The 144,179-nt window shown below is 41.9% G+C and overlaps 1 protein-coding gene across 9 annotated transcripts; it reads left to right on the forward strand.

Moving 5' to 3' along the window:
• The first annotated feature begins 42,080 nt into the window (after positions 1–42,080).
• LOC118929225 (integrator complex subunit 6-like) lies at positions 42,081–99,101 on the forward strand. Of its 9 annotated transcripts, none has more exons than XM_057495740.1 (19): positions 42,081–42,158; positions 42,488–42,573; positions 42,713–42,790; positions 71,629–71,778; positions 72,525–72,614; positions 72,845–73,028; positions 73,284–73,412; positions 75,641–75,804; positions 77,969–78,121; positions 80,868–81,000; positions 87,054–87,148; positions 88,125–88,235; positions 90,462–90,680; positions 91,593–91,716; positions 92,761–92,903; positions 93,706–93,940; positions 96,435–96,809; positions 97,648–97,741; positions 98,129–99,101. In XM_057495740.1, the coding sequence occupies exons 2-19, from the start codon at positions 42,502–42,504 to the stop codon at positions 98,235–98,237; spliced, it is 2,658 nt and encodes an 885-aa protein (XP_057351723.1). In that variant the 5' UTR covers positions 42,081–42,158; positions 42,488–42,501; the 3' UTR covers positions 98,238–99,101. The 9 variants fall into 9 exon arrangements, with proteins under 9 accessions (XP_057351723.1, XP_057351722.1, XP_057351720.1 ...); XM_057495739.1 differs by having other exon boundaries at positions 42,095–42,285; XM_057495737.1 differs by having other exon boundaries at positions 42,095–42,573.
• The last annotated feature ends 45,078 nt before the right edge of the window (positions 99,102–144,179 follow it).

Consider the following 144,179-nt stretch of genomic DNA (forward strand, 5'->3'; position numbering starts at 1 on the left):
ACGGAGACTACGCAGCAAATACCATCCTGGTGTTGTTCTCGTTTGCTCTCCCAGTGATCCTGCCCCATGTGCCTAGGGAGGGGCCGTCTCTTTTCAATGGAAAGCCTTGCCCTGATCATCTTATGGGACCTCCTTCTTGTCGTTCAGACCTCAGCTTCAAGGACATCTCAGAGTGGCCTTTCTTTTCTCTCACTAGAGAATGTGAACCCCAGGAGGGAAGTGTCCTTGCTGTCCTGCTCCCAGTTAGTCCCAACACTTAGACCACAGTCTGGCACGTAACAGGTGACTGATAAATAGTGGTTTAATGATGATCAAGGCAATTCCACTGTCTTTTCCCCCTTTTCTTAAACATACAGTGATTCTCCAGCCGGTTTCGTGACACTTCATGATGACTTTAAGCTTGTAAGCAGAAAAGGGAACCAGATATGGATTCTTGTACTTGAGGCATCTTGGAAAGTGCTGGGGCTGTTCTAAACTTGAGCTCTACTTAAGCCCCACTTTACTTTGTGGGCTTGGAGGATTGGATAACAAATGCCAAAGCTCTTATGAACTATACTAGACCACACAAGTGGAAAGATGATGAAAAAGGCAGCCACAAAAATTAAGTGACTTCAGGTGCACAGAGATTTGCCTCCTAGAGCAAGCTGTAAAGCACAAATATTAGGCAATATGTAAATGCATTGATTTTAAACAGATAAAAGACCAACACAACACTTTTAGGACAGCAGTAGATGTTGAACAACATTGTTAAACTTTTCTTAATGGAGTTTTCTTTTAAAATTTTTCTTTTCTATTTCTCAACTTCCTTCGCCTTGAGGATTTTAAATAATGCTCATAGCACCCTGTCAGTATGTTTTTCAGTCCTTCCTTATGGTCTACACTACATGAACTGCCTTCAAACGTACAATAGTGTTGCTTATAATCTTTGGTCTCCTATTTTTTTTTCCTGGAATAGAATTTTCTGAAACTCAATTCAAATAATCAATTATCCCAGCTATTTTAGATTTCAGTAGTGACTACCGAATTATATTGTATTGGAAATGCCTTGACTCTTAGGCATTCGGGGCTTCCCTAGAGACAGCATGGTAGTTCCATCATTATAAGCTCTGGAGTTAGGTGCCCTAGAGTAGAATTACAACCCTCACTCACTTATAGTGACTCTGATGAATTACTCAGCTCCTCAGAACTCAGGCCCCCCATTTAAAATACAAGGCTAATAAAAATCTATGTCAGAAGAGTGTTGGGAGAATTCAATTAACATTGGATGTATGTAATCTATATCCTTATGCACAGTATTGTTTGTTCTTAGAATCTTATATCAACAAAATGCTTAAGGTTTTCTCAGATACATGCTGGATTTATCATTCAAAGTTTAAACATCTGATTTAGCAGAAGCATGGAAAAAAACCAAAGGCATAAATAGTTTTCACTGCATAATAATGTCAAAGTATACTTAGAGTTTTGAAGGTTACTGTCCCATATATGTGAAAAAAAACAATTTTACAATTAAATCTGAATTATGTGAAGCTGAAAACCTGAGATAAAGACTATTTGTTTAACTTGCCATAAATTCCACTTGAGGCAGGACAATATTTCAAAGTATCATTTTTATCACATAAAAATGAAAAAAATCCAATGAAACCAGAAATGCGGACACATTTTCCTGGACTTTCAGATTTGTTGATTTTTAGTCACAATCTCTTTTTCAATATAATTTACAAACTCACCTCCCTTTCCAGTCTCATTATACAAGTGCTAAGTGGCAGAAAGATCTGGAATAAATACATTTTTTAAAGGCAAAGTTATAAAACTAAGTCACATTCAAAGGGTTCCATGAGGGTGGAATAAATGTCTGGGAAATAAAATAGAGAGTAAGACAGCAATCAGAAGTTTTTATCTAAAATTCTTTCCATGAATGATGGTTGCCTATTGCTCCATATTTAAGGATAAGTGTGACCTCAGTATAGTTGAAATTTCCCTTGTTATCAATAATCTCTGTACAGCTCATGTACTTCCTTGTCTGTAAACCCATCTCTCACTGTCAGCAGCTCTGTCAAATAATCTTCCTGAATGGTGCCTGTTGCTTTTTCATCAAAGCAAGCAAAAGCATTTCTGTTGACATTTTCTGGATCTGGGCCATTTAAGTTCTCACCAAACATCGTGAGGACCGAGGTGAAATTTATGGGCCCTGGGGCCTCATTCATCATGGCATTGAGGTATATGCATCAGCTGGATTCTTTCCTAGAGAAGCAGGCATATTATGCAAATTATTGGTGTCAATGAAATCACCTCTGTTCTGAACAATCATGCTGAAGAGCTTGAAATCGTGAACACGTGGCTGGTCAAACATGGCAAATGTGTTGGATGCTGCATGCTGAGGGCTCGATGTTTGCCTTTTTGTTGAACATAGTGGCTGTTCAATTCTGGAGATCGGTCCTTCAGAAGTTGTCGTTCAACTTGTTCAAACTCAGTCTCATTAAAGCATAAATAAATAGGCCATCACAGAGGTTTTCTCATTCGACAGAGCCTGCCAGCAGACACCAGAACTGGGGCTGCCCTGTGCCCTGGTTTTGTAAGTTCCTATCAGTTGGATATAAAATGACATTGACAAAATGGTGGCATTTGTTGAAGCTGGGTAGTGGTAGTAGTGAGTAAATGGGAGTTTGTTATGCTTCTCTTTTGAATTTGGGATATGTTTGAAAATTTCCATAATAAAGAGAGATTAAAATATCCCCTCAAAAGGGCTGTACTGCATTGGTTTTCAAGCTCTTTTAAAAAATAAACACAAGCACTCCTTTTATTTTCAAATAAAATTTTAGACAAAATCCTAATATGTAAAACAAATCAAAGGCCAGGTGCTCTGGCTGAAGCTGGGGAGGGGCTGGTGACTAGAGTCCCTCCTCCGGCCTTCCATCTACACCAGCAGAGAGAGCCCTTGAGCCACTCTGCAGGCCTCATGCTTACTTGCTACTCAAAGTGTGGTCCAGGGACCAGAAGCATCAGCATCACCTGGAAGCTTGAGGCTCTGAGGCCCCCATCCCAGGCCTACTGGATCAGGACTTGAACTTAAACCAGATGCCCCGGTAATTCAAGGGCACATTAGAGTTTGAGAAGCATGGCTTTTTGGTAGTTTGGGGCTCCAGAGGTCAACAAGCAAATGTCTGTACTTTACAAATGAACAAAAAGGAAAGCTCACAGTCAAGTGCACAATGCCATACAACTAGTGGGTAGGAGAGCCAAGGTCAGCAGCCAGGGTGCCTTTCAGCCCAGGCATTTCTGCACTCTCCTTGTCAATTGCACCCTGTGACAGATCCCCCTCTGATCCTGCAGGCTAGGCCCCTGCTTGGTTTCTGGGACCAAGCCCCAGCCTTAGGTAGGCCTGGTCCCCATTACAAGCCCCTGTCTCATGTCCTTCCATCTAAATCCATGAGTTACTTCCTTACCTGACACCAAGTTCCTCCAGAAATGGGGTCAAAATTTGTCCCTGCTATTCCCCCTTCCCAACCCATTCCCAACACAGCCCTTGCTGGAAACTCTCTTTGATGAGTCTGGCAGTCTCCAGGAAAAAGTCTAAGAGGATAAGCATTTGATATCAGGAAGTCCCCAGGCTGGTTGGAGTTCAAGGCTGACATTCTAGTTTCTGGCAAAGATGGGGATAAGCAAGGTGGGGACTGCTGTCTACCTCTTTGGCCATGTGATCACCAATTGCTTTTACTTCTGAAAAAGCTGTCAGGCAGGGCACCTGCCACAAACAACAAACATTTCAGCCCTGTTCCTTCTAAAGGCCATTTAAAAATATAATGGATACACCAGTATTCACTTAACTGGAAAGCCTTAGTTTCTTAGATTCCTGATCCCAGAACCACACCCACGAGGTTGGGAATGCTGGCTATAGCCCTTGTCTTGGGCCACACCAGCCTGAGGGAAACATGTGGTAGGGTGACATGGTGGTTGTGGTCTGTCCTGACCCAGAACTGCAAGAACGGCTACCTCTGTAAAATCCAGGTGCCCTGTTGCCAGCAGCAGGCTGCATTATATATTTAATTGAACTCCCACATGCATGTGAAATGGAAGTCTACAAGTGGATGGGGTAAGGAGTAAAGAAAACAAATCTCAGACCTTCCCTCCTCCTGGGCTTCGTTCTATGAAATCAAAATGTCTGAGTCATGATAGTTTTGCCTTGGGACTCTCAGAACCCACCAAGGAGAGCATGAATGGGATGTGGGAATGGGTCAGGGAGGAGCACCTAACATTGTGAAATCACTTGAAGCTTTTTTGGACATGATTTGCTGGAGATGATTGATTTATGTTAAAGAACTGCTATGAACATTCCCAAAGCTCAGGCCCATGCACATCTCCAACCGTGGAAGCAAGAAAGAAGGCTGGCAAGACTTGAATGTTCACAGAGTTCTTTCTATACCTTTCGTGTCCAGAATGGGGGCTGTCTCATGTACAGTATCCATGAATGCAAGATGAATTGCTCTGCTGGGAAAGAAGGCAATGGTCCTTATGCTGGTGAGATGAGCTTGTGTGGGTTATTACTGGCCACCCCTCGCTGCTGAATAGCAGAGGAAGCCTTCATCTGTCCATTGAGGCTTCAAGAATTTGAGATAAGTCCCAGGATATCTCAAGTGTTCCTTCTAGAGTCCAGGGCCCGAAGTGGATTGTGGCTGGGGACGTGTACTGCTTAGAGTTGTTTGTGTTCCTTGAGGTCCGTGTCAGGTTATTAGAATGGCATGGAAGGGGCTTCTGAAATCTTCACAGCTTCTGGGAGAAGCTGAGGAACAATGGCTCTGTAACTACAGTAATTTCTCCAGGCCTCTGTAAATTATGTGGGGCTACTAGTGTCCTGGGGCGGGGGTATAATAAGCACTACTCTGAAAAAAAAACTGTTTCCTCACCAATTGGCCACATACCCCAAACTACAAAGAATGAAAGACTTCTGGTTTCCATGGATCCTAGGAGATATTTGTGAAAACTAATTCCATTATTTGAAAGGCCTTTAAGTGTCCTGGATTAAGGGTGTTGGTTCTGAACTGGGGTCTTGGCAGGGGAAGACAAGGGTACAGAGTCTGCACACAGGTTAGCTGGGTCCTCTGTCCTGGGCCTAAGCCAGGCTGCAGTTTTCATATGAGGCTTAGGATCCTACTCCCAGCTCATTGCTTGTTACCAGAATTCCTTTCCTTGTGGTTTTAGGACATTCTTGCTGGCTGTCAGCTGGGGGTCCCTGTCAGCTCCTAGACGCTGTTCACAGTTCCTGAGCAAGTGGCCCCATTTTTATTTTAAAGAGAGAAATAACAAAAGGGTTTAATAGTGGTGGGAAGTCCGGAATAGCAGGGTGAGGACCTGCTTCTCCAAAAAAACAACAAAAAATGCTGGCAGAAATTGTTAAAGTCCAAGAATTCAGAACTTTGGCAATTAACCAAAGCCTTGCAACAATCTGAGGAGCTTTCACTCAAGAAAAACTTCTGGATCTCAGTAAGAATAGTAAGAACAACTGGGGTTTGTGGCTTTTTAACTTCGACTATTCCCATTCCTTTCTCCCTGTCATCAAGGGAGCCTTAAAATCTAGCAGCCTTGCAATCACAGTACATATGAAAACCATCAATCTGAAAAGTGAAGCTCAAAAAAGAAAAAGCCAAAATGCAAGCAGCCCAAATGTGCCTCCATTAATAGTGATTATCTGAGTGAGGAGTGAGATTTGAGAGAACTTTTGCTTTTTACTTTATCGCACTTCTAGACAATAAAATTGTTACGAGTGTTACTTTTAAAATAAATAATACTAATAAAGATAAAACAGAGGATGAGATAGTTTCTGGAAATGCTCTAATGATTAAGAAACGGTAGATGGAAAATTTAGAACTACTTACGACTATTTCTCATTTAAGACCTATATAAAACATTGATATTCTTTTTATTTGATGTGCTATCTTTAATGTTGCATTTTAGTGAAAGTCAAAAAACACTTCTGAGAGTTTTTATAGACTCACAATTTGACCTTTGGTTCCTGACTCTCTTTTCCGTATAAGGCTCTAAGTTTCTCAAGTATAAATTCACTTACCATGATGCTTTTCAGGGATATAAGCACAGTAAGCAGGGAAAGACTATGGTATAGCGGTTTATTTGGCCAGCTTGCTTTACTCCTCTTTGCCAAAATAAGTGTGAGTAAACTCAGCTATAATCTTAGCAGCTAACCACAAGCTATCACAAGCAGATTTTTGTTCCTAATGTTATAGCTGAATCTGGAACCTGAAACTATTTATGACAGTGCAGAATAACGCATCCTGTGCCCAAGAGGTACATTAGCAGGAAGACTTCAGGTAGCCGGTTGCTATGATAATGTCCCCACAATTATTTAGGATGCCATCTGTGTGAATGAACCTAGGAAAAAAACCTGCCGTGAGAAAACTGCCACTTTCCACTGCAGACACAATCAGGCATGTTTTCTTTGAGGCAAGGAAGTAACCTGCAGGGTTCAAATTCTCCCCACAATTATTGGAAAGTATCTCTGCTTAAGACCAGAAAATAACCACTGTGATCAAATCTCCCACAATTACCTGTTGGCCGTGGATGAGATTCAGATTCTCTTTGTTGGTTTTGACACTGCAGGTATAATTTTATGCCAATGTGAATTTGAGAATGTCCCTTGCTTTCATCAGTTTCCTAAGGTGGCTTGTAGCCAAAAGAAGTACAAGATCCACTGGTCTCAGGGTTTCCTGGATTGAGACTAGGAAGTAACAGACTGATGAAAGATATCCCTTCACCCCAACATTTCTCAAGAGTCTTCAAAGACACCTCTGAGTCTGGGGTTATCCCTGTACCTGCAGCTTCCGTGACACCATACCCGGGCAGAGGATGGAAGCCCTGAGGGAAGAGCTGCAGGCAGGAAGACATGACAAGGCAGAAGGTGCTTCCAAACACCTGCCCTGAAATGACCTTCGGGGGAAGCATCTGTCCCAGCTTTGAGAGTGACCCCAGTCTTAACCAGGCTGTGGAGCCTATAGGAGAGGGAAGCTGGATGTTTCTGGATTTGAGGACCAGGCGGTGAGTAACTGCATGTTAGAAAACATCTTAGAGCCAGTTTCTAGTTGGATTCAGGAGAATGGTCCCTGGAGCTCAGCCAAGATAGGACCAAGGGCCAGGGCTGAGGGAGAAAAGCTGCCCAGCCTAGTGTGAAACAGGCTGAAATGAGGCAGCATAATATATAAGGAGAGCTGAGTGGCATCACAAGTCCAGAAATCTCCGTCCCCGGCTAACTGACTCTTAACCTTTTGAGATTTAATTTCCTTCTCTGCAGACTCTGAGTCCAATGACACCCACAAGCATGCATCACTTAAGAGTTTCAGTTCTAAAACCTGTGTTTCCAAACCGAGAAAAGCTTGACTCAGCAGCTCATTTGAGCCAAGTTAGGTGTGACTAAACTCATTGCCTATGTAGTGCATCTTCTTTGGACCGTGAGGTGCCTCATGCCATGGTAAAGTAGGTTTTGATGTCCCACTTGCAGTCCCAAAGTGTTTGGATGTGTTGAAAGTGGAATGATGTTCAGAGCTGCACCAGAAAAATCACTGGCTTAAGAGAAATAAATACATTAATCCCTCTGATGGAGGCAGCAGAAACGATTAGAGGGAAATGGGCAAGATCCTGTTTGGGGGTGCAGCTTTATCAAATGGATCAGAAAAACCTTTGAAAACATTCTTAGTCAATTTATGTAGAGAATCACCACAGAGGCTCACCTATGCCTCAAAGCTGAAGGATGTACTCATGGAGCATTGCTTCACCAGTAGTAGATGATATAGGAATATATAGCAACAATCTCCCATATTATTGATGGGAATGTCAATTGCTTTAACCTTTGTGGGGAGCAGTTTTCAAATATTCAGTAAGAGCTATGAAACTGTGTATACCTTCTGACCTAGTAATTCCCATTTTTGAGACTCTATCCTAAGGAAATGATCCAAATGATTGAAAATTCATTGTGCACAGATTGCCATTATAGTGTCATTGATATTACCAGCATGTGGGGGAAATGATGATCAAAGTACGTGAAACAACTGATGTTCACTGAAGCCCACCCCCTTACCACCTCTCTGGCTCTCACCAGATGCCCAGAATCCATACACACTCTTCTTTCCAGTCATTTACTTACAAAAATACTCCCTAACATAATGCCACTATCTCAGGTGCATTATTCCAAAGGTGCTCAACCCCTTCCTGAAGGACACAACCTAAAGTCTCATCCCTGTCTTACATCAAGCTTCAATTGCTGTACCTCTGGTGATGGTCCTTCCTCTTGTTCATTTCTGGATATGGCTTCTCATAATTCAAAGACCTACAGTTAAAGGGTAACATTAACCATTCCCAGCAGTCCCAATACAAGATGAGAGTAAGACAACAGAACACCTGTAATAAGATATCCACTTAGAAAGGGGAAGGGGAGCGATCACCCTTGGTGATCCCCAAATTGTCACATATCCAAGTGGATTCTTCTGGAGAGAAGGAGTGGGGGCTCCCCACTCTGATGGGGGTGGGAGTTTCTTGGGAAGCCTTCCAGCTGCTCCTGGCTTCTGCTCTCTGGGAAGATCAACTTTGCCCATTTTCATCATGGCCACATCTGAGGAGGGCACAGGGAAGAAATCTCCCTCTGGGGTGTGGCAGCCTGCTTCCAGGTGGTGGGGTAGGTGCGTGGTGGGATAAGCACTCACAGATTCTTATTGCTGAGGCTAGAAGTTTCTCTAGCAGGACGATCCCTTTATCAACTTAGAAGGTTGGGGATCTTTTTGCTTCTGGTCAAGTAGATTCTGATGGCTGTATCAGACAGTTACTTAACACGAGACTCCAGATGGGGTGGTTTTGTCTTTTATCATCAATGCTTGTTGCTAAGCCCATTCCCCTGGCTCTGAGCTTAATGACCTGATCAGTTTCTGCTTTAAGGTAATCCAAAACAATAGCCTGAGATGGAGAGGCTCCATGGAAATGATTGGTATCTTTCCCAGGCAGGGAATGTCCAAACTAAGGTGCTTGGGAAATGCTGAGAGGATGAAGCTGTGATTCCTCTTGGGTCTCTGTCTTCATTGCCCTCTCTTCACCTCAGGGCAGATAATCGGGCTTTGTCTACTTTGCACAGCTGTCTGACTCAGCCAACTTGCAGTGGGGAGGGGGCAGGGCTTCTATGCTGTATTTTCTTCCCTCTCTGCTTTCAGATGGATCACTTTTACCACCCAAAACTTGTTTCTTCCTCGTAGAACCTTTTTGAATGCCACAAGGAGCAGCCAAAACAACACCTAAAAGCCCCATAAGGCGCTAGCCTTCCTAGGCACAAGATTTACAAAAAAAATTTGCCACTTTGAAGCCATGTAACCACATTTGCCCATTTTCCAGCTCAAGATAGAGGACTTTTCACTGCTATCCACCTAACCTTGTCTTAGTCAATTCTTGGTCAATGTCTACAGGTGCTCCCAAAGGCTCTGCTGACAGAAAAACCAGGGACTGGATTCTCGTTCTGATACTTGCCAGCAGTGTGATCTTGGCAAAGTTACTTGGACTCTCTGGGCCTCGAATTCCTTGTGGGCAAAAATAGAACCAGTGCTGGTACCCATCTTATGAGAGGGTCATCGGGACGACACAGAGTGCAGGTGGAACTTCTACCACAGTTCCTGGCGCGTGACTGTACAGATGTTCATTGTGCATGTACACTTAATGCTTTGTAACGTTGCCCCCACTTCAGCTGTATTTGAATAGAATTGAGACAGAAGAGGTCCAATGACTATGCCTGTAACTCCCTGGCCGTACCCCTAAGCCAGTAAATACTGGGATGGAAAAATGTCTGGTACGCATGGGGCATTGAAGAAATCACTGAGTCAAACTTAACACTAGAGGTCTGAGTGCTCAGTTCCACTTGCCTGCAGTTTTGCTAACTATTGCTGAGTCACAGTCGGCAAGCACCACCAGGGTCAGTAGGATGGGTCCGGCTGGCAGCAGCTGGTTTCACAGTGGTTCACCCCATATGTCTTCCATTTCCCATATTCTGTGTATTTCAGAAGCTGATCCATATGGTAAGGCCATTCTTGGCCCTTACAGGCTATGTTGGGAGGTATTTTTCTTGCATAATTTAAGACGGAGACCTTTTGGGTTGAAATTTCTTGCAAGTAGTCAGAACTGTGTCTTTATTTTGGTAGCACGATAGCAATATTAGCCCTCTTGATAGTGTCTCTGGGCAGTCTTCCTTTGGTCTGACCTGAGATTTAGTCTCGATTGTTAAGGAAGTGTTTTTCCAGTGTACAGTGTTTGTATGTGGTTCATTAAATATGTTTTTAAAAAACAAAACAAACAAACAAACAAAACCATTGTTAGGCTTGCCCCTTGTCAGACTCCACTTCTAAGGATGAATTTGCACAAGATCCCTTCAGCTGCCAATGACAGAAAAATCAAATCACTGTGTTCTTGTGGTAAGGTCAACTGAATGGGTATCAAGTAATGCTGGATTGTGAGGTGAGGGTGGAGGGATGAAAATTTTCCAGACTTTAATTTTAGTCTTTCTGATGTCTGCCAGTGATTCTTATGCCCCAGTATTTGGGCAGCTTGGAAATGCCAGTGTCTTCCAGGCATGGTCCCCTGGGAGCACACCTGGAGTGGAACGAGTTGGGGGTGTCTCTTACTGCAGCAATGCAGAATGAACAGCATGGGGAACAAGGAGTTCTCTCAGTAACGGATGAACAATAGGGTTCTCCCAAGTAGGTAAAACTGAAGGCTAAGGAGGGACCAGAAAATGATGTTAGTGAGAAAGTAATTGAAGGATTGAACCTTGCAGTCCAGGCTGGATAAGCAGTCATGTCACAGAAAGATAATTTTGAGGGCAGGAGGGGAAGACAGTGGTTGCAGTGTCTGGTACTGTGGAGATGACCAGAAAGAAAAAGACAGAATTTTGGCGCCGCTAGTATCAATTAATAGAGCGATGATGGGGTAGAAGCCAGATTGCAGTAGTTGAGGAGTGGACAGGAGAGCAAGATGTGGAGGCACCAGATATAGACAATTCTTTTGAGAAGCATGACGCAGAAGGAAGAAGAAAGGACAATACTCTGGAGAGACAGAGTCAAGGGTGCTGATTATATTGGTGCTGGTTTTAATGGGAAAGACTTGAGTTGAAGTGCTGATGAGCAATACTAAAGAGTGAAGAAGAGATTGAAAATAGAGGGTAAAAGAGGGGAAATGGAGGCAAGGGGTTGGGAAGATACATTCAGCGAGTTGACAAATATTTGAGGAGCTACATTTTTCCTCCCACCATATAGTTCCTGAAAATGCAATGGCAATCAAACCCAGAGCACAGATGGAGAGACTGGGCTCAGAGGCAATAAACCCTCTTCCTCTGGGAAAAGAAGAGCAGAGGCAAGGATGGCTGCTGCAGTGGGTGGGCTTTTAGGGGTGTGAGGGTAGAAATCAGAGAGCTTCCTGCCTAAAAGTGTCCATTTTCTCTCTGAAGAGTAGGAAGCAAAGTCCTGTTACTGTGACTGAGAGTTAAAAGTAGAGGTTTCAAGTAATTCTTCTGGGGTATAGAAAAACGTAGTGATTAATTTTATGTTTCAACCTGACTGGGTCACAGTTCGCAGATATGTGTTCAAACACTAGTCTAGATGTTGCTGTGGAGGTATTTTTTAAGATGAGATTAACATTTAAATCAGTGGACTTTGAGTGAAGTAGATTACCCTTCATAATCTGAATGGGCCTCATCAGTTGAAGACCTTAAAAGCAAGCAATTGAGATCTCCTGAAGAAGAAGGAATTCTACTAATAGACTGCTCATGGGAGCCAGTTACTTAAAATCTCCCTCTTTATGTTAGGTATAGATAGATGATAGATAGATAGATAGATAGAGAGATAGATAGATATCCTATTGGTTCTGTTTCTTTGGAGAACACTGGCTAATACAGAGAGAGAGAGAGAGATCACTGGCTTGGGATACAGAGAAAGACCTTTGGATGGCATCAAGAACTGAGTTAAGGCTGGAGACCACGAATTTGTTGGGGCTAGCATCCATCCACACAGTTGTAGGATTTCCTCTTGCAGCCCTAGAGTAAGAAGGCAGGTGCAGTTGGATTGACCAGGCTTGGAGTTCTGGAGTAGTGGAATGAAACTATAAGGGGGCTAGGGAGTCACTTACTGATGTGCAGCAGGTCTAGTCTGGATTGGGAAGAAACTGAAGACAAAAAGTGGCTAATTGGAGGCGAAGAAGCGCTCTCATGGAGTAACGAGGTTCTGTCGAGCTCCTGGTGCGCAGCTCAACCTTAGTCCTTTTTCACCTTTCGGCTGCCTTATTTGGATAAACGTAGAAAAACCAGGGACTGGTTTCTCCAGTTCAAGGCGCCCTGCCGCAGTCACACAGCTGGCCTTGGATGGGGAGGTGAGTGGGTGGGGATTTCCAACCGACAGCCCACAGTCCGCACGGGAATTTCTGCTGGAAATGTCTCACTGGCCAGAAAGTCCCTTTGATCTCTGGCTGTGGAGCTCTGGGACCCTTGCCCCTTAAGTGTAGGACCCTCTTTCTGCTGGGATAGTCTCAGATCTATCGGACGGGAACAAACTACAGAGCCTGGGCCCTGGCCACGTTTCACGCCTGCGATCTCTAAGACCTACCATGCCTAGGACTTAAGCGATCCCTTTCTGCCCTCTCTTCTGGCCCACCGCCTACTGCTCTCAAAATGTACTCTGGTCCTTGTGCAGTTAATGTGCGAATTTCTGTGGGCTTGAGAGTTGCCCAGCTACTATGCCAGCAGAGGGCCACTTGAAATAGGTAACTGAGTGTGAGTTAGAAAGGTAATCATGTAGTTCCTCCATAAAATTTCCATGTTACCTTTCTCCAATATAAGTCAGTTTTAGCGCTTATAGATTGCCCTGTCTTAGACTTAGGACTTCTACCAGGATTAGTCAGCCTCAGTCCCACACCCCAATACAAACCAGTGCATCCTGTGAATCTCCTAAAATTTCCTGTTGTGGTACCATACAAAAGGAAAATTCTAGTAAAATTTGCCTCAGCTCTACCATCACTTGAAAATAAATCTTTTATGAAAGTGCTGGATTGATAGCCTTTTTCACTAATAATTCTGGGGACTACATGTAGTATAGGTGGCCCTAAATTACCTTTACTGCCAGACAGCTACACAAATACTCTCACCATACATCCCAGGGGAACTCTTGTAGTGCCAAAAACCTTTACCTGTGATTAAAAATTATTTCCCTAATAAAATCTAATGAAATGTAAGGTTCCCCCTCCCCTGAAAAAAAGTGGCTAATTGACTTGGAGAACATGGAAGGGCTAGAGGACTGAAATCTGGTGAGATTCAAAAAACCAAACCAAAACAATAACATATAGGTATGTTAAGGGTTGAATTGTGTCCCCTCCAAAAAACGGTAAGGGTAAATCCTAATCTCCAGCACCTCAGAATGTGACCTTACTTTGACACAGAGGCTTTATAGAGGTAATCCAGTTAAAACAAGGTCATTAGTATGGGCTTTAATCCCATATGACTTTATGTGTCACTAAAATATGGGGAAATTTGGACACAGAGACAGACACACATAGAGGGAAGACAGTATGAAGACACAGAAAGAATGCCATGTGAAGACAGAGGATTAGAGGGATGCACTTACAATCCAAGGGACACTGAAGATTGCTGGCAACCTACCCAAAACTAGTAAGAGGCAAGAAAGGAATCATTTGGAGGTTTCAGAGGGACGATGACCCTCTTAATTCCAGACTTCTAGCCTCCATAACTGTGAGATAATAAATTTCTGTTATTTGAAGCCACCCCAGTTCGTAGTACTTGTTACAGCAGCCCTAGAAAACTGATACTAGCTATATGGAGAGTAAGGGAGTCAAAGAGCCTGAAGGGTAAGAGTTGATTAGAGACTAGACTCTAATTGAGTCCAGACCCCTGAAGCAGTTAGGAAATCTTGATGGGATGTACAGAATAATCAGTTCTCCTGGAATTTCTAAAAAACCTGGATTTGTAGGGGGTGAAGGCAAGCAACTAGGGGGCTTCACTGGGGCCATTGAACTCTTTCTTATCTCAGCCCAAATCTTGCTAGTGGTCCTAGGAAAAACCAGGGGCTTAGAATGTAGAACCTCGTCAAGGTAATTGTCTTGAGATCAAATGAGCGCTCTATTGCTTTCACCAAACATTGCTACAAAGCCATTTTATGTGAAACTGCAATAGCAAACAGACTTGTAGTTCACCATACGGTGACTTCCTTGTCACTAGGCAACACATCAGGATGGCTCCCTCAGCAGCCAATTACATGGTCTCCAGAAAAAGACATTTCTTTAGGAAGCAAACCTAAAAGTCCTGTACCATACCATACCCACAGCAGAAATCTTTATTTTGCTAAAAACACTTTTGCCTTGTGGAATTTCTTCAATGCCAAGGCCAAAATTTCATGCTATATATTGGGTTATAAGCTGTAGTTGAGGCACTCATTATTGTGTAACTATCCGGTTTTGTTTTACAGAGCTAGGGTGGCAGATGACCCATTTCATTGACCTACTTTCAGTCTAAATAGAAAGTATGAACTAAGATCCACTTCATGTCAGCTGCAGAGATCTGTCTTTCAAAATCAGTGTATTAAGGGAAAACATTATTTCAGGTTCTCTCATCATCAAAAACAAATGTCTTTTGGACAGTGCCTCTAAAGGTGAATAGGACACAGTTCTTGTGTGCAGTGATATGTGCTACAACCTAGTTGGGGAGAGAGTACATGTACCTAAAAAGATAATAATACAAAGCAGCATAGGGATTCTCTCATTTAATTCTCACAACAATCCTATGAGGGAGGTACTACTATTGCAGCCATTGTAGAGATGAGGAAATCAAGGCACAGAGAGGCTAAATAAATTGCCTAAGTCAACATGTTGTCACACAGTACCTCCAATATCTGAGTCTAGTCAGTCTGGTTTGCAGAGTCCACACTCTTAAAACTACACTAGAGTAAAACTGAATGACCCTTTGAATGGCAGCCTCTCAGGTATTCCAAGCCATGAATTAGGACAAGAAGATGGATGATTGAGAGAGAAAAGACCTTTGAACGTCATTTCACATTCACGTCCAGAGTAGCTGTAGCATATGGATAGTTTTTTCAAAGTCCACTCGGTTATTATAGACAGTCAGCCAGTACCAATCAATTATTATAAACATGCTCCAGACATAGGTCACTGTGATGAAGGCTCTTGGTCATCCACACCTTGGTAGAAACGCTTCTCCTCTCTGGCTTCTGGCTTTAATCGTTCCCTCTGACCCCCACTGGGATGGTCAGCCATCTGGCCAGCTGAGAAAATATGATGGCTAATAAGGCACATACAACCTTACATTTGCATTTAAAGAACAATGGCTATTATGTATTGAGCACCGTCATATATCAGCCTGTTTGTGTCTATGACCTCAATCTTCATCCAAAACCTATGGAATGAGTATTATTATTACCCCATTGACATCTGAGGAAACTCAGGCACATAGAAGGTAAAGTGCACACAGCTAGAGAGGGGGCTGGTCCAGGTCTGGCTAGCTGACGTCTGTTCTCATAATGCCGCTCCCTAATGAGTTCCATATAATGGCAAGTGAGAAAGCCATGTCTACCTGTTAATTGCCTTGCTGTTTTATATTCCTGTTAATGTTTGTATGTCCATTCTGGATTCCTCTTCTTAGTTTGTTTTGAATGTCATTGCTCTTGGACTCCCTATCATTAATTTATACTGAGAAACCAGAATTCTTCAATTTCTACAAAGTTCCCTGATTTGGGCTAACTCATTCAGTTCATCCACTCTTCTTATTTAGGGTACATGTGTGCGTGTGTGTGAGTGTGTGTGTGTGTGTGTGTGTGTGTGTGTGTGTGTGTACTAAGTAACAATTTAGCTCAAGATACCTATCAAATGAAGGACCCCACTTATAACAGGTTTGCATTTCTAGATGCTTTTGCTGTACAACTGCTGTTACACACACACACACACACACACACACACACACACAAAACCTGTGTTGTCAGTAGACTCATTCCTACTGTAATGCTGACTGGGGAGATGGTGTCGAGAGCCCCACCTGTTGGAACTTGTGTAAGGGGTACGCTGGGAGAGGGAATAAGTCCCTGACATAGAAAAACAAAAATTACCTGAGGCTCATAAGGTGAGACTGCAAAGTGAAGGACAAGCTTTGCTGCCAGCCACTCCACCAGCCACCCTCAGTCCTGCTCTGTGAGTCCTTTGCCATTTAAAACTATCTTGACGTGCATTTTAACTTGATTTTAACTGGATTTGAAAAACAGACTGCAATGATCACAAAAGGTATTGTGTGGTGATTTTCCTAGGCTCTTGTTGCTAATGATTTACAATGTTGTCTCCAGTCCCATGCCCTCCACTCTAGCCCAGGCTCTCATTTTCTCCTGCCTGAGTGATCACTAGCGAGCCTGACTAACTACAGTGACTCTCACATTACGTCCATCTCACACACCGGATACCAGAGTAATGGTCCTTAAACATCACACATGACACTCACTCCTCTGGGCCGGATTTCCAATGGCAGAAAGTCTAAATTTATCTGTTAGTCTATCAAGACTGTCCCCCATCAGGCCTCATCCCAGCCCCCATCCACCCTTATTTCCCACAATTCCTAACGTGCCTCTTCTTCTCTGGTCAAGCCTGTCTCATCAGCACCCCATGAACCCAGGAAGCTCATTAATTCACAGATTGTCATATTACAACAAGATACCATATTCATTTCATTCAAAAATGTATTGTAGGCCTCCTCTGTGAGAGGATCTTGATGATCGCTAGATCCCAAAAGTGAGCAAGACAGTCCCCAGCCTCTGGTAGAGGTGACAAACAGCTGAAAAGGCAATTGTACTGCAACATGGTAAGTGCTGGGACGGAGGAGGCTCAGGGAGCTGCCAGAGCCCAGAGGAGAGATGCCTAACCAGGACTTGGGGTGGGGGGGCAGAGAAGGATTCAAGACGTGGTGTCATAATCCTGAGACAAGAGGATGAGTAAGAGCCAGCCAGGCAAGGAGCTGGAGAGTGGACGTGACATTGCCAATAGAAAGAGACAAAGGCCTGGAGAGAGATCCTGACCTGCTTGCAGAACTGCCAGTGGTTCAGCCTGGCTGAAGGGCTCACAGCTGGAGGTGAACATGTTCTGAGGGCACATGAGAGGAAGCGTTGAGCTCTTCCCATTTGGGGAGCAGAGAATCAAAGCAGAGAACAGACGCAGAGAGAGTTTGAGTATTTTTCAGATGTTTTTGCATTGTGCATGCAGCTAGCACTCTCCTGGGCATGTAGGGAGCTCTCAGGAATCGATCCTTAGTTGACCATTCTGCCTTCTCATCTGCTAGGCCATTTAACAGATTCATTCTGGCCAAGGGAAGCTGCATTAATCATGCCGTGGTAAGAAACAACGCCAAAATCTCCGTGGCTGACAGCAACAGAATTTAGTATCTTGCTTTTACAAAGTCCATTGCAAGTCCAGGGGACACTCTGAGCAGCTTTCTTCCATGTGGTGACCCAGCAATCCCAGCTTCTATGGTTTTGTTGCACCTGCATCTCTACATGTGCTTCCACAATCATTACAGGAGGGGAAGAGAAAGTGGAGGGTCTCACAGAGGCAATTAAAGTCATGACATACATCACTTCATCTCACAATTCATTGGCCAGAACGGATCACATGGCCCCTTCCAACAGCAAAGAAGCATGTGGAAGTGGAATACTCCAGTGAGCCTGGAAAAGAACCACTTCCACTAATACCAGCCAGGTGATTGCTAGACTTCTCTTAAGCAGATATTACTTACGATTGCTGTGTGCTAAGTTGGTCTGTAGGTTATTGTGTTCAGAGAAACAACTCCTTAAATGTTTGGTCTTAGATGGTTTTATTACAGTGGTTGCTTCTCCTGACTGGAAATTATGCCATCATACATTCTTGGGTCTGACCCAACAATGTTAAGTCATCTGGCAAAGTGCTTGTGCTGCATGAGCCACAGTATTGGAAAATGTGACTTGTCCACGGTGTGAATGAAACAAGGCAAACACTAAGAGGCAGACCCAGGACAGATCCGCTACACTCTCCAGGTCTTTGTAACCTGATAAAGTTTCGCTTCATCTGTGTCTTGATGGGCGATTCAGCTATTCAGCTATTTCCTTAGATCAGGCTAGCGCACAACCTGAATCACACCTATTATCCATATCTATCTGTATTTCCTATATACAAATGCTGCAAAATAACATATAGCAGATATGCCTTGGTGTGTGTTCCCGGAGCGGGCATGTAGCATGCCAGGCCCCAAGAAATGGCCCTGAGAACCTTTTGAAGATATTTGCAGGTTATATGGAAGAATGATAGAGGCTGGTTAACACAAGCTTCTTAATTCATCCTAAATCTGGATGTTTAACATATATTGACTATTAAAAAATAAGATATCTTTTTTTTGTCTCCCATAAGAGGGAAGGTTGAAAAGTTTGATAGTATTGAAGAGGATGTACACAAGCCAGCACGCTTTTGCTGAAAGTAAAAATTGGTGTAACATTTTCAAGGGGCAATTTGATCGTATAGATTAAAGGAGAACTTTTTAGACCTTATGATCCAACATTTCTAGTGCTGGAAATCTATCTTAAGGAAATGTTGTCACGGATGTGCAAAAATGTATGTCTGAGGATATTTATATTAGCATTGTTCATAATGAAATGAACAATGAAAAAAGTGGAAACAACCCCAATGTCCAGTCATACAGGAAGTGAGAAAATATGTATTGCTATGTGATTTTTAAAAAATTAGATGGAGCTATATGTACTGATATGGAAATATTTCCCTGCTGTAACAGTCAGTGAAGAAGGAAAGTTAAAAAATAGCATGAATAGTTTGTTTAAAAAATATGTGAAATAAAATGTTTGGAAGAACAGTAGTTACCTCTATGGGGCTGGGACTATGGGACACTTTCACTTTCTATCCTTGCATAGTTCTGTAATGTCAGAAAATTTGGGAATCTGGAAATGACATTAAATTTTTTCTAAGTTAAAAAACAATGTGAAACCTTCCTCCAAAAAAAGAGACCCTATAATAAAATTCTTTGAATAAAAGTTGACTTCTGAGAAAAACCTGCTTTACCCTCTAGCTCAGGGCATAGATTTGACAGCTCTTAACTTGACCAGCCAAGTGTAACAGAGTGGCACTTAGCAAAAAAAACTCTGAGCAATGAAAGCTGCAGAATAATTACCAGCCATCAGAGCTTCTGATGGAACCCAGGCCTTTGCACTGTCATCTTTGATCTGCTCTCAGGGCCTAATGTTCTAAGCGCTGAGGGCTTTGGGGACAAGAGCACAGTTCTCATGAGATCATACTCTGAGACCTTCCATGGCTACCAGTTGCCTACAGAAGAAATTCAAATCATTTAGCATGGCATTCAAGGCCCTATGCTGTTTCCCAAACCTAAATCCCAACCTAGTCAAAGGGCTTATATAGGCATAATGTTTAAGAGTTCAGGCTTTGGATCTTCAGCCAGATCGAGGATTGAATTTTCTGCCTCATCACCATCTCAGCAAATCCTAAATGAGTTGTCTTTCAAAACCAAATTCACCTGTCTTTCCTCCATAATCCTACCCCCAGATCCCTATCCAAAAGCATTAAACTGTCTTTCCCTTAAACTCCTGTGTGGTTGTGTCTATACTGCTTTCAAGGCACTGAAATTTTCTTACAAAGAAGCTTTTTTTATGACCTCCCTAATCAAACGTCAGCCTCATGAAGGTCAGAATCCACCATAGTGGACAGTATATTGCTTGCACAAGCCAGGCCAATAGTAAATATTTGTGGAACTGAATGAATAAACGAATGAATTTTCCTTTTCCCAAGTGCCCCGCCAACTTACCCGTGCCCTTGGCTCTGCTACCATTCCCACTGTTGCTCATCAGAACCTACCATTATTCTGAAGGGCAGCAATTCCCAGTTTGCCTTCAGTTTGGCAGAGCTGAAAGCACTGGCCTCAGAGTCAGGTAACCTGACCTTCTAGCACCAGATCTGCCCCTGATAATACAGGTGACTTTCAAGCCATTTCCTTCATTTTCTGGATCTGTTTTCATGTCTTCAAAATGAAGGAGTTGGATGGGATAATTTCCAGAGTCTGACATGCTATGGTGTTTGTACTCTGCAAACTCAAGATAACAAGAGCTTTGAGATCCTTGGGTGCTTACCACCATCATTTCTCATATCTTCTAGTATGTACTTATGATAACAATATGGACAGAGGCATTTCCTTAGAAATACTCTCCAAATGCTTGGCCCTTATTTGGATATAATGAGCTACACCAGGGCCCTACCATCCCAACTCTTTCTGATTAGTATTGATTTTAATGAGGAAAATGGGTTTCCTTTTTTGGGTAAGGTCAAGGGTGCCTGCTTGTAACAGGAGGTGACCTGGTTTGTCTTATCGTAACAGCCACCGGAGATGCAGCGGTTAAGGGAGAACACAGAGAGCACTTGCATCACACTCAAGAGCTGGTCCCAGTCCTGTTCCAACTAAAATCACTGTACTCTTCCCAGAAAAAGCTCCAACCCCCAGCAGGGGAGGGGGAGGGGAAAAACAGGGGCTTTCACAGTTCAATGATAATCCCACTCCATACATCCCACATACACACACACCTGAGATAAAATGGTCACAAGCACTGCTTTATAATCAGGGCTGGCTTCCTAGGTGCCTGAGTAGGGGTACAGGGCTCTGTGCTCAGAAGGGCCCTGCGCTTGGTTTAATGCGCTGCTGTCACTGTTTTGAAATTCTGAGTAATCTTATTTTTGAACTTGGGTTTTGCAAGTGAAGTCTGATGGAACAGTGGAGTGTGCCTGTGAGCAGACAAGATCTGGGCAGTATGTGTGCCTGCTGCCATTTCTTGCTGTCCCATTTGCATATAACGTCTGTGATGCCCCATGAGCACAGAACTCCAGGGGACCCAGAGGGCGTGGGAGGTCAGCAGGACTCAAAGCCAGAACAAGCTCAGTTCTGCATCTACAAGTGAGTGAGGTGGGTCTGGGGAGGTGGAGCAGCGGTGGTAACAAACCAAAGAGGCCACACTTGCCTTTTGCACCAGAACTCATTTCCAGTGCAGAAAGAATGCAATAGAGTTCTGGGAAATGGGAAGACCAAGGCATCCTGTCATATCCTTATGCTGAAAATGATGAGCTGGAGGGGAAGGGAAAGCAAAGCCAACCTTTTTCCTTCCATCCTTCCTAACTCCTCAGTAAGCTGAAGGTGGAGACTGTTGGTAGAATGCACGTATATCCAGAAATGAAATGAAATTCTTCTCTTGTGATGAGAACACTGAATCGTGTGTCATACACCTGAAATGAATATAATATGTCAAAACCACAGCAACAATTTTAAGAACAAAATAAAAAATTGTAAAAAGAAATAAAAACAGCTGAATTTGTTTTGTGCAGATTGTCCACTGTTCTGGGAAGAACTTAATACATAGGATATATGCATGCATGAGCTACAAAATATGAATTATGCAACTTTGGTGACTCTACATGTACGTTAAATGCTCTTACATTTGCATTTTAAACGGGTACTGCAGAACATAAAGATGTGTGGTAGAATTCATGTTGATAATTTAAAATTTTATTTATTTTTTTACTTAGGATAACAAATAGATAAATGGCAAATAAAAAATACTATGCCAAGTCAAGACACAGACTGCAGAAGAAAGGAAAAAGCTTTGTAATTGAATGCCTTTACCAACATTTTTTTTCTGCTTCTTGATCAAGGAGGCTCACATTTCCATTTTGCACTGGGCCCTGCAAATTCTATAGACACTCTTGCTTATAATGTATAAGGCGCTGTGATGCTTTCTACTCTGGTCTTCTTGGTTTTGAAATGCTGCTCATGATTCATTAAATGGATTTCATGACCCTAAAGGGCTGTGATAGGCAGTTGGCAGAACACTGCTCTCGAGGTTAGAGTGCATGGTTTACATTCCCCCAAACATTTTTCTCCTTGACTAAAGCAAAGAGCTTAACAGCCAGGCCTGGGGTCAGTCAGAGGTGGTATCGTTCCCCCTTGGGGGACATGATCAGAAGTGCCAGAAAAGTCTTGCCAGCACCTTCACAAGATGGCTTGATTAATTATTTCCATGGCTTCTAGAACCAATGAGATGTATAATTTGGTCCCACAAGGCCTTATACATATATCTCTTTGATCTTACCTCAGAAGTCTCTGCAATCTGTCAAAGAAATGCTTCAATCAAGTTTACCCCAAAGCTATTCCAGGTACTAGGTCAAGAAGTCACTCCCCTATTCTATTTCCCATCTAAAATCATGCATGACTCCTTAATCCCAATAAAGTCATTGGACAGGATTATACAATGTATGCCAGATATTAACATCCCAAAGAAGAAACTAAATTTCTAACAAAACTAGTACCGTGATGGCTCAGAGCATAAATTTAGTAGTCAATTAGATGCAGATACTAATCCCAGCTCTGTCCCTTTCTTGGGTGTGTGACTTAATTTCTCTGCATTTTGATTTTCTCATCTGTAAAATGAGGATATTAGTATCTATCTCACAGTGTTCTGTGAAGATTAAATTAATGTTTGCAAAGTGCCTGACAGCACTTAATAAATAATAGCTGTTATAGTTGTTGCTGTCACTTGTAATTCCAACAGAAATTTAAGTAAAGTTATCTACAAAATCATCCTCGACACTATGTCCATCTTGAATTCCTCAGTCTACTAAAAGGGTCTTTCTTGGGTGCCTGTTCAGCAGTTCTTAATGGGGGGTGACTTTGTCCCACCAGGCAATATGTGGCAAAGTCAGGCAACATCTTTGGTTGTCACAATGGTGGGAGAGGTGCTATTGACATGTAGTAGGTAGAGGCCAGGGATGCCGCTAAACACCCGTATTACAAAGTATATCCCTACCCCCAACACACAGCAAAGAATGACCCAGAGCAAAATGTCATTAGAGCTGAGGCTGAGAAACCCTGCCCTGGCTGAAGCCTGACCCAGCATCTCCAGGCAAGTGCATGGTTCCTTCAACACCTTCACAGCTGGATGACTCCAACCCCACAAATCTGATCTTCCGAAGTTCCCAAAGCTATCAGAATACAAGCATGTGGTGTAGTAGCAAAGGAGATTATCCATAATTATCTGAAAAAGTTATTAAAATGCTCTTTTTTCCAACCACATATCTATATGAGTCCGGATTCTTTTACATGATGTAGCCAAAACAACACATGGCAACAGAGAAGCAGATATGGGAATCTGGCTCTCTTTTATCATAGCAGACATTAAAGAGATTTTCAAAAATGCAGAAACAATGTCACTTTTCTGAGTATTGTTTTGTTTCGGAAAATATAAGGTTTATGAAAGTTCATTTAACTGGTTTTGAGAAACATCTATACTTGATATGAAATTAAAATGGGAAATGGGACACCGCGCCACCTAGATTACTATCACAACTATGAATCTTTCTGGAAGAAGACACATTCTAAATAAGAATCTAAATGACTTTTATCATCTGTTTTCTAGGGATAGACACAACTGGAATGAGACCATGAATGTATACCTGGAACTGTTTTGGAGAAAAACAGACGAGTATTCTCATAGAAAAGGTTAAAAGATTTTCCAGAAAGGAACTGATGAATAGAAGAGCAGATATGTGAGTGGGTGGAAATCTGAGGTAGAAAATGATGAGGTGAAAAAGTGAGCCAGACTGCAAGTTAACCAATGGTCAGCTATTCACAGGGCCACTAATGCAGGCTGGATAAACAAATTGTGGTGTATTCAGACAACAGAATGCTGTTCAGCAACAGAAAGGAATGGGCTGCAGATACACATGACATTGGGTGAGCCTAACAATATTATGTGAATGAAAAAAGCCAGACACAGAAGGATATAAACAGTATGATTCCATTTATATAAAGGTGAAGAACAGGCAAAAATAACTGATGGTGATATAATTCAGAACAGTGGTACCTATTGGGGGGTAAGGATTGACTGGAAGGAAGCACAAGGAGACTCCCTGGTGTCATACTGGTAACAGTCACATGGATGTATATGTTTTTCAAAAGTCATAAAACTGTGCATTCAAGATTTGTGACTCTATCTGTATTAAATGGTACCTCAACCAAAAAATAAAAATAAGTTAACCAGTCAATGGATCAACCATTCTTTGAAAGAATCTGTCACTGATTTCACCTAAGATGCTTATTTCTTTCCCACTGAAATGGTTGAAGCAAGGCTGTCACCACCTGTGCTCTGTTCTTGAGCACGTGAGACAATTCCACCTCCCAGTCTTTCTAGCCTTACATGCATTGTCCCTGCATCCCAGCATGGCACTTCATATGATTTCTCATTTTCAGAGAAATCAGGATGGGGAAAAAACTTGCTTTCCCAGCAAAGCATCCAGTATCCTTTACTTCTCCTCACCTCCACTACTCCACCCAGAGCACCTGAGGAGCCTCCCCTGGCTCTGCTACAATTCTTTGTCTACACAGCAGCTGCATCGATCATGCCATTCTCCCACTCACATCTTCCAGTGTCTTCCACCACACTCAGGAAGAAATCCAAGCCCTGTCCTCTCTCCTACAAAGAAGCGCTGCACGAACCGCCCTGCCCCCTCTCATCAGCCACTCTGCCCCTTAACTACTGTGTTCTTGCTACTCTGGCCTTCTTTCAGTCCAAGAACACCAAGTTCTCTCCTGACTCTGGACACTCTCACAGGCTATTTCTGCTGCTTAGAAAGCTCTTCTCTGTCCGTCTTCAACTGACTCACTCTCACGCTTCCTACCCAAGTGCTGGAATGCTACTTCCTCAGAGTGCGGCTTCCTTCCCTGGTTCTCCAGTCTGTTAGATTCACCTCTTACTCATTCTTCTCACACATCAGGTTCTTTTTCTTTCATGGAACTCCTCATGATTTATAGTTATATATTTATTAGTGTGTTCATTTGTTTATTGCATGGGTTCCCTACTAGAATGCTGTTTCTCCAGGGTCTAGCACTTATTCACCAATAAATATTTGGTAAATGAGTGAATGCTCTTATCCTGCTAACTACCTTGAAAGGGTTTTGTAATGGACTACTTTGAAGGATGCTGTGGACACTGGCCTAATGAAAAAGTAGGGGAACCGTAGGCAAACCGCTCTGGGCAGAATAGAAGGAAGAGCAGTAGTGCAATAATGAAGAGCCTCTGTTGTTTTCATCGGTGCCCTAGGCAGATAGTCCTAAATGGGACTCATTCTTTAGTTGATGTCACAAATCCTTACTTGGCACTGGGTGCTGGGGATACAGCAGGGAACAAGATAGACGACCCCTGCCCTCATGGAGTTCACATTCTAGGGGCATGTCAGGGCTGTGGTGATGCTCCAGGGCTTGAGCTGTAACCGTCGCTCTTCCTATTTCATCTCTACTGCCATGATTAGAAGCCTAGCAAGGACCAGGCAGTAAGTACCACGCTGGCTGCTTCTCTCTGTCTTCTCACTATTTTAGACTAAATCCTAACCAGGCCATTGCCTTTTCTGTTTCCACTGTGTTTCCCAACCATGGTGGCACGGTGGGATTGCTGGGAGCTTTTAGAAATACTGATACCCTGGGTTCTCCTCCCCAGACATCCGGTTTTAATTGTTCTGGTGATGCTCCAGGGCTTGATTTTTTAAACTTCGCCAAGAGATTCTAATGTGTAGTCAAGGTTGAGGTACTGAATTAGAAAGAATACTGTAGGATAAAGGGGCACAAAAATTCTCAATCATAGTATAAGTCGGTCATGGAGATAGTACAACAGCATGGAGAATGTAGTCAATGATTCTGTAAGGTCTTTCTACATTGACAGATAGTAACCACACTAATGGGGGTAAGGATTTAATAATACAGGTAACTGGTTAACAACCATGTTGTACATTTGAAACCAATATAAGATTGTATATCAACAATAATTAAATTAAAAAAAGAAAGAATGCTGCAAGGCACAGTAAGTTGGACATCTGATTTTTAACAAGCACTTCCCCTTGGCTGAGCACTTCAGCCCTAACTAGAGGTTCTCAATATGTGGTCCCCTGAGTGCTTGAATCTGTTGGGGAGCTCGTTAAATGCAGATGGCTAGATTCTACACCCAGAGTTGGAAATGAGGCCCATGAATCTGTACTGAAACTAGCATCCTCCATGCCTCAGTCAGAGAACCGTAGGTCCTAGAGACTGGCCACTCCCACTTTGTAGCGGAGAGGAAAGCTGGACATGAACAGCTGAAAGTCAAGGTATAGTAAAGGGAATGACATAAAGATATTTAGGTAGAAAAAGTATGAAATTGCTGATATTGATATTAAAACATTTTAAGGATGAGCAAAAGTTTAATAGGTAGAAATGAGCTAGAGAGAGGCAGTCCCAGACACCCTCCCCACCTCCCTTTCCTGGCCTGGTGGACTAGATCTCAGTAGTGCCAGATTCTAAGTGCAGAGTTTTCATTTCTCTGGGATAAATGCCAAATGTCATTTATCATGGGTGGTATGAGAAGTATATGTTTAGTTTTTAAGAACTTTCCTAACTATTTTCCAGAGTGGCTATACCATTTTACATTTCCATCAGCAATATGTAAGTGATTCAGTTTCCCTACATCCTGGGCAGAATTTGGTGTTGTTAGATTTTTTTTTTAAAGCCCTTCTGCTAGGCACTCTCTAGTGATATTTCATTGTTGTTTTAATTTGTATTTTTCTAATTAATGAGGTTGAACATTTTTTTATTTGCTTATTTTCCATGAGTATATCCTCTTCAGTAAAATGTTTGATCATGTGTTTTGAGCATTTTGTAACTGAACCGTTTGATTTTTTTTTTACTGTTGAGTGTTAAAAGTTCTTTATATTTTCTGGATACTAGTCCTTTGTCAGATGTGTTGCTTGCACGTTTTCTTTCATCTGTATATAGTCTTTTCATCTTCCTCACAGGGTCTTTCACAGAGCAAAAGTTTGTCCATTTGATGGAGTGCAGTTAGTTGATTTTTTCTTTTATGAATCATACTTTTGTAGTCATGAGTTAATTTTTATATAAGATGTGAGGTTTAGATCAAGGTTAATATTTTTGCCTATGGATATATATCTTTCCTTCATTGAATTGCTTTTGCACCAGTGGGAAATAAAAACAGCTGGCTGTACTTATGGGGGGCCATTTCTTGGTTCTCTATACTTTTTCATTGATAATATCTCTCAACCAACACCATACAGTCTTGATTACTGTGGCCTAACAACATTAGCAAATATAATTCAGTAATAAATAAAAACTCTACATCTGAAATTGGGTAGACTGATTCTTCTCACCTGATTTTTCTCTTCAAAATTGTTTTGGCTATTCTGATTCATTTCTCACACCATACAAATTTTAGCATAATCTTGTTTATATCCACAAAAAAATCTTGCTAGGCTTTTGAATTGTGTTAAACCTATACATCAGCTTGAGGAGAACTGAAATCTTTACTATACTGAGTCTTCCAGTCCATATGTCCAATCCAATCCATATTTCCATTTATTTAGAACATCTTTAATTTCTCAATCAGTCTTATGTAGTTTTCAACAAAGAAATCCTAGTCCTGTACATATTTTGTTAGATTTACACTTAAGCATTTCATTTTTGAGACATTTCTCTGTAGGTTATGGTGGTTTATTAGTGTTAATTGTTCCCTAAATGTTTGGTAAAATTCTTTAATGAAACCAAGTTACAAAGTCATTTCCTTCATGGCTACAGTGCTATTCAAATTCCCTGTTTCATATTGGGTGGGTTTTGGTAGTCTGTGCATTTCATGGAATTGTTCTATTTTATCTAAGTTCTCAGATTTATGTGTGTAGAGTTGTTTGAGGTATTCTCTTATTATCTTGGTAATAGGTAAAGAGTCTGTAGTGATAGCCCCTGTTTTATTCCTGATATTTGTCATTTGTGTCATCTCTCTTTTTTTCTTTTTCAGTCTTGTTAGAGGTTTATTTTATACATTTTTTTAAAGAACCAAGTTCTTGTTTCATTGACTTTATGTAATGCTTTTTATTTCTATTTTCAATTTCATTGATTTCTGGTTTTTATTATTTCTAACCTTCTTGCTTTGGGCTTATTTTGCTTTTCTTTTTCTGGGTCCTTCAAGTGTAAATTTATTAGGTTATTGATTTGATACTTTTCTTCTTTTCTAATGTGAACACTTAGTGCCAAATATTTCCCCTTTAACACTGCTTTAGCTGGGTCTCAAAAATTGTGGTATGTTGTATTTTCATTTTCACTCAGTTCAATGTACTTTTTAATTTCCCTTGAAACTTCCTCTTTGATCTATGTATTATTTGAAAGTGTGTTCTGTAGTTTCCAAGTGTTTAAAAATTATCCTGTTACCTTTCTCTTAATAATTTCTAGTTTGATTCCATTATAGTCAGACAACAAACTTTGTATGCTTTCAATTCTTTTAAATTTGTTGAGGTTTATTTTGTGGTCCAAAGTATGGTCTGTCTTGGTATGTTCCATGTGTGCCTGAAAAAGATGTGCATTCTGCTATTGTTGGATGGAGTATTCTATACATGTTGATAAGATCTTTTTGTTTGATGGTGTTGCGTTCTTCTATATCTTTGCTAACTTGCTGCCCGGTTGTTCTATCAATTGCTGAGAGAGTAGGGTTGAGGTTTCAAATATGATTGTGGATCTATTTTTCCTTTCAGTTCTATCAGTTTTTGCTTCACAAATTCTCAGCTCTGCCATTTGGTACATACACATTCAGAATCCTTGGTGGATTAGCCCTTTTAACATTGTGTAATGATCCTGCACCCCTGATGTTTTTCTCTGCTTTATTGTTCCTGCCTTTATATACGTTATATGAACATTTTTTAGAATTCTATTTTGAGTTACTTGTGGCAATTTTTTTTAGTGGGTGCTCTAGATATTATACAAACATATCTTATCACAATCTACTGGTATCATTATTTTGCCAGTGCAGGTGAGTGTAGGAACTTTATCTCCCTTTATGCCCTTTTACTTTTCTCCACTTATGATGAATTGTCTTAAACTGACAACCAGGTCAAGGTAGTGTTGTAGTTTTTGCTTCAACCATCAAACACAGTTTAGAAAACTCTGAAAGAGACAACAAGTTAATTGTATTTATCCATATTTTTGTTCATTCTGTTATTGCTCCTTCCTGATAATCTGAGACTCCTTTTATGATTTCTTGTCTATTTATAGAAGTCCCTATAACCATTCTGTATGCTTATCTTCATCTGAGAATGTCTTGATTTCATCTTCATTTCTGGAAGATATTTTTGCTGAATGTAGAATTTTAGATTGCCAGTTATTTTCTTTCAGCACTTACAAATGTCACTTCCTTCTGTCCTCCATGGTTTCTGACGAGAAATCCCCTGTTATTTGAATTCTTTTTTGCCTATTGGGCAGGTGTCAGATCTCACTTTTTGATTTCAAGATTTTCTTTTTGTATTTACTTTTCAGAATGTTTACTGGGATTTATCTTGGCCTGAATTTCCTTGGATTTATTTTGTTTCTGGAGCTTCTTGGAGTTGTAGGTTTGTTTCTTTTGCCAGATTTTGGGAATTTCACCTGTTTTTCAAAAACACTTTTTCAGCCCCTCCCTTTCTCCTCTGTTGGGACTCTATTGACGTGAATGTTAAATCTTTTGTTATGGTCCCACATGTCTCTGTTGTACAAGTTTTTATAAAAGGAAATTTTTATTGCTCTATTTTCAACTTCAATGGTTCTTTCCTCTGTCCTATCCATTCTGTTGATAGGCCATCCACTGAATTTTTGTTTTGTTTTTGTATTTTTCAATTCTAAAATTTCACTTTGCTTTTTGACATCTTTCATTTCTTTTCTGGGAGTTTCTGCTTTTCATTTGCTTTAAATGTGTCCATAATTGCTCCTTGAAGCATTTGCTTATGATGATTCCTTTAAAATCTTCATAGGCTAACTCTACTATCACTGTCATTTTGATGTTAGCATCTACTAATGATCTTTTTCCATGTTAGAGATTTTCCTGGTTCTTCGTATAACAAGTGATTTTTTTTATTGAAACCTGGACATCTCTGTAGTATATTGTGAGACTATGGCTCTTATTTAAACCTTTTCTTCGTTTTTTTTTTAAAGCTGGTTTCTTCTGACACTGTTCTGGCAGAGGAAGGGGAGACACTGCCTCCTTACTGGCAGGTGGAAATAGAAGTCCAGGTTCTCCACTTGGGCTCCCTTGACCCTGGGGTGGCTCATCATTGTCATGCAAGGATTACAGGGTCTCCACTGATACCTGCTTGGCTGGGAGAGGTTGGAATGCCTTGTTACTGCTCCTTACATGGCCTTCACTGATGTTGGGCAAGTATGCGTAGTGTGGGGTGACCTATTTTCCACTGACCCCACCCAAGAAAGGGGCTCAGGGTGTCTTGTTACAACCTGTTGAGGGTGGAAGTTTAGGTTCCACACTAGGACTGCACTAGCATTGGTGGTTTGAGGCCACACTATTTCCTGTGGGGTTTGGCTGGAGTAGGGCAGTTATTGCTTAAAATGTTTCTGTCTTGATAGATTGCCCCTCTCTGTGTCCTTTGGCTAGAGGATACAGGCTTTCCTTGGGGCCTTTTCTGTCTGTGCCTTTTGGCATTTGGAGTTACCACATTCTCCAGGACCCAGTCTGTGATATAGGAGGCAAAAAGAAAACTGAGAGAATTCACCATTGTTTTATTCCTTGTGTCTCAAGGTTCTTACTCCATCTGCTTTTTTCTCTCCATCTTTCAGTGTCTTCTTGGGTTAGTTTTATAAATAATATACAGAGTTTTTAGCTATACTTAGTGTGAGGAATAGGGGAAAGCACATCTACTCCATCTTTCTGGAAATGGAAGTCCCCAGATATGTTTTGAAATTCAGGATTTGGGGGTTTTTAATGTGATAATGTCATACACAGTGGTTCTCAAATGTGAGTGCGTATCAGAATTGCCTGGAGCTCTTGTTAAAACACAGTTTGCTTACTAACAAGTCCCAGCCAATACTGCTGGTTCAGGGACCACATTTTAAGCCACTCCCTTAGAGATATCTAGCCCAGTGATTCTCAACTCTGGCTGTTCATTAGAACCACCTGATGAGTTTAATTTTTTAAAAAGAATGTGAGGCACCACCTGTCTTCCACCCCTCAAATCCTTTTTTTCTACTGTTCTGAGGTAAGACCTGGGAATTTGGTAGTTTTAAAGCTTTCCAGACATGAACGTTCATAGTAGCATTATTCATAAAAGCCAAAAGGTGGAAATAACCTATTTATCCATCAACTGATGAATGGATAATCAAATGTGGTACATCCCTGCAATGGAATAATATTCAGCCACAAAAAGGAATGAAGTACTGATACATGCTACAACATGGATGATCCTTGAAAACACAAAAAGTAAAAGAAGTGAGATACAAAGACCACATGTTATATGATTCCATGTACACAAAATGTCCAGAATAGGCAAATGTGTAGAGCCAGGACTTGGATTAATTGTTGCCAGGGCTGGTGGGACTAGAAGGAAATGCGGAGTGACTGCTAATGGCCATGGGGGTTTCCTTTTGGGAATGGTGAAATGTTCTGCAATTAGAAAGTGGTGATGGTTGCACAATCTTGTGAATATGCTAAACACCACTGAACCATACTCTTTCAAAGGATGGATTTTATGGGATGTGAATTCCATCTCAATTGTAAAAGATTCCTCCTAAATGATATCCAACATGTTCCAACAACTGAAACAAGGCAGCACTATGCCTCATATGAAGTTGCAAATGTTGACAGGGATCACAGAGATTTTTAAATGCCCAGGTAAAGGGTTTGTATTTATTTCTGTAGGTCACAAATTTCGTTTTTTTCTGTATTTATCTGATTAGAAGAATCACCTGAGAGCTTGTTAGAATATCTAGAGTTCCAGACCTCTTTGGTGAGATATAGATTCTGGGTTATAATCAAATTCATGTTTAGAGTGGTGTCTGAACACCTGTTATTTTAATAATACCTGGAGTGATTCTGATGTTCAAGCAAATTTGGTTAACACCATGTTAAGCGATGGGGAGTCACTGAATGTTTTTCCTCTTTTAATTGAAAAGCATGTTACTTTCTGAAATGTCTCATTGTTTCAGCAGCTTAATTAGAAGGAAGTTCATTGGAATTGTGATTTACCACAAATGTTTACCAAAGAGCACTGAAATTGAGCTATGTTGAACAATGGGAAATGGTCTGTGTACTTGTAAAGGCCATTTGATGTGAAGTCCAATTATGTCTCCATAGTCAGTTCCCACAGTTTGCAGATGTGAACTGATGTCAACTGGAGATTGCTAACTGCTTTCTCACTGTTTCCCCCATCTTGTTCCTTTTTTCTTTTACCCATGTGTAGCATATTCCTAACATTGACATCACTTACGCAGTATTTTTCAAAACAAAAAATATCTTCCCTTCTGATTATTTTTTGAAGTTTTTTGAACTGTAGGGAAAAAAATTAAGTTCTCCGCAGACTTGCCTACTTCCAGAAAGAATTTCTGTTAATGCTGTGGTATATGTGCTTCCAGACACTTCATGCGTGCATAGAAAAATGGAATCATACCATGTGTTCTGTCTTTTTCAGTGAAATTGTGGAACATCTTTTGATGCCCATGCTTCACATCTCCACCTTATCTATCTTAATGATCATGGGTATGTATGTATATATTATAATTTACTTAATCAGTACCCTTTTGAGAGACATAAGTTATAATCCATTTTGTTGCTAATGTGGCTTTTTTTGCCTTTGGAATGAAGATTTAAACATTTATAAAAATAAAACCATGAATGTACTAGGAAAAAGTACAGAACATTTTTATAACCGTGGATTAGGGAGAGCTTCTTAAACCACTACAAGAAACCCAGAAACCATAAAGGATGTGTCAATCAGACTTGACAGCAGAAAAGTTAAAACTTTTAACTGATACCATTAACAAATCAAAACACGTATTAACACACTGGATTAAATAGTTGCAACACATGACAGAATTAATAGCCTTACTGTATGAAAAGTACATACAAAGTATTGAGAAATGTTCAAAATTCAATAGGAAAATGGGTAAAGGATGTGAGTCAATTCATGGGAGTGGAAATACAGGTGGCCCATAAACTTATGAAAAGCTGCTTAACTGCCCTAATTAAATAAACACAAATTAAAACAACAGTGCAATAGCATTTTGGCCTATCAGCTTTGCAAAAATTAAAAAAAGATTGACAGTACCCTGTTTTGGCTAGAGTGTGGGAAAATGGGCACAGATGCACTGTTCTGAGGGTGAAAATTGGTACAACTACATTAGGAGGAGAATTTTGCATTCCCTATCAATACTTAAGCTGTCCACGCCCTAGGGTCCAGCACTTGCGTTTCTAGGGCTCTAACCTACCGAAATGGCACAAGGGCATAAAGACATTTGCACAACAGTACTCATAGCAGCACTGTTTGATAGCAAAATGTCGAAACCACCAAATGTTTTTCAACAGGGAAATGGTTAAATAAATTATGGAGTAATACTGTGTACCTTTTAAAATGAATGAAATTGAACTGCATTTGCTGTCATGAAAGGATAACAAGGAAGTAATGTTAGGTAAAAAGCAAAATTGCAGAACAATATGTGTTCTGTGAGCCTATCTCTGTAAAGAATGGTTCTTAAATATATATCTTATATATGTGTATATACTATGTAGGTTGGTGTGTGTATTTTTATATGTTTTATACACACACACTCCTAGAATACACATACACACCACATACATACAGCTAGAAAAATGCCTCAAATGTAACATAGCAATTATTAATAGTAATTACCGGTGGTGAGTGAGACATGCACTTTTTTTGTACAGGTCTACATTGCCACAAAGTTGAATTTGTTACAATGAACAAGCAAAACATTATTTCTGTAAATATATACGCATATATACATATATATATAAAACATATACATATTTAAAATGTAGAAGTTGATGGTTTTATAGCAGGAGCACTGAAATGATTTGAAATGATTTGAGCTGGGCTTTAGTTTAATCTGGAGAGAGACAAGTGCCAAGGAAAAGGCACTTTTCCACAGTGGAAAGGAATATGTATAGGACCTGACAACTAATTTTATGTAAGTGGAGAGACAGAGTGAATTAAAAATAGCTCAGTCCCCAAAAGACCTTGGAGATACCATTAACTGGGGTTGGCAAGCTAAAGGAGCATATTTGTAAGGGGAAATCATACCTTCAGAGTCTAGACAGATGTATTAGTTATCTATTGCTACAAAATAATTTAGTTCAAAACTTAGTGGCTTAAAATAACAATAATCATGTATTATCTTTATGGTTTCTGTGGGTCAGGAATTCAGACTAGGCACAGTATGCAAAGCTCTTTTCTGCCCCACGAAGTCTGCACCGTCAGCTGGAAGATCCAAAAGCTGGGGGCTGGAATCATCTGCTGGCTTTCACTCACATGTCTGATAATTGACGCTGGTGTTGGCTGGGGTCTAGTTGGGACTGTCTGCCAGAAAATCCAACATGTGGCTTCTTCATGCAGCCTGCCTCCCTCACAACATTGTGGCTAAGTTCCAAGAATGAGCTTCCTAAAGAGAGAGAGACAGAGACAGAGACAGAGAGACAGAGAGACAGAGAGAGCCTATCCCAACAGAGGAGAAGCTCACCATGGCAGGAACCATGTCCTGTTTATCTTTTTGCCCCAGGCACTTAGCAGAGTGCCAAGCAGAGCAGGGCTAAGTAAGTATCTGGTGAACTGAACGCTGGGTAAGTGAGTTGTTAGGTGGTGGTGCAAAGCTAGCCTGCTCTGTTATCAAAGGCTCTTCCATCCCTACATGGTAGGATGGAAAATGGAAAAGCTAGCAATGTATTTGGGACAAATTAAGTAATTTATCCCAAATATACTAGCTGTAGGGTCCTTGCTAAGTCTGGTTCTACCACTGTTGCATGTTAAAGAACATGTTGTAACATAGTTTAAATGTCAAGTTATAAAAAATAGTCTCAATAAGAAGAGGGAAGACTTATGAAATTTATGCTTTAGCAGGAATAGAAATGCTTCTCTTTTTTATTAGTTGAAAAAGCTTGTGTAAGAGCATTGAAGAATTTTTCACAGCACTAATCCCTCCCCCCCGCAATTCAAAAGGGCAACTAAAGGTATGTCAGTACTACGGGCTGAGATACAAAGGGCCTAAACCAAAGGAAGAGGAGTGAGATAAATTTGAGTAATATCTACAAGGTAAAGGCTCCCCAGTACTTGATGGTCCATTGCCTGCAGGGGAAGAGAAAGGCGGAGGAGGCCAGGTTGTGGAGGCAGGAGAGAGGTTGTGAGGCTGGCTGTGGTGGCTCTGCCCGCCTCTCTGCTGTGTTGGGAATCACTCTCTATGTATGACGTACGTCCCTGGAGCTCCACAGATGGAGCGAGGATGCTCGTGTCTCATGGGTTCCTGGCTGAAGTTCCGTACCACAGGGGACGCTTCATGCGGTGAGCAGGAAGGAGGGGATCGCCACAGACGATATGAAGGGCAAAGGCCGAGATTCTGGGACCTCAGCCAAGAGGCTCCTATGCCCTGAGTGGTGACAGGAAATTACCCAAGTGGCAAAACCCAGTGGGGAGCTTGTCTGGGGGCTGTCGTGAACCAAATTTCATCAGCAGCTATTGTTATTTTTGGCCTGTGCTGCCTCCCAGAGTAGCCACATCTATAAATGTCCATATAACTTGCTGTGCCTGGGCCCAGGGCAGAAGGAAGCAGCTAAAAAGGATTGTGCTGGGCAATTTTCCACCCTTGATTGGTAGATGCCTAGACCTCAGGCACCCCAGGTTACCTCTTGAGGCACCCACCTCAATTCTTTGGGCATCCTACCATCACTATCACCCCGCACTAGCCCTTCTCCCACCAGGTTTCAGAAAGAGGGCTCCCCGAGCACAGGTGTACCAACAGGAGTCAGGAGGCAGATCACAGCAGACCCAGGTCCCATAAAACCCCACAGGGTGGGTTATCCAAGGCCAATCTTTGAGGGATTGAGAGGGCAGCCTCCATGCTTGTGGTGCTGCCCGGAGCTGGTAGCCTCATTTTCATACCTTTGTTTCCCTCTCCTGGCCCCTCTTCACTTGATGATGATCTGGTTCCATGCTGGGCTGCTTCTAATATATGTCTGGGCTCTCAGGCGCCCAGCACACACTCTCTCATTCTGCTGTTGCCCCTGCAGAGGGAAAAGGAGAGCTTGGACTCTGGGGTAGGGCAGCTGATGAGCTGAGGGACCTGTGTCTTCCCCTGGAATGATGGGAAGAATAAGCCTCACCTCACAGGATGCCCTGGGATAAGGTGTGCAAAGTGCCAAGCACCTTGCCTTGCACATGGAGTGCTTAAGAAATGAAGCACTCACCACCTAGTGTATTCCCCCCAAATGTGCAAGAGGAGGCAGCTTCTCCTCCCTCTGAGGCTTATTTTTATACTCTACCCAGCCAGCTTACCTCCTAGTTATTTATACTTGGGTGTTCCTACTGAATTTTCTCCATAGCATTTACTGGTAATATACTAGATATTATTTCATTTATTCTCTGTCCCCAAGGGCAGGGAGTTGGACCTGTCTTTTTCACTGATGTATATCTAGCTCCTAGAACAATGCCTGGTTCAGAGTCGATGTTTATACACATTTGTTGAATGAGCCCCACTGCACATATGCACCTCTTCCCTTGTGCCATCTCAGAGGGTGGCCTGACAATTCCCCTTTTGCTCAAGCCAGAGCACTGGTCCTCTCTGACTCTTCCCTTTCCTCGTACTCCGCACTCAGTGAATGGCTAAGACCTGACTATCCTACCAGCTAAGGGTACCTGGATCCCATGTGCTTCTCTCTGTCCCCTTGTTACCACTACAATTTGGCCCACTTAAATTAAAGAAATACCTCTTACTTGTCTCCTGGATTCCATGTTTGCACTCACCTAACCCATTCTCCTTGCCGGAGATAAAATGATACCAGCAAAGCAATTCACAGAGAGTCTTTCAATGGCTCCTCATTGCTCCCAGGACAAAATTCTAACTGCTTAGCAGGGCCTGCCAGGCCCTGCATGACCTCACTCCACCAAGCTCATCTCTGGCCACCTCTGTCCTTATCCTATCCCTGCCCCAGCTCCCCTACACTCCAGCAGTACAGAAGTTCCTTTCTCTAATGGGTCTCTCTCAATGCCTCTCACCATCTGGCCAACCTCACCATTCTCTGTTTAGAACACTCTCTCTCCTCCTCCCCTGCTCCATTCCTCACCTCCACCAACCTTCCACCAGGCTACCTCCTGCATTTCCTGTGAGTGACAGCTTCAAAGTCATATTCTTCAAGACTCTTTCTCTGTATGTCCCCCTGACCTCTTCACCCTTCTAGAAGATATGCTCCTCTCCACTGCACAATGTATCTCCTTTCTCATAGCACTTAGTCTAACATAGCATCTACTCTTCTGATTATTTTCCCCACTAGAATGTAATCTGTGGGCATGGACTATATCTGTTTTTGCTTTTATTTAATGCATATAGAACTTACTCTTGTTAAGCACTTCTATAAACTCTTTATAAATATTAATTCATTTAATCCTCATAACAATCCTATGACATACTGTTGTTATTCCCTTTATATACATGCTGAAGCTGAGGCAGAGAGAGGTTCAGCAACTTGCCCAAGGTCACATAGCTAGTAAATGGCAGAGCTGGCACTTAAATCCCAAAACCCAAGCTGTTAACTGCTACTGTGTGTTGTTTCCCTTGTCTCCCAATGTATTAGAATTCCCTGTCATATAGAAGGTCCACCCAAGGACTATTTGAATGAAAGAAAGAATGACTAAAGATAGTGGAAATAACAAAGACCTTAGTGGGGGCAGTGGGAGAAAAGAGGTAGCCAGAGATGGAGACAGATTAAGTTTAGGAGTCATAGAAGTTGAAAGCAAATAGTCCAAGGGGTAAGGAAGATGCCAGGAGAAGTGGCAGGTGATGAAAGGCAAGGTGGCGGGGGGCAGGGGGCGCTCAGAAAGGCAAGTGACAGCTCGGCAGTCAGCAAAGGAAAATACAGAGCAGACCATTGGATTTGGCCCGGCGCTGGCCCCTGGGGACCTCAGAGCAGTTTCCATGGAGTGCTGGGGAGAGAAACCAGATTGCATGGGCCTGAGGAGGGAGCGGGTGGTGGAGAAACCAGACAGTGAGATTTTGCTTCCCTCTGAGCCATGAAAGGCAGCGTTTTGGGGGGTAGTAATCAGATTAAGTAAGGTCTTTTTGTCAAGATGTGGTGATTAGGGCCTGCTTCAAGGCAAGAGGTAACAAATCTTTGGAGAGTGAGAAGTCAAACCAGCTCTCACCAAAACAAAGGGTCTGCTGTGTGGTGGTGGACAGCAACACGGCCAACTACATGAAAAGTAAATATGGGGCAAGTATGCTAACAGTGTGAAGGGAATGAAGGCCAGGAGAGCAGTGCTTGGGAGAAATTCCTTCCTGAGAGATGTCTAGTAACCCCAGACATGAGGTAGAAAGCTCTGGAATGGGGGAGTTTGGTGAGGTATTAAAGTGAATTGATTTAGAGGCTACCAGTGAAAGAAAAGTAGATAAAAAGCAGAGCCATGAAGAAGAAAGGGGAAACTATTTTCAAGAGCTCGCAAGTTCAAAAGGCATGAGAAAACCAAAAAGAAGATAGGATACTTAGTGTAGGTCATAGGGCTGCAACGGAAAAAGAATTCTGTTAACTGACCAAAGGCCTGGCAGTGAAAATGGGCCTGAAACTTGGGAGCAGTTGGGGAGACGATTCAGCTGAGGGAGCCAAACAGCCAGCGTGGCCCAAAGTGGAGAAATTTCATAAGCAAGGGGGATTATAACAAAAAGGAAGCGCCAGAGGTTCTGGAAGGGTGTGTGAGCTCAAGGGCTTGGCCTGAAGGCTCCTACAGGGCCCATCCACAGGAACACGGAGCTGTCCTGCTAGGTGGGGATGACAGGCTGGGGACAGCAAGGCAGTGCTGGGCAACCCGAGGAAAGGAGCGCCTGGGAAGACAATGAATGGATGACAGCCATGGCGTGTTCAACATGCCTTTCACAGCCGTTTGTTGATCAGGTGCTGGGTAGTACTCACCAGGCATTGGGCACAGGCTCTGCCTGCTCCCAGGAGTTTACATCCCAGTAGACACAAAGCCGAAGAACCACTTAACCTGTAACATGAGGGGGCTGATGTTGTGTAGCAGAGAAAGATGTAGAAAGGGCTCTGGGGGGGTTCAGTGTTAACGCGTGCCAAAGAAATGCAATGAAGTGGTCTACACACACTCTAGCATAATACAGGGTTTACTTTCTTCCAGGAAGTGAAGAAGACAGGCTTTATACTGAGGGCCTGGGGTTTCACTTAATTTGAATAAACCCATAAATCCACCAGATGATTATTTTTTGTATATTGTTATTTTTGTAGTTTTATAATGAGACACAGATAGTTTTCAGATTCTATATTTACATCATTTCAATTCCATTTGGGCTTATGCCAAAAAAGATCAATAATATGCCCTATTAGAAAAAAGAATACATTAAAAGGCATTCACTTGCTTGGGGAGCACATACCGATGACAGTCCTGTGGGCCCTGCGTGCCCTCAACCTCTGGAGCACTGGGTGACTAAAACCGTTTGTGCTTTCCTAATAGTGATAAATCATTTTTGAAAACTGTTTCAGTAGTATTGTGGAGGGATTTTTAAAAAATATTTTATATGTATTTTTTAACATCTTTTCTGATTATGAAAGGAAGGCATACTTATTGTAGAAAAGTTTGGGGAAAATTTTAAGATTTTTTTATGTCTTCTTAAAATACCATTTGTGAACTTGGGCATATCACAGTTCATAATATACATTTTATATATATATATATATGTATTTTAGTATTTAGTACACATACATATGTATAATATATATTTATTTATATAGAATATATAGTATGCTTAGTTATATGTTTATAATTAAATATATTTGTTAAATTTCTTTATATAAATAAATATATGTTTATGTGTGTGCACATATGTGCGTATAAAATACAAACTCCTAATAGGAAATCTTGTACTTCTTCAACCAAAGGATAGTCTAAGCAACCAATCAATCCCATACATTTATCGGGTGGGCTGAAAGTGGTATATTATTACTTAGAGTTTACTTTAACAAAACTGTGAATTAGGTAAAGTTTGTTTGCAGGTAATCCCATCCCTGCCTGGTGTTGGGCAGAATTCTTACATGGCTCCATGATCTCCACCCCATGGCATTACCTCCTGTATAATCTCTCCCTGAGTGTGGGTGAGACCCGTGACTTGCTTCTGATCAATAGAACAGGGCAGAGGTGATGGTAGACACTCACGTGATTAAGTCACATTACATGAAGCACCTTCTTAGCAGACTGGAGTGAGTGATTTCCCAGCTGGCCCTGAGCAGCAAACAGCCATGCTGTGAAGAGGGAACTGTAACTGCAGGTGATCCTGGGAGGGCCTCCAGCTAGCAGACACCCCCAAGGAAGTGAATGAACTTGGAAGCTGAGTCTTTCCCATTCAAGCCTCCTGGTAAAAACACAGCCTAGCTGACACCTTAAATGCAGCTTTCTGAGACTGAGCAGAGAATCTAGCCACACCAGGCCCAGGCCCCTCACTCATGGCAACTGTGAGGTAATAAACGTGTGTGTTGTTGTAAGTTGCTAATTTTGTGGTGATTTGTTACCCAGCAAAATTAATCTAGCCCCCTGGCCCAATGAATCCGGCACCTTCAGCACACCAGCCCATGTAGACATTGCCCTTTCCAACAATATTTGTAGCAATGGAAATGGGGGCTTCTGGTGTCCTTTTTATCCTTATTCTCCATTAATACACCACCAGGTGTATCCAGACTAGCCTGAAATGCACCATGGATATTTCTATCTCTGGCTGATTTTTTGTTTACACCATTTCTTCCAACCCAGAATTCCACCCTTTCCCCTTTGTGCCTCATCCATGAAAACTTCGGAATTTCTAGACCTCTGGACCATCACTTCAACTGCACTTTTTATTTGCATCACTGTATGTCCCTGACTCATATACTGTCAAGTGACCTCTTCTAAAACCTTATTTTTCTGAAAATGTTATTGAATGTGTGTGTGTGTAATACAAAGAGCATATAAAAGATTATTTGTCCTCAGTGAAATTGTGAACTCACTGAAGCTTAGGATTCCTCATTGTGCCTAGCATACTGCTAGGAATACACACCTCCATATTTAAAAATATTTAAAAATTGTGTTACATGAAGCAGCTAAGCATGACTGGCCATTTATTGAACCTCTCCATAGAGGCAGACCTGAGAGCACCCCTCACTGTTGTCCTAATCTCGCTGAGCTGCACTTCACTGAAAATTAAATGTTGTGCCAACAACTGTAATTATTTCAAAGATTAAATGAGGCTAACGTGGATGCTGACTCTTTCTAGGTGCTCAGTTAAGGTGAGTTGAGTCAGAATCTAGGTTGATAAACCTCCCATGTGTAAAGGCTGTCCATACACAACAGTGGTGGAATTCTCACGGGCAGGCCAATACTTAAACGGTTCAATGAAACCGAAGAAGCTTGTACATACAGTTTAGGTAACTTGTGTTTCAGCTATAGTTTCCTCTCTAAGTAGATATATGTGGAACGCAAGGCCAGCAACCGACTTATAAATACGGATCACGAGTGGGGAGGGATCTAAAGGAATGCGAGTAGGTCTTGCCTGTAAAGAAGTTTGCTGCTTCTGAAGTGTTTTTGTCTTAGCCACTGGCAGAACTGATCTATTGCAGTTAGCAAAGTGTTTTCTGTGCAGCCTGACCCAACATCTGCTTCTGCACTTCTGTGCAACTGTTGCTCAAATTCACTCGTCCTTTCGAATCTTTCTGTTTGTGAAGAGCAAGAAAAAAATCCATCCAAACCACCCTAAGTATCCTAACAGCTTTCAGGCCCTTTAAAGGAGGGTCCTTAACATTTCCCCGTACCCCCCTGTCTGGGTTCAAACTTCAACTCCCAGGGTTCGCCCAAGTCCCACCCCTTGGCCTGTCATCTAATGAATATGCAAATACCACATAATTGGCAGCCAATGGCGTGGGTTCTGGTCACATGGTGCTCTTGGTAGGTGAGCGGACAGAAGTTGTGTGTCGGTGAACAGAGACAGCTCTCAGTCTGGGGCGAGCGCCAGAGTGAGCGGGGACGGATGCTCGGGCAGTAGTCCCTGCGGCGGCAGTAGTGGTGGCAGAAGACAGGAAGGGGGAGGGCCCCGAGGGCTACACACGCTCACACTTTCAAGTTCCCTTGGAGGGAGAGGAGGTGGGGCTGCAGAAAGAGGAGGCCAGGCGCAGTTCCATCCGTCCCGTCCCGTCTCCCAGTCTTCCTTTTGCTCTCGCACCCTGGCTCGGCGAGAGTTGTGGGTTCGGGTGGCAGTACGCGGCAGTTAGGGCACGAGGGCCAGTAGAGTGGGGAGCGGAGCCAGGGGTGCGGAGGAAGATGCCCATCCTGCTGTTCCTCATAGACACGTCCGCCTCTATGAACCAGCGCACTGACCTGGGCACCTCCTATTTGGACATTGCCAAAGGCGCTGTGGAGTTATTCTTGAAGGTAAAGGGAGGGGAGGGGAGAGATGGGGAGCGCTCCCGAGGGATGGCTGGGGGTGGATTTAGGTGCTTCTGTAACGTCTGTATCGCCCCCTTCTCCCTCCTTCCCTTCGCGGCCCCCTCCGTCATCCCTCGTCCCGCAGCTGCGCGCCCGGGACCCGGCCAGCCGCGGAGACAGGTACATGCTGGTCACCTACGACGAGCCCCCGTACTGCATCAAGGTAAAGGGGCCATCCAGGGGTTGGGGTGGGCGCCGACCGGGAGCGCGTCGGCGGGGACAGCTGAACCCCTCGCCCCCGCCCGGGATGGTCCTGCGTCGCCCGCAGGGCGTGAGGCGCGGGGGGCGCGAGAGGCGCGGGGGGCGGGCAGAGCGGTGCAGCGGCGGCTTCCCAGCGGCTGCGGCGCCCGGCCCGGGAGGGGGACGGGGGAGGGGCGGCCCCGGGGCCCACCCGCTGGAGGGCCGAGCCGGGGGCGGCGACGGCGCGGCGGCCTTGGAAGATGGCGGACATTTTGCTTTTGTATGAGCCAGAGAGGGAGACTGAGGGCGCTGCTGAGATGGGAAGGAGGGAGGGGAGGAGGAGGGGGAAGGAGGGCCGAGGCCCGGAGGGAGGCCGCGGGCCGGGCCCGCCCCTTCGGGGCGCACCCTGCGCGGCGGCGGCGACTCCGCCCCGAGGTGCTGGGGCTGGGCGCGCGGGCGCTCCCGGAGTCCGGCCCCTCCTCCGGTACCTCCTTCTCGCCCTCCTCCCGCCCGCCGCGGCTTCTCCTTCTCCCCCGCTTCCTCCCGCTCCCCCCCTTCCTGCGGAGAGCGTGGCGGAGCCCGCCGCCCGCCTGCAGAGCTGTGGCTCTCGCTTCTGCACTTATGTGGTCTCCAATCCGCCCCTACCCAAAGGCAAATGTGGCCGCCCCGCGAGCCTCCCAACGCCCCAGCCCCCGTGCCCGGGACACTCCTCTCATTTCTTCTCTGGAATCGGTGCCCTTAAGCGCGGCTCACCCTAGCTCCTGTTAGGGTTCCTTTGGGGACTCCGCGGCAGCCGCGACGGAGTGGGGCAGGGAGATGCCCAGTCAGAACCCACAAGGGGCAGAGCTTTTCAGGGACCTGGCCTACCTATTTACACCGCAAATTAGGTTTGTGTTAGCCACGTAGGGATTTGTTCGGGGAGAAGAAAGGAAGGCAGGGGAGGACTCCACTGCGCGCAGTTGCCATCGTCAGATTCCATGATTTGATCCACAGGATTCTGACCTCCAGGAAAAAAGTAGGGAGGACTTAACCTCGGTGGTGGGGTAGTTAATTTATGTTCCTAATAGTGAGGAGATAAAGAACTGCCTTGCCTGCAGTGGCCCGATAAAATGGAACTCAGGCTCTTAAATCAACCTGCATGAGAGTCCTGCTTGCATATTGAAATTTAAAAACTGTGTTATCATAATCCTTAACGTCTTTTGCTAGACGCCCTCTTTTTCTCAGAATTATGTTAATAATGCTGGAGAGGTGCAATCTGGATGTGTTGTAATCCGTTTCAGCCGAGTGTTTAAAATAATGGAACCTAACCAAGCTGAACAGCTGGCCAAAGAGTGCTCCTTCAGAAATAAAACCAAAGGGAGGCTTTAATTTTGTAACTCAAGTAGCCTCGGTTAACAGTTTCATTAGCTGGTTCCCCTTAAAACTGTTCGGTTTCGAAGCTTTGTTTTCATTTTTGATTTATCTATTTCGAAAAATGGAACAAGTAGACATCTTTCAAAACGCCATCAGCTTTTTAAAAAATGTCAGTTTCCCAAAAGGGCGTGACCATTTTTTCCACATAGAAAAGCAGATGTTTGTACAGAGTAAGTCTGAAAGTCTACACCCTTTGAGTATTAATACAGATAAGAACCCCCCGTTTGTACTGTGGCCATTTGAGGTCCTTAATATGAAATAATGAATAAGCTACAAAGCAGTGTGTCTTTTTTTTTCTTTAAAGGAATAACTTTTTACACATTTTTTGAATGTCAGGCTAGTAGGTTTAAAATGGTTTTTGATCTATAAAACCTTCATGGCAATATTTACAGAATCTTTGGAAAGGGAGCAAAATTCTACCATACTTAACCATCATCACATCTTTTAACCTAGCATTGCAACCACGCTGGAGATATTATTTTGTGTTCTGCTTTCTCCACCTATTTTGTCCTATGAATTATTCCAGGTTGCCACATAGTCTTCGTACTTAAAATTTTTAGTGGCTGTGTAACTTGTCCACGGTATATTAGAGGTTGCAAATAGTTCTGTGAGCAGCGGGGGAAAGTTGGGTTTTGTTTTTAGTGGACATTTCATTCCTTAACTCTTTTAATCCTTCCGTCTTACATACTACTTTTTTTTCCTACAGTAAAAAACATTCTTCCAAGTTGAGTTTGGTCTTTTCTTCTTATGTAGGTCAGATATGGGAAGATACTTTGTGTAATACTTTTAATTAATATACTAACTTCTTTGCTCTTTTTACTTTTCCAAGGTTATTCAGAGATTTAATTTTCATCTTGCATAACTGTATTTGCCGGGAAATGGTTAATGATCTTAATGGTGTTCTTGTCGTTTTGTTGTCTGTACCTGAATTACTGCTGCTAAGCCATACTTTGGTAGCATTTTCTTTTTCTGAGTCTCTTTCAGCCACTCCGTCCTGCCCACCGTCACCTCGCCCCTGAGCATGTGGTAATTATTTGTTCTTTTGATTTTAGGATCTAGCCATTTTGGAAGGTCTGAAATTTTAAAACATCTGCTGAATTTTTCTTGAAATTTAGCCTTTCACTTGTTGATAGCTGGGAGCCAGGAAAGTCGGTTGGTAACACTGATTATCAAAGAGATCTTTCTTTGATTGTCAGCAGGCATCTTAGTTCCTTCTTAAAACTTCACTCTTCATTGGTGCCTCTGGCCTTTTCCGCAAAGTGATAGTAAGTAGGGTTTTATTTGTAGCTTAGTTTTCTACAGAATAACATGAGTGTATCTGTAGCTTATTTTTTTCATCAGAATAACATGAAGTATATACTTTTCAGTTTCTCTACAGTTGGAGGCCCACTGTTTCTCTCTTCTCAAAATAACTACTGATTTCTCAGGTCTTGGTTGTAGCCAAGTCTAAACACTGCAGAGGGAATTTTTTTTTTCTACCAGAGGATTCAATTCTATTGGTGGTCCACCAGGCATGAGTTGTGCATTTGGTTGGGAGGTTTCTTCCCCCTAACAGGCGTGGAACTGTTCCCAGTATATCCACTTACAAGCTCTGACAATAAATCTTGTGAAAAGTTACAGTGACTGGTATTTTTACTAATGTGTACTGTCTAGTATGTGAATATAGTGTTTCACCTAGGACTTCGTAACTTCTTACTGCATACCCCTTAGGACGTGGCTGTGTGCTCTTTTAAAATTAGTCATCCCTGTTACTAGCAGCCAGCTTTGCATGGATGGAATTAGATTTGATTTGGAGACCATATAAGAAGTATAGGAAGTGCAAGCATTTTGTGCTACAGCTGTTTCAAGCATTACTTTGGTAGACAAGTTTTATGCATCGTGTCACAAGTGTTAACACTACATTTATACAATGGTATCTTTAGTGTACACAGCCAGGAAGAAACTCTGTTTAATATCTTAACATTTCCAGTACGTCCTGATAAGACTGATACTTGGTTTTTAAAAAGTGGGGGTTTTTGTGTAATAGTTCTTAATAGTTTTGGCTGAGGTTCTGCTGTCTTGCATGTTTTGTATTGCTATGAATCATAATTTCCTTTTATTCAGTGAATAGCAGAGGTAAGCTTGTCCCTGCTACTAACTGAGCAAATTGAAGGCACCAGGAAGAAAGTGAGCCATGAGATGGGAGTTTATAATAATATGACTACTCAAATAGTTGGGTGTTTGAAGCAACTTTCTTGAAATGATTGCTTTTCCATTGAAGGAAATGCTTTTTAAACAAAAAACCAAGTCGCTCTTCTGGAAATAGCTGAAACATGTAGAGTGGATGGATTTTTTAATATATAAATAGGAAGAGATGTTTCAAAGAAATATCCCAAGTCTGTAATTTTAAAACAGAGCATTTGGAAAAGTGAAAATTTCCCTTGAGTGTTGCTTTTTCATATCCTATAGCTAGCTTTGCTTACTGGTATCTGCATGCCTTTGTCAATGTATATCAGCACAAGGCAGCATTTTGGCTTACAGATTTAGGAAGTGAACATATGCTTTTAAAATGATCTCTGTTCCAAATATTTAGTGGTATTTTAGCTAAGATGTAACTTTTTTATATGCCCATGAGTATATCTTATGGACCTTATTTGGAAAAGGAACAACTTTCAGGGGAGCCTTTCACTGTGGTTGGAAGCTAAGAAAGTGCTTTTCAGTGAAGCAGTTACAACATAGCCTGGGACAATGGAAAGTGTATTTAAAACTCAAAATGCAACATAGGCAGTGCATTGACTATTATGATGAGTTACTTCTCTCCTGAGCTTGCTTGCTTTTCTCCTTCCTCATTGGCCATTTGAAGCATGTGATGATAGTTACTTTGAAATAAAAGGGGAGAGAAGCCATTAACAAATGAAAAGGCAAACTATTGAATGGGGAAATATTTGCAAATCAATATCCAAAATATGTAAAGAACTCAAACAACTTAACAAAAATACCAAACAGTCTGATAAAAAATGGGCAGAGATATTTTTTCCGTAAAAGACATACAGATGGCCAACAGAGACATGAAAAGGTGCTCAACATCACTAACCACCAGGGAAATGCAAATCAAAACCACAGTGGGCTATCACCTCACACCTGTTAGAATGGCCATCATCAAAAAGACAAGAGGTAACGTGTTGGTGAGGATGTGGAGAAAAGGAAATCTTGTGCACTGTTGGTGGGAATGTAAATTGGTATAGCCACTGTGGAAGACAGTATAGGGGTTCCTCAAAAAATCAAAAATAGAACTACCATAGGATCCAGTCCTGGGTATTTATCTGAAGAAAATGAAAGCACTAACCTGAAAAGATGTTCATTGCAGCATTATTTACAATAGCCAAGATATGGAAACAACCTAAGTGTCCATTGGTGGATGAATGCTTAAAGAGATTGTAGTGTGTGTATATATATATATATATATACACACACACACACACAAGGGAATACTATTAAGCAATTAAGAAAAGGAAATCTTGCCATTTGTAACAACATGGGTAGACATTGACGGCATTACGCTAAGTGAAATAAGTCGGAGAAAGACAAATATGATTTAACTTACATGTGAAATCTAAAACAAACAAACCAAGTTCATAAATAAATAGAAAAGACATGGTTGCCAGAGGCAGGGTTGGGGGCAGGCCGAAATGGGTGAAGGGGATCAACAAGCTCCCAGTTGTAAAGTAAGTCCTGGGGATGTAATATACAGCATGGTGACCATAGTTAATAATATACTGTATTGCATATTTGAAAAGTTGTTGTGAGAGTAGATCTTAGAAGTTTTCATCCTAAGAAAAAAGAAATAAAACTGTTACTGTGTATGGTGATGAATGTTAGCTGGACTTACTTGTGTTGATCATTTTGCAATATATACAAATATCAAATCAATATGGCATATACCTGAAACTAATATGTTATATGTCAATTATACCTAAATAAATAAATAGCAAATACAGACTTTTATCCAACCTATGAATTAAATATAGTTTACTGAAAAGAATTTTAGGAGTGAGGTACTTTGACTGGAAGCACTTTTCTTTATATAAGAGAAGAAGATGGAGGAATTAGAACTTCAGTGAAAGCAGCATATACAGATAACCCTTCATTACTCAGGTATATGCCACTCTATCTGTAGTTTTGTTTATTGTTTTATTTTGCAGTGAATGAAGTATTCTTTGTTTTAAAAAAAGAAAGAAAGAAAAGGGAAGAGTTACTGCTAGAAGACTAGATCTCTAGGCAAGGGAGGAAGTCCTTATCTTCAGACCAGGCACCAGCTGGAAGCTGACTGGGGAACGCTGACACAATTATGGAGTCCCATCTGTTCTGTATCCTCAGCCTTTCGTGTATCCATCCATTGTTCATTGCTCCTCCCTTGTTTCAACCTTCACCATTCCTCACCTGGATCGCAGTGGCAGCAGCCACTCAGTTGATCTCCCAACATCTGGTCTTGCTCTCCACTGATTCTTCCTCCTCATTGCCACTAGATTGATCATTCTTAAAATACAAAGTCATTCCTCACCTAAAAATCCTTCAGTGGCTCCCCATTACATTTTGGATTTAAAATCCAAACTCCTTAGCCTGGTCTCCAGGCCTCCTGATCTTCTGTCTTACCTTTCCAACAGTGTCTCACCACTCTTCTCCTGAACATCAGGCTGCAACCCCCATGAGCAATGAGGCCGCCTTCTGCAGACTCACTGTGCCTCTTGCTTCTGTGCGGTTGCATTGTTTCCTCTGCCTAGAACACACTGCTTGGCCTCAACCGTGACATGCCTCAGCTCTTCATTCTACATTCTCCGAAGTCATCCTATCCCTGTGCCCAACCCCCTACTCCAAACGGTGTAACAACTCCCACTGGGATCCCCTAACACTTTGTCCAGACCTTAGCTATAGCAATGAGCATGTTACATGATGAACATCAGTGCTCATGTTGGCCTCCTTCATGACAGCTCTTTAAGGGCTCATATTTGAGCTTACCTTTATTTGTACACCAGGTACCTAAGCGAATGCCTAGATTTTAATAGATGTTCAATAAATTGAAAAAAGATTTCAAGCAATATGTAAGTGTGATAGCTACCCCTCCCTCTCACTTCCGCTGTTCTTCCTTAGAGGGTGATCACCATTAACAATTTGATATGTTTAATGTTTAATACAGCTAGCATTTTCACTTAAGTTCAGCTTTATAATATAGTAGAATGGGATTTTTTACAAGAACAATGGATATGTGTCCCCTTTCTTTTGTTTATTGAAGTGTAACTTACGTACGGTAAAATGCATCAGCCTTAACAACTTGATGCATTTTTATGTCTTTATACATTCATGTAACCACTACCACAGGCCAAGATACAGACCAGCCCCATCAACCCAGAAAATGCCTCTGGCTACTTCCTGCAATCCCTTTCTCTCCCGCAGATAACCGTTGGTGTGACTTTTATCACCATTATGGAGATATGATCAAAATGGTGTTTCTGGAAAATAAGTCTGACAGTGGATTGCTACTACAGCAATGTAGGCATTCATTTACTATATGTTCATTGAGCACCCTCTATGGACCATGCTTTGTTATAGGGCCCAGCGGCGACACCAAGAAAGTCATGACCCAATGGGAGATCAGAATAGTAAAAGACAGGGTCCTAGTCATCAAGGGTCCTGAGTTTAGCCATTGGGAAAAGATGACAGGGGAATGTGGATTAAAGTATGGGGGAGAGGGTTCAAGAACAGCGAACTCCTAACCAACCAACTAGGGGTGAGGGAGGGAGGATGGGTGGACACAGTGACAATTCAGCTTATCTGGTCAAGATGGTAACTAGTTAAGACTGAACAGCAAAAGGGCTTTGAAAGCTACAAGCTAGAGTTTATTCATTTCTCCCTGGATGAAGAGCCTTGATGTGGATTTGGTTTAGGGCAAGGTTTGTTGTCCCCATGCTTGCTGGGTTATTATTACAAAGAAGCAGACGTTGAGATGGGCTGGAGGGAAAATGAAAGGTAGGGGAGACCCCAAAGCAGTTGAAACTCCTGGGTTTTGCATTAGTGCTGGCCCCTTGAAAGCTTTTGGCCTTGAGGTTGGGACTGGGGTGGGAGGGCTGGCAAGAGGACAGGGCCCATGTAAGGATAGGGCAAATTTTGTCCCTTTCAGTTGCCTTTGCTTCAGAAAGATAATTAGAACTGCTCAGGGGACAGGGTTCTTAGGTTCACAGAGTGGCCAAATAGGGCAGCTGTTCCTTATCTCAGGGAGAAATGTGCTTTCCAGAGAAGGGCAGGATTGAAGGACCCTCTGTATGAGGGCAGGGGTAACAATGTTGAAGAAGGGAAACCCCCTGATTTAAGTCCTTAAATGAAAAACTCTTTGTGAAATGGCCTCCAGTTCCCTTTTCCCAAGAGTGTAAATGAGAGATCCAGGCAATCCCTTTGTGTGCTATGGGAAGCTTGGAGCACACCATCTCCTGGATACAGTGTTCGGAATGGTGATTAGGTTCCCAGACCTTCCTCCCCAGGAAAGTCTTTTTAACCCTTAATGTCACTTAACCGGAGAACGGTTGTGTTTGTGTTCATGACTGTTCCTACTGGGAAATGGATTTGGGTTTCCAAGGTGATTTGTGAAAAACACACCCCTCCCCCACTTCTTACTCACACCTCAGGTGGACTGGTGGTCCCAATGAGGGGTGGGGACACTGGAAGGGCTCCAGCAAAAAGCAAAGAGAGTGAAGGGCTGAGGTGGCAGTGGGTGTAGGCATGGTGCCTCAAATATATTGGTCATAAGTATTTTAGCTTGGCTGTGTTTACACTGTTCTGTACAGCATCCACTAGCCGTGTGTGGTTATGGAGACTTGAAATGCAGCTAGTCTGAATCAAGATGTGCTGTAAGTGTAAATTAAACACTCGCTATATCTATAAAATATCTCAACAATTTTTATATTGATTCGAAGTTTAAGCAATAATGCTTTTTATATATTGAGTTAAATAAAATATAATAATTACAGCTGTTTCTATTTTAAAAAATATATATATGTAATATATTTACATACATCTAAATATATCATATGGTCACTAAAAAATATAAAATTATATATGTGGCTTGCACTATATTTCTATTAGACAACAGTGTTGGTCTGTATTCTTTCTTAAGACAGTTACGATGTTTATGTCCTAGAACTTGTTTCTGAAGGAGGATCCTTTCTCTTGAAGTTGTGTTTAAAATGGACACCACCATAATGGACTCATTTGTGCATGAAAGGTTATCATACAGTTCGGAATTGATGGGTTGATAACCCTTGGCCCTGGGGCGAAATATGAAAGCATCCCATTCTTGTTCGTATTGAAAGCCAGTTTGGTTGCTCAGACTTTTGGATGCAACTAGTGATCCAACTGGTTGGGTTAGAAGTTTTTTCCTGAGTTAGGTACAATAGAACATATATGTGAACTACTAATGTAATTACAATTATCCAGAATTCTGTTTGTAATATGTGCTCGCCAGTGGCACTAAATGTTCCATGCTTTTAGTGTTATTAGAAATATATAACATATTCCTTAGTAGATTTACATAGCTACTTGGCCCCAGAATTCCCAGAACAGTACTCATCAAGAAAGTCATGTTAAAGGATAAATTCTCTTGCTTGGCATAGTGTAAAACCTAAGAAACAAAGAGGGGTTTGTATCACTGCTCTTACTGAAGGCTTTCTTGATGTTCCCTAGCAAAGCCCTTGTCTTATATCATGGGAAATCATCAGTAGCATTAAAAGGCAGGGGGAGGTCCAGGTCCACGTGACAGGAGGGCTCCCATGATTACTACCTTCTCTAAACTCAGTCTTCCTAATGGGGATTACAGAAGTGACCATGATATTTTTTGTTACTGTATTGGCTCCCATTTAAGGAATAAATACCAATGTTTAATTCTGAGGCTGAGTGAAAGTATAGACATGCTGATGAATGGCGAGTATATGAGGTAGAACTGTATTATAGCCCTAGTTTCTTTAGAACTACCTAAATCCCGTCTTACAGTCAAAGGTGTTATCTGGCTTTTACGGATGTGATTTGACTTATATCTACTTCCTTCTAATAATGAACTATAAATAACTTTCTAAATATAGCAGCCGACATTTATTGAGTAATGCTTATGTACCTGGCAGTGTGCCAAGGAATATAAAGTATTTATTTTATTTATCTTCCCAACCAGCTTAAGTCATAAGTACTATTATTATCCCCATTTAACAGATCAGGAAACAGGTGCCCAGAGAGGTTAAGTAACCACAGCAGAATGGCAACCCAGGTCTATCTCTATTCCAGACTCTTCAGTAATGAGCCACTTCCCTTTTCCTATCTATCATGGTAGAACATTTCTTCTAATAACTCTCTCTGATATTTTCTCATTATGATATATGTCCTAGAGCTATGTTTTTTAGACAGAATTATCATGTTCTTATTTATAGTTGCTTTTGATATAACAGTGCTTGGTATTAGAGCAAGAACTCAGTGAATACAAATTATTACTGCCAGTGTTGCCATTTTTTATGATTTCTCTGACTGTTTCTTGGTGAATATCAGGGTGCATTTGTGTGTGGAGCTGTTGGTTGCAGCTAAGTTGCTGGAGCTTGGGATGGTATGTATGTGTTGGGGGTGGAGTTCGAGGACTGGTGGCCTAAACTGAGTAAACCCTACAGGAAGAGCCATAGGCTCTCAAAAGCAGCAGGGTGGTCTTGGGATATCTAGTGGCCTCCGGAAACTGATTTGCCATCTTCACTTTATCAGGTCTTCTGATAAATATTTTTCTTGTAGGGAAAAGAAAGGCATTCTGTGTACTCCACAGTAATCATTTAGTTTCTTCTACTCTATAGCCTGTGAGGGAGGCAGAGACGGTTTTGTAAAAGGCCTGAATGCGCCATACCACCTACGCAGAGTTTAATGTCTCAGCTTGTGCCTCACTGAAGGGTGCAGTCTTCATTCATTTCATCCAGATTTCCCATTTGCCTCCAGCTACCCCCGCTGCCAGGTCGCATTTTTTTTCTTTCCTGCTTAGGTGGGCAAGGGGTGAATTTCAGAGAAGGAATGGAGATGCTGTCAACTCAGCCCCTGGGGTCTTCACCAGAAAAGAATCAGATGAAGACTGTTGTGCTGATGTGTGAGATGTTTGTAGAAAAAGTAGAGTTCTGTTCTTAAATCGTATCCACCTGACTATAGTATTCATTAATGGCAGTTACTCTTTCATTATTTATATCCTGCCCTGTAGGTCTAATAGTTCAGCAAACTTAGTACCAAGCGCCAAACTCTGGACTTAAATGCTATTGAACAAAAGACTCAAAACATTTATGTTTGTGCAAGTGTGGAATAGTACTAGTGAGAAAAGTAAATATGATTTCTCGAGGTCTTAGGATTTACTATATAGCTACGTGGGCCAACTTACCAATGTTTATTCTCTTTGTTCTTGACTACATTTGAAACTGTTGATATACCTTCCTTCCAGAAACTTATCACCTCCTCTATTCTGTTTCTCCATCTCTCTCTATAATTCTTTCCTGATCTTCCAAATTCTTTCCCTTCGTGACTGCATCCTATGTCATTCATGGTTTCAAATATTCCTTCTACGCTGATGCCTCTCCGTCTTTAGCTTTTCACCCAGGCATCTCTAGCTCACTATAGGACTTCTCCATGTGCATGTCTCTCCTGACAGCAGCTCATAGTTATTATGTCAAAAAGACTTCCTGTGACTGTAAATCCTATCCCTTCTTCCACATTCCCCATCTTTTAGTCACCCAGGATCAAAAGCTAGGTGTGAATCAGCTTTGCTCCTGTCCTTCCGTCTTCTAAGGTGCATCATCACTTTGAAAAGTCTCTTACAATGTTTCTTCAACTCAGTTTCTGCTGCCATCATTTGAGTCCAAATTCCTGACCTTTTATGCTTAGACCACAATAACAGCCTTCTATGGGACTTCCCAAGTGCCCCACAAATCCCTACTCCCTACCCCCATCAACTGCTAACTTTCCAAAAAAAGCTGGTTTCTTCATATACCTCCCTACTCCCAAGCCTTCAGACTCCCCAAGCCTACGGATGCCACTCTTGAGCTCTCTGGGATCTGTTCCAGGTGTCTGTGTAAACTTATTTCCCATTATTTCCCCTCAAGAGTCCTGAGCTTCAGCCAGACCTGCCTCCTCCACCCCCTGAGTTGGTCTCCCCATTCCTGGTGCCAGCCCTTAGAACATCGTTAACCAGAGGAAGAGGAGTTACAGAGCCAGGGAGAGCTACAGGCCTGGGGGAGGAGAGAAAGTCCGCTGAAAGCATTAAGGGTATGAGAACGGGGAGGATGTGATAGAAGCTGCTTTATTTTTTAAAATGTTTATTGAAGTATAGTTGATAAGCAATATTATATTGGTTTGAGGTATATAACATACTCATTCAGCAGTTATATGTACATTATTAAATCCTCTCCCCAACTAGTATAGTTACTTCCTGCCAACATAGAAAGATGTTACAGAACTGTTGACTCTGTGCTGTACTTTCATCTCTGTGACTAATTTATATTATGATTGAGATTTTGTGCCTCTTTATCCCATTTACCTATTTCACCCACCTACCCCAATCTCTCCTATGATAACTACCAGTCATGCCTGAGTGTCTGTGAGTCTACTGCTATTTTGTTCATTTTGTTTTATTTTGTTTTTAGATTCCACATACAAGTGAAATCATATGGTACTTGTCTTTCACAGTCTGGCTTACTTCACTTACCATAATACCCTCTAGCTCCATCCATGTTGGTGCAAATGGCAGGATTTCTTTCTTTTTTATGGCTGAATAATATTCCATTGTGTATATGTACCGCTTCTTCTCTATCCATTCACCTATTGATGGACACTTTGGTTGCTTCCATACCTTGGCTATTGGAAATAATGTGGCAGTAAACATATGGTGCCTATATCTTTTCAAATTAGAGATTTTGTTTTCTTTGGGTAAACTCCTAGAAGTGGAATTACTGGGTTGTATGATATTTCTATTTTCAGTTTCTGAGCAACCTCCATACTGCTTTCTGCAAGTGGCTGCACCAGTTTACATTCCCACTAACAGTGTGGGAGGGTCCCCTTTCCTCCATATCCTTGCCAACACTTGTTACTTGTCTTTTGGATAGTGGAGATCCTAACTGGTGTGAGGTGATATCTCATTGATTTGCATTTCCCTGATGATTAGCAATGTGGAACATCTTTTCATGCACCTGTTGGTCATCTGTATTTCTTCTTTGGAAAAATGTTTTTTAGGTCCTCCGCCCGTTTTTCAATTGGGTTATTTGTTTTTTAGGGAATTGCGTCATATGAGTTCTTTATATATTTTGGATGTTAACCCCTTATCAGATAAATCATGTACAAATATATTCTCCCATACTGTAGGTTGCCTTTTTGTTTTGTTGATGGTGTCCTTTGCTGTACAGAAGCATTTTAGTTTGATGTAGCATCACTTGTTTTATTTTTGCTTTTGCTTTTCTTGCCCACGGAGATGTGTCCAGAAAAAAAGTGCTCATACTTATGTTCAAGAGGTTTTTGCCTATGTTTTCTTTTTTGTCTTTTTTTTTCATTAAGGTATTATTGATATACACTCTTATGAGGGTTTCACATGAAAGAACAATGTGGTTACTACATTTACCCATATTATCAAGTCCCCACCCATACCCATTGCAGTCACTATCCCATCAGTGAAGTAAGATGCCACAGATTCACCAATTGCCTTCTCTGTGCTACACTGTTTTCCCCGTGACCCCTCACACCACGTGTGCTAAACATAATACCCCTCAATTCCCATCTCCCTCCCTCCCAACCCACCCTCCCACACCCCTCCCCTTTGGTAACCATTAGTCCCTTTTTGGTGTCTGTGTGTCTGCTGCTGTTTTGTTCCTTTAGTTCTGCTTCGTTGTTACACTCCACAAATGAGGGAAATCATTTGGCATTTGTCTTTCTACGCCTGGCTTTTTCACTGAGCATAATATCCTCCAGCTCCATCCATGTTCTTCTTGCAAATGGTAGGATTTCTTTCTTTCTTATGGTTGAATAGTATTCCATTGTGTGTATGTACCACCTCTTCTTTATCCATTCATCTACTGATGGACACTTAGGTTGCTTTCAGATCTTGGCTATTGTAAATAGTGCTGCGATAAACATATGGGTGCATATGTCTCTTTGAATCTGAAAACTTGTATTCTTTGGGTAAATTCCAAGGAGTGGGATTCCTGGGTCAAATGGTATTTCAATTTTTAGTTTTTTGAGGAACCTCCATATTGCTTTCCACAATGGTTGAACTAGCATGCATTCCCACCAGCAGTGTAGGAGGGTTCCCCTTTCTCCGCATCCTCACCAGCATTTGTTGTTCTTAGTCTTTTCGATGCTGGTCATCCTTACTGGTGTGAGGTGATATCTCATTGTGGTTTTAATTTGCATTTCCCTGATGATTAGTGATGTGGAGCATCTTTTCATGTGCCTGTTGGCCATCTGAGTTTCTTTTTTGGAGAATTGTCTCTTCATATCCTCTGCCCATTTGTTAATCAGGTTATTTGCATTTTGGGTGTTGAGGCATGTGAGTTCTTTATATATTTTGGATGTTAACCCCTTGTTAGATATGTCGTTTACAAATATATTCTCTCATACTGTAGGATGCCTTTTCATTCTGTTGATAGTGTCCTTTGCAGTACAGAAACTTTTTAGTTTGATGTAGTCCAATGTGTTCATTTTTGCTTTTGTTTCCCTTGTTTGAGGAGATGTGTTCAGGAAGAAGTTGCTCGTGTTTATATTCAGGAGATTTTTGCCTATGTTTTTTTCTAAGAGTTTTATGGTTTCATGACTTACATTCAGGTCTTCTATCCATTTTGAGTATACTTTTGTGTATGGGGTGTAACAATAATCCAGTTTCATTCTCTTGCATGTAGCTGTCAGTTTTGCCAACAGCAGGTGTTGAAGAGGCTGTCATTTCCCCATTGTATGTCCAGGGTTCCTTTATCATATATTAATTGACCTTATATATATGCTTGTGTTTATATCTGGGCTTTCTAGTCTGTTCCATTGGTCTATGGGTTGGTTCTTGTGCCAGTACCAAATTATCTTGATTACGATGACTTTGTAGTACAGCTTGAAGTCAGGGAGCATAATTCCCCCCACTTTATTCTTCCTTCTCAGGATTGCTTTGGCTATTTGGGGTCTTTTGTGGTTCCATATGAATTTTAGAACAATTTGGTCTAGTTCATTGAAGAATGCTGTTGGTATTTTGATAGGAATTGCATTGAATCTGTAGATTGCTTTAGGCAGGATGGCCATTTTGACAATATTAATTGTTCCTATCCATGAGGATGGGATGTGTTTCCATTTATTGGTATCTTCTTTAATTTCTCTCATGAGTGTCTTTTAATTTTCAGAGTACAGGTCTTTCACTTCCTTTGTTAGGTTTATTCCTAGGTATTTTATTCTTTTTGATGCAGTTGTGAATGGAATTATTTTCCTAATTTCTCTTTCTGCTAGTTCATCATTACTGTATAGGAATGCAACAGATTTCTGTGTATTAATTTTGTATCCCACCACTCTGCGGAATTCAGATATTAGATCTAGTAGTTTTGAGTGCATTCCTTAGGGTTTTTTATGTACAATATCATGTCATCTGCCAACAGGGACAGTATAACTTCTTCCTTGCCAATCTGGATGCCTTTTATTTCTTTGTGTTGTCTGATTGCCGTGGCTAGCACCTCCAGAACTATGTTGAATAAAAGTTGGGAGAGTGGGCATCCTTTTCTTGTTCCTGATCTTAAAGGAAAAGCTTTCAGCGTCTCGCTGTTAAGTATGATGTTGGCTGTGGGTTTGTCATATATGGCCTTTATTATGTTGAGGTACTTGCCCTGTATACCCATTTTGTTGAAAGTTTTTATCATGAATGGATGTTGAATTTTGTTGAATGCTTTTTCAGCATCTATGGAGATGATCATGTGGTTTTTGTCCTTCTTTTTGTTGATGTGGTGGATGATATTGATGGATTTTCAAATGTTGTACCATCCTTGCATCCCTGGAATAAAACCTACTTGATCATGATGGATAATCTTTTTGATGTATTATTGAATTCCATTTGCAAATATTTTGTAGAGTATTTTTGCAACTATATTCAACAGGGATATTGGTCTGTAATTTTCTTTTTTTGTGGTGTCTTTGCCTGGTTTTGGTATTCGAGTGATGCTGGCCTCATAGAATGAGTTTGGGAGTATTCCCTCCTCTTCTACTTTTTGGAAAACTTTAAGGAGAATGGGTATTAGGACTTCACTAAATATTTGATAAAATTCAGCAGTGAAACCATGAAACCATCTGGTCCAGGGGTTTTGTTCTTAGGTAGTTTTTTGATTACCAGTTCAATTTCATTGCTGTTAGTTGGTCTATTCAGATTTTCTGTTTCTTCCTGGTCAGCCTTGGAAGGTTGTATTGTTCTAGAAAGTTGTCCATTTCTTCTAGGTTATCCAATTAGTTAGCATATAATTTTTCATAGTATTCTCTCATAATTCTTTGTATTTCTGTGGTGTCCGTGGTGAGTTTTTCTTTCTCATTTCTGATTCTGTTTGTGTGTGCAAACTCTCTTTTTTTCTTGATAAAGCTGGATAGGGGTTTATCTGTTTTGTTTATTTTCTTGAAGTACAAGCTCCTGGTTTCATTGATTCTTTCTACTGTTTTATTATTGTCAATTTTATTTATTTCTACTCTGATCTTCATTACGTATTAAGTATATCATGTCACTCCCTTCTGGCCTGTAAGGTTTCTGCTAAGAAGTCTGATCATAGCCTGATGGGCCTTCCTTTGTATATGATCTTATTTCTCTCTCTGGCTGCTTTTCATATTCTGTCCTTATCCTTGATTTTTGCCATGTTAATTACTATATGTCTTGGTGTTGTCTTCCTTGGGTCCCTTGTGTTGGGAGGTCTGTGCACCTCCATCGCCTGAGAGACTATCTCCTTCCCCAGAATGGGGAAGCATTCAGCAATTACCTCCTCAAAGACACTTTCTATCCCTTTTTCTCTCTCTTCTTCTTCTGGTACCCCTATAATGCAAATATGTTCTATTTGGATTGTCACACAGTTCTCTCAGTATTCTTTCATTCTTAGAGATCCTTTTTTCTCTCTGTGCCTCAGCTTCTTTGTATTCCTCTTCTCTAATTTCTATTTCATTTATTGTCTCCTCCACCATATCTAATCTTTTAAAACCTTCCATTGTATGTTTCATTCTGATACTGTGTTCTGTAATGATTGGATCTCTGACTGGAATTCATTCCTTAGTTCTTGAATATTTTTCTGTACCTCCATGAGCATGTTAATGATTTTCATTTTGAAATCCCTTTCAGGAAGATACATGAGGTCGATTTCATTTGAATCTTTCTCTGTGTATTCATAATTTTGCTTTGAATCAGGTTCCTTTGACATTTCATATTTGTATGTGGTGCCCTCTTGTGCCCAGAAGCTCTATTGTCTGGAGCTGCTCAGCCCCTGGAGCAATGTCGGGGGTCACAGGAGAGCGGTATTGGTGCCAGGGGGGAGGAAAAAGCTGTTTCCTGCTTCCTGGCTCCTATGCCTGCCTCCACTGCCAGAACCAGTGGGCCAAGCACACAGGTATAAGCCTCTATGCTTTTCGTTTGTAGCTGCTGTAGGCGGGGCTTCCCTCTGGCTGGCCTAATGCCAAGGTGCGGTTTGCTGGTTTGTGTGCCAGGTGGGCCTGGCCGGGAGGAAGATGCAGCAGACTGCGTATCATGGAGGGAGGCCTTGGAGCTGCGTAGCCAGCCAGGGGGCTGGAGTGCCTGAAGATCATGAAAGTTCCCAAGCTGCCGGGCAGAGTGCACCTGGACAATTTTGTCTACCTGTCCTTTCTCCTGAATAGTAAGCTCTGTGTAATCCTTGCCCCTTTAGCAGCCCTCTTGTTGTTAGGCAGTCTCTCAGATTGCCTGCCTTTCTTTTGTCCCAGAGCAGCCAGATATGGATCCCTGTTTTCCACAAGTGGCAGGAATCTCAGTCTCTCCAGGTATTCTGCCTTTCTTAATCTTCCAACCCCTCTAGTCATGAGAGCACCATGAAATGTAGGTTTGTGCTCCCAGAGCAGATCTCCAGAGTTAGGTGTTCTGCAGTCCCAGGCCTCCACTCCCTCCCTGCTCCATTTCTCTTCTTCCCGCTGGTGAGGTGGGGTGGGAGAAGGGCTTGGGTCCTGCTGGGCCATGGCTCTGATATGTTACCCTGTTCTGTGAGGTTTATTCTTTTATCCAGGTTTATGCTGTCTGACGTAGCCCTCTTTCCTATTGCTTTTTCAGGATTAGTTGTATTAATTATATTTTCGTATTATAAGAGGTTTTAGGAGGAAGCATCTGTCTCACCTCTCACTCCACCATCTTTAATCCAATCTCCTACCTGTGTTTTCTTCTAAGAGTTTTATGGTTTCTTGTGTTAAATTTGGATCTTTAATACATTTTGAGTTTACTTTTGTGTATGGAGTTAGACAGTAATCCAGTTTCATTCTCTTGCATGGAACTGTTCAGTTTTCCCAACATTAGTTATTGAAGAGACTGTCTTTTCCCCATCATATATTAATGGCTCTTTTATCATATATTAATTGACCATATATATGCATGGGTTTATTTCTGGACTCTCTATTCTGTTCCATTGATATATGGATCTGTTCTTGTGCCAGAACCATACTGTTTTGATTACTGTAACTTTGTGGTATAGCTTGAAGTCAAAGAGCATAATACCCCCAGCTTTGTTCTTCTTTCTCAATATTGCTTTGGCTATTCAGGGTCTTTTGTGGTTCGTATAAATTTTAGGATTGTTTGTTCTAGTTCATTGAAAAATGCCAGCGGTGTTTTGATAGGGATTGCATTGAATCCATAAATTGTTCTGGGCAGGATGGCCATACTTCCAAACTCATTCTATGAGGCCAACCAGCATTACTCTAATAACCAAAACCAGACAAAGACACTACAAAAAAAGAACATTATAGCCCAGTATCTCTGATGGACATAGATGCAAAAATCCTCCACAAATATTAGCAAACCAATTTCAAAAATACTGCAAAAGGATCATCCATCATGACCAAGTGAGATTTATTCCAGGGATGCAAAGCTATTGTGATATTTGTAAATCAATCAATGTGAGACACTAGATTACCAAAAGGAAGGATAAAAATCATATGATCATCTCAATAGATGCTGAAAAAGCATGTGGAAAAATTCAATGTCTATTCAGGATAAAAACTCTCAACAGAATGGGTATAGAGCAGATGTACCTCAACATAATAAAGGCCATAATATGATAAACCTGCATCTAACAACATACTCAATGGCAAAAAGCTGAAAGCTTTTCCTCTAAGATCAAGAATGAGAAAAGGATGCCCACTCTCACCGCTATTACTCAACATAGTACTGGAGGTCCTATCCACGTCAGTCAGACAAGAAAAAGAGATAAAAGGCATCCAAACTGATAAGATAAAAGGCATCCAAATTGGTCACTATTTGCAGATGGCATGATACAATAAATAGAAAACTCTAAAGTATCCACAAAAAAAATATTAGAACTAATAACTGGATTCAGAAAAGTTGCAGGATACAAAATTAATACACAGAAATCTGTTGCATTCTTATATACTAACAATGAACTAGCAGAAAGAGAAGTCAGGAAAACAATTTCATAGGAATAAACTTAACCAAGGAGGTGAAAGACCTGTACTCTGAAAACTGTGAGTCACTGATGAAAGAAATTGAAGAAGACACAAATAAATGGAAATCTATCCCATGCTCATGGATAGGAAGAATTAATATTATCAGAAGGTGCTTTAAAGCATTAGTATAATGAGAAGTTGCAGAAGGAAGGGGGAGGAAGCTTGAGGATAACCTTTAGTGGTTGATTAGTCTGAATGAGACCAAGATGTTGTTATTTAAATTGGCCTGAAGTTGCATGGAGGCACTGCTGTTATCCCAGTCTCCCTTTGCATTTGTCTCTGCAGAAGGGCGCCCACAGAACCAGACAGTAAGCAATAGGATTTTAGGGAGAATAGCTAGGCTCTACTACAGCCATGGAATTGAGAAGTTGAGGGGGGTGGGTCCCTCCTGTTTTATTTCCTGTAGAAGAATGCTACAGATGTGTGGGGCGAAGGTCTGTGTTTTTCTTAAAACCTTACATAGATGTATAGACATTGTACACTCCAAGTCATAAGGATGTTTTGAACAGTGTGTTAGAAGTCTATTTAAGTCTAGGTACTTTTATATAAATCAAATGTTAAAAAGTGGTGATAACAGCCTGTCTTGTAGATAACACTATCACAGTCATTCCAATCTGGCAAGTTGTGTGGCTTTAGCGGCTTCCTACAGGACTGGAAGGGAGGAGACTAGTTTCTTAGTCCCAGCCTGCTACTGATTAGAGTAGATTCATGACCCCGGGCAAGTCACTTAACCTTTTATGGTGTCAATTTTCTTATCTGTGAAATGAGGGGATTAGACTAGATTATCTCCACTGTTTCTTCCAAAAAAATATAGAGGAGAACTGTATAACTGAAAATTAGGAAGTGGAGTTTTTGAGGCATGGAATTCAGGGTGATCTCAAAATTGCTTTAAATTTTAGGAAACACTTCCTGTATGTGCTTAATATGCTATCTCTTAATGATTAAATTGGTAAATGTTTCTCCACTGTATTGGTGTCATTTCTGTTTGCTGTGAACAGTTTCATGTTCAAGACAGATTCCTAGCAATGGTTACCTCTGAAGAGATGGACTAACCTTGTATTTCTGTTGTGATTTTAACAATGAATGTGTGTTACTTCCATAATGTAAAAACAGCTTATAAATTTTTTTGAGAAAATTATTTCTAAAAATTAGTCTGGAGGCAAGAAATGCTATATAATCTTTAGAAAGTAATGCATGGCCATTCTGCCATCTCCTCCTTTCTGCTCCATTTGGGTGGCTGTCTCACTCCTGTGCTTGTGCATTTTTCCAAGGCCATCTTTGTTAATCTTTATTTTGTGCATATGTTCATAAAAATGTTTCCTTTCAGAAGTCAAAATCTAAACAATGGAACATGTGAACTGCACAATAGCCTTTTCCCCCCTGATAATAGGTATTGGTCAATACGTATGGTGGAAATGGTCTGAGAGAGGAAACTTTTTATATCTGAGTTTGGCAACCTCTTTGCAACTTTAAAGTACTTGTCCTTCAGTAACAGTGTGGTTGACTCTTGGATAAAGAAGAGAAGTTTCTAAAATTCAATTTCTATGTGGTAGCATCCTCTGGTGAACATAAAATTTCTTTTGATCTTACCATGACTTCGAGTGAACTCAGGAGGTGTGCTGCTTTGTAATATCATCCTAATTCCCTGGCATAAAAACTGAAACTCATAAATGCATCTTGCAGATATTTAATCCTTATGATTGTTTATATACTATAAAAATGCACACTAGGCATTTTAAAGAGACCAGAATGCAAAATGGTGAACTCTGTGTCAGTAGAATCAAACTGTAGAATCAAACTCAGTATCAGTAGAATGATTTCTTTACCCAGTTTACTTTAAAATATGTGGTCATGATAGTCTTGAACTATCTGCTGGAAGAAAAATTCAGTAGGTCACAGGCTGTCAAATATGTTCTGCAATATATTAGGGGGTCAGTTTCCTAAGAACTTTTTTAAAAAGTAGAAGAGTCAAGTAATCTAGAATTCTTTTATGTGGTCTTCACTGGTAGCATTTCCTGAAGCATGTGGATAAAAATTGGTGGATGGAACCATAAAATGATAGCATTTAGAGTTCTCAAGGAAAGAAGTGATATAATCAAATTAAATGGGCTTTGACATTTTAGCGAGTTCAGGGCACTAAGGGCCCCTGACAGGGTAAGTAGCTTTGACAAAAAGGAATCCAACTGAACTGGATATTTTTAAAACAAGTAATTTTATAAAACAAAAAAAGCTATGTTATTGGTGTGCGTGGGGTCACGGGAAAGACAGTATACCTCAGAGAAGACAAATAGGGACTCTGTGGCATCTTACTACACCGATGGACAGTGACTGCAGTGGGGCATGGGGGGGACTCGATAATAAGGGTGAATGTAATAACCACAGTGTTTTTCTTGTGAAACCTTCATAAGAGTGTTTATCAATGATACCTTAATTTTAAAAAATATTTTTTAAAAAAGCTATGTTAGAATACATAAAGCACCGAAAAATAGAATGCCTCCTTTGAACCTGAAAGTGTATCAGTACCTTGAGTCAAGTGAGAAAACCAAAAAAAAAAGTGAAATCAAACCGAATTGCTAGAGTATTAAGGGAAAAAAATTTCAGAGAAATATAATGTGAGAAGAGAGTTTAAAAGGAGATACAAGAAGCAAGAAAATTCCATTCTTTTAATGATACAGCGTCTTTGTAATGTGTACTTCACAACTATAGCGATCTCCTTCGTAGGTGTGCGAGCTGTAAACACAATTTTAAAAGACATTTGGACATGTTAAGGTTATTCAGCTATCATAGGGTTCTGTTTACCTAAGAGGGCAAGCAAACCTTGTCTTGTATCTATCAAAACTGGAGTCCATTTTTATTGTGAGAAGAAAATTCTTGAAGTTGAAAAGTTTTAACTTGCACAAATATGCTGGATAAGGAAGGCTAAGGGCAAAGACCAAGGAAAAAGCCATTTATCTCCTTGAGAGGCAGAGCTGATTGGAAAAGCAAGGCTTCTTATTTTTCATGTCATTCTGCCTCACTGGTCAGTTTACCAACACAAGAACAGTTTGTGATGACAAAGATGGTAGAACGTTGATGTGAAGAAGAAAGTACGTTGGTTGAAAAATGCTGTTGAAGTTGATTTATTCAAATTGTCTGGACTGTTGCAGAGCAAGTTTTCCCTAGACTTGAGGAGAGCAGATGGAAAAAGGAAAATAGTTTATCTTTTAACAAGAGAAACGATGGTCCTGCTAAATTTAGACTCTGGCTTTAACTTGCAACATCTGGGAAAATACTCAAATCCATAATCATTTAGGTTGTAACCATCTAGAAGAGCCCAAGGTCAGGATACCCTTCTACATGGGATTAGGAAGGGCAAATATTACCAGGCGATTTCATTTCCTTCAAGATAAAAAGTCTTTTGTCAAGGGGAGGGAAGCAACATGTATCGTCTCTCCCAGTTCCAGGGAGGCTTTTTATTTATTGTGAAGGGCTTGCTAACAAGCTAGGAAGACTTGGACCGAACTGAACTATTGATCAGGGGAGTGTAATCACGTCTCGGGTGTGTGTGCCCAAAATGGGTCAGTGCAGTGCGTTGGCTCAGCAGCAAATGGTGCCCTTCCAGCAAGAGATTCTCCAGTGCTTTGTGAGAGCTCCTGGACTGTGACAATCTATAATATAGAAGGATTATTTTTGCTTTTTGAAAAGGTTCACTGCCATTCCCTTTCAATAGCTACCACCCCAGAGAATTGGAATTTTTCAATTATTTTGTGATTTACAAAAATTCAGTGTACACAGTTTTCAAGGGGTACTTCTTTTGTGGAAAGTTGGATGCAGCTGCCATAAATATGTTTTTCATTTACCTTGGGTGAGGAAATTAATAGCATGCTCATTAAATTTGCACATTATACTATGTCTAACAAGGTCATTTATATTTTGGAAAAGGATTACAAGTGACCTTTAGAGACAAAGCAGGGGTTTTCAGAAAGGCCTTGAGCACCACTCCTACATCTCCTTCAAGGACAGTTGATGTGCTTTTATCTCGTTTACTTGTTTATACTTCCTGGCAAGACTTCACTGGAGGAAAGGGTTCTTCTATTTTAAAAAATAAAAATAAATACAAATCAATGAATCAGAGAAATGATCCTGGCAAAATAGGATGAACTTCAGGAAGGACAAGTATTAGGATGCTGAGGTTTGGGGGAGCCGCTAAATAACACCCCCACCTTTTCCCCCTCCATTGAAACCAGTGGAGAAGTACAACACAGAAAGCAGCCAGAGTTCTAAGTAACAGCTTTATGCCTGGTAAAAGCTAGCCTGGAGGGTATAGCCTGTATGTATGTTCTCAAAAAGCTTCCAAATAGCTCACACGTTGGCAGACCTCCCCTATATGTCTGTCGTAGGGGCAGAGCCTACCTTTTAAGCACCATGTGTCAGAGAACATACTAGAAAATTAGAAGAAGTTTCAGCAACAGGCCTAGAGAGAGCATGCCTGTCTCCTCTTGCCAAACCCATCAGTCCAGTCTGATAAAGAAATGAAAATAAGGTTGGATAGAGTAGTAGAAAATGTTTCTTTTAGGGTTTGCCTTTCTGAGGAAAGGAGTGCAAATTCTCTCCTTTCTGTGGTGATGAATGAAGAATAAATAGCAAGTGGCTAGTCGGTAAAGCTGGGACGAGAACCCAAGTCATTGATAGGCTGAAAGGCCCATGCTTTTTCTGTTGATATTCAAAGACATTTTTAGTTGATTACACAAATTTAAACCAGGCCTGAATTAACATATTTATTGGGATGAGGCGTTTTCTTTCTGTAAGTCAGACTTACATAAGGATTGGTACGTGGTATGGAATTATAGGATGTGAAAACTGGAAGGGAACTTAGAGTTGGTTTTTCAGCCTTTTCATTGCTCAGATGAGGAAATAGCCCTAACAAGGGGTAAATGAGTTACTCCGGGCCACTTGCTTTGCTAGTTAGTTACAGCCAAGAATAGATACACCAGGGTCTTCACTTCCCAGTTCAGTGCTCCCCACCCTCAGCTGGTCTGCATTTGGACATCAGGGAAAGTAGGCTTAAAATAAATGAAATTCAGAGTTCTGGTGAACTTATGAAGTTTTAAGCTCATATAATAAGATGTGTCTACGACATCAATCTGTAGTGGGTTAAGTTGGTGGGCTCTAAAATTACCCTACCTGGGTTGAAATCCTGACTGAGTCATTTATGAGTTGTTTGACCTGGACAAGTTGCTTACCCTCACTGAGCCTTAGTGCAGTCATCTATAAAATGGAAAGAATAATAGCACCTACTTCACGGGGTGGTTATGAGACTCAGATGCTATGCTAATTTACCATGAGTTCCTGACACATAGACACTGACAAATATTACCTATGATTATTATTTATCATCATCATCATTATCATCATTTTACTTTTGGGTGAATTTTAAAGCTTGACGTGTCAGGACCATAAACTTCGTTCAGGATTTCACCCATCCTGTACCCCTTTGTCTTAAATCTCTATTCTTTAGGTCTCTCAGGCTAGGAGTTTTATAATCATATTTTCCTCTCTCTCCAATAGGCCCATGGTCTGTTTGTCACCAACTCCTATCCTGTTTGTTTAAAATGTTTCTCCACTCCTTCCTCTTCATTCCTATCCTAATTCAGGCCCTGATTGCCTCAGGCCTGGATTTCTAGTCAAGCCTCCTAGCTTCTTTTTCCTGACTATAGCTTCTCCTTCTCCTGCCTGTCCTCTATGCTGCTGCCAATGTCCTGAGACACTGCTTTGATCCTGTGTTCCCCTGCCCTGGGCTCTGTAATGAGTCGTCTTCTGAAGCAAGGCCAAGCTCTCCTGCCTGACCTTAAGGTCCCTCTAGAAGGTGTCTGTCCAATAGATAGTATATAATGCCAACCATACACAAAATTAAAAAATTTCTAGTAGCTACATCAAAAAGTAAAAAGAAACAGGTGAAACTTTTAGTAATGTATTTTACTTAACTGAAAATATTCAAAACATCATTTCAACCTATATAAAAATACATGTTGAGATATTTTCATTCTTTGTTGTGGTGGTTGTTCTAAGTCCTCAAAATCCCAGTGTATTTTACACTTACATCACATCCCCAGTCAGACTAGCCATGTTTCATGTGCTCCGTGGCTAAGGGCTACTGGATTAGATAGTGCAGCTCTAGAGTGTGGCTCACTATCACTGTCACCCCCGCAAATGAGACATACCTAAGTCTTACTTCTTCCTGGTTTGTTAAAACTAAATAAGGATGGTAATACCAGGCCTATTTTATAGGGTTGTTCCAAGCAACTGGGAAGTGTAAAAGTGCTTGGTAAACTGTAAAGCTCCGTAAGAGGGTATGTCAGTTCTCATCAGGAGCACAGGTTTTCCTGACATAAGAGTAGGATATCTCTGGAGTAATTTGAAAGAAAAGACTGTGTTAAGCAGGTAAATAGGCTGTCCTGAATTCATTTATGGAAAGATCGACTCCTAGCAATGAATGAAGAATTAACACATATACTTTCTCCAACCAGCTCTTCATGAATATCTTTTTGGAAGAAATTTGTCACATTAATAAGGCTTTTTAAATATTTAAATACATCTCTAGGCCTTTTTCCCCTTCAGCGTCAGAGGAATGGAGTTAGTGGCATTTAGCTCTTCCCTTGATGGATCTAGGCTGCTACCAAGAAGTTTATTGCTTTGGGTAGAAAATGGTGCTCATACACTTTGTAGTACTGAGGTAGGAATAGCATTCAAATTTCTTATAAATACAAATAAAATATATTATTAAATTGTCCAATTCATTGCAAAGAATTGGAATTGACCTAAAAACTGCATGCCAGTAATTCAGCTGTGGAAATGATTTGTAAAATGCTTTCAATTCATATAATAAAGGAAATTTTAAAGAGCAATTATTCTGACAAATTGATTAGTAAGACTACTAACAACCAGGACACATGATTTTAAATATTGATGAGCAACAGGGTGGTTGCTTACATGGTCCCCAAATCTTTTCCCAGCCCTTTACCAAATCAAGAAGTCCACTAATTTTTCTTTTGTCATGCTTGAACTATCTTGTGGCTCTCAAGAGTTCAGCACTTGCTGGAGATATAACTCAAAGTTTACAGTGTGGAAGTTAAGATGCTGAATGAAGTTAACTCCAAACATAAAGTCAACTTTATGAAGTGGCCTCTGGGTGAAGGCCCCCAGCACTTGCGTTTGCCCAGGCCCCAAACCTCAACCTAATGTGTTGCCCTTTCTCTCTCACTCATGCCTCTAATTAGCTACTAAGTCTTTATGACTCCACCTCTGAAATTTTTCTTTAATCTGCACCCTCCTCTCTGTCCCTGCTGCCCTCACCCAGGCTTTCATCACTATTCTCATAAGCTTTTGCAACAGTCTGCAAACAAGTTTCCCTGCCTCAAGCTTTAGCCTTCCCTCCACCCCACAGTTTATTCTCCAACTCCTAGCAGAATGAACTCGCTAAGATCTGATCTGATCAGGCCACTCCCCTAATTAAAAACATCAAGTTATTCCCAGGGCCAGCAGATAAAAATCCGAACTACCGAGTACATTGTACAAAGCCCTCCATGGTCAGAGCCCGGGTTGTCTGCCTTGCCTCACACCATGCTCCCAGATGACTCACAGTTCGCCAGGAAGCCGTATCTTTTCATGAACTCGCTGTTCTCTTCCCTCAGCCCGCCCCCTCCCCTCCTCAGATCAGTGTGGGGAATCCCATGCTCTTCTTTTCAGGCCAGTAGGCCTCCTCAAATGCCCCGTCTTCTATGAGGAGCCTTTCTTAACTCCCTGGCCATTTGTTCTTTCAGCCCCTCTAACTGCCTTCCTTCCTTCTTTGTGGCAGGAATGTTTCAGCAGCTATCTCCTCTCTCTATCCCCGGCGTCCGGCGTGCAGCATTCTGCCCCGTGCAGCAGAGCTGGCGCAGAACACTGTGTTGAATAAATAAAGGAAAGAATTGATGGAATCCCTCCCAACTGCACGTCTTTCTCTTCCATCCCAAAGAAGGCTGAGTTTTGAATTCAGTGTGATTTGTAATCACCTGCTGATATTTTTCAGTATTTGATGAGGACAATTTAAATCATAATCCGTCCTTTTAACTAAAGTTTACTTTGTCTAGTTCAATAAGACTTTCCTTCAGCCACACAGAATTATTCTTTTGCCCCACTTCCCAGGTACTAAAAGTCATCTACACAATCTGGCCAAAGGAACACACGGAAGTGTTTTACGTTTAGACCCCTCGACCTATAAGATATGTTAGGCATAGTTTTTAAAATATACAACACACCTTTAATTTCACAGAACCCCACCCTATTGGACTGGAATGGATCTTAACGAGAACCACGTTCACCTTGTGTAATTATACAGGTTGTGTACTGTTCAACCATAGAGGGAGCCATTCTCACTGAGTCCAACGTGAATAACTTACCGTGTATCATGCATAGCCTTACAGTGTCTTTGCTTATCCAGTCCTCTTCACTTTCAGATAATAAAATGTAGGTCCTACAAACCAACAAGTTCGCTCAAGGTTATACAAATAAGTTTATGGTAGGTTGTGGGTAGTAATCTGCCCCCTTTCTGCCTCGGGTCATTCTGACCCAAATTGCTTCAGGAGACTGTGAAACTAGAAAAGACAGTGTTTGCTATAGTTGTATGGATAATGGACATGGACAATGCAGTCTCAGCTAAACATGAAATTGATATTGTTTATTTTATCTCTGTATTGATTTGCTCTGGCATTCCACCTCCAGCTGTACTGGCCTGTTTGGTGTGACTCGAACATTCAGTGTATCACACTGTTGTCCTCTGGGCTGCCAGGACCCCAGTGGCTGTTTATCCCACCAAGTTGTCAAGCTGTGCTTCCTGTCCTCTCCCTTGCTGGTGTAACACCTCCTCTGTGACCTACTGTTAGCTGCCATGTTCTTCTTTTGGCTTCTCTTCTTGGCATTTTGTTTCGCTTTATTTTTATAGCCATCACTGACCGGTTAGCATGACCTTTTCCTTCTATTTTACAGACAATTCACTCACAGCATGTAGACTGCTGAGCGTGGGTCTTTGGCTCTTTGCTGCCGTTGGTGCCTAGGGGATGCTGCTTCTTTGCCAAAGCTTTTTGTGTCTTTTCTTTTCCCGCTTATTCTGGATTTGGGGCTTTCTGAATGCTTGGAGATGCCAGAAGGGTTGTCTCCAAGTAGTTGTGGCTTTATTCCTATATTTCACCATTTACTCTTGTTTAAAGTGAAAATATCATTTGGGAAGAAGAATTTTGGTTTGAAAAGTTCACATAGATCCAACACTCAATAGCCAATTGTCTCTATCACACAAGGACACAAGGCGTTTAGAAAATGACTCCTTCCTCTCCGCCTTACTCCATGCTTATCACCAGCATCAAACTAATGTAAGTAGTGAGATGTTTTGGTAGGGTTTGATTGAGACTGAATAGAAAACTGGACTCCTTGAGCCAAGGCCTTCCAGCCACAATGGACAAATGCATTGTTTGTATCTTTGTTTTTGATCATTATTAATGCTGGCAGATCTTTCTGAAACTGGTTGCTTGCTTTAGTTCCCCTTGATCAGTCAAGATATAGAACAGAATTAGATTAAGGAATTATTAATTTGTTAGAGGCTTGATACTTGCTATTCAGTAGTTGCTTGCACCTTATATACTGTTCATTGTATAATCGGGAATTTCTTTGTAAATGTTTGGTTTTCAGGCTGGTTGGAAGGAAAATCACGCAACATTCATGAGTGAACTAAAAAATCTTCAGGCTTCTGGACTGACTACTCTTGGTCAGGCTCTAAGATCCTCATTTGATTTGTTAAATCTCAATAGATTAATATCTGGAATAGACAATTATGGACAGGTAAAAAAAATTTTGAGTGAGTACACAGCTAATTTATTTTGGTGACTTGGGGTAAGAATTTTAAATTGGGCTTGCTTACCAAGTTCTCTGCTACTTTTCATAACCTCCAAAAGGTGGTCTATATAGCTCTTGAATACATATTTTTTTTAAATCCCTTTTTTGGGGGGGTCCTGTATGTGGCTTCATCATAAACTATATAATTAAAATTGCCTAACCGTCAGATCATCAAGTATCTGAGAATGGGATGAATAAATTCCTGAGAAATACTGGAATAAGACAATTGAAGAGAAAATTTCACCCACTTACCCAACCTGTCTCCTATGATAACCACCAGTCACTCTACTGTAGAAACTGCTCACAAGAGTCACTCTCCAGGTTGCAGAGTATAAGTAACTAATGTACCCATATCTGTGCCAGGACTTTGACTCAGGTGAATCGATTCACAGGTGTGGATGATTCTACCATTATAATCTCTTTAATATCTTTCTTTTATGATTGTCAGGCAGAATTTGGATTTGTAGTTTGGGGAGTTCCTGAATTACAAGAATTCCTCAGTTTATTCTGAATGTTACCTCTTTGGGGATTGTTATTTTGATTCCCACCCACTTCAGTCCCTAATCTTTTCCTTCTTATTTATCCAGGCAAATTTTATCACATACTTGAGAGATCACTGGCAAGGCAAATGTAAAAGATTAAATAAATTTTATTGCTTTACATGGATCTAATACTTTTAAAATGCATTTTAGGGGAGAAATCCATTTTTTTTAGAACCATCTATTTTAATTACCATCACAGATGGAAACAAGTTAACAAGTACGGCTGGTGTGCAAGAAGAGGTGAGATTTCATTTTTTAAATTTCGTTTAAATGGCAGAGAACATGCAGCTATTTCTGTGGGAGGCATAAATTTCCAGTTAAGAATAAGTTTGATTAAACCTTCCATCTTTATAATCCTTGAAAGATTGCTTCATTTTATTGCATACATGAAAGAAAAGCGAACCTTTAAATTCTTTGTTCATTTTTGTATGGGTCATTATGATGAAACTTTTCAAATTTTGCCTTATCAGCTTCATCTTCCTTTGAATTCTCCTCTGCCTGGAAGTGAACTGACCAAAGAACCTTTTCGTTGGGATCAAAGGTTATTTGCCCTGGTGTTGCGTTTGCCTGGATTGGCATCTACTGAACCAGAGCAACTAGGGAGTGTACCAACTGATGAATCTGCCATCACACAGATGTGCGAAGTCACGGGAGGTATTGGCAATAGTTAACATTTCTAAAGGAAGAATTCAGGGCAGCAGAGTATAGTTTTTCTTAAACACTATGTCCAGTCTTGTTTTCCTTAAGAATCTTTTAACTCTGCTGCTTAAGGTCATCATTAGTGTGATGTTTGCTGCCAAAGTAGTTATAATTATTTCAAGATAACATTTTAAGATTTCAAAGGCTTGTATTTTTAAATAGCATTTTATTTGATCAAACTTGTACTATTTGTTTTTCCTTCTGGTACAGGTCGCTCCTACTGTGTTAGAACACAAAGAATGTTGAATCAATGTTTAGAATCTCTAGTTCAAAAAGTTCAGAGTGGTGTAGTTATTAACTTTGAAAAAACAGGACCAGATCCACTTCCTATTGGAGAAGGTACAGTAGATAACTTTGTTTTCACCCTAAGGTATTATATACGAGAGTGATCTGAGATTGGGGAGACACTAAACTAATCATAATAGACAGTCTTCACTATCCACATGCATTCACGTGGTTACAAACATCCATCCAAACAACGACCATTCATTCATTGCCTCTGTGTACATGTCAGGAGGCCAGATTCTAACAACTTTAATTCAATGTCAAATCTTCCTAAGAAAATTCTGCCTTTTCCCTACATGTTCCATGTTTCCTGGTCCCAGTTTTGGGATGACACTGAACTATTCCTCTCTCTTTTGAAGAAATGCCTGGAGATTTTCCACAGAGTGTCACTTAACTAGCAATCTGGTTTTGGTCTTGTGAGTGCCAAATGTGCCAAGCTGGCATTATGAAATCTGTGTTTGTTACCACATGTCAGCAAGAGACTATGAATGTTTATCCAGGAACTGCTAATATTCTATAAGATCCCACACCATCATTTTCCTGGCCAGTTTTTAACGGCAGAACCTTTCCTCTTCAAATAAGATTTTATAGAAAGTTCAACGTCTTAAAATAGATGAAAGCAGAGCTATTTTTGTATAGGGGAAGGAACTTCTCCCTCAAATCATACCTGCACTGCAAGGCTTCCTCAGAGCCCTATTCTAGGCTGTTGCTTCTCCTCATCCCTGTCAGCTCACACGCATACATACATATGTGTACCTAGACGCCATCATTACTGCAGTGCTCGGCTGATCTGATCCATATGCTGTAATTGCCATGGCCATAATCAATGGTAGCTGTGTAGAGAAGCAAAGTGAGCAGGTGCACAGGGCCGGAAAGACACACATTTCTGTCTGAAGTAGTGGATCCTTTTTGCTGTTCACTCTCAGAACACTTTGAGAAGCTGTTGGAAAAACAGAGACCCCCCCTCCCTAGAAAAACAAAGGCCACACACAACTCCCAATTCTGTATTTAATTTCAGGGGTTTCTTGGACTCCAATTTAAGAATATCTGCCATAGAAGACTGAAGCTTCATAGCCTATTTTAAATTAATGGACTTAATTGTAAAGGAAGGACATGTTATATTGCTAACGATTGACTGCTCAGTCTATAATTTTGTGTTCATCACCTTAATGTGTACCAGAACTTCATACTGAAAACCTATTGGATTTGGTGTCATGTAAATAGTTCAGATTTTCTTTCTAGCTCCATCTCCCCTTTGCCCAGAATTCTTAACTCCTGAGACTCTGATGAAAGCTAAGAACTCTGTCCTCAGAAAGATCCACATCACCCTAATTGTGAGCTCAACTTTCGGCAGGGTGGTGGGGGGAACTCTCTTGGTCCCCTGAAGCCATTACATGTATTCCCTAGAGTAACATGGACCCCAGTAAATCTCCTGGTCTAAGGTAATATTTGTTTAAAGTAATGCTTAAGTAAGTAAATCAAATTACGTATAATTTAAGAAAAAATGAGACTCATTAAAACATGCCTTTTATAAATGTAGAGTAATGAATCCTAGCATTAATGGTTATATAACTCTGCCTTGCCCTGTTTTGGGGGGGCAAATGAAATATGCTGGTTTAAATAATTCAGGGTACATTACTTAACATTATACAATGCCCAGTTTCCATGGAGTTTTAACTATAACGAACTCATCCACAACAAGCTTGGTGCATTTGCTTTGTGTCCCCTCCCCCAAATATGTGCATAGATTGTATTGCCGGCATTCTCTTCACCTGCGTGTGAACTTGTGTCATTTTTATTTTGCCTTTGTGGTCATTGGGTCCAACTGCTTAGTAAACAATATTTTTTGCGTCTAATTGGGAATAGAAAGAAAATCTAAATGGAATTGATGACCTATTTTGTCAGATTCTGAAAGTGTAAAACTATACCAGGGAATGAACAATTTCATTTGCCTAATTTGGAAAAATAACTGTAGTCATTTGCTGTATGTAATTTATGTGTCCCAGTCTCAGAAAATCTAAAACCAATTTTGCCATAGTTTTCCACATAACTACGTATCTTGGTTGGTTGTCCTTAAGGATGAGTGGGGTGGGACGTTGGATTACCCAGGATAGACTTGGTGAAAAGAATTGTAGGAGAGGACATTCAGCAATTCTAGTACAGTCCCTTTTTCCCTTCCATTTCGCATGAATCACAGTTTTTTGCTTTTAGCTGAAAAATTTGTATGAGATCAGCAGCTGTAAAAAGGAAATTCATGCCTTTGTCTTTTGTTTGACTTTTAGATGGCTTTATGGATTCATCTAGGCCAAGCAACTCATTTGCTGCTCACCCGTGGTACAGTTGCCATAAGCTCATTTATGTGCGACCTAACTCTAAAACTGGTGTTCCTGTTGGACACTGGCCAATTCCAGAGTCTTTTTGGCCAGATCAGAATTTACCTTCACTAGTAAGTGTCATAAAACAGAAAGGTAAACATCATTCTGGATTTTCAATTTCTGATTACAGTGAACCTTTTAAAACAGCTTTGAGGTTTTAAGCCATGCCTTCTATCTGTTGCTCGAAGTCTAGTGTGTACCTAAAAACAAGAGAAGACTTCCTCTCTATTTGACATTGTTTCTTTTCAGTTGCCTTTGCCACCTGAACTGCTTTCTTTGGATGTTAAAGCATTGTTATTTTGGATGCTGCTGCCTTCTGTGACTTGGTTTTTATTTCAGAGCAGCTGACTTGATTTACATGGTAAAAACAATGTCAACAAAGTGCTGGCATTGATTTTCATGTACATCCTCAGGAAATTAAAGCTTAGTTTGCACCTCATGTAGGTTCTAGAAACATATTCAAAACAGGTAATTCTCCTTCCTCCTGGGAAGTCATTAGACACCTAGTGGAACTTTGTAGACCTCCTTTTCATCTTATTGTAACCAATGGACTTGTGTTCCTCGGAAATACACCTTACAGTGATGACTCATTAAGTAATAATTTAACAATGATTTCTAAGTAAGGACTTGTCTTTTTGTTCACTGCATTTGGTAAAAGAGGGTTGGATATCGTAGCTGCTCCTAATGCCAGATGAACTGGCTTTGGGGAGGGAGGGGTGGTTTCTAGTAATAAGGGAAAGCATATGAAACCCACTGTCCCTTTCATCTTTTGCCCTCCCCCCAAGCCACTATAAAAGGCCTGAGTAATCCATCTTGTTTGAGGGGGGCACAAAAAGGACACTCCTCCAGTTTAGCGACTCCCTGGTTCAGCTAATCTATATTCTGGCTAAGTTTTAGAAATGTCTGGCATGAACTGTGTTTTGTCCTGGATTGCTATTTTCAGGCCTCCCGCATTCAGGAGTGGCCACGAAAGGCCTGGATATACCACCACTGAAGAGCCATTTCAGCCCGTGCTATGGGTGAGGGTAAATCTCCACCTTCTCTCAGGGCTCCAAGGTGACACACTTGTCCAGTCTCAGTGCCCAGTTACTCTCAGCCCCTACAAAGCCCAGAGGGAATATTCTAGTTTTGAGTTTACTTCCTTATTGCTAGTGATGGGGCTTTCCTCATGTCTTTATTGATTTTTTAATAGGCTTAAATCTAATAAGCCAGAAATATCTCTCAAGTTTAATTAAAATTAAAGTCAGGAAAAATTGGCATAAAAGAAATTCCAAGGAACACACATAGCCTAGCTTTAAAAGCACATTCTAGTGCTGTTTTTCTCAGCTCCCAAAATATCTCGCAGGCTTGTAAGTCATAAAAGCGAATGAGCATGTCTTCCCTTTTATGAAGAAAGCAGAGATGTTCTGTCAGACTCATATTAGCCTTACAGATCTCTCTGCAAGAACAGGCAGAGCCACATCTCACCCTTGTCCCTGGGACTTGTCCTATCTCATTCTTTCTCCAGATTGCCTTCGCTGCCACCATTTCTGTCTCTGGTGCTCTCCTTTTCCACAAACTAAACCTGTTAATAAAACGGCTGCTCCACCAAACTGCTCTTGTACAGCAGGCGCACAGGCCTTTGCAGCCCGGCCAGAAGCATGTGTGGGTGTGAGAAGTGCTGTACAAATTGAACCTGAAAAAAAATGTCAGCTGCACCCTGCAGTTGTGACTTGCTAGTTTTTGGTCTCTATCTTCCCCTTCCCATGCCTTTACAATTTCTCATCTGGCTTGTTAGTGGCTGTAGCTCTGTCATAGCCTCCTTAGGAAGCTTCCTGGGCATCTCCCCTAGCAGTGTCTGGATTATCTGTAACCTCACGGTACAAAGGAATGAAAGACAGGTAATGCTTGGAGAGTCAAAAAGTGCATCTGAAATTCAGGGTTCATCCTATGGAGCATAATGACTTCTTAAACATATTCAAACCATTTTTATTTTTCACTTCACTGAAATTTTAGTTATGAGTGTTATAATTTACCTGTCTACTTCCCAATGCCAAGTAGATGGTGGAGATAAAGAATCTGAGTCCCCTCCTCCCATGGAAGCCTTTGGTGATACCCAGAGGTCAGGAGCCCTCTTTCTCAAAGCACTAGCCTGTATCTCAGTGATGGTTTAGCAAAACATCAAAGAGGTTGCAGAATTCTCAGAAATGTAAGCTCGCTTGATAATAGATCATATTTTCCCCTCTTGTTTTTTAGCCTCCACGAACATCTCATCCTGTTGTGAGATTCTCCTGTGTAGATTGTGAGCCGATGGTAATAGATAAACTTCCTTTTGACAAATATGAACTTGAACCTTCACCCTTAACTCAGTACATCCTGGAACGAAAGTCTCCCCATACCTGCTGGCAGGTACTCATCCTTACTTGTCCGCTGAATGTCTGTAACCACTCTGGGATCTTGGAATCGTTTTTAGAAGTTTCAAAGGTTAATCTAGGAATAGTAGGCTGAGTCGGTTAATAATGTTGATTGCAAATGCTCTCAAATAAGCAACAGGGCCAAGCAAATAATTTCAGAATGACATGAATCATAAGCCTTCTGCATTGCCATTTAAAGCAGAAGAATCTGATGAAACCTGTGTGCTGAGGATTTGGAGGAGTCCCCTGAGACCTATCCAAGGAGCCCAGGTTAAGAATCTCCAATCTAAAGCATATAATTCTATTCAGCTATGGCTTCTGCAGCTGAAGCAAAGTTCTCAGCCCTTAGTGTAACTTTGGTAGATTGGAAGTACAGGATATTTTGACTTAAGCCCTGAGACCACTTTCTGTATCACTGTAATGTAACCAAAGTCTTCTTCTTATAGTACAAACCACATCGGTGTGTGTAATGTGGATTTTACTTGAGTGAGGCAAATGCACAAACACTGGCTCTTCCCAGTATTACACATCAGCCCGAAGGACTCGCTGATTTGTTCATAGACTCACTTTTGGATTTTAATTTCTAAAAATCCAGGCATGGCAGTCACAGCCTTTTTATTTGGCTACAGTAAGGAAGTCCTGCACTGTAAGGATGTTTGTTTTTTTTTCTAACAGCACCGTAGTGCAATCCGTAATGTTAGGTTCTGTTTACGCAAGGAAAACTTGCAGACTGCCATCTGTTTCATCTTAAAATGTGAGATTATCGCTAGTAGTTGTCTTGAAGCTACTGGAATTCTCCAAAGATGCTGGAACCGGGTAGAAAAAAAGGAATAGGCTTAAAGCAAGGATCTAAAAAGTTCAAGAAACAGAACAATCTTATAAATATAATAACTGGGCAAAAGAAACCAGACATAAATGTTCACATATTGTATGGTTCCCCTTTATATATGTTCACAAAGAAGTAAAACTGACTTACTTTGTTAGAAGTCAGGGAGTGCAGAACAGTGAGCAGAAAGAGACAGGAAGGGATCTTGGGTCATGTTCTGTTTCTTGATTTGGGTGTTGATTATGCATGTGCGCCTTTGCTTTGTGAGCATTCATTGAGCTATATACTTATAAGTCATGCACTTTTTTGAATGTACATTTATATTTCAATTAAATAAACCCAAAATGTGCTAGAAATATAGAGATACAGATAACAGGATGCTAACTTAAAATCAAGAAAGGAGGTTTGAATTTACGGATCGAAAAATTTGCTATAAAATTACAAAGTATACATTTTGCTTAAAGTAAACCCTCCTTTCTATATAGCACATTCCTTCTACATCTTCTCCAAGGAAACTTAAGAAATCCTGTCCCTGCTCCCGGCTCTGCCCCTCAAATATGCCCCATGTCTTTCTCTTATATCTTAAGTTACTTTGATTTAGAGTAGTTTTAATAGAATGAATTAGCAGCAGTGAAAAGGAATTAGATAAAACAGGAGCCAGGATATTTGGCAAAATCCTAATGGAGACTGGATTCTGACCCTAGTTCTGCCACCAACTATGTGGTCTTGGACCAGACACTTACTTTTCTCTAGACTAGATGGTCTCTAATGATCCCTTTGAACCTCCAAAATTCTATGAATCTGCAGGTGTTCAGGAATTTGGGAAAACTCAACGGGCTTATGGGAAGGAAGGAAGGGAAGGAGGGAGGGAGAGAGGAACAAAAAACAGCACTTTTCCTTTCATGGGAATCATAGTTTTGACCTTTGACAGCTGTGTGTAACTTTTTTGTCTTTATGATGATATTTTCCCCTGTCCTATTATAGAGGGAAATCTAGCATGTTTTATTACAGTTATCTGTTTTCATTAGGGTTCAAATGAAGCATGATATCTAGTGGATGAGTCATGTTTTATAGCACAACTTACCTTAGTCATAAATTACATAGGAAAGATTTATTCTTAGCCACAACTAAACATAGCAAGAATTTAGTGAACTGGTAGTGATATTGCTGGTACTAAGAATTAGTAAGGTAGATGGATTCTATTCACCACCAGGGTTTGACTTTTGTCTTAAATGATCCTCCTGAAGGACTTCAGAAAAGGTGTAAAGCTCTATGTCCCTAAAAGTATATACTGGTGCCCTGATTTGGGCCAAAGGATAAAGAGGGGGCTTAGAGAAAACATCATAGCTAGAGGACTCCAGTAGGGCATATCAAGTGTATGGGACCTGACAATATATGTCAAATCATGAATATCAGTAAGAAATAAGATGATAGTCACATGGAATAAAGATTAATGTCTTAATCTGCACTGAATGCTTGCTCTACCAGTGTAATTTACAAGAGGAAATGCCTTCCAAATTGAACCAAAGCATCTCCTTGCTGTCTCAAAATAATTAGCACCAGTGCCTGGCTTATAATAGGCTAGTCAATAAATATTTATTGGATGAAAAATAAATAAATTGCCATTGTGCTAACCAAGTAAATATTTGGGTATTGTTGATGTAGCCTGTGGTCTTTGAATGATTATTGCCTAGCACAGTTTCATTTTTTTAATGTAATTTATAAAATAATTGTAATCTGAACATTCTTATTTAGTCTGATATATTTTGACATAAGCACAGGCTAAAAGCACTGTTCTCATTTTAAAATCACATTTAAACTGTGCCATGGACATCATTATGGAATGTTGCTGTGAGTTTGGCCTTATACAAAATCCTTATTTTCATGACTGTCCATTACCTCATATTCTTCTCAGGTATTTGTTACTAGCAGTGGAAAATATAATGAACTTGGATATCCATTTGGTTATTTAAAAGCCAGTACGACTTTAACTTGTGTAAACCTCTTTGTGATGCCGTACAACTACCCAGTTTTACTCCCTCTTTTAGGTAAGTAAAGGATGTGCCAATGAATCATCTCTAAAATACAACAAAACTGAAACGTAGATAACAGATTAAGCATGTTAAATGTAGTCAAAGTGTAATTGATACCAGAATACATAAAGTCTACAAACTGATTTGAAAGGATAGAATTTGCATACTGCATTCTGTTTTGTTCATTTTCTTTTTATTGCTTTTCCATCCAACGGAAGAGACACTTCACCTCTGGTGCATGATCCTTACTCTGTCCTTCAGGTTCTGAGCCCCCATGCTGTCACCCTCCCTTGCCCCCTCTATTTATAAAAGCTCTTGGCTTTTTTGTAGACTAGTTGGGGCCAAAAAATACCACTGATTGGACTAACGCTCCAAGAATCTGATGGTTTTATTCAGAAAATAGGGCTTCTGTGGGGCTATTGGCTCACATTTGTTCTTCCACAAAAGAATATTTAATGCTCTTACAACATCTGTTTTAGTCAGGGTAGCAAGCTACAGAACTAGGTGCAAGTGTAAATTTTGCAGTAACTGTAGTCATAGAAGCTGTGGTTCCCATGGCAAAATTCTAAAAGGAACAACTCCAGACACTCAGAACCATTGAAAATGTGTGTGGAGATTTTTTTCTCATTTAAAGAGCCACATCCATTCAGAGTACATAGTACTACCATGTGGTAGCCTTCTGGTTGTAAAGTTGTGAACCTTTTTATTTGGTGGGGTTTCTTAATTTTTGCAAAAGGATCTAACCTTTCCTAAGCTTTAATATAGTCATAAAAAGCATACGATTATCAGTGCTATAAATAATATATGCATTAAATGTACTGAAAAAGCATTTTTTTTCAGTGTTGCAAGTTAAGAATGGGCCATCATAACTATATTAGCAGGATTGTTTTATATAGCCTACCTATTTTGTTTCTTTGTCCCGTCTAAAAATATCTTCTAAGAGGTGACTGTCACTGATATAAAATAGAGTTATGTCTATATGATGAATAAAGCTACCTGTATTTTGTGGATTTATTTAAATTAGCTATAAATTAACAAATTATTTACTATTTATTAATTTTATTAAATACATAAATACTTTATGACCCCAGTTTTCATAGCTATAAAGTGAAGCATTAGACTAGGTAATCTTCACTTAGACTGTATTATTTTCTATTTTTTGAGTATACTTTTCATATTGAGATAACTGTAGATTCACATGCAGTTGTATGAAATAATAAGAGGTGCCACCCAAAGCCCAGGCAACAGAAGCAAAAATAAACACATGGGACTTCGTCAAAGGACCCAGTCAACAGAGTGAACAGAAAACCTATGGAATGGGGAAAAATTTATAATCATTTCTCTGGTCATTTTGGGGGTGAGGGTCTATTTTCTGTTACTCAGATTGGGTGATTTCTGTTGCTCTGCTTTCCAGCTCGCTGATTCTTTCCTCTCTCCCCTTCATTCTGCTTTTGAGCCTGTCCATTGAGCTTTTCATTTTGGTTATTGTATTTTTCAGTCACAAAATTTCCATTTGTTTCTTCTTTGCATCTAATACTGTTGCTTTCTATTTCCTTGCTGAGGCTTTCTATTTTTTTCTCCTTGTTTCAAGCCCATTTATAATTGCCTGCCAAAACATTTCTTTTGATGGCTCATTTTAAATCTTCACTGGATGTTTTTAACATGTCTGTCATTTCATTGTTGGCATCTCTTGGTTGCCTTCTTGAATTCGTTTTGAGGTCTTCCAGGTTCTTGTTATGATGAATGACATTCAGTTGAAACCTGTACATTTTCAGCATTATGCTAGGAGTCTCTGGATCTTCTGTTTCGGCTTGCTTTCTCTCACACTCCTCCAGCAGATATTGCGAGGTATTGCTTCGTTAGGGCCAGAAGCGTGTAGAAGTCCAGGTTCCTCACTGGGCCTGTGTTGACACCCAAAGGGAGGGGCTCCTTGTTACTGCTCCTCCCTAGGATGATACCGCCCTGGCTGGAAGAAGTTAAGAGTTCCTCAGTGCTCCTGCCTACATGGACTCCACTGACACCATAGGGGTGGAGGTGGCCTCATTCCCACAGCACAGTGGAAAAGTTCTCTAGAACTACTGTGGGCTGAATTCCAGGATCTCCAGCAAGACCCATCCTCTAAACCTGGCCTTTGCTGGTCTCTCAGGTAATAGAGGCCAGATGTGGACATGGCATAATGGTTAAGAGGAAACATTCAGTTCTTCCTTCACCTAAAACCTTCTGCGCCTAAGCTGCCACATGTTGCCTGTTCCCAGTACTATGTAAGGTCAAATCCTGGCACTGTCCTTCTGGTCACCTGTTAGTCGGTCAATTTGTTCCCCACATGCCAAGTTCCCCTTCTTTCTGAAATGTCTTCTGTCACCAGAGAGACATGTGTAGCATTTGTCCCTGGTCCTCCTTAACCTACGACACTGAGAATCCAACCCTGCCAGGAGAATCACCATCCCTTTGGCAAACATCCCAAACCAGAAACCCCAGAGGCATCTTTGATTCCTCCCTCTTTCCATTTGAGTGCCACCCCATCCTTGACTCAGTTCCCATTTTGCCTTTCGGCTTCAAATATCCATTTCCAGACTTTTCTATAACCTATGTCTTCCAAGGAACATAGGGTTTTTTGCAGACTTGTGCCCCTGAATCCCAAACTTGGGTTTCATGTCAAGGTGCTGAAATAGACACAGTCAACATTTCTCCCATCACTTCACTTTCTGGCTTGTGTAGCCTCCATAGTTACTAAGAGTATGGACTGTAGGGCATAGCCACCCTCGTATGAATTGTGGCTCTGCTGTGTGCTAGTTTTGGGACCTTGGATAAGATACTTAACCTCTCTGTGCCTCAGTTATGTCATATTTGAAGTGGAGATAATGATAGTACCTACCTCCAAGGGATTTATTTGGGATTAAATGAATTAACACAGTTAAATTGCATAAAACTCATCTGGCAAATAGTAACTGTTCAATAATGCCATTAGTAATAGTACTGGTATTGTCATTATTAATACTATGTTATCTTAGTAGCTCTTGAAGGCCTTGCTATTTCATATTAGAGATATAATATAAAGATAAAGGATAGTTTTGCAGTTTTGGTGGGCAAGGCATTTAGTAAAAAGGAAAGTTAAGTCACACACGCTTCATAACACCCAGGAACATTACTATATTACTAAATAGTACAAGAACTGTCCATAAAGTGACCCCTGTTTACCCTTTACCAATTCAAGATTTCCACCAAAAGTAGTTAGCAAAGGTTTAATTATTTAAGCACTAAAACATGCCTGGGATAGATAAGTGAGGCTTCATTGAATCAATGAGCTACCATAAGAATCATGTCAGTAAGAAGGTCACCAGATTATCACAGTTGGCAAGATTCTCTCTCAATTAGGAATTTCGTTTTTCTGTTCAGGGCCAATAACTACAGAAATAAAGGCATTTGTAGCTACATTTTTAAAATTTTCTTAAATATACTGTATTCAATTTACCTGTTTTTTTTAAATTAAGAACTGGGAATTTGGGTAAAAGATAAAATTCAGCTCCATATTAAGACCAGTTAAGGTGGAAAAGAGAGTAATAGAAAAGGGTTAATTCGATGTGTATTGATCACTACATATTCGGTGCTTCACATCTTACATGCTTTTTTCATTTTATACTAAGTTATCGCTACACAATCTAGTTCCTTTGAACAGCCCAGTGTGGTAAGGCGATTGTCATTAAACCCATTTTATAGATGAAGTGGAGGCACAGAAAGGTGAAGTGATTTCTCAAAGCTCACTCAGCTAAGTATGTGGCTGAGCTTGGACTCAAACCCACGTCTTCCTCCTCTTTGAAGCAGGAAATGGGGAGAAAAGAACTGGAAGAGAAAATAGTAGTTTTTGGTTCGTTGGCAGTATCATTTTACTTTTGTTCTATATTCTCATCTCCTCATCTTTCCAATGTTCATTAGCTAATTGTTTATGACATCTTTACTGTACCATCCCAGAGACTCCATGTGAGTGGAAATCTAATACCATGTTAATCATTTTGTGAGCTTCAGAGATAGAGATTAAAGCAGTGTTACCCTGTTAGCTCTCTACCCTTACTCTAGACTGTGGACAATTTTCTTTCTTCCTTCCACCCCCATTAAAAAAAATCCGACAAGAAATAATTAGACTAAATTGGCTCCTGGGTAGAATCGTTGCAACTGCATTGTTAGAAATATTAAGACTATTATCGACTCTCATTATCTAATCTATTTATATCTAAATGTCTCTCCAGTCTTGTGGCATTTAAATTTGTCAGTTTCCAAAATCTGCCTAATTCCCAACAGACTCCACATAAAGACACAGTATAACAGGATATTTCCACGGTTTCTCATCCCTTTCTGTCAAGGTATGAATGGTCTTTAAAGGGCCTGCATGTTACAATGAGCCAGAAATCTCTTCAGATCTTTTTTTCTTTGTTCTTTCTACCCTGTACCAGAAGAACAAAAGAGCCACATTTTGTGACTTTGTAAATTCATTTAAATTAGTTTCAACAGGAGTGAATAATTTATTATAGGGGTAAAAGGAAGACAATATGGAGTTGCTTTTCTTAATTAAAGTAATTCAGAATTTCAAAGAATATCCCTATTTGTAGAGAAAGTATACACGTGGCATAGGGATGGTTTTGTCCCTGGAAATAAAGCATTTGTCTTTTGGATATGAGCCAATAAAACCTGAAGAAACAAAGTAGAGAATGAATTTATAATATCTTGGGTATTTAGAGTAAGTATGGCAGGTTCATGTTGCCGTCTGGGGATATCAACTTTGACTTACTATATTTAATTCATTTTTACCTTTAGAAGGAAATAATGAAGATGCTTTGGAAATTTCCATGTACTGTATATCATGTATTTAGATCATAAAATAATTAAATTTAAGTGTGAAAAGGTAGGGGATATCTGTTTGTTTAAGGAAAATGTCTTTAGTCATATTAATGCACAGGTCATTCAAGAGACATGTTTAGTTGCACAGAATTTTAAAGTTCGACCTAACATCTCTACTTGCTTTTATTACTAGTACCATCACCCAATTGTTACCTAATATTTGAGAGACCCAGAGTTTAGCTCAAAATGCTTGACCACTGCAATCAAAGAAATGAAGAAGGGGGGAAATATGGCTGAATAAAAAGAATCCAAAACATAATTTGGAGCTTGCCACCATTGCCTGGAATTGAAAGGCTTAGCTTTTTATCTCACACGCTTTGTAAAGTCTCTTACCTTGACCTTTCAGCAAAAAGCATAGCACCCTCTATTTATTTATCTATTTATTTATTATTGGGGTATAATTGACATACTATGTATTAGTTTCAGGTATACAACATAATGATTCAATATCTGTACACACTGCAAACTGATCACCACAATAAGTCTAGTTAACATCTGTCACCACACATAGTTACAATTTTGTGTGTGCATGATGAGAACTTTTAAGATCTACTCTGTTAAGCAACTTTCAAATATGCAACCCAGTATTACTAACTATAGGCACCATGCTGTACATTACATCCCCAGGACTTATTTATTTTATAAGTGGAAGTTTGTGCCATTTGACCCCCTTCAGCCATTTCGCCCACCCCCACCTCTGGCAGCCACCAGTCTGTTCTCTGTATCTGTGAATTGGGTTTTTTGTTTTCTCTTGTTGTTGTTGTTTTGACACTCTTTATTTAAATAAAAGAGATACTACATCAATCAGTGACCATGAATACCCACTCAGGGGAAAATTACTACAGTAGAGTTATCGATATGTAATAGGTCAGAAAAATATTGCACGTGGGTCAGAGTCAGTGTTAATATTCTATGTTATGTAGCTTCACAGACAGAAGAGGAATATGTAAGAGGAATATGTAACTTGAGAATTTATTTCATTTTCTAGAAAACTACTATATACAGTTTTGGTAGACAGTACCAAAAAAGGCAGTCAAATAAATGCCAATGAAAGGTTTCATCTAATGTAATTAAAACTTGAGATTTCTAAGAAATTATATAATATGGGTTGCTTGGTTTAGATCTTGGAATTTGGGACTGGAATAATGTAGTATTTTTTTGTTTTTTTCTTATAGATGACTTGTTTAAAGTTCACAAGCTTAAGCCAAATCTGAAGTGGCGACAGGCTTTTGACAGCTACTTAAAAACTCTGCCTCCATACTACTTATTAGTATGTATTTATGTGTATATATGTATTAACTATATCATGATGATTCTTGTCACCAGAAATGTCAGTGAATGAAAAGCTTTACCCTTGAAATAAGATAGATTTTAAAAATAAGTATTTGTGTTGCCATTGTCTTCTCAAATTATGTGTAAGAGCTTGGAGATGTCGTGGTGGCACAAAAGAGAACTGTTCATTTTATTTCCTTTAACTGCCATGGTTATTTTTATAAGACACATCTAGGATGTTTCTCTTACTAAAACTAACCTTACCAAATTGTAATTTTGGAATTTAAGAAAAATAGGTCTGGATTTATGTATTATATCAACTTCCCTTTTTAACTCTAGAAATTGTCGATATGGGGTTTCCCTCTGAAAAAAATTCCCGAAGACAATATATTTACTTATTGCCGTTAAGTGTGTCCTAGACACAGCACAAAGTAGGGGTGCTGACTGGGAGGGAGATCCAAAAAGAATCAAAACTATGTGGCCTCATTTGGGTTTTTACAATTGGAGAAAAACATTCATGACCTTTTTGAACTAGTCATATAATCTAAATCATGATTATCGAAGTCATTTCAGAGGTGGAAGTGGTAAACCTTACACCACGTTTCTAGAGGTGAAAAGGCAGAATCCTAAATGGCACCGTTTGTTGGTTAGCCTTTACCATGGCAGGAATGGGGCGCACAGGAAGTGCAATGGGAAATGACTTTATGACTTGGGAATTAAGACTGAAAGCAATTTACCTGTGTGTATTTGCTGTTACTTGCTCTCCTTATCCCACTCTCTTCTGATTTTGTTACTTTCTGCTCCTTACTTCTCTGCTATTTTCATTGCCACTTTTTAATGTTCCATGTTTGGTTTTATGTGCAGCACCTTGACTTCTAAGAAATGAATCATGTCCCTTTGCCCCTTATAACTGAACTTTTGAGTATTTTAAGATTTATTCTATTCTTACTGTTGTGTATTTTGTTTCCTTATAGCCATTAAAGAAAGCACTAAGGATGATGGGAGCTCCAAATCTGATATCAGATAATTTAGATTGTGGACTTAGTTACAGTGTTATCTCTTACCTTAAAAAACTCAGCCAACAGGTAGTATTGGTAAAAACAAACAAACAAAAACCCTTTGCCCTCAGAAGTGCATTTCCTTATTCTTTAGTGTAATTGTAACTTTTCAAATTAAATGTGTATATATTTCTACACTTTATGGACTAGTAATAATGTGATTCTCTATGGCTTCTAGCTTCACCATCACACTGCAGTTAAGGGTCTGTCAGTATCATTGGATGCTGTGCCGTTTCTCCTTTTGCTTGCCAGTTTGTCCTACCCACAAGCTGGTTGATATTTTGTGGCCTAAGAGGGGCAGAGGCTTAATAGAATTATCTCCTGGGTCACATTTTGTCTTTCCTCGACTTAGTTTCTCCTCAAATCACATCGGGCTAGAGCATCTCCCCTTTTTAAGTCAGCACAATGAGGCATGGTATGATTAAATGACTTGCCTGAAATTAATTTTTAGGTCATAAATATCCATATGCCTTTTTCTTGGAGAGGGGGAGATGAGACCAGTGCTCAAACTGGAGGGTGATAGGCCCCTAGGGGACCTGGAGAGTGGGGTTCAGCCTCCTCTCTTCTTACCCTCCATCTGTCCCTTTATACCCCCACCTCATTCACCATTATCACCTTGTCCCTTGCCTGCCCCTCTCTATTAGTACCTCATCCTCCACTCACCCCTACTTATCATACTTCTCACCTCTACCTAGCCCATTCTTGCAGGATGGAAATGTTTGAGAACTACTGAGTTAGAGCTTTACTGCCATACCAATATGTTACATTACATGACAAATTAATGCAGCTCTTTTACCTTCTTCTTATGCACAAATGTATTCCCAGGTAGGGAACAGTAGTAGCATTTGCAGTGGCTCTAATGCTTCAAGCTGGATATGTTTGGAAGTTGGGCCTTTAGAAAATAAAGAGTAATAAACAAAAGAGTGTCAGATTTCACTAAAGAACCAAAATGACCCCACAGTACAGGATGCTGACACACCTTGCTAGGCAAAAACTTAAGTATGGTCTGGAGTTTACCAGCTCCTACCAGCCCAGTGTGCTCATAAATGCAAAGAAAGTAAAGGCAAACCCAGAATTCTGACCTACCAAGTGTGCCCTGAACCACCTTTCCTCTCTGCTAATAGATTTTTGTTGTTAATGTTTTGTTTTGGTTATTGATTTATTTATTGACCTATTGATTTACATTTTTTTATTTGATGTTTATCTTAGGCCTTTAAGGCTGTGTCAGCAGGGTATGGCCACAAGGAAGAATAGTGAACAGAGCTGACACTCACAGAAGCTCTGAGATCTTCTGGGACACACTGATGTATAGTTTTATAGATGAACTCTCAGGACCAATAATGGAAACAGACTCATTTGCTCTTATCCCTTATTTCATGACTTCATTTTTTTTAAAGATGACAAACTTACATAGTTCCAATAATTAGGGAAAATTAATGAGTATCTCTGACCAGACTATAAGAAATTCAGAATTATTTTGGGCTTACTGGACATTGGTGGAATTCTCTTTTTAGAGAAAAAGAAAAGATCTTTACTAATTTATAATAGCTCTAATTACTAATTTAATACCTCTATGTCACCAGTGTTCCTTGAACCATCTCAGATGTATGTAGATCACAAAATATGCCCATTGTATTGCTACAGGGCAGACTCAAGCAAAATTTATCAGTATGGTATGAAAGTGTCTATTAAGAGGATTTTTTTGTTGTAAGTTAATAAGAAATTTATGGAGTACACATTACAAATTATTTACTTGGTAATATTTGTTCAATTAAGCATGACTTGTTTTGAGTGGTCTGCTATTAGAAATAAACAGTTTGAGTTTTTCAGCGATAATGCCAATCTATGTAATCTGAATTTTAGCACCAGTTTACATTTATAAATATAGTCTTAAACCTTTATGTCCAAAGTGAACATGCTGGCTTAGACTAGATTTTACAGTAACAGAACGTGATTTTAAATGTCTACAAGTGCAGTTCTTACCCATGGTTTCCATTCTCTCCATGAGTCAATCATAGTTTTGACACTAGACAAGAGAAAAAAAATGTATTAAGTTATTTATCTTTCTAGGCCCCTCCCTCTGTTTGCTGTGGTAGTGCAGAGAAGCACAGGAAAATGTTTAATTACCTGTTTTTCTGTGATTTGCAATTGAAAATTGTTCTGTGGGGCTCTTAAAGTATTATCTTTCTTAAGTAGTAAGAAAACAATGATAAAATAGATCTTTTCATAACATACTATATACTTTCCTTTTAGACCAAACTAGAGTCCGAACGCATACTAGCATCAGTGGGGAAGAAACCTCCCCAGGAAACTGGAATCAAAGTGAAAAATCATTTAGGAGGTGGTGTGTCTTTGACTCACAATAAAACTTTCAGAAAACTATTGAAAGAAATCATAGGGGAGACTGCTCCGAGACTGACAGAATTGAATTCCAAAGAGTTTGCTGGTTTCCAAGTAGGGCTCTTAAACAAGGTAAGTTGTGACGTGAAGAGCTTGTGATTTGTTTGAACTTGTCTGATACATTTATGTCTTTCATATTGCTTTAGTTTTGAAATAATCACAATCTTGTTTTGGACTTCGTAGTCTTTAATGTATCAGTTTAGTAATTGTTCTGCCAGCAAAAATGGATTGGTCCAGAAGACAATACGGAACTAAATGTACAGGATGTGTTTGGGGAGGAGGGTAATGTCTGTGAAAGAGAAAGGGGAGAGCAGGCGGGGAGAGCCTCCAGGCCACACAGCTGATGGAGCACCTGTGAGTGGACAAGGAATGCGGGGAGGAGTGGGTCTGACGAGCCTCAGGCAGCGGTGTTGCTGGGAACAAGTATTGCCCAGCCCCACAGGGACCTCTGGCACCAAGATATCCCATAGAGGAGGTCCTCAGTGGGCAGAACGGGCCAGGCCCCAACGCCCCGATGTTCCTGAGGCGCTGTCTCGGGGCGGCGTGGGAAGAGCCCGGCCTGGACTCCGACCCTGCGGCAGACCCTGAGGCACCGCAGCTGGAGGCGCCCGGCTAGCTGTGCTCCTTGCAGATCAGCCATTGCTTCCTGGAGGGAGATCCCAGCAGCTCACCTCCACGGCTGCCAGACGATTGCATCTAGATTTTGTGCGGTGATCCCAAGAGGCCACCGTGGGAATACCTCTCAGGATTTGGTGTTTTAAATGACATACTTGGAAGAAGATATTCCCGTGGCTTTAATGCTCTGTGAGTGTGTTAGCATTCAGAGCAAGACCTGTGAAGGCAAATTTTCCTCTGGGAAAATGCTACTGTGTTAGTTGTATTGAATGTAGACCTCTTCATGAAGATTTTAAAAGGGTTAACTATCAATCTAGAAATGAAAAGGTCAGAAGTAACCGAAATTAAAATTTGTTTCATTTCAAATAGGACTTGAAACCTCAGACATATAGAAATGCTTATGATATTCCACGTAGAGGTCTTTTAGACCAGTTAACCAGAATGAGATCCAATCTGCTGAAAACACACAAGTTTATTGTCGGACAAGATGAAGGTAAATGAGCAAAGAAGTACTTTTGTTGAGTAGGAAAATGCCAAGCCTAACTTACGCAAAGGTGCTTATTGCATACTAAGCAGGTTATTTTGCAATCCTCTAAAGTTTAGAATGTCTGTTTTTACTAATCCCTGTATCTACCCAGGCCAAAGCTTATTGTTCTTAGATAGGGAGAAGTGTGCTTTAATCAATGCATGTGTTACACACCCATGCTTTAGCTCTTGTGAGCCTTAAAACAGCCGCATAAGATAGTAGCCCAGCCCCATGAGATAATGTTTTTATGCCCATTTTATGGATTTGGGGAAAAAGAGTGAGCATTTTAGTAGTTTGCCCACATTTAATGAGTTGGAAAATGGCAGAACCTGGTTCTGTCAGATTTTGGAATTGCACACCCCAATACTATACCATTTAGCCTACTGTGGTGAATTCGATCCAGAATTCCTCATTTATGTGACAAGAATGAACCTGATAGTGTCCGGGATAATTGTTGATGGTGTACAATTCCCTTTTGCTGCATTTTGTTCCTTTAAAACAGAGTCATTTTTCCATCAAAATGAGCAAATGTTAGCCTGGCCAACCTCTTTAAAATGATAAACCAAGTTTTGTGGGGAGTGGGTACTTGTCTAGGCAGACAGCCTGTAAATTTGTCAAACTCTCCAAGAGGGTAAGGCCTGCTCATCAAGGTTCTGTGGATGAAAAGAGAAAACCATGGAGCTTAGGATCTTCAAAACACAAACAAATAGGGTGTTTTGAGTTGAGATGGTGGTGTAAGGGATGTCAGCCCATTCTCAAACCTAGTTTGAAGGGTAAGGGAATTGTTCTTGGCCTAGTGATTTGAGTTTGTAGGCAGTAGTGATGGTAGACTGAGCAGTAAGTGGGATGAAAAGAGATGATTTTAGATTCTAGAACTCAAGATTTTGGACTATCAGATGCCAAGGTACACATCGCTTAAAACGGAGTATGACCATGTCCTCTCAAAAGGACCATACACTTGTATGTATGTGTGTATGTATAGCATCTGTTTCTTTTCTGGTTATTTTTCAGATTCCCTTCATAGTGTCCCAGTTGCACAAATGGGTAACTATCAGGAATATCTAAAGACACTGGCTTCTCCACTTCGAGAGATTGATCCAGATCAACCAAAAAGACTGCATACTTTTGGCAATCCATTTAAACAAGATAAGAAGGTAGGATACCTATTTCTATGTCTGCCTAAATTGTGAAGTGTTGCTGTAATTTCTTTCTTCCGGGCAAGATGAATATAAATCAGAGGTCCTTCTTCTGTTAGTTAAAAAAATAAAATATGACTCCAGGGCTCTTTGTGAATGGAAACCGGAAGCCTCCTGATGCCAGAGTGTGTGGCTTGAAGAAAATAATAGCTGACATTGGTTGAAAATAATAGCTAACATTGATAGAGAATACTAGTAGGAGCTGGTGTTTTAAATGATCATATTAAATGCTCACAACCATTCTGCAGATGAGTATTACTACCTGCCCTGTTACGAGAAGAACTCAAGGTTCACAGTGGTCAAATGGCTTACCCTGAGTGACACAGCTGATAAGAGCCAGGATTGAACTCACATCATTCCAGCTCTAGATTCTGTGCTTATTCCCACCTCTGCACACTAATTCCTTTCATACTGATCACCATTTATTTCCTTTGTTTCTATTATTGGTGTGAAGTGGAGTGCCTTTCAGTCTAGTTTTGTCACAGAAGAGATCATTGCACAGTCTGCACCTTACTATTAATGGTATTACTCCTCCATGAGTGCAGATAATAATCCCCATTTGTCTTCATGTTTAAGTGGTCAAGTCAGTGTATCTCTCACATATACACACACAGACAAACAGACCCCTCACATTTAGATCTCTAGTCGGACAATTCCATGATTAAACCCTATGTTGGTGATGTAATGCATGATTGTATATGCAGGTGAAGAGTGCTTGCAGTGTTGGTTTTAATGCAATGTGTTCTTTGGTGTTTTCTAGGGAATGATGATCGATGAAGCAGATGAGTTTGTAGCAGGGCCACAAAACAAAGTGAAACGTCCTGGAGAAGCCAACAGTCCTCTGTCATCTAAAAGGAGGCGGAGTATGTCCCTGCTGTTGAGGAAACCACAAACACCGCCTACTGTAACTAACCATGTGGGCGGAACGGGACCACCCTCAGCCTCGTGGGTCCCATCTTATCCAAACCTCATAAAACCCACCCTTGTACACACAGGTATAGAGTAGTGGTTGTGATTTCCTTCTGGCTCCTAGAGGACTAAGACACTAAACAGTTTGATTTTCCTTTGTTCATGTCTTTTGTATTTAAGTTTTTTGTTCATTAAGTAAACAAGTATTAAGTCATCAATGTAGTAGGTATAAAGGGCCGTGTGGGGAGCAGAGACACTGTTCAGAGATCTCAATCTATATGAGGGGGAAAGATCCATAGTTACATAGTAGTTAACATGAGATGGAGAAATGGAGAGAGCTGAAGATGTCTGTTTTGCCACGGCAAGACATAATGGTTGGGCGACCATGTGGAGTCCTGCACAAATCAGAATGAGAGAGCAGGTGCCGAGGCAGTAGGGGTAGGTAGTCTCAGTAAGAGGATGGGTCTACATCTGGTCTCTCTGTCCTCACTTATCTGCTGTCTCTACTCCAGGGCAGTCTGGCTGCCTCCTCTGCTCCACTGAAGTGGGTTTTTCCAAGGTCCCAGTATCTGTGAATGTTGCCATTACTTCCTTAGGTATTCGACCCTCCTCCACAGATACTTCTCTGGGTTCCCAGACACCACAAACTCCTGGTTTTCTGTTCCCCATAGTAGTGATTTCTTTTCATCCTGTTTTGCTGATTTCTCCTGTTCTTTCCCACCTCTAAATAATGTAGAAACCCTCTCTTTGACTGCACTCTCTCTCTAGGCGATCTCATGTAGTCTTGGGGCTCTAAGTAAACTATACATTTCATCAACTCAGATATTTGTACCTCTAGACCACAACTTGCTCCAAACTCCAGACACAAACTGTGGACAGGGTTCCTCCACTTAGGTGTTGAATAGCCATATAAAACTCAAAGGCTTCATGCATTTCTAATGAGCTCCTCTTGACCTTCCTTCTCTCCACCACAGCCCTACTTGCAGCCTTCCAGGCGTAGTGACTGATGCCTTCCAGCTTTGTGCTGGGAAAGCTCTAACAGCCCCTGTCCTTGGGCGTGGGGGTTGGGAGAGCAAAGAAGCCCTAGACTGTAGTATTTGCAGATTTTCACAGTGTAAATAATTCTAACATTATTGATGTCAAGCTATCAATGTGAGCTCACTGAACCAGACCAGGAAGACATGGGCATACTCCACTCCCATGAGCACTTGTGCCCCAAGACTGGCACCCTTCAGGCACTATTATTTACCCAGTGGTCCAGCTGAAAAACTTTAGAGCCACCATGATTTCCCTTTCATTCTCACTTCCATCCCTTACCAGGTCCAGCCATTCCATATTCAGTATAATTCCTGCATCCCACCATTTCTCTCCATTCCTCTGATCTATGCTGTCATCATCTGTCAGCAAGCTAATACAACAGCTTCTTAGGTGATTTCTGTGCTTCCCTTTCTTGTTCCTGTCTAACCCTTTTCTGCCCTGCAGCCCTCATGATCATGTCCACACAGAAACCGGACCATGACAGGTCCATCCCGATAAGCCATCACCAACTTGCCTGTGGGCCCAGAACCGAAAGGGAACTGCCGACTGTGGTCTCCAAGCTGTGCATGAGCTGGCCCTGCCATCCTCTCCTAACACGAGTCCTGTCTGTCTCTGCTTGCTCTCTCTGCCTCTCGGCTGTGCTCTCTGCCCGCTGTCCCTGCCCCGGGGCCTTGCGCTTGCCCTCACGGCGGCCTGGAACTCTCCCTCCTCAGCCGGCACGTTCTCCTGCTCCAGGCTCTGCCCGAAGCCCTCCTCCTCAGAAGGCCCACCCAACCCCCAGTCCACTCGGGCTGCCCTCCTGCTCCCTGTCCCATCCCTGCTTACTCTTCCCTGACACAAACTCGGACCGTGATTACATCATGTGCTCGGTGTGCACTCACTGTGTGACGGCCCCAGGAGAATGTACCGGCCGTAAGGGTAGGGGCACCTTCTGACTGTCCTGTTCACGCACCCCCCTGCCCCCAGTGCCCTGGTGCGGTGCCTGGCTCAGAGGAGGCGGAGTCAATGAAGTGGAGGAGTCAGGCTTGCGCTGCCCAGAAATTCACCTCTCTAAGGCAGAAAGGAGGGGTGAGGGTTTTGGTGATGAGATACATATAAAGCCTTCAGACCCAAAGGCCACCTCTGTGTTCTCAGAACTTTGGAGGTAGAGAGGAGGGAGGTTGAGGGGGTCCCATGCAGTCTGGTATCAAGTTCAGTAAAGCATGGCATTTTATAGGTAAATTACAGGAATCAAGACATCGATTGAGACTTGCTGCTTTTCATCCTGTAAAGCACAAGCTGCCACTAAGCCGTGAGTGCCAGGGAAGGTTTATTAGTTGTACTGTCTCATTAGGTTCCATATGTATTCACGTGCTGTGAAGAGAAGAAAATGGTTTTGGTTATTATTTTCCTGAGCTCAATCTGAGGACTCTCAGACTCCATCCGTACACCCTCTTGCTTTGTAAGACATAAATCTCCTCAAACCTGAGAGCACCATGATTTACCTGTGGGATTGATATAACGCCCCTACCTCACAGCTCAGCTTCTTTATTTCATTTCCAGATGTTCCTGTCACTCATGATGTCCATGAGAAGAAGGTAGAAAATGGTCAAAATGCCCCTGATGGCTTCTTGTCAAAGCCTGCTTCACCTGAGCTTACCAATGTGGCAGGGGATGGTATTCCACCGAACCAGCTGGATCCGCTGTCTGACGACTTCACCAGTTTAAGGAAAGATGGCCTGATTCACAAACCCGGCAGCAGTGCAGTTACGGGAGGTTCCAAAGACTGCAGTGTCTCTGGGGGTGATCGGAAAGTCTCAGTGGTAGCTACTTCAGGAACTGTACCAGACACATGGCAGGTAACTCCTGCTATGGCACAAGGGATCAATGCTGATATAAAGCATCAGTTAATGAAGGAAGTTCGAAAATTTGGACGAAGTAAGTAGTGAAAGAACATCTATCAAAGTATAATGGGAGGGCCCCTCATTCTATGATTCAGAATACAGTCACATAATCCCGTGAGGTACACTTTGGGAAGTATTGAGTTTTCACACAATTTAAAGTGATTCCTCTTGCTTTCTTTAATTAAAAAGACCCAATACGCCTCTGTCTTTTTTAGCCCTTACTTACTGTAATAATTTCCTTTGGCTGCTGTCTCAAGTTACTATAAACTTATTTGGTGTGAAGCTGTATTATCTTACAGTTGTGGAAAACAGAATTCTGAAATCATTCTTGCTGGGCCAAAATGAAGGTAGTGGCAAGTCGGTGTTCCTTCTGGAGCCCCTAGGGAGAATCTGTTTCCTTGCCTTTTCCAGCTTCTACAGGCTGCCTGCGTTCCTTTGCTCACGGACCCTTCCTCCGCTCTCAAGCCGGCAACATTAGCACCTTCTCTTCTCTCTAACCTCTGCTCCCGTCCTTACATCGTTTCTCTCTAACTTTGCTGCCTCCCCTATATGGATATTTGTGAATACATTGAACCTACCCGCATAAACCTGGATAATCTCCCCATCTCAAGATCCGTAACATAATTACATCTGCAAAATAAAGTCCCTTTTGCCATGTAAGGTAAAACATATTCACAGATTCCAGGGATCAGGACGTGGATGACTTTGGCCGTTTTTGTATGCAGATATTCTGATATGAGGGTTTACAATAAAAACTACAGTTAATTTTCCACCTGTGAAGAATGATTGCTGAGGATGTGTAAAGATTGAATTTTATTTCCCATTCGTATTTTTTTTTTAATACTGAAGGTTTTTTTTTTTAATATCTTCAGAATACGAAAGAATTTTCATTTTGCTTGAAGGAGTACAAGGACCTCTTGCGGTCAAGAAACAGTTTGTTGAATTTACCATCAAGGAAGCCGCAAGGTGGGTGTAAAGAGGAGCTCTTCATTTTTTTGAAGCACAAGGGCCCAGTGCAGGACAGGGGGGAGAAATAGGCTCTGCCTTGCTTTTCTCAAACCCTGGCGCTCACTCACCATTAAGGCTGTCTCCAGAGGCAGTTAGATTGATTTTAAATGAGTCCAGCTCATTCATTCAATGAGTCGTCTAGGCTCACCTCAGTCTGAGGCGGGCTTGGGTCCTCAACTGGCATTGTTAGTATTTGCTAAACCTTGTCTTTACAGAAGGGTACATTTTTTATTCCCATGTAGATTATCAGTTCGACCTTGTACTCTCCACAGTGCTTTGCATGTCCAAAGTGCTTTAAGTACTTGAACAAATGTGTTGGTTCATAAAATGTGTCTTTGTTTTTAGGTTTAAAAGACGAGTCTTAATTCAATACCTTGAGAAGATACTAGAAAAAATAGATTCTCACCACTTTCTCAACAATGTTAATCACATCAGCAGTAGATCGTCATGTTAACCCAGAGAACAAGGAGGAAAAAGGACAAGACTTCTGTGCTGTAGGATGGAGCGGGATGTTGTTGAGGCTTCCTAGAATGTTTTAGTCAAGGGAAGGGCCTTCCAGAGGCTGAGAAAAAGCAGGGGGAGCTTTGTATTTTATGATTCTTTGGCAGTAAAAGCTGGCCTTGGCCCTAAGAGTTTTCTTTGAAAGTATTAATTTGTTTCTTTTCCCAATTGAGGAAGTCGATGTTATTAATTCAGCAGGTTAAATGCAGTAAACACTGTCGCCCCTCCCTCATGTGATTAGGGTCCACTCATTTGAACTTCGTGGTTCCAGGTATTTCTAGAGTGGCTAGCGGCCCCCTGCAAGTGGAGCACCACCCAGTGCTCTTACCATGTCCTCTAGACAGAACAGGTGTTCAGAATCCATCCGGTAATCTTGTGCGTGCTGAACAAGGTTTTCAACAATTCCTAGTTGTGCCTTCTAAACCATGCAATATTCAGGATAGTTTGAATCAAAGAGTAAGAAAGCTGCTATTCAGGTAACTTATTTCTCTGTGTGAGGGGGCAGGGCGAGTCACCAAATAATCTACCTCCAACTCTCTTGTAGTTTGTCTAGAGACATTACAAAGTACACCTGAGGCCGCCCCAACCCCTGACGTTTGTTCTTGCATATGGTGGATGACAGATAGTCTTCAGGTGGACTTGTACATTCTGTGCTTTGGAAGCACTTAAAGAAGAAAAATCATGTATGTATTTCCTTTAATGTTTATACAAAGGTTTATATGGAGCAGTATTGTTATGTTTGTATTAATTTGTGAAATTTAAGTGTACAAAGAGATTTTGACTTTGCATATATAAAATAAATCATTTTATTGATTTTACAAGTTCATTAATGCTAGAAGAATTTCTAGTTTTGTCTTTCTTGTGATTTGTTATTCCTTTCAGGAAAGGAGCACACACTATTAAACTAAGATGCTGATATAAGGATGTAAGCTTTAAAATGTCACTCGCAGAACTGAGTGAGGTTGGTGCAAATGACAGAGTAGGGCCCTCTGGGGGCCAATCCCTCTCTAGAAACTCTGAAAACACTGGAAAAAACCTGTCAGAATCAAGTTTGCTGGAACTCTGGAAGAGTCAAAGGCTTACAGCAACCAAGTGAATGCCGAATCAGGAGAAAAGCCATTGAAACACAATAGATAGGCAGTGTTCCGTGGCATTTTAAGTTACCCTTGATCCATACCTCGCCCTAATAGGCAGTGGTGTTGAAGGCGGAAGCGTTCTAATTGTGGGTTCCTAGTTGTGGAGGGAAGAAGGCGGACCTTATTCCCAAGGAATTGTGTTTATCTGGTTGAGCCTGTCTGGTATGGGGATGGGGGACCTCCCTGGAAGACTGACACAAAGGGATTGATCGCTTTTGTTTAGCCAGACTCCGAAGTCTCTGAGGGTGGAAAAGTGGCTGTGTGAAGGATATTCCTGTCACAGTATTGAAAGGCCGGTGAACAAGCTGCTGCTGTATGTGACAAACAATAGACATGCCAAAATCCTGGGAGGAAAAACTGGTGAGGGAGTTATTTTGGAAAATAAAGTGCTTTGAAATTCTCCCATATAACCCTAGATATCTAGAAAACCATTTGTATGCACATGACAGGGCTCAGAAAAGACCTGAGAAGACCATAAGATTTCACTTCTGGTTAATCTTTAGGCTCAGCACAATAATGGATAGAACTTGACAGAAGAACAGTAAGGAAACAGGGGACTTGAACAACACTATAATCCAATGAGATCTAATAGACATCTATAGAACACCCCACCCAGCAACAGCAGAGCACATGTTCTTCTTAAGTATTCATGTATTCTCCAGGATTGGCCATATATTAAGCCACAAAACAAGTCTCAATAAATTTTAAAAGATTAAAATTATCTCCTCCATAAGGAGTCAAACTAGAAATCACTAACAGAAGTTGGCCCCTCACCTCATACTGTATACAAAAAGTAACTAAAATGAATCAGTACCTAAACTTAAGAGCTAAAACCATAAAATTCTTTGAAGGAAATATTGGAGTAAACTTTAACGACCTGGTATTTGGCAATGGTTTCTTAAATATGACACCAAGAACATAAGCAACAAAAGAAAAATTAGATAATTTGACTTTATCAAAATTAAAAGCTTTTGTATATCAAAGACTCTATCAAGAGACTGAAAAGACAGTCCATAGGTTGAGAGAAAATATTTGCAAAGCATGTATCTGATAAGGATCTAGTGTCCATAATACAAAAAGAATTATTTCAACTCAACAACAAAAGACAATCTAAGGAAAAATGGTTAAATATTTTGAAAAGACGTGTTCCATAGAATGTATACAAATAACCAACAAGCATTTGAAAAGATGCTCAACATCATTAGTCATTAGGGACATGCAAACCAACACCACAATAAGGTAATACTTCACACCTACTAAGATGGTCATACTCAAAAAGAAGAAGATAACAAGTGTTGAGGATGTAGAGAAATTGGAACCCTCATACATTGCTTGGAATGAAGTACTGATATGTGCTACAACATGGATGAACATTGAAAGCATTATGCTCAGTGAAAGAAGCCAGGCAAAACAGGATATATAATTGTATGATTCTGTTTATATGAAATATCAAGAACTGGCAGATCCATAGAGATGGATAGTAGATAACTGTTTGTGAAGGGCTGGGGAAAGGGGGAATGGGGAATGACTCTTGATGGGATTTTCCTTTGGGGATAATGAAAAAGTTCTAGAACCAGATACTTCTACAACAGTTGAGTAATATTGTAAATGTACTTTATGTCATCGAATTGTACATTTTGAAGTGGGAAATTTTATGTGTAATTTACAAAAACAACCAAGTGTTCCAGAGAAGTCCAGCTGCCATCTGGTATCACTTGATACCACATGGAATAGAAGGATTGTCCATCTCAGCCCTGCTCAAATTCCTGACATACAAAATTATGATATATAGTAATGTTTTTTAAAAAATCACTGACTTCTGGTTTCTGGTCCTGTGTGTAAGGAGCTTGGAAGTCACCGTTCTGTCTGAACAAAAAGTGGAAGGCTAAATAGACTGAAAAACCAAGAACTCTTCTTGGATCCGTAAGAGAGAGGAGGACACAGGGTAAACTATTGCCCCCAATATTGGAAAGACATGCAAATAACAGGAAGTCATGATTTACTCGAGCAGATTCATGACCAGAAACCACCATCAGTGTGGACAAGTCTGAGAGTTAAATACTCTAGCTTTGGGTAATCAAGGTGCCAGTTCTTCCCAAATATATCTGTAGAGTCAGTGCAATCCCAAACCATCAAGTTCTCTTGTAGATACCAATAAATTGATTCTAAAGAGAATCTTCCTTCTGGAGAAGGAAGAGATCCAGAATAGACAACACAAAATTGAAAGAAAAGAACAATGTTGGAGGACTGACACTACCCAACTCTAAGACTTACTATAAATCTACAGTAATCAAGATAATGTTGCATTGACAAAAAAAATAGACAAATAGATCAATGAATAGAGAGCCCAGAACAAGACTCACATAAAACAGTCAACCAATCTTTGGCAAAGGATTAAAGGCAATACAATGAAGCACAGATAGTCTCTTGAACAAATGGTGACAAAGCAACTGGACATCCACATGCAAAAAAATGACCCTCAGCACAGACCTTACACCTTTCACAAAAATTAACATGAAATGGATCATAGACCTAAATGTACAATGCAAAACTATAAAACTTGAAGATAAAATTGCAAGAAAATGCAGAGGACCTTGGACATGGTAATGAATGTTTAGATATGACACCAAATGCACAATCCATGAAAGAAAAATTGACAAGCTGGACCTCATTGAAATTAAAAACTTCAGCTTGTGGAAGACAATGTCAAGCGAATGGCAAGTCAAGCCATAGACTGGGAGGGAATACTGGCAGAAGACATCCATAATAAAAGACTATTCTCCAAAACAGTAAAAAAAAAACTCAACAATAAGAAAACAGCCAGATTGAAAAATGGGCCAAAGATTAAATAGACACCTCACCAAAGCTGATATACAGATAGCAAATAAGTATATGAAAAGATGCCCCACATCACATGTCTGTCATCAAGGAAATGAAAATTAAAATGAGATACCACTACACTCCTTTTAGTATGGCCAAAATCCAAAACACTGACAACAACAAATGCTGGTGAGGATGGAGAACAACAGGAATTCTCATTCACTGCTTGTGGGAACACAAAATGGTACAGCCACTTTGGAAGCAATTTGACAGTTTCTTACAAGATTAATATACTCTTCCATACGATCTAGCCATCACTGTTCACTCCTGGTATATACCCAAAGGAACTGAAAATTATATCCACACAAAAACCTGCACATGGATGTTTATAGCAGCTTTACTCTTGAATTACCAAAACTTGGAAGCAACCAAGATGTCCTTCAGTAAGTGAATGGGTGAAAAAACTGGTACATCTAGACGATGGAATAATATTCAGTACTGAAAAGAAATGAGCTATCAGACCCTGAAAAGACAGAGGAAACTTAAATGCACATTACTAAGTCAAAGAAGCCAATATGAAAAGGCTACATACTATATGAGTCGAACTATATGCACTTCTGGAAAAGGCAAAACTATGGAGATGGTAAAAAGATCAGTGGTTGCAGAGGTTGGAGGAATTGAGAAGAGATGGGTAGATGGAGCACAGAGAATTTTTAGGGCAGTAAAAATACTCTGTGTGACATTATAATAGTGGATACATGTCATTGTACATATATCCAAAACCATAGAAAGTAACACGCCAAGACTGAATTCTGATGTAAACCATGGACGCTGGGTGGTTGTGATGTACCAATGTAGGTTCATCAACTGTAAGAAGTGTACCAGTCTGGTGGGGGATGTTGATAATGGGGGAAGGTGTTCATGGGTGGAGCAGGGAATATGTGGGAAATCTCTGTATCTTCTCAATTTAGCTGTGAACCTAAAACTGCTGTAAAAATAGGAAGTCTAAAAAAATTTACTTAATGCAATAGACTGAATGTTTGTCCCAAAATTCAAGTTGAAATCCTAACACACAATGTGATGATATTAGGAGTTGGGGCCTTTGGGAGGTGATTAGGTCATGAGGGTGAAGCCCTCATGGATGGAATAAATGTCCTTATAAAAGAGACTGGAGAGCTCTCCCATGCTCTTTCTGCCATATGAGCTTAGCAGAAGTGAGCAGAACAGAATAGGATCCTTATCAGAACCCAACCATGCTGGCACCCTGATAATGGCCTTCCTTCTGCCCTCCAGAACTCCACAAAATAAATTGCTGTTATTTTAAGCCACTGAGTCTATACTCTTCAATTACAGGAGCCTCAACTAAGACACTGATGGTATGTGTTTATGCTTGACTTGGAAATGTTGAGCTGAACAGTAAGGAAATTATAAAAGAATGCAAGAGTTCCTGTCTACCGTATTCAGCTCAGGGAAAACTACTGAACTCTAGAAGCAGGTGGGAAGGTGAGGCTTTATAAGGTGCAGTCATCCTCCTGCCTGTATCAGTCCACGAGCGATGGAGAAAAAGTAGGGGGCATGAATATTATTATAGCTGCTCTTGCTGCGGCCACAGAAAATGTAGTTGTGGAATGTGGTTGAAAAGTCTCTGTAAGGATGCTGTCACCACAACTGAGGTGGGTAAAAAAACTAACAGGTTAAAATCTGCAAATGTGATCTGGAATCCCATAAGGACAAATACACCTCCCTTCTTACTGCCTCTGACCTTGGTTGACAAGAATATCTGCAGAATCCAGGGCCCTGATTCTTGGACCTAAACATAAACACCTGGTTCAAAAAACAGAGAAGCTTCGGAGGATTCCAGAGGGAGGTAGGGAAATTGCAGACCTGGCTGCTGCTTCAGGCCAAAAGATGAGTGAGGAGAGCAGCCCGGATGGGTGGGAGCTACAAAATGGTGGCTGCTTCTCTTCCTCCACACTCACCAATCTCTAGGAGTCTCCCAGTGGCACATTCTTTTCACTATGTGGAAACACACAGGGAATGGAAGTGTCTGTAATATGAATCATCTAAACAAGTTAACTAGCTACAACAGACACCTCTTGTTGTCTTGGTATCCATGAACATCTTTAAACCATACTTAATCCCTGAATAGAGACTAACAAAATCACGTTACTGCCTAACATGGGAAAAGATTCCCTGCTTAAAACTGATGACATGTTGACCCTTATCCTAAAGATGATACGAAGTACAAATTTTGCCTTTAGGTCTTGTTTCATTTTTTGCTGCCTAAATCACACCCCGCCTTTAATATCCTGTCTCTTAAGTATTGAGAAATCAACCGCCTTACCTCTTATTAACACATCTTAACATCAAAGGTGATGAGAGCGGGTAAAATTCAAAGATTTTTGGTTAATATGTATGTAAGCATATCAAAACAAGTAATAAACACTCAAAATTGTTACAGTCCTTGATTCTGCATATGGCTATGTGGTTACTTCGTCCGCTACCCATTCCGCATTCTGTTACCCTCACAGGTACTCTCCCTGGTCCTGAGGGAGTGACCAAAACTTGCTCTCCTGAGGTCATGGCCATTAGCAGTCTTGACCGAATTAGGCTGGCATCGTTTTCATTGACCTTAACCAGTGGACCTAGCAGGTAGACCCGAGGGGTGCCCTCCAGGATCCCCTGCATTGCAGATGTCCCCTTACCCCCATATGACCAAGGGGCCCGGAGCCAACCACATCCCAGACTTGACTTGGTTAGAGGTCCAAAACTCCTGTTTGAAGGAGAGGCTACTTGGGGAAGGACCCTCCTGCACTGAAAAGTTTACATCATTAATCTTTCTCCCATTCTTACCCCAAGGGGACCACAACGCTTTACTAGTGTGACTGTACATTGGGGAACAGAAATTGTCACATCTGCGCGTGATCACAGGCCCCCAGCTCTGAAGTGGCACTGATTTCCTGGACACATGAACATCATTCTGGTCCTTTGGAGGATCATTTGGTTGAGTATTGGGCCTTAGTAGAGACCAACTGCTTGACCATGGGCACCAAGTTCCCGTGCCACCTGTGCTGTGGCCCATCCTAACCTGGGCATTTGCTGACCCAGCAAGCCACAGTGATGGGTACGCACAGAAGCACCCCCAGTATCCGGTGGAAGGGGATGTGTATAGGATCGGACTCGAGCAGGTCCTGAGGCCACAAGTACTTTGTGTGAGGGAACGATCCTCGACCATGGCTGTGACTCTGGCTACATTAACTTCTCTGCCTTGCTTGGAAGGATTCTGAGATAGTCCCCAAGACTTTTGCCTTCTGGCGTCAGTCCCATCATTACATTACAGAGCCAAAGTGCTTTTGCAGATGTACCTAAGGTTACCGATCACTTGGCCTTAAGATAGGGGGATTAGTGGTGGGGGGGGCCAAACCTACTCCTCTGAGCCTTTCCAGCAGTGTTTTCTCCAGCTGGTGCGCAAGCAGAAGAGGTAGCTATGAAGCATGAGAAGAATCTGATGTGTCATTGCTGGCCTGAAGGTGGAGAGCACCATGGAAAAAGGGCTGATAGTGGCCTCTAGAGCTGAGAGTGAGCCCTGGCTAGCAGCCGGCAAGAAATCAGGGCTCTGCCTCTCACAGCAAAGGACTCGGATCCTGCTAACAATCCGAATGAATCTGGAGGTGCGTTCTACCCCAGGTCTTCCAGATGAGAGCACAGCTTGGCTATGCTCTTAATTTCAGCCCTTTAAGACCTGAAGCAGGGAAGCAACTCAGAACCATGCAGACTTCTGAGCTACAGACCTGTGAGATAAGAATAATAAATGAGTGCTGTTTAAAGCCGCTAAGTTTGGGGGCCATATTTTTAAGCCACTGAATTTGTGGTAATGTGTAACACAAAATAAAAACCTGATATGCCCTCTGTATCTGCAACCGTATTTCACTAAGACCCATTGACCAGAGACGCAAGACGTGAGGACTGGATTATATGTAGCTGTTTACAGTATGCACACACAGGCTATATTAGTTTTCTTCCAGGACAGAAGGAGAAATGGTATAAGTAATGTAGTGTGATTCACTGGATTTACACTTAGTTTAAAACGCAGCACATGTGAAGAGGCACTTGTGGGTTGGTGGAGTAAGGGCCTGAGAGCCTTTGTTCACACGAGCATAAAAGCCATAAGAACACGGGAAAATATTGTCAGAATAAAGGTTTTCAGACTCTGGAAATTGACGATAAGGCTCGCACCAACCCAAAGAGCATTTATCCAAGAAAAAGGGCTGGATGAGGGTGGGGCGGGGAGTTTTGTGATGGGATGTGGTGACTTGCGCTGTGCCCACCCTTCTCCTCAGCTCCGTGGCAGCCAGGAACCCAACGGCCTGACATCTTCAGTGGCTCTGAAGCCCAGCAACCTCCCAGCTACTGGAGAGCGCAAACCTGATGGGAGTGCCCCGGCATCCTACTCCCGGGCCATGGTCACTATTTGACGTGCCTGGCGCCTCCCTGCAAAGCACCGTTCTCAGAGCTTGTCCCTCATGGAACAGCCTGGGGGCTCGCTTTGTGTGACAGCCCCTTCCCTATGTTAAGGTGCCTGGTAGGAATTCCTGGAGTGCAGGGCTGAACAGAAGTGACGAAGGTGGAAAATCTTGTCCCGTTTTAATCTTACGAGGGGTAATTGGTACTTTTCACCACTGGCAATGATGTGTCCTATGGATTTTTGGTACATACCTTCTCAACAAATGCTTTTGATCTTTCCTTCCTCGTGAATGTGTTCCATTTGTGATCACGCAAGTTCTCCTTTGCAGTTGATACAGCGCAGTTGCTTTTGCTTTTTTACGAACGAGCGGCAGGCGTCTTCACCCTTTTGGCCTCAACTGTGAAAGCGGTTATGGCTCCTTTAAACGTTTTGCTCCAGTGTCCTTGTCACTGGAGTTCGTCTGTAGGGGGCGCCAGAGAGGCTGCAGCTGGCGTGCTGCCTCCGGGCCCCTAGGGGGCTGGCCCAGGCGGGAGGCTGCTCTAGCCCGAGGCTGCTCTAGCAGGAGGCTGTGCCCCGCCCACGGCCCCATTCAGAGGCGCTCTTTGGCCCGCAGCTTCCCTCAAACCCCTCTCGGGGAAGTGATCCATCCAACAGCTTCTGGCGAGGAACTTCCTCCTGTACGTGGCCCCCAGACGCCCTAGGGGGCCTACTCCCAGAGGCTCCCGGACGGCGTGTTTCTAGAAAGTCCCAGTGGTGCGGCACCATCACTCTACTGCCACGTGGAGAATGGCTGCCAGGCGCCTCCAGCAGGTCAGGATTTTACCCCTGGGGTGTGGACTCTTCTCGCTGGGTGCGCTCTCTCTGCCCCAGACGGTGTCTCCCCCTGGGCTGTTCTCGGTTGTAGGGTGCGGCACTCTTCCTGCACGATCCCCCTCCGCCCTGTGGAGATGCTTACTCTGCGGAGCACTGATCTCAGCCCCGAGGGGGGCGCCCTTCCCCTGGGCACCTCCCGTCAGCCATGTTGGGGAGAGAGCCGTCCTTGGCGCCCCACCTCAGTCCTGAGAGGGCCTCTCCTCTCGGCGCTGCTGAGGAGCCTCTTCCTTGGGCGCTGGTCTGAGTTCTGGGGGGGTTGGGGGGCTCCTGGGCGCTCCATGCAGCCCAGTGAGGGGAACTTGCCCTCAGGGGCGTTAGTCGCCTCCGCCGTTGGGCTCCTCTCCCCTGCGGGCTCTACCTCAGCCCTTGAGGGACCGCCCCCCCCAGGTCCCCCCCGTCGGATTCTGCAGGTGGGGGTGGGGCGACGCTTCTGTGGGTCTTCTCTGGAGCTCTGACTGGGGGGCCGCCTTTCTTGTGTTCTGCTCTCCTCGTGGGGACTCTTAGTGGTCCTGGGGGACTGGCGTTGCGTGCTCTGCCACAGGCCTCAGGGGGATCCCTTCCTTGGGGGCTCTAAGACTAGGGAACAGCTCTCCCAGGGGCTCCGCCTCAGGCGTGGGGGCACAGAACGTTCCCTTGGGCGCTTTCTCAGCACTGGGGCTTCGGGCTCTTGCTGGGTGCTCCCTGTGAGGCCTGGGGCGGCTGAGACTCTTCCTTGGAAGGTCCGCCTCCACACGGGAGGGGCATTCTGTCATGGTGCCCTTTCTGAGCCCCTGGTGAGGATGGTTTCCTGGCCACGCCATCTCACTAATGCAGGGGTGGCCCCGCTTCCTTGGCTCCTCCATCTCAGCTGTGTCTGGGGACCATGCTTTGGGGGCTCTGGCTCCAGCGGAGCGGTGGATAATCCTGGTGTGGTCTGTCTCAGCCTTTGGGGGACGGTCTCAGGTGGGCGCTCTCATGCACCTTTGGCCAGGCGGGTGGTTGCTGTTACCTGGGGCCTCTGTCTCAGCCCTGGGGTGGGGTACTTTTCCTTGATCCATCAATTTTTTTACTGTTTTGTTTTAGCTACACAATTTTACTCTGATACATATAGAAATTAAAACGTGTTCCTATCAGGAACATTTTTAAAATACATATTAAGAGAAAGTCATAGTACATTAATATAATCTTATCTTTCCTTCTAGTTGTCCTTTATATGCAAATGTATGCTCTTTACCCCAAATCGAGATCATGAGATATACCTTAGACTCTGTTATGTTTCCTCCATCACTTATATCATAAGCAATTTCTCTACTTGGTAAATGTTAGGGTAAATCCTTTGTTTTTACGGTTGCAGAGTATTCAAACACGTAACTATGTAATGATATTTTAATCCCAGTTGTAGTGTTGACTGATCTATTTGTAATTTTTCAATTTTATAAATCTTTATGTACACTAGATACTTACAGTATGATTTATAAATTTCTTTTCCATAAGTCAGTAGGCATAGTATGGCATGGCAAGTAATCGTGAAAAAGTAACCCTCAGAAAAGTTGCACCAATTTCTAAAGTTTGTGAGAGGGTACATTTTCTTTCCATTTTGACCATGGTAACTTCTGGCTATTAGTTTCTTTTAACATTTCTACGGAAAGCAGTATTTTCTTACCGTACTCTTAACTCTTTGTTATTTTCTGCGTTAGGTTTTTCATTTCAAATATCTTGGACAGGCCTTATTTAACTCAAGCGAAAAATAATCCTTCAAAAGAATACTTGGAAGCTTTTAACAATTGGGGAATAGGGGGCGGAAGATGGCGGCGTGAGTAGAGCAGCGGAAATCTCCTCCCAAAACAACATATATCTATGAAAATATAACAAAGACAACCCTTCCTAGAATAAAGACCAGAGGACACAGGACAATATCCAGACCACATCCGCACCTGAGAGAACCCAGCGCCTCGCGAAGGGGGTAAGATACAAGCCCCGGCCCCGCGGGAGCCGAGCGCCCCTCCCCCCAGCTACCAGCGGGAGAAGAATAGGCAGAACGGGAGGAAGAGGGACCCCAGGACTGCCGAACACCCAGCCCCAGCCATCCGGGCCAGAGTGCAGGGCCCTCGATACTAGGAAAACAGGGCAGCAAGAACAGTGAGCAGGCACTGGACGCTGGGTGACAGAGGACATAAGAAAAGCGCGCGACCATTTTTTTTTGCTTTTTTGCTGTTTTGTTTTGGCGAGCGCTTTTTGGAAGTCTTAAAGGGATAGGGACCCCAATACCAGGGAAACAGGGTAGAAAGACCGGTGAGCAGAGGCCTGAGGCTGGCACCGGAGAATAAAGAAAAACGAACGACCACCTTTTTTTTTTTTTAAATTAAAAAATTTTTTTTTTCTTTTTTTTTTTTGGTGGGCGTTGTTTTGTTTTGGCGGGTGCTTTTTGGAAGTCTTAAAGGGGCAGGGCGGGTCACTTAATCCAGAGGTAGGGAATCCGGGATCTCTGGGCACCCTAACCCCTGGGCTGCAGGGAGCAGGGAGGCCCCTGACGGAGATAAATAGCCTCCCAGCAGCTCCTGCTCCAACACGACTCCACCATTTTGGAGTAGCTGCCCGAGCTAGGCCACGCCCACAGCAACAGCAGAGATTAACTCCATAGCAGCCGGGCAGGAAGCAGAAGCCCTGTCTGCGCACAGTTGCCCAGCACAAGCCACTAGAGGCCGCTGTTCTCCCAGGAGAGGAGGGCCACAAACCAACAAGAAAGGAAGTACTTCCAGCCGTCACTCATCCCAGTTCTGCAGACTATTCCTATCACCATGAAAAGGCAAAGCTACAGGCAGACAAAGATCACAGAGACAACACCAGAGAAGGAGACAGACCTAACCAGTCTCCCTGAAAAAGAATTCAAAATAAGAATCATAAACATGCTGACAGAGATGCAGAGAAATACGCAAGAGAAATGGGATGAAGTCCGGAAGGAGATCACAGATGCCAGAAAGGAGATCGCAGAAATGAAACAAACTCTGGAAGGGTTTATAAGCAGAATGGATAGAATGCAAGAGGCCATTGATGGAATTGAAATCAGAGAACAGGAACGCATAGAAGCTGACATAGAGAGAGACAAAAGGATCTCCAGGAATGAAACAATATTAAGAGAACTGTGTGACCAATCCAAAAGGAACAATATCCGTATTATAGGGGTCCCAGAAGAAGAAGAGAGAGGAAAAGAGATGGAAAGTATCTTAGAAGAAATAATTGCTGAAAACTTCCCCACACTGGGGGAGGAAGTAATCGAACAGACCACGGAAATACACAGAACCCCCAACAGAAAGGATCCAAGAAGGGCAACACCAAGACACATAATAATTAAAATGGCAAAGATCAAGGACAGGGAAAGAGTGTTAAAGGCAGCTAGAGAGAAAAAGGTCACCTATAAAGGTAAACCCATCAGGCTAACGTCAGATTTCTCAACAGAAACCCTACAGGCCAGAAGAGAATGGCATGATATATTTAATACAATGAAACAGAAGGGCCTTGAACCAAGGATACTGTATCCAGCACGACTATCATTCAAATATGACGGTGGGATTAAACAATTCCCAGACAAACAAAAGCTGAGGGAATTTGCTTTCCACAAACCACCTCTACAGAACATCTTACAGGGACTGCTCTAGATGGGAGCACTCCTAGAAAGAGCACAGCACAAAACACCCAACATATGAAGAATCGAGGAGGAGGAACAAGAAGGGAGAGAAGAAAAGAATCTCCAGACAGTGTATATAACAGCTCAATAAGTGAGCTAAGTTAGGCAGTAAGATACTAAAGAGGCTAACCTTGAACCTTTGGTAACCACGAATTTAAAGCCTGCAATGGAAATAAGTACATATCTTTCAATAGTCACCCTAAATGTTAATGGACTGAATGCACCAATCAAAAGACACAGAGTAACAGAATGGATAAAAAAGCAAGACCCATCTATATGCTGCTTACAAGAAACTCACCTCAAACCCAAAGACATGTACAGACTAAAAGTCAAGGGATGGATAAACATATTTCAAGCAAACAACAGTGAGAAGAAAGCAGGGGTTGCAGTACTAATATCAGACAAAATAGACTTCAAAACAAAGAAAGTAACAAGAGATAAAGAAGGACACTACATAATGATAAAGGGCTCAGTCAAACAAGAGGATATAACCATTCTAAATATATATGCACCCAACACAGGAGCACCAGCATATGTGAAACAAATACTAACAGAACTAAAGGGGGATATAGACTGCAATGCATTCATTCTAGGAGACTTCAACACACCACTCACCCCAAAGGATAGATCCACTGGGCAGAAAATAAGTAAGGACACGGAAGCACTGAACAACACAGTAGAGCAGATGGACCTAATAGACATCTATAGAACTCTACATCCAAAAGCAGCGGGATATACATTCTTCTCAAGTGCACATGGAACATTCTCCAGAATAGACCACATACTAGGCCACAAAAAGAGCCTCAGAAAATTCCAAAAGATTGAAATCCTACCAACCAACTTTTCAGACCACAAAGGCATAAAACTAGAAATAAACTGTACAAAGAAAGCAAAGAGGCTCACAAACACATGGAGGCTTAACAACACGCTCCTAAATAATCAATGGATCAATGACCAAATCAAAATGGAGATCCAGCAATATATGGAAACAAATGACAACAACAACACTAAGCCCCAACTTCTGTGGGACACAGCAAAAGCAGTCTTAAGAGGAAAGTATATAGCAATCCAAGCATATTTAAAAAAGGAAGAGCAATCCCAAATGAATGGTCTAATGTCACAATTATCGAAATTGGAAAAAGAAGAACAGATGAGGCCTAAGGTCAGCAGAAGGAGGGACATAATAAAGATCAGAGAAGAAATAAATAAAATTGAGAAGAATAAAACAATAGCAAAAATCAATGAAACCAAGAGCTGGTTCTTCGAGAAAATAAACAAAATAGATAAGCCTCTAGCCAGACTTATTAAGAAGAAAAGAGAGTCAACACAAATCAACAGTATCAGAAACGAGAAAGGAAAAATCACGACGGACCCCACGGAAATGCAAAGAATTATTGGAGAATACTATGAAAACCTATATGCTAACAAGCTGGGAAACCTAGGAGAAATGGACAACTTCCTAGAAAAATATAACCTTCCAAGATTGACCCAGGAAGAAACAGAAAATCTAAACAGACCAATTACCAGCAACGAAATTGAAGCGGTAATCAAAAATCTACCAAAGAACAAAACCCCTGGGCCAGATGGATTTACCTCGGAATTTTATCAGACATACAGGGAAGACATAATACCCATTCTCCTTAAAGTTTTCCAAAAAATAGAGGAGGAGGGGATACTCCCAAACTCATTCTATGAAGCTAACATCACCCTAATACCAAAACCAGGCAAAGACCCCACCAAAAAAGAAAACTACAGACCAATATCCCTGATGAACGTAGATGCAAAAATACTCAACAAAATATTAGCAAACCGAATTCAAAAATACATCAAAAGGATCATACACCATGACCAAGTGGGATTCATCCCAGGGATGCAAGGATGGTACAACATTCGAACGTCCATCAACATCATCCACCACATCAACAAAAAGAAAGACAAAAACCACATGATCATCTCCATAGATGCTGAAAAAGCATTTGACAAAGTTCAACATCCATTCATGTTAAAAACTCTCAGCAAAATGGGAATAGAGGGCAAGTACCTCAACATAATAAAGGCCATCTATGATAAACCCACAGCCAACATTATATTGAACAGCGAGAAGCTGAAAGCATTTCCTCTGAGATCGGGAACTAGACAGGGATGCCCACTCTCTCCACTGTTATTTAACATAGTACTGGAGGTCCTAGCCACGGCAATCAGACAAAATAAAGAAATACAAGGAATCCAGATTGGTAAAGAAGAAGTTAAACTGTCACTATTTGCAGATGACATGATACTGTACATAAAAAACCCTAAAGACTCCACCCCAAAACTACTAGAACTGATATCGGAATACAGCAAAGTTGCAGGATACAAAATCAACACACAGAAATCTGTGGCTTTCCTATATACTAACAATGAACCAACAGAAAGAGAAATCAGGAAAACAACTCCATTCACAATTGCATCAAAAAAAATAAAATACCTAGGAATAAACCTAACCAAAGAAGTGAAAGACTTATACTCTGAAAACTACAAGTCACTCTTAAGAGAAATTAAAGGGGACACTAACAGATGGAAACTCATCCCATGCTCGTGGCTAGGAAGAATTAATATCGTCAAAATGGCCATCCTGCCCAAAGCAATATACAGATTTGATGCAATCCCTATGAAACTACCAGCAACATTCTTCAATGAACTGGAACAAATAATTCAAAAATTCATATGGAAACACCAAAGACCCCGAATAGCCAAAGCAATCCTGAGAAAGAAGAATAAAGTAGGGGGGATCTCACTCCCCAACTTCAAGCTCTACTATAAAGCCATAGTAATCAAGACAATTTGGTACTGGCACAAGAGCAGAGCCACAGACCAATGGAACAGACTAGAGAATCCAGACATTAACCCAGACATATATGGTCAATTAATATTTGATAAAGGAGCCATGGACATACAATGGCGAAATGACAGTCTCTTCAACAGGTGGTGCTGGCAAAACTGGACAGCTACATGTAGGAGAATGAAACTGGACCATTGTCTAACCCCATATACAAAAGTAAACTCAAAATGGATCAAAGACCTGAATGTAAGCCATGAAACCATTAAACTCTTGGAAGAAAACATAGGCAAAAACCTCTTAGACATAAACATGAGTGACCTCTTCTTGAACATATCTCCCCGGGCAAGGAAAACAACAGCAAAAATGAGTAAGTTGGACTATATTAAGCTGAAAAGCTTTTGTACAGCAAAAGACAACATCAATAGAACAAGAAGGATCCCTACAGTATGGGCGAATATATTTGAAAATGACACATGCGATAAAGGCTTGACGTCCAGAATATATAAGGAGCTCACACGCCTCAACAAACAAAAAACAAATAACCCAATTAAAAAATGGGCAGAGGAACTGAACAGACAGTTCTCCAAAAAAGAAATACAGATGGCCAACAGGCACATGAAAAGATGCTCCACATCACTAATTATCAGAGAAATGCAAATTAAAACTACAATGAGGTATCACCTCACACCAGTAAGGATAGCTGCCATCCAAAAGACAAACAACAACAAATGTTGGCGAGGCTGTGGAGAAAGGGGAACCCTCCTACACTGCTGGTGGGAATGTAAGTTAGTTCAACCATTGTGGAAAGCAGTATGGAGGTACATCAAAATGCTCAAAACAGACTTACCATTTGACCCATGAATTCCACTCCTAGGAATTTACCCTAAGAACGCAGCAATCAAGTTTGAGAAAGACAGATGCACCCCTATGTTTATTGCAGCACTATTTACAATAGCCAAGAATTGGAAGCAACCTAAATGTCCATCAATAGATGAATGGATAAAGAAGATGTGGTACATATACACAATGGAATACTACTCAGCCATAAGAAAAGGGCAAATCCAATCATTTGCAGCAACATGGATGGAGCTGGAGGGTATTATGCTCAGTGAAACAAGCCAAGCGGAGAAAGAGAAATACCAAATGATTTCACTTATCTGTGGAATATAAGAACAAAGGAAAAACTGAAGGAACAAAACAGCAGCAGAATCACAGAACTCAAGAATGGACTAACAGGTACCAAAGGGAAAGGGACTGGGGAGGATGGGTGGGTAGGGAGGGATAAGGGGGGGAGAAGTAGGGGGGTATTAAGATTAACATGCATGGGGGGGTAGGAGAAAAGGGAGGGCTGTACAACACAGAGAAGGCAAGTAGTGATTCTACAACATTTTGCTATGCTGATGGACAGTGACTGTAAAGGGGTTTATAGGGGAGACCTGGTATAGGGGAGAGCCTAGTAAACATAATATTCGTCATGTAAGTGTAGATTAGTGATACCAAAAAAAAAAGGCAGTTCCTGTGTGGTGACCTCCAGTTAGTTCTACACAAGGGTATAAAGGGCATATAAAAGTGTAGGCAAAGGGTCTGTTTGTGTTTATACAGAGGATCAAAGCCTAATTGGGCTACCCCGAAAATGAACTAAGATACGATATGAAAAATAACTTCCAACATCTGCACTCTCTGGAAGACTCATGCCAGAAGATGATCATCAAAAAACCCCAACAAAGATCCACACACTGCTACAGCTGTAGATGCACTCATCCCACCAGTTCCTGGACTTGCCATGGGAATGAGGAAGGAGATATCTAAGCTGGCCTGTGCATACAATAAAACAACAAATTTGACTGGATCTATACTGTTGGAACTCAACCAAGAATTTGGAGAAGTGCAAATTGTAGCGCTCCAAACTCTTACAACTACAGACTATTTACTGTTAAAAGAACATATGGCATGTGAACAGTCCCCAGGAATGGGTTGTTTTAATTTGTCTGATTTCTCTCAGACTGTTCAAGTTCAGTTGGACAATATCCACCATATCATAGATAAGTTTTCACAAATGCCTAAGGTGCCTAACTGGTTTTCTTGGTTTCACTGGAGATGGCTGGTAATTACAGGTATGCTTTGGTTATGTAACTATACTCCTATTATGTTAATGTGTGTGCGCAATTTAAGTAGTAGCTTAAAACCTATATATGCTGAAGTTACTCTACAAGAAGATATGTCAAAGAAATAATCAATCTTCCCATGTTTTCTTCCGCCTGCTACTTCTATAGCTTTTCTTCTTCCTTCCTAATTACAACCCTTAAATAGAATTCGTGCCTCATATCAAATTTACCGAGTATCATAACTCCTCCAAGTGGTAAAGATACCTCAAGACAAATGCTGGGCATAGAAGCCACAGGGCATAAATATGCAAAGAAGTAAAAAGCTAACCTTTTCAAACAATAAGGCTTCCCTCTCACTTACCAACTTCACATTTCCCTGTATGGCCCCGGAAGATGACTGGTTAGCCAGAGACGGGTAAGATTCCTCAAGGGAGGAACAACCTAAGACAGGCACAGTCGCAGGGGGGCCATCAGGTGAGAAATTGGGGATCAACAGAGGTGAGGCTTAGAACCTCACCCCCCCTGTTCTGAGAGAAATCTTCTGCATACGTGGATGTTTTATTGCCCTGGTCTAGCTTGGATTAACACATAGTCTACAGGCACACACCTGATCATCTACATTTGCTCTCTTACAACACTAAACTATGTTTTCTACCTTTATCTTGTATCTACCTACCACTTCAGCATTTTATTAAAAATAATAATAATAAAGAGAGAAATGTGGTATCCACATATAAATCAAGTATAAAAACCAAATGAGTATTCATATTTGAACTGACTGTTTAGAGTTCATAAAGCATGAGCAAAACCGAAAGTTTCTGTGATGACTGCCCTTGTACTGTTCACTATGCAACTTATTCATTATGTAAGAATTTGTTCTACATGTAAGAACTTGTTTGTTATGCCTCAGAAGATTGGAGACTGACGAAAATTAGGCTTGGGGTGGATTAATGATTGTGCATTGAGCACTGACTCCCCTATACAGAATTTTATTGTCGTTAACAACCATTTGATCAATAAATATGAGAGATGCCCTCACAAAAAAAAAAAAAAAAAAAAAAGGACAGACTTCCAATGGTAAAATAAATAAGTAACCGGGATGTAATGTATAGCATAAGGAATATAGTCAAGATATTGTAACAGCTTGGTAGGGTGATAGCTGGAACCTAGAATTATGTATATAAATGTTCTACCACTGTGTTGTACACTTGAAACTAATGTAATGTAATACTGTGCGTCAACTACCCTTCAATAAAAAATAATTATTTAAAAAAAAAAAAAAAAAAAAAGAAAAACCTCGGTGGGAGGTCCAGTCAGACCCCCAGAATCCTCTCCATATGCGCTTCCGACAGTTACCATCTGAGTAACGAACAACTGCACACCGTGGGTCCTGGCCCTTGCCGGCGTGGTATCTCCCATCCTGGGCATTGGACTCTCTGCTGTTGCCCCCTCGGACTGGACTGTTACACAAAAAGTTGCCCTTTCTATTTTCTCTTGGGTAACCGTATGCCATGGGTACAGGCTGTGCCGTGGGTTTCACAAACCCTGGTCCTCACTCAGAGTTCATGTGTCTCCACAGCTACTTCCGTTGCTAATACCTGAGCCTCACCCACTCTTCCGAGCTCAAGGAGACTTCTCTTCACGCCAGTGTTGGGGCTTGATCCTCAGTTGCCACTCTTTGTATTTGCTGGATTGTCTCTTACCCGGCAGATGGATTTTCTGTTGTTATGTAATAGAAGCTTCTTTATTCATTCTCTCCCATGCCTCCTGTGTCCTTGGTTCTTTGCATATCTTTTGGTGAAAGACTTGTCTCTTTCTTTTCAGATTTAAAAGAAGAGGCTTAATTAAGCCCTGTGAGAAAGTCCTAGAAAAAGTAGAATACGAACACTCTCTCAACACAGATAGTCACACCTCAAACATATAATCCTGTTAGCACACTGATCAATAGGAAATATCAGAGTGCTGTCCTCTGGACTGGAGTAGGATAATGCAGAAGCCTCCTACCGTGTGTTAGTTAAGAAAATTATCTTTCAGAGGCTAAGATAAAGCAGTGTAACGTTAATGTCGTAAATTTCTGTTAGTACAACTGGGCATTTGCCCTAAGCATTTTGTTGGAATGGATAAATTTGTTGTTAGTATTTTTTTTTTTTATTTTGCCTCCTGAGACGGGAGGTGTTAGTAAGTCATCACGTAAATTCTATTACAATTCTCGTTTCTTCAGCACGGAAACATGTCTAGCTGGTATTTATTATTGTGCCGTCTCACTATCCATTTCTTACTCCCTTTGTCCTGAGACAGCACCTCAGCTGGTTCTGATGCCTGATCTGGAGGGATGACTCAAACCTTCATTACTGAAGGTTCTGGACCATAAGATGTCCTGCCTGAATTGGGTTGCAATTTCCCATTATCTCTAACTACGTAACTTGGAAGCACTATGAAGAGCTCTAGACATTCCACACATGCTCCTCCTTAGGCCCTATGTAGTCCTGCTGTTGGGAAATCGAATCTGGGGAGGTCTCCCTGCACTCTAGGTGAAACCTCAACCCAGGAGACGGTTCTTGACTCTGATCTGGAAGGAATTCATGAGCAGTCTGAGCAGTTTTGAGCAAAGAGTAATTTAATGAAGGGAAAGTACAAACTCCAGGAGGGAGTGTGGTCATGCTCAGAAGGTGATCAGAACAATGAGGTTTGGGTCGGGTGGTCTTATAGCTGGAGTTTGAGCAGGGGGTGGAATGTTCATCAGGACAGATGGGGTTTCCTTGGGATAGGGTGACAGTGTTTTTTGCCCTTGGATGACCCATCTTGGAACCATCATGGCACTGAGGGGTTTGCCTTTTAGTAGGCTAATGAGCATATTCATTTTTCAGTTGTTACTTTGCAATATGCAGCACCACCTCTGTTAGAGGTACTGTTTGGTCCTTTGTTGAGAACACATCTCCATTTGCAGTGAAGACCTGAAGTCCAGCCGATCCAACAGTTGAGGAGATGGGAAATAAACACTGGCTCCCTGATACCTAGGAGTGATAGTAAGAGGAGGTCCTTACATTATCACTCTTTCGTTGTTGAGGACATAAGTTGTGACTATTGTAGAAACGGCTCCACGTAGTGGAGCCTAAGAGAGAGCACTGCCACCTCCTAGATTATGTTGCCATGACGCTGCAAGGCTCTGATAACAAGGAAGTAAGCAAGCGTAATGAGGTTTCAGAAAGCCATCCCACAATTCAGTTGAACCAGCCACTTCAGGATGATGGGAAACATAAGACAAGTGAAATCCATGAACACGTGCCCTGAGAAACAAGTTCCTGGCTTATAAGTGATGCTGTGTGGAATTCCATGATGTTGCTAAGGCAATTTCTCAGTCCACAGATGCTTTTCTAAAAACTACCATGAGTAAAAGGGAAGCTCCATATCCCGAATAAGTGTCTAGTTGAGTACAAACAAAGAGCTGCCCTCTCCCTGATTATTTTTGAAGGAGACCAAAGTACTCAACAAGCCAACTGGGAGTCAGCTGACCGAGCACTTGGGGTTATGGTGCCATATCTGGTTCTCACTGTTGGTCTGTGATGCTGGCTGACTGAGTGAGTGGAAGCTCATGTTTACGGCCCACACATAGCCCCCATCCCTGCCTCCATGACCGTCATGCACCATTACCGCTTGGAAGGTGGAGGGGGTACACCTAAGGAGTGATGGTCCCGGTCCTAGGAGCCCACAGTGGGCTCAGCTGACAGACAACAAGGAATTGGGGAACTCGGTCTGATAGATCTGCCAATAACCTGAAAGAACTTGGAAGCATTTTTCTCTGAGTTTCCATTTAGTGACCCAGCATGGTCAACCCCTTGACTTCAATTTTCTGAGACCCTAAGCGGAGTGTCTCACCTAACCAATCAGACATGCCTGGACTTCTAACCTACAGAATTGCTTGGTGACATATCTGTATTGTTTTAAGCTGCGAAATTTGTGTTGATTGGTATGAAGCAATACAACTCTATCTAACAGAGGTGGTGCTGCATATTGCAAAGTAACAACTGAAAATCAGGTATGATGTTCTTCTTTTCCAGGCAGCTGGTCATTGGGCACTTCCCAAAAGGCTGTATGTGCAGAAGCTAACAGGTTTTCAGGTCACTTGTCCATGGGTACCACGTGAAAATGAGTAGTAATATGTTATGATCGGCACTTGAAGTAAGAAGTGATGGTACATTGCTGGCCTGAAGATCATGAAAGTTCCCAAGCTGCCGGGCAGAGTGCACCTGGACAATTTTCTCTACCTGTTCTTTCTCCTGAGCAGTAAGCTCTGTGCAATCCTTGCCCCTTTAGCAGCCCTGTTTCTGTTAGGAAGTCTCTCAGACTGCCTGCCTTACTTTTGTCCCAGAGCAGCCAGATATGGATCCCTGCTTTCCACAAGTAGCTAGAATCTCAGTATCTCTATGTATTCTGCCTGTCTTGCTTTCCAACCCCCTAATTACGAAAGTGCCATGAAAGCACCATTAAATGTAGGTTTGTGCTCCCAGAGCATATCTCCAGAGTTAGGTGTTCAGCAGTCCCAGGCTTCCACCCCGTCCCTGCTCCATTTGTCTTCCTCCTGCTGGTGAGCTGGGGTGGGGGAAGGGCTTGGGTCCCACAGGGTCACAGCTTTGGTTACCTGTTCCGTGAGGTTTATTCTTTTCTCCAGGTGTGTGCACTTTAGCGCAGTCCTCTTTACTGTCGCTCTTTCAGGATTAGTTGTATTAATTATATTTCTGTATTAATTATATTTCTGTATTATATGCGGTTTTAGGAGGAAGCCTCTGTCTCACCTCTCACATGGCCATCTTTAATCCTATCCAATTTCTATGATCTTTTAAGAGGTCATTTATTTTGCACACAAATGTATACATGTCTAATATCACTCCCAAATATTCCACTATTGTTATCCTCTCATATCTCCTGCAAACCATCATTGCTTAAACTACCAGTCTGTATATATACATATAATATACATATAATTTATACACACATATAATATATGTGTGTGTGTGTGTGTGTGTGTGTGTATTAATGCTTTTTCAGTTTGGAAAACATGATTCCATGTTCTGTTTCAGGTCTTCCAATGTTTGAAAAAGTTTTTGTAGTTGTAAACATCTGAAACTGTCATATTACTGCTAAAAAGTATGTGAGAAAAAATAAAGACAAGTATTCTTTGTAATAGATGATCTGGTCATGATGAATCAACTCACCATTAGAATATTTTCTTATACACCAGTCTTACTTAAAATCTTCAGTTATCTTGTGAAGCAGGTTCTCTAAAATCTGCATGTTTTTCCTGGTCTGGTTTATATGCTAGTAAAATCATTTCTGTTTTATTGTAAATTGGCAGCCACAATGGCGTATTTTTATAATTTATTTCAATTGGCACCTTCTTACTCTCTTATTCACACTCATGTTCAGTAGTTTCTGAAATATGAAAGACTTCCCTTCAATTTTTTTCCTCACAACTCAAAGAAGATTCTTTAGTTTGCTCTGGATTTGATGGCGACTGTACTCCAATAATGTCAACAATAAGACTCATTTATTTTTAGTAGCTGGAATTTTTTTTTTCCCAGTCAGATTTGTAACTAACTGACTCTTGTAATTTTGACAAGTTTCCACATGTGTTTTATTTCTTTTCCAGAAGATTGTACCACTTGCCTTTTTGATGCCTTTTTCCTATGACAATGTTCATAAAATTTCCAAACACATTTGTTTACATTAATACAGTCCATTTGGGGTAAATATAGTGTATAACCCATACTTAAGTAATTTATACTAATTATCTATAGATATCTGAATTAAAATATTAATCACTTGGGAGTACATAATCTATATAAAATATAAAAATAAGTAATTTCAAATGGCAGAAAATTACACACCACGTTCCCAGACAATTTTATGACACAAAAACTTCTGAAAAATAAATTTCTAAAAATGACCAACTGGGAATTATTCCTGGAATGCAAGTATGGTAAAACATGCAAAGATCAGTCAATGTTAACACCACATTACCAAAAGCCACGTGATCTCAGTTGATGTAGAAAAAGCATTTGACAAAATTCAACCATTTCATGATCAAGACACTCAACAAACTAGGAACAGAAGGAAACTATGCCAACATAGCAAAGGGCATATATGCATATATGAAAATCCCACAACGATCATCATACTCATTGGTGAAACACTGAAAGTTTTGACTCTAAGATCCAGATAAGGCAAGGATGCCCCCTCTTACCAGTACTCTTCAATATAGTACTGGATTTCCTAGCCAGGGCAATCGTACATGAAAAAGAAATAGGCATCCAAATCAGAAAGGAAGAAGTAAAATTATCTCTGTTCACAGATGACAAGGTCTTGTATGTGGACCAGTCTAGAGATTCCACATGAAAAACTCTTAAAAATAATAAACGGTCTCAGGGAAGTTGCAGGATACAAAACCGATATACCAAAATCAGTTGCATTTCTATACATTAACAACGACCAATTGGAGAAGGAAATTACGAAAGTAATCCCATTTACTAGGGCATCAAAAAGGATAGAATATTTAAGACTAAACCTAGAAAGACTTGTACCATGGAAACTACAAAACACTGCTAAAAGAAATCAAAGAAGATACAAGTAAGTGAAACTATATTCTGTGCTTGTAAATTGGAAGACTTAATATTATTAAGCTGTCCATACTACCCAAAGCGAACTACAGATTCAGTGCAATCTCTGTCAATACCCCAGTGGTACTTTGCAGAAATAGGGAAAAAAAGATCCTGAAATTCACATGGAACTACAAAAGACCCTATATCCAAAGCCATCTCTTAAAAGAACAAAACTGAAGGCCTCATACTCCCTGATTTCAACACATTACAAAGCTGCAGTAATTTAAACAGTGTGGTACTGGCATAAAGATAGACAAGTAGGTCAAAGGAACAGAATAGAGGGCCCAGGAATACATCCTCACATATATGGCCAAAGAATTTTCAACAAGGATACCAAGAGTACACAGTGGTTTGGGAAGAACAGTCTTTTCAACAAATGGTGCTGGGAAAACTGGATTTCCACATGCAAAAGAATGAAGTTGGACCCTTACCTTACAACATATACAAAAATTGACTCAAAATGGATCAAAGACCTAAATATGACACCTGAAACTATAAAACTCCTAGAAGAAGACAAAGGGGGAGGGTTTCAGGACTTTGGCTTTGGCAATGATTTCTCAGAGATGACACCCAAGGCACAGGCCACCAAAGCAGACAAATGGGATTATATCAAACTTGAAAACTTCTGCACATCAGAAGAAATCATCAAAGAAGTGAAAAGAGAACGTATTACATGGGAGAAAATATTTGCCAATCATATATCTGACAAGTGGTGAATATCCAGAATATGTAAGGAACTTCTAAAACTCAATAACAAAAATAACCAAATTAAAAATGGGCAAAGGACTTGACTGACAGTTCTCCAGAGATTTGCAAAAGGCCAACGAGGCTCTGAAAAGATACTCAACATCCCTAAGCATAAGAGAAATGCAAATCAAAACCAAAATTAGATATCACCTCACAACCACTAGGATGGCCACTATTAAAAGAACAGAAAATAACAAGTGTTGTTAAGGATGGGGAGAAATTGGAACCCTTGTGCCTTGTTATTGGGAATGTAAAATGGTGCAGCAATTATGGAAAACACTATGGAGATTCCTAAAAAACAACAACAAAAAAATAGAATCCCCATGTGATCCAGAGAACCCACTGCTTAGTACACATCAAAAAGAATATAAAGCAAAATACCAAAGAGATATCTGCACACCCATGTTCATCACATTATTCACAAATCCAAATGTCCATCAACAGACAAATGGATAAAGAAAATGTGATGTAGATATTCAATGGAACTTTCTTCAAGTTTATTGAGATATAATTGACGTATAACATTGTGTACTATTTAAGGTATGAAATGTGTTAATCTGATAAACTTGTATACTGTAAGATGACTACCACCATAGTGCTAGCCAACACCTCCATCATGTCATATAATTACCATTTCTTTTTTGTGGTGAGAACATTTAGGATCTACTCTCCTAACAACTTTCAAGTATATAACACAGTTTTATTAACTATAACACCGTGCTGTACATTACATCTCCAGAACTTACTCATCTTATAACTGAAAGTTTGTACCCTTGGACTTTGCATTTTTCCCATTCCTTAACCCCTGATAACCACCACTCTACTCTGTTTCTATGGGTTTGGCTTTTTTTAAGATTCCACATGTAAGTGATATCATTCAGTACTTGTCTTTCTCTGTCTAACTTATTTCCCTTAGCATACTGCCCTCAGTGTTCACCCATGTCATTTTGAACGGCAGGATTTTCTTTCTCGCGGCTGAGTTCCATTGTATACATGTACCACATCTTTGTCCATTCATCTGTTGACAGACACTTAGGTTGCTTCCGTATCTTGGCTATTGTAAAGTAATTCTTCAGTGAGCATGGGAATGCATGTATCCTTTTGAGTGAGTGTTTTCATTTTCTTCTGATAAGCTTCCACACTGTTTTCGATAATAGCTGCACCAATTAACATTCCCACCAACAGTGCACAAGAGTTCCCTTTTCTCCACATTCTGGGTGGAGTGGGTTTGGGTGAGGTGAAGCAAAAGCAGAAGGCTTTGTGCGTTGCCCCAAAGGGGGAAGATGGTCACTCACCCTTGCTCTACCTCTCCTGGTGAGGGGAACCCTTTCTAGCTCGGAAGTTCTCTCTTGTTGCCGAGCAGTCCTGGCTTGGGGGAATGGGATGATGCAGGTAAAAGGATGTATTCTTTCTGTTCTTGGGCAGTTACTCTCAGGTGTTCTGTTCCATTGTGTTGCTGAAGTTTGTTAAGTGGACTTACTGGACTGGTAATCCATTGCAAGAAGTAGCTAAGGAGTTTCTCAAATTATCATGTTTGGATACACACAATCAAGTCTCTGTAAAAGGCAAGGGTATGAGTAAGTAAGCAGATGGTACCTGTGAGCATTTTAATCAAAAGAAAAAATACTGTGCTCAGGTCCTTAAAGTCCCACCTCCAGGTCCACATGAGGGATCTGAAAGCTTCTGTGAACTGGCTACACTTATCTGTCGTAGCCACAGGGCCAAGATGTGGGAAAACTAAATCCAAAATCTAATCCTGTGATTGGCTAAGTTACAGCATAAGTTGATCTCAGATTCTCAAGGTCTCTTCTTATTACTGGGGCACTGATTAGGAATGAATGGGACATATGTGCAGGCTCTGATGAAGCTGGGTACTTTGAGTCCCTAAGTTCCGTGAGGTGATTTGCTGGTAGAGCAGAACTCCCTCCTGTCTGAGGAGGTTATTACCTCTCTGCCTGAAGAATCAGTGAGTCTCGCCCGAAGCAGCAGCCTTGCACGGCACTGCTCGCCTTCCCCAGGAGCTACATCTACCACCTTTTTTCCTTCAAAATCCTGTTAACAAGCCTCACATTCCCATAGGCCAAAAAGTGTGAAGTGTGACCCATGCGAGGTACAGAATTCACCAAAAGAACGACAGCATTTTGTAAATGCATACAGACACTATCCTGAGGAATTCATGTGGAAATAGTTCTCTACTGTGAGGTGTGAAGGTAGAAGGAAAATATGTTGAATCAGGTCAAATTTATTGATGTGAGGTCATTGCCAAGACTTTGGATTAGATGTTTTTGCATCAAGGGTTAGGGAAGCCTCTCGTTCTTTGTTTGGCTGATGCCTTAGTTCAGGCTGACCTAATAAAAATACTGTAGACTGGATGGCTTAACCAATTAACATTTACTTCTCACAGTTCTGGAGTCTGGGAAACACAGTCAAGGAACCAGCAGATTTGGTGTCTAGTGAGAGCTCACTTCCTGGTTCACAGATGGTCATCTTGCGATGTTCTCCCATGTTGGAAGAGGGGAGGGAGCTCTCTGGTGTCTCTTTCATAAGGGCACTAATCCCAGTCACGAGGGCTCCACCCTCATGACTCAGTCATCTCCCAAGGGTCCCACATTCTAATACTCTCACGCTGGGCATTGGGATTTTAACGTGAATTTGGGTGGTGGTGGTGGGAGGTGGGGCGGGGGGGAGGACGGACATAAACAATAGTCTATTGCAGCTGGTTGACTGAAAAATGTCCCAAAGGACTTAACAAGGAGAAATGCATGAACTTCCCCCAACGTACTGCAAAGAAAGAAATCCAAAGGCTTAAGGACATTGAACGTTAGAGTGAACTTATCATATGAGATGTGTTTGCTCAACTCAGGAGGCCCAGAGGATACAACTTTCACCAAGAATGTGGTAAATTGCTTTCTAAAGGGAGCCGAAACACTTGCCAAGAGCTCTGTGGTGGTTCTCAATTTCTGTTGGTCAGAAATGACTGCAGGCTTGCCCTTGAGGAAGGATCATGCTACACTGCCAAATATTTGTGCTGTTAATCGTCATCCCAACCTTCCCCAAATGGAAGTGTGGCCAATTACTACGGTGCTGTTCAGTGGTGGCAAGGTAAGTAATCAGAATTCTAAGAGATTATTTGATACTGGCTCTGAACTGACGCAAATATTTGGAGAACTAAAACTTCACTGTGAGTGGTTCATGGGCGAGAGAAGTGGCTTATGGAAGTCATGGGATCATGGTGGTCTTACCTCATGTCGATGTCAGCAGTTGGACCATGAATCCACTCCCTGGCTATTTCCTCAGATTCTGAATGGATAATTAGAATAGGCATATTCAGAAAATGGTAGAATTCACACATGGTTCTCTGACCTGTCGAATGAGGGCTATTAGAGTAGGAAAGCGCCAGTAGAGGCCACTACAAGGACCTATCTACGAGGATAGTAAACACAAAGCAACAATTCATCCGGGAGGGACTGGAGTGATGGTGACACTATCAAGAATTCAAAAGACGGGCTGGTGATTTTATGACATCCCTTTCAACTTACCTGTTTGTCTTATACAGAAACAGATCTTGGATAATGACAGCCAATTATAATAATCCCAAATCCATAATTACTTCACTTGCAGCTGCTATTTTATATTTGTTTTTGTTGTTTGAGCAATCAAAACATCCCCAGGCCCCTAGGATACAGTACTGATTGGGCAAGTGCTTTTTCACCTATCAGTAAATATTAACAGAGTTTGGCTTCAGCTACAAAGGCCAGCAATGTACCATCACTTCTTACTTCAAGTGCCGATCATAACATATTACTACTCATTTTCACGTGGTACCCATGGACAAGTGACCTGAAAACCTGTTAGCTTCTGCACATACAGCCTTTTGGGAAGTGCCCAATGACCAGCTGCCTGGAAAAGAAGAACATCATACCTGATTTTCAGTTGTTACTTTGCAATATGCAGCACCACCTCTGTTAGATAGAGTTGTATTGCTTCATACCAATCAACACAAATTTCGCAGCTTAAAACAATACAGATATGTCACCAAGCAATTCTGTAGGTTAGAAGTCCAGGCATGTCTGATTGGTTAGGTGAGACACTCCGCTTAGGGTCTCAGAAAATTGAAGTCAAGGGGTTGACCATGCTGGGTCACTAAATGGAAACTCAGAGAAAAATGCTTCCAAGTTCTTTCAGGTTATTGGCAGATCTATCAGACCGAGTTCCCCAATTCCTTGTTGTCTGTCAGCTGAGCCCACTGTGGGCTCCTAGGACCGGGACCATCACTCCTTAGGTGTACCCCCTCCACCTTCCAAGCGGTAATGGTGCATGACGGTCATGGAGGCAGGGATGGGGGCTATGTGTGGGCCGTAAACATGAGCTTCCACTCACTCAGTCAGCCAGCATCACAGACCAACAGTGAGAACCAGATATGGCACCATAACCCCAAGTGCTCGGTCAGCTGACTCCCAGTTGGCTTGTTGAGTACTTTGGTCTCCTTCAAAAATAATCAGGGAGAGGGCAGCTCTTTGTTTGTACTCAACTAGACACTTATTCGGGATATGGAGCTTCCCTTTTACTCATGGTAGTTTTTAGAAAAGCATCTGTGGACTGAGAAATTGCCTTAGCAACATCATGGAATTCCACACAGCATCACTTATAAGCCAGGAACTTGTTTCTCAGGGCACGTGTTCATGGATTTCACTTGTCTTATGTTTCCCATCATCCTGAAGTGGCTGGTTCAACTGAATTGTGGGATGGCTTTCTGAAACCTCATTACGCTTGCTTACTTCCTTGTTATCAGAGCCTTGCAGCGTCATGGCAACATAATCTAGGAGGTGGCAGTGCTCTCTCTTAGGCTCCACTACGTGGAGCCGTTTCTACAATAGTCACAACTTATGTCCTCAACAACGAAAGAGTGATAATGTAAGGACCTCCTCTTACTATCACTCCTAGGTATCAGGGAGCCAGTGTTTATTTCCCATCTCCTCAACTGTTGGATCGGCTGGACTTCAGGTCTTCACTGCAAATGGAGATGTGTTCTCAACAAAGGACCAAACAGTACCTCTAACAGAGGTGGTGCTGCATATTGCAAAGTAACAACTGAAAAATGAATATGCTCATTAGCCTACTAAAAGGCAAACCCCTCAGTGCCATGATGGTTCCAAGATGGGTCATCCAAGGGCAAAAAACACTGTCACCCTATCCCAAGGAAACCCCATCTGTCCTGATGAACATTCCACCCCCTGCTCAAACTCCAGCTATAAGACCACCCGACCCAAACCTCATTGTTCTGATCACCTTCTGAGCATGACCACACTCCCTCCTGGAGTTTGTACTTTCCCTTCATTAAATTACTCTTTGCTCAAAACTGCTCAGACTGCTCATGAATTCCTTCCAGATCAGAGTCAAGAACCGTCTCCTGGGTTGAGGTTTCACCTAGAGTGCAGGGAGACCTCCCCAGATTCGATTTCCCAACAGCAGGACTACATAGGGCCTAAGGAGGAGCATGTGTGGAATGTCTAGAGCTCTTCATAGTGCTTCCAAGTTACGTAGTTAGAGATAATGGGAAATTGCAACCCAATTCAGGCAGGACATCTTATGGTCCAGAACCTTCAGTAATGAAGGTTTGAGTCATCCCTCCAGATCAGGCATCAGAACCAGCTGAGGTGCTGTCTCAGGACAAAGGGAGTAAGAAATGGATAGTGAGACGGCACAATAATAAATACCAGCTAGACATGTTTCCGTGCTGAAGAAACGAGAATTGTAATAGAATTTACGTGATGACTTACTAACACCTCCCGTCTCAGGAGGCAAAATAAAAAAAAAAAATACTAACAACAAATTTATCCATTCCAACAAAATGCTTAGGGCAAATGCCCAGTTGTACTAACAGAAATTTACGACATTAACGTTACACTGCTTTATCTTAGCCTCTGAAAGATAATTTTCTTAACTAACACACGGTAGGAGGCTTCTGCATTATCCTACTCCAGTCCAGAGGACAGCACTCTGATATTTCCTATTGATCAGTGTGCTAACAGGATTATATGTTTGAGGTGTGACTATCTGTGTTGAGAGAGTGTTCGTATTCTACTTTTTCTAGGACTTTCTCACAGGGCTTAATTAAGCCTCTTCTTTTAAATCTGAAAAGAAAGAGACAAGTCTTTCACCAAAAGATATGCAAAGAACCAAGGACACAGGAGGCATGGGAGAGAATGAATAAAGAAGCTTCTATTACATAACAACAGAAAATCCATCTGCCGGGTAAGAGACAATCCAGCAAATACAAAGAGTGGCAACTGAGGATCAAGCCCCAACACTGGCGTGAAGAGAAGTCTCCTTGAGCTCGGAAGAGTGGGTGAGGCTCAGGTATTAGCAACGGAAGTAGCTGTGGAGACACATGAACTCTGAGTGAGGACCAGGGTTTGTGAAACCCACGGCACAGCCTGTACCCATGGCATACGGTTACCCAAGAGAAAATAGAAAGGGCAACTTTTTGTGTAACAGTCCAGTCCGAGGGGGCAACAGCAGAGAGTCCAATGCCCAGGATGGGAGATACCACGCCGGCAAGGGCCAGGACCCACGGTGTGCAGTTGTTCGTTACTCAGATGGTAACTGTCGGAAGCGCATATGGAGAGGATTCTGGGGGTCTGACTGGACCTCCCACCGAGGTTTTTCTTTTTTTTTTTTTTTTTTTTTAAATAATTATTTTTTATTGAAGGGTAGTTGACGCACAGTATTACATTACATTAGTTTCAAGTGTACAACACAGTGGTAGAACATTTATATACATAATTCTAGGTTCCAGCTATCACCCTACCAAGCTGTTACAATATCTTGACTATATTCCTTATGCTATACATTACATCCCGGTTACTTATTTATTTTACCATTGGAAGTCTGTCCTTTTTTTTTTTTTTTTTTTTGTGAGGGCATCTCTCATATTTATTGATCAAATGGTTGTTAACGACAATAAAATTCTGTATAGGGGAGTCAGTGCTCAATGCACAATCATTAATCCACCCCAAGCCTAATTTTCGTCAGTCTCCAATCTTCTGAGGCATAACAAACAAGTTCTTACATGTAGAACAAATTCTTACATAATGAATAAGTTGCATAGTGAACAGTACAAGGGCAGTCATCACAGAAACTTTCGGTTTTGCTCATGCTTTATGAACTCTAAACAGTCAGTTCAAATATGAATACTCATTTGGTTTTTATACTTGATTTATATGTGGATACCACATTTCTCTCTTTATTATTATTATTTTTAATAAAATGCTGAAGTGGTAGGTAGATACAAGATAAAGGTAGAAAACATAGTTTAGTGTTGTAAGAGAGCAAATGTAGATGATCAGGTGTGTGCCTGTAGACTATGTGTTAATCCAAGCTAGACCAGGGCAATAAAACATCCACGTATGCAGAAGATTTCTCTCAGAACAGGGGGGGTGAGGTTCTAAGCCTCACCTCTGTTGATCCCCAATTTCTCACCTGATGGCCCCCCTGCGACTGTGCCTGTCTTAGGTTGTTCCTCCCTTGAGGAATCTTACCCGTCTCTGGCTAACCAGTCATCTTCCGGGGCCATACAGGGAAATGTGAAGTTGGTAAGTGAGAGGGAAGCCTTATTGTTTGAAAAGGTTAGCTTTTTACTTCTTTGCATATTTATGCCCTGTGGCTTCTATGCCCAGCATTTGTCTTGAGGTATCTTTACCACTTGGAGGAGTTATGATACTCGGTAAATTTGATATGAGGCACGAATTCTATTTAAGGGTTGTAATTAGGAAGGAAGAAGAAAAGCTATAGAAGTAGCAGGCGGAAGAAAACATGGGAAGATTGATTATTTCTTTGACATATCTTCTTGTAGAGTAACTTCAGCATATATAGGTTTTAAGCTACTACTTAAATTGCGCACACACATTAACATAATAGGAGTATAGTTACATAACCAAAGCATACCTGTAATTACCAGCCATCTCCAGTGAAACCAAGAAAACCAGTTAGGCACCTTAGGCATTTGTGAAAACTTATCTATGATATGGTGGATATTGTCCAACTGAACTTGAACAGTCTGAGAGAAATCAGACAAATTAAAACAACCCATTCCTGGGGACTGTTCACATGCCATATGTTCTTTTAACAGTAAATAGTCTGTAGTTGTAAGAGTTTGGAGCGCTACAATTTGCACTTCTCCAAATTCTTGGTTGAGTTCCAACAGTATAGATCCAGTCAAATTTGTTGTTTTACTGTATGCACAGGCCAGCTTAGATATCTCCTTCCTCATTCCCATGGCAAGTCCAGGAACTGGTGGGATGAGTGCATCTACAGCTGTAGCAGTGCGTGGATCTTTGTTGGTGTTTTTTGATGATCATCTTCTGGCATGAGTCTTCCAGAGAGTGCAGATGTTGGAAGCTCTTTTTCATATCGTATCTTAGTTCATTTTCCACCGAGGTTTTTCTTTGTCCCGCTTACAAGCCTTTTCCGTTCTGGAATGATGCGCCTGTGGAGTGATGCCTGCAAATTTGAGGACAGTAGGAGTGGTTAGAACAGCAATGTGGGGGCTGGTCCACTGAGGTCTGAGGGGCTCCCTTTTCCAATCCTTGACCCAGACTGACTCCCCAGCCTGGAAGGAATGTACTGGGGTTCCTAAGGCGATCGGGGCTCTTTCTATGGTATACTGTTGCAGCTTAATTAGGGTGGCTCCCAAGGCTTGGATCTGTTCTCTTGCTCCCTTATCACCTATGTGGTGTAGATTCCCTGGGAGGCTCCTAGACACAGGGGAGGGCATCCATACACTAGTTCAAAAGGGGAAAAGCCTTGAGCCCCAGGTATACAGCGAGCATGCAGGAGAGACAGGGGCAGTAGGTCCGGCCACGGGAGGCCAGTTACTTGGCAAAACTCAGCTAGGGTTCCCTTGAGGGTGCGATTCCTTCGCTCCACTTTCCCTGAACTTTGTGGCCCGTATGCAGTGTGGAGTTTCCAGGCAATGTTGAGAGATTTAGCTAAAGTTTGTACTGCATCTGCTTCAAATGCAGGTCCATTTTCACTGTGAATTGCAGACGTAGGCCAAACCGGGGCACAATTTCTCTCAGCAGGGCTTTGTCTACTCCCCGGCTGCTTTGCTCTGTCCTGGTTGGGAAGGCTTCGACCCACCCAGAGTGTGTACACACTATCACTAGGAGGTATCTGAGTCCTCTGCTTGGCTGGACATCTGTGAAGTCTATCTCAAGGTCTTTGAAGGGGGCAACTCCTGCCCTTTGGACACCTGGGAGGGGTCGTGGTGCAGATCGAGTGTAATTTCTGGCACAAGTCACGGAACTGCTCACTTACTGCTCGGCGTAATGCTGGCAACCGGCTGATGTAGTAGTGCTTTTTGAGGAGGGCTTCGAGTGCAGTTTTTCTGAGGTGGGTGAGCTGATGGTACTCACTGACTAGATGCCTCCTGGTTGCAGTTGGGACAAAGATGCGTCTGTCCAGCAGCCTCCACCATCCTTTTTCAGTTAGGGTGGCTCCTGCAGCCATGGCCCAGTCCTTCTCTTTTTCAGTGTACTTGGGTGGAGGCGCATCCAGTGGGGGCGTTAGGGCCATGGTGAGGGAAGGAGATTCACTGGCTACTGCTTTACTGCTTCATCCCCTGTGTTATAGGGCCGTTTCCCTTTTGGTGCCCTTTGCAATGCAGAATTGCTACTTCTTCTGGAGCCAGACAGCCTCAAGGAGTTTTAGGATTTCTTCCTTGATCCTGATTGCTTTTCCTGCTGCAGTGAGGACACCTCTGTCCTTATAGATCGGCCCATGTATGTGTACAGTGGTAAAGGCCTATCTGGAGTCGGTGTAGATGTTGGCTTGCTTGCTCACACTGATGGTGAGAGCTTGAATCAAGACATGCAGTTCAGCCTGTTGTGCTGACCATCCGGCCGGCAGGGCTCTTGCTTCTAGGGCCTCAGTGGCGGTAGTTACTGCATAAATTGCTCTCTGGACACCCTCTGGAGGGTAACTGCTGCCATCACTGAACAGCATAAGTTCTCGATTTTGTATTGCTTCATCTCGCAAATCCAGACGACTTGCGTACACTTCGTCAGTTACTTTGGAGCACTCATGATCCGGTTTCACCTCTTCAGTGGGGAGGAAAGTTGCTGGATTCAGTGTCCGTACTGTTTCAAGAGTGACCCGCGGGTTTTCACAGAGGAGCCCTCGGTATTGTGCCAGCCGGGACTTGGAGAGGAAGCGGCGTTCCTGTGTGTTCACGAGGGACACAACAGCGTGGGTGGCCTTGGCATTTAGTTCTCATCCCAGGGTGAGTTTATCTGCTTCCTGAATGAGTAGAACTGTGTCTGCCAGCACCCTGAGGCAGGGTGGCCATCCTGCTGCAAGTGGTCCAGTCTCTTTGACAGGTGTGCGACCGGCCGCTGCCAGGGCCCAACAGTCTGTGTGAGAACCGCGACGGCCACTTATTCCTTTTCACGTACCAAGAGATTGAAGGGCTTTTCTATATCTCACAGGCCTAGGGCTGGTGGCTACCCTAAAGCAGCCTTTATTTCCAGGACGGCAGCTTTCTCCTCCTCTGTCCAGACAGGGGGCTTTTGGTCTGGTCCCCTAACGAGGCTGTAGAGGGGTCTTGCCATTGCCGAGAATCCGGGAATCCAGATTTCGCAGAACCCAGCGGCCCCCGGGAATTCTCGTATGCCCTTCTTGGTCTGGGGCTGGGGTAAGGAGGTAAGGACCTTTTTCCTCTCCGGCCCTGGTGCCCTCTTTCCCCAGGTGAGGAGGAAGCCTAAGTGCCGGACTTGTTGCGGGCAGATTTGTGCCTTTTTCCACGAGGCTCGGTATCCTGAGTCTGGCAGGAGCTGCAGGAGGGCCTTTGGGCCTTTTGCACAATTTTCCTGGGTGTCACTGGCAAGGAGGAGGTCATCTACGTACTGCAGGAGGGCGCAGTGCATCATGGCTTCCCTCAGAAATCTGGCAAGGTCTGCAGCCAGTACCTCTCCAAAGAGACCAGGAGAGTTCTTGAAACCTTGTGGAAGGTGCATCCATGTTAACTGCATCTGCCGCCCCGTATCCGGCTCAGTCCATGCAAAGGCAAAGAAGAGCTGGCTTTGGGGGGTCCAGCTGGAGGCAGAAGAAGGTATCCTTTAAGTCCAGGCAAGTGAACCACTGACAGACCCTGGGATCTGGCTGAGGAGTATATACGGATTTGGGACCACCGGGTGTAAAGAAACAGTCACTTTGTTGATGGCTCGCAGGTCTTGCACAGGCCAGTACCATCCTCCTGCCTTTTTGACTGGTGTTCCAGGGTGACTGACACTCGATGATCAGAATGCCTGCCTCTTTGAGTCTGATCAGGTGTTCCGGATGCCTGCTCTCCGCTCTTCAAGGGGCATACTACCGCTGTCTTTGTGGCCGGGCCCCTGGAGTTAATTCTACAATGACAGGGGCTCGGTTATGAGCAAGCCGAGGTGGGTTTTCTTCAGCCCATACTGAGGGGAAGTCAGCTCTGAATTCAGGTGGGCTACTTGAGAGGGACTGGGCACAGAACAGCCTCCACTCCTCTTCCCTGGATGTGGTTATTGCCAGTACGAGGGACCCTGTCTCTTCTTGGCCTGGGTTTAGTTTGAGGCTAGCATGTCCAGTTGGCTCAAAAGTTATTTGGGCTCCAAGCTTTGAGAGCACATCTCAGCCAAGGAGGGGAATGGGGCACTCGGGCCGGTAGTGAAATTCACGTTGGACCTTGTGGCCTCCATGTTTAGGTTGGCGGACTTGACAGAAGTGTTGCTGCACTGCTTTTGTCCCGGTGGCTCTGAGAATACTGGCAGTCTTTTCACTGAAGGGGGCTACAGGGATTGTGACCACAGAGTGTTCTGCCCCAGGGTCAACCATGAAAGTCATGTTTTGGCACCCCACTTTCATCCTGACCGTGGGCTCACGGGGGCCAAGCATGAGAGAGCCCGGTCCTTGTCAGTCTGAGTCTGTTCCTGCCTGGCCAATGAGCCTTTCCCTGTGAGGCTCCTCCCTGTAGTGACTGGGCTTCGGCGCTTTGCCTCGGTTGGGGCATTCGTTCTCCCAATGCCCCTTCTCTTTACAGGAAGCTCACTGGTCTCTCGCTAAGGGGGCTCTAGGTTTTCCCCCTCTTGGTGGCCATCTTTTCTCTGCCTTTTGGTCACCTCTTTCTTTTAGGGTGGCTGCCAGGAGACTGGCCTTTTTCTTCATTCTTCTTTCAGCCTCTCTGTCGGCCTGAACTTCTCTGTTTAGATATACTTTGGTGGCATTTTCAGTCGGTTGAGTGATATTCATCCCGGCGAAGCCTTCAAGTTTTTGGAGCTTTTCTCTGATGTCTGGGGCAGCTTGGGCCACGAATGAGGTGTTGACTATCCTTTGGCTCCCTGGTGACTCAGGGTCGATGGGGCTGTAGTTGCGACAAGCTTCACACAGCCTTTCACAATAGTCCCCAGGAGATTCTCCTGGTTGTTGAGTGACTGAAGATACTTTGCTCATGATCATAGGCTTTTTGGATCCGGCTTTGATCCCCTGGAGAAGGGTGTGCTGATATCAGCAGATCTGGTGCTGTCCCTCAGGGGTGGTGAAGTCCCACTCAGGGTGCTCCTCGGGGACAGCGATTTCAGCCCATGCACCTCGATCAAGGACCCCGGCTGGTGAGTGTTCTTCCAGTATTGGCGAGCCCCTTTTATAATCCACCTCCCCTCTTTAGTGGCAAACAGGGTGTGGAGAGGCTGTTGGCAGTGTTCCCAGGTCGGCTGATGGGTTTGGAAGAGGGATTCCATGAGATCAACCAGGTCTTGTGGCTTCTCCGAGTATGACGGGGTGTTGTGTTTCCAGTGGAGGAGGTCAGTCGTGGAGAAGCGTTGTTAGTAAAGCATGGACCGGCCGGGTTGGGTGGTCCCATCTTCATCACGCCTCTCAGGCTCCTGCGTCTCTCGCACTGGCATCTGAAGGGCGCCTGCTCCCGGTCGAGGGTGTGGTCTGGCTGCTGGTCCAGGGGAGAGTGGGTCTGCTGGTTCTGGTGGTGGGGGGGAGGCCGACGGCGGCAGGGTGTCCAGGACCGGGGGGCAGGGTGCTGACGGCCTTGGGGGCGCATAAGGTGGGGGCAATACTGGCTCTTCCTCTGGGTTACCAGCAGGAACTTGCGGAGGCTTAGGCTTCTGTTGATCCTTTGTGGACTGCTTTGTTGAGGTGAGTAAGACCCTACCTTGTCTCTGCCTGTTGCAAGTGAATTGCACCCAAGGGGAAAGGGTCTGGGCAACTCCTAAGCAGGGGTCAATGTATGGGAACTGATCAGGATGACCTGGATCTCCAATGATGACCCGCCAGGCTTGGCAGATTGCTGGGACATCTAGGGTCCCTTCTGGAGGCCACCCCACACTAAAGGTGGGCCATTCATATTCACACAGGGTTTTCCACTTGCCGGGAGTTAATTTTACTCCGTAGTCTCCTGAAACTTTTGATCATGGTGTCGAGAACTATGGGTTTGCTGTGCCCTGACCTCATGACGTGTCCTTGGAACAGTGCCGGGACAATAGACAAGGGAGGGGGTGCCCCCTTCAGGGAGGAGACCAGTCGGATGCCCGTCCATTCGCTCTCCTCATGGAGAATTTGGCCAGCCTTGACTAAGGTGCACACATATAAGTCCAGGGCCAGGTCAGCCGAAGCTGAGTCACCGTTATGTCGTGACGGCCAACCGCGAATTCGGCGAAGGGCCCACTCGGATTCCGTAGTGCAGGCTGTGGAATCACAGATTCGGTGCAGGCTGAATGGCTTCAGATTCCCTCACACTCACTCACACACTCAGACCAGAGTTTAAACATCCCCCCCCCCCGGGAATGTCTATCTGTGAGAATTCTAAGAAGTGTCTGGGAGGTGATCAGGCTCCCCTTCCACCCCAACAGGTGGGAACCGACTGGGTCAGGGGCCCCGGGGCCCTACCGCAATCCAACATTGGAACCAGGTCCTCACCTGCCAAGCCTCCCTGAGTCCGGCAGGAACAGTGGAGTGAGTGGGGCTGGCCCGGGACGATCGGGCGGGAGACCGCTAAAAGATCAGGCAAGGCATGCCTTCTCCATTGCGATCTCCCGTTCCGTCACCGCTCCGCCGTTGCCCCAAACCGGTGGAAACAATGGGCCAGCGCGGTTGGGTTTCCCAGTCAGGGAACGAAATGTGACAGAAAAACTGGAAAACCTGGACTGACAGAAGGACCTAGCAGCACTCGGAGGTCTTGGAGTGTTGAGTTTTATTTCACACCAGTGGGCTCAGAGGGGAGTAATCTCCTCCCAAGGTCTGAACCCCGAACAAAGGCAAGGGGAGAAATTTATATCTTTCTGCTTCCGTATCTGCAACATTTCTACATGCGTAGCAAGCAGGCAGCAAGCAGGGTGGGAAAGGAGTTTGTGGGAGTGAGGATGAAGGGGCGGGGGCCCCGGGAGTGTTTGAGTGTTTCTTTTGAGAAGTGGAGGGCGCCACCTGGACTGGATCGCTAAACTTGTAAACGTTAAATGTTTTCCTTATCAAGGGAAAGGGAATGTGCCCGGGACATTTTCGTCTCAGTAGAGAGGAAGCACCTGGAAATTATGTGAAAACCCAATTCTGGCAAAGGATGAGCCTCAAGAGGTAGGTTGTGCCGATTCTAAAGCATAGAATGAGAAAGATTTAATTGACAGAAACTGTTATACTCCTTACTTTGTCCAACCTGTTGAGTTTCCCTCGGTAGTTGATGTTTTATATCTGCAGTAGTTTCCTCTGGGCATGGTAGCAATTCAGTCAGCATTAATCCCAACGAAGGCATTAGTAAGAGTTTTTGTTCATCTGCAAAGAAACAGCTGGTAACGATTGTCCTAAGGTGCATTACTAGTAGGTAAATGAGACAGCCGTCCTCTGCTGAGACTGGTTAAGTCATCAGACAAAGAATCTGACTGGCCAACTGGAATACCATCTCCTCCATATTCGTAAAGTCTCGTGGGGCAGATTTCCATAAAAAGCCATCAGGTGAGGTTTGACCACTGTCCCTCACCTCCTTGTGGACATTGTGAAAGACAGGAGCATTTGGACACCAAACTGAGAGGCTGAGCTGCAATTTGGTCCATTTCAGCAACCCCCGCAGACATCCATGGGCTGCTTAGTTTCTAAAACTTTAGGTCATAGCAGGAGGATAGGCTGGAGAGAATCCAGAGGGGGCGGTCAGACATTAAATGCAAAATAAGCAAACGAAAGAGTTATAATTTGAATTCGTACTAGGAAAGAAGTAAGCAGGGGTGTGACAGAGAGCGGGGGTGGGGGGGGAGCCCCGGTGGCTGGGGACGGATGGAATGGTGTCTGTCGATCCTTCTTCTGAGGAGGGCTTTGGGCAGAGCGTGGAGCAGGAGAACACGCCAGCTGGGCACGAGCAGAGCGAGAGTTCCAGGCCACGGTGAGGGCAAACTTGGGTCCCTGGGTGGGGAAAGCGGGCATGCAGCAGAGCACAGAGGCAGAGAGAGCAAGGCAGAGATGGGCAGGTCCATGTTAGGAGAGGATGGCAGGGTCAGCTCATGCAGAGCTTGGAGACCACAGTCGGCAGTTCCCATTCGGCTCTGAGCTCACAGGGATGTTGTTGATGGCTTATCGGGATGGACCTGGCATGGTCTGGTTTCCGTGTGGACGTGATCACTCGGGCTGCAGGGCAGAAAAGGGTTAGAGAGGCGGCCACGTGGCACAGCAGGATAGAAGCTCAGAAGCTATTGTACTGGCTTGTTGAGCGATTCGGCTTCGGAAGTGTGAACTAGAGGGGTAGAGTAAGGTGGGATTCAGGCATGATTGCAACATTTAGACAAGGAGAAGGAAAGCAGTAACAAATGAAGCAATTATTGCTAGTAAGGAGAAGGAAACCAGTAGGAATCCCAGAACGTTCCCATGAAGAAAGGAGTGAACAGCTGGGTCCAACGCGGCCGAGGTATTACAGGGAACGTCAGCCAGAGCTGGGGACCTTGGTGAGAACAGCTCCAGAGGGGTGGAGGAGGCAGAAGCCAGACTCTGCTGGCTAAGACCACGATGCAGGAGCGAGGACAGACACCCTTACCATGCTCCGAGGACGTGGCTGAGGCCCCCGACTCTCCCTCTCCTTCCTTCTCCGTTGACAGCAGGGGCATACTTGTCTTTCTCTTAAGTGATGAAGAACCCTTGAGTTCTCCACGATGTTTCACTGTGGTCTCAGACCCCACAGCAAACTCCTCTGCGTCATCAGGCATCATTTCCTGAGAAACATCAATGAACATATGCCATTCATGATAAAAATCCAACAATCACAAAATGGCAATCAGTTTTCATGTATATACACAACCAAGAATTTGAATCATTAATTTGAGTTTTAATCATGGGCCAAGATTTACCTTGCCCCAGTGGACTCTGTTCTCAGAAGAAGTAACCGAATTTTAATCCGGTCTGTGTGAGTAAAGGTATCATTGAAAGCCAAACATGTTATAACCATGATTAATCAGAATGCATAGGGGATGAGCAGCTCTTATCAAGCAAAAGAGCATAAAAGCATGGTTTCCTCTTTGAAGAATTATAAACCGATTTGTGTCAGTCCCCGGTAGGGAAAAATATTCCTCTTGCTTGTCCTCTTTTTAGCACGCCATGGCAAGCCTATTAATGTCTGACAAGGACATTAGAAGCAAGGAATACTACAGGCCAAGATCTCTCCGGAACTTAGGAAAATCGTAAAAAATCATTAGCAAATAAAATACAATAGTACAACAAAGGAAATACATCCTGTCTTGGTGGGGAGTTGCAGGAAATCAAGATTGATTTGAAATTTGAAAATCAATGTCATTATTGTCAGTTGTCCCCAAATTGATCTCTACCAATCCTATTTAAAACCCCACCATGTTACTTTCTCTGTGAAAATTGACAAGCTGATGGTCAAGAAGTGTATGGAAATTAAAGGGCTCACAGGCGGGGAAAGACAAATGCCAAATGATTTCCGTCATTTGTGGAGTATAACAATGAAGCAAAACTGAAGGAAGAAAATGGCAGCAGACTCAGAGACTCCAAGAAGGGCCTAGTGGTTACCGAAGGGGAAGGGTTTGGGAGGGCGGGTGGGCAGGGAGGGAGAAGGGGGCTGAGGGGTATTATGTTTAGTACACATGGTGTGGGGGGTCACGGGGAGAACAGTGTATCACAGAGAAGCGACATAGTGGATCTCTGGCAACTTGCTGCACTGATGGACAGTGACTGCATTGGGGTATGAGTGGGGACTTGACAATATGGGTAAATGTAGTAACCACATTGTTTTTTCATGTGAAAACTTCACAAGAGTGTATATCAATCATACCTCAATAAAATAAATAAATAAACAAACAAATAAATAAATAAATGAGGTGACTTACACAAAGCACCCCCCCCCCAAGTGTAGGAGACAGTTGGGAGATGTAACGTTTGGGGAAGTGGATCCAAACACCTGTGGCGGGCGCCCAGTGCATTTGACATCCAGAACAATCAGGTTTTATCCACGTCCCTCTTTAATAATAAAATGTTGCTCAGTAATAATTACAAAGTGGAATAAATAGTAATAATGGCCAGAAAAAATGCAGTAAGGCTTATCGAACGTTCTGTATCTACTCATGACAGTAAAAATTAAAATACAAAGCAAATACCCAGTTCAACAAAGGAAATGAATTTCCAGAACAACAAAGGAAAGAAGCAATGGATTAGTGCTTTTTAACTACATTACTGTATTCTTTTTATAAAGGAGGAAGATGTATACCTACAAATTGGTCCATCAGTTTAATAGCAATTGAATAAAAAGTAAGACATGTAGAAAAAAGAAATTTTAATTTTAAATACTCATATTTTCAAATATTGCTCAAATTTAATCATGTATTTCATGTATGGGAAATTTGTTCATAATAAAAGTATTATACCCTGCAGTTTGAATGATTTCACACTGATTTCACACACACACACACACACACACAAATTAAAGGGCTTAGAATGGCCAAGACACTCTTTAGGAAAAAGAATAAAGTTGAAAGACACACACTATCAGACATGAGACTTACTCTGAAAGTGCTACAATTAAAACAGTGTGGCAATGGAGCAAGGATGGCAAATACCCCACTGGAAGGGGACAGGGAATCTAGAAACAAACCAGGAAATGCAGAGCAGCCAGATTTATGACATGAGGGCCCCTGCTAATCACTGTGGAAATGGTAGAGTTTTTAGTAAGTCCACGTGATTTGTATGGTGCTGGGAGAAATGAGCCTTGATTCTTACCCCACTCCATTCTACAGAATTTTACTAGAGATGAATAGGAGATCTAGTGGAAAACTTAGGATATTATCTTCTCAACTTTAGGTGAGCAAAGATTTTTCCTTAATGAGGATAAAAAAGCACTGACCAAAGTAATAGACTGTTTCATTAGCTATAATTAAATTTCAAACTTGTGTTCATCCAAAAGAGGCAGTATTAAGGGAGTGAAGAGACAAAGCAGATCTGAAGGCGATACTCAAAATTATACACACACACACACACACACACATATACAAAATATACAAACTTGGATAAAAATTTCTGTATGAAATATTCATACATTCCTATATTGACAATACATACAAATATATAATACATATAATGTAAAAATGTATATACTAAATGTATGAGAATATATATAATTGTATACACACACACACACACACATATATAAATCTGTCTTTCAAAAGTCAGTGCATTCCAGAATACATGCAGATCAATAAATCAATTTTAAAATTGCAAACACCACAATAGAATATAGGCAATAGACCAGAAAGGACTTTTCACAGAGACGCGCCCGAATGGCCAATCCGTATCTGAAAGGCGCTTGACCTCACTAACCAACAGAGAAATGCAAGTTTAGACATAATGGGAAAGTCACCGATACCCACCAGAGTGGCTGAAATGAAAGACGGCCTATATAGCAAGTGTTTGTGAGTATGTGGCGTAACTGGAACTCTCATTCATCGCTGGACCCAGAGTTCCACCTAGATGCTCAAGGCCATCGTGGATAGGTTAGACAGAACTCCCTCAAGGCTGAGGTAAGAAAAATCATGGAAAATACAGTTGAGCAATCTAGTTTCAGTCAAACCAGGGTAATTCTGGAGACACAGGAAGCATGAACTAATGGAGAGTTTCTTTAAGGTGTCACTGTTTGAATAACTCGGGCTTGACTTTTCTCTGCAGAGTGCTGAACGCCTTAGAGGTGTCAAGAGGGGCACAGTGCTGGTAAGACCCCGTGGGGGAGAGGAGGCAGGTTTCCACAAAAGGAAGCAAGAGCCAAAACCAACAAACACCAACCGGGCTAGCAAAGAAGAACATGTCCCCATATATTGGCTGGCTATTGTTACTTCTCCTTCAGTAAAGCGATTCTTCTTTAAATGCCCTTGACTTTCCCAACTAGTACGTTTGTTCTTTTCTGTTTGAGTTGTATCTTTGTATACATTGAGAACATACACCACATGTTTTCCATATTCACTGTATCTCTTTATTCCCCAATTGTTAAAAGCTTCCCAGTATTCTTTTAAAGGATTATTTTTCGCTTGAGTTAAATAAGGCCTGTCCAAGATATCTGAAATGAAAAACCTAACGCAGTAAATAACAAAGAGTTAAGAGTACGGTAAGAAAATACTGCTTTCCGTAGAAATGTTAAAAGAAACTAATAGCCAGAAGTTACCATGGTCAAAATGGAAAGAAAATGTACCCTCTCACAAACTTTAGAAATTGCTGCAACTTTTCTGAAGGTTACTGTTTCACGATTACTTGCCATGCCATACTATACCTACTGACTTATGGAAAAGAACTTTATAAATCATACTGTAAGTATCTAGTGTACATAAAGATTTATAAAATTGAAAAATTACAAATAGATCAGTCAACACTACAACTGGGATTAAAATATCATTACATAGCTACATGTTTGAATACTCTGCAACCGTAAAAACAAAGGATTTACCCTAACATTTACCAAGTAGAGAAATTGCTTATGATATAAGTGATGGAGAAAACATAACAGAGTCTAAGGTATATCTCATGATCTCGATTTGGGGTAAAGAGCATACATTTGCATATAAAGGACAACTAGAAGGAAAGATAAGATTATATTAATGTACTATGACTTTCTCTTAATATGTATTTTAAAAATGTTCCTGATAGGAACACGTTTTAATTTCTATATGTATCAGAGTAAAATTGTGTAGCTAAAACAAAACAGTAAAAAAATTGATGGATCAAGGAAAAGTACCCCACCCCAGGGCTGAGACAGAGGCCCCAGGTAACAGCAACCACCCGCCTGGCCAAAGGTGCATGAGAGCGCCCACCTGAGACCGTCCCCCAAAGGCTGAGACAGACCACACCAGGATTATCCACCGCTCCGCTGGAGCCAGAGCCCCAAAGCATGGTCCCCAGACACGGCTGAGATGGAGGAGCCAAGGAAGCGGGGCCACCCCTGCATTAGTGAGATGGCGTGGCCAGGAAACCATCCTCACCAGGGGCTCAGAAAGGGCACCATGACATAATGCCCCTCCCGTGTGGAGGCGGACCTTCCAAAGAAGAGTCTCAGCCGCCCCAGGCCTCACAGGGAGCACCCAGCAAGAGCCCGAAGCCCCAGTGC

Source organism: Manis pentadactyla, chromosome X (genome assembly GCF_030020395.1).
Source record: "Manis pentadactyla isolate mManPen7 chromosome X, mManPen7.hap1, whole genome shotgun sequence".
NCBI classification, from domain to species: Eukaryota; Metazoa; Chordata; class Mammalia; order Pholidota; family Manidae; genus Manis; species Manis pentadactyla.

Bases quoted from the DNA above. Each gene is read 5' to 3' on its own strand.
- LOC118929225 (XM_057495736.1), top strand. From the start codon at position 42,596: ATGGGGAGCGCTCCCGAGGGATGGCTGGGGGTGGATTTAGGTGCTTCT. The intron at 75,805-77,968 runs GTAAGTGTCATA...CTTGTTTTTTAG, and splicing joins ATCAGAATTTACCTTCACTA to CCTCCACGAACATCTCATCC. The intron at 96,810-97,647 runs GTAAGTAGTGAA...TAATATCTTCAG, and splicing joins AGTTCGAAAATTTGGACGAA to AATACGAAAGAATTTTCATT.